This window comes from Canis lupus, chromosome 37 (genome assembly GCF_011100685.1).
Source record: "Canis lupus familiaris isolate Mischka breed German Shepherd chromosome 37, alternate assembly UU_Cfam_GSD_1.0, whole genome shotgun sequence".
NCBI classification, from domain to species: Eukaryota; Metazoa; Chordata; class Mammalia; order Carnivora; family Canidae; genus Canis; species Canis lupus.
Window position 1 is genome coordinate 15,115,115 of NC_049258.1, and position 144,179 is coordinate 15,259,293.

Here is a 144,179-nt window from a genome sequence, read left to right on the forward strand (position 1 = left end):
GGAAGGTAGGATGGGAGACACTGATCAAAGGTACAAACTCATCCTTTAGGCTTCATTAAGGTCTTCTATGACCACCCTATCTGAAGTAGCTTCTATACATCACTCTACTTTATCCACAGCTATAAGCACAAACTGTGGTCATCTTGGTTTTTTATATTATTTTTCTTCTCTACTAGAAAGCAAGCTCCTCAAAGGCAAGAATAAGACCTCTTTTCTCTTGTTTGTCTTTCTGTAACACTGTGATTTATAATGAGTAACAGATGTTTGGTTTTTGTCTTTCTGGCACAGCTCTTAAAACCTTTGGAATTTTCTGGGACACCTGGGTGGCTCAGTTGGCTAAATGATTCTTGATTTTGGCTAAGGTCATGATCTCAGGGTCATGAGATTGAGGCCCTCATTGGGCTCTGTACTCAGTGTGGAGTCTGCTTGAGATTTTTTTCTCTCCTTCTACCTCGACTCCTCCCCCTGCTTGCACTCTCTCTCTTTTTTTTTATAATAAATTTATTTTTTATCGGTGTTCAATTTGCCAACATACAGAATAACACCCAGTGCTCATCCCGTCAAGTGCCCCTCTTAGTGTCCGTCACCCATTCACCCCCACCCCCCCTCCCCTTCCACCACCCCTAGTTCACTTCCCAGAGTTAGGAGTCTTTATGTTCTGGCTCCCTTTCTGATATTTCCTACAAAGAGTTAAAAATAGATCTGCCCTATGACCCAGCAATTGCACTGTTGGGGATTTACCCCAAAGATACAGATGCAATGAAATGCCGGGACACCTGCACCCCGATGTTTCTTGCACTCTCTCTCAAATAAATAAACAGATAACCCTTGGAATTACCTAAGGGTTGGGAGAGCTAACATCTTTTGTTATGCAAATGAGGCAACTTTTGGCCCCATCTAAGGAAGGGAGCTAGTTACCAGGTTAACCAACCCCATGATTAGAAGATTGGAACTTTTAAAGTCTGTTCCTGATTTCCAGGGAGGGGAGAGGAGTTACAGGTCAAATCAATCACCAGTGGCCAGTGATTTAATCATTCATTCCAATGCGATGACACTTCTGTAAAAACCCAAAATGGTGGGGTTCAGAGAGCTTCTGGGTTGGTGAACATGTGCAGATTTGGGGTGAGTGGTACACTGTAGAGGGTATGGAAGCTTTGTGCCCTTTCCCCATACCCTGCCTTATGCACCTCTTCCACCTAATAGATAAAATGTTTCTCTGAATTCTGTGAGCCCCTTTAGCAAATTAATTGAAACCAAGGAGAGGGCTGTTGTGACTTTTGATCTGTAAACTGGTGGGTCAGAAATCAATCTGGTCTTTTGATTGATATCTGAAGTGTGGTGGTGGTGGGGAGAGCAGTCTTGTAGGACCCAGCTCCTAACCTATGAAATCTGATCTTATATCTGGGTAGATAGTGTCAGAATTGAGTTGAATTGGAGGACACCCAGATGGTGTTGGAGCCTTGCTTGGTGGTGAGGAAACCCCTACATCTCAGGATTAGGGAGTAGAATTATGCTTTGTATTCTCAGTGCTTGCTTCCCACACAGCATGACCTGTCATAAGCACTCAAAAATGTGTTGAAAAAATGAATCAGGGAGACTAATTGGCATTAAGCAGGAAGAGAATGCCCTGCCCCTCTCAACCAGTCTATATTGTATATGACTTTATTACAGAGATGAAAATTAGAGTCTGAGGCCATCAGATTTCCAAATCATCTAAATACTTTTCCTCGTTCTGATTCTAAGCCTTCTCATGATAATTTTGTCTTTATCTAGCTTGCACAGGAAGTGAATTCACTGTTAGGGCTGTGGACATCTGGTATCCTCAGAAGTGCTATTTTAAATCTAAGATTTATAAATTGTCATTGTTGTTCCATCATTAGTCTTGTTGTCTTGGTTGTGTGAAGATCACTAATGGTGCCTGCAAACTATATTCCTAATCCTGTAAAGATGGATAGGCTCTGGTGGTGGATCCCACCAAGGAAGTGTCACCCCAGCAGTAACCTTCCCACTTTCTTGGAGACTCACTGGTTTTCCTTTTCTTTTATGCTTCAGAAACTAATAATAAATATTATCAGAATTTAGAAGAGAGGGATCAAAAACATTGATCAGAGTTGTGTGTCAGGCATTGTTGTAAGTGCTTAGGAAACATCAGAAGGGATGAAGATCCCTTCATTCTAGTTTGGGAGATGGACAGTATAGCATGTGAATGAACAATATAATTTTAGACTCTATAAGTGCTATGGAATAAACAAAGTATAGGCTTGAGATTGCTAAGAAGGGCTGATTACAGTGTTAAATAGCATAGTGCATGCAGGCTTCATTAAGAAAGAGTAATTTGAGCAAAGGCTTGAAAGAAGTGAAGGCTTTACGTAGGGAAAGAATGTTCCAACTAGAGGATCCCAGGTGGAAGGGGGCCTGGCAGATGTAAGATACAGGCAAGAGGTCAGGGTGGCCAGAGCAGGATGGGATGAGAATGGGGGAGAGCTGTAGAAGAGAGACACAAAGGTAGGGGTAGCAACAGATTACATAGGATCTTTTGAGCCACTATAAGGACTTTGGCTTTTACTCTGAAGTAAATGGACAGCCTCAATGGGCTTTTAACACAGAGGAGGTACAATATGATTCATATTTTAAAAGAAAGCATCATTTTGGCTACCATCCTGAGAATAGTTTGTAGGAGGTCAAAGATAGAAAGGGGCCAATCAGGACGCTCTACATTAATCCAGAAGACAGATAGTAGTGGCTTAGACCAGGGTGGAAATGGTGGAGAATGGCTTCTGGCAAATTTAGAAGAATATTTTGAAGATAGAGCCAACAGAATTTTCTAAGAGACTGAGTGTAGAATGTGAGAGAAAGTCAAGGATTACTCCAGGGGATTTGGTTTGAGCAAGTGGAAGGATAAAGCTTCCCTTTAATGAGATTCTGTGGGAAGAGTATGTTTGGGGTGGGAGACGTTGGAGTTAAAAGACAGGTTTGGAACTTGTTAATTTCTTTGCCTGTTAGCCAGTTGACTGGAAATATATTGACCCAGCATAGATCAGTCTGAGGTTTGGAATAGATGACTGCCTGGTGATACAAGTTTGGGAGTTACTTATGTATCGATGACATATAAAGTCATGGGGCAGGTTGGGATCATGAACAGATGAGTGTAAATCAAGCAGATAGCCAAGGACAGATCCTTGGGGTCTCTCTAACATTATGACTGGATAAAAAGAACCAGCAAAGGATACTGAGAAAAAAATGGCGGCGGGGGGGGGGGGGGCACTTTATGGACATTAAATAAGAAGAAAACCATGAGAGTGTCATGACCTGGAAGGCAAGTGAAGTGTATCAGAGAGAAGTAAATAATCAACCATGTCCAGCACTGATGATAGGTCAAGTCAGCATGGAGACTGAGAGCTCATAAGGGTATTTTTCAAACACTGAGTTAGTTCTTAGGAAATAAGGATGAAAACTTGCTTGGTGGCATTACTTGAGTGTGACCATTGCATGTTGTTCTTGAGCAAGACAAACTCCAGTTTATGGCCACTGTCTCAGAGACAAGTAGTATACCTACGAGAAAGGAAGACACTGTGTGTATTCTGTAAAACCCATGCTTATATGCCCTTTGTGTAAAAATCATACTTCTTTGTATCAATAGTGAGAAAGTAGTGATTAGATGTCTCTATGGGCTCATGATTTCTACCCAGGAGAAATTAATGTGAAGGACAGAGCAGCTGCTCACTCTTAGGAGGGTTACTAGTTTTGCTTCCAGCAGCTCAGCTATAAGCTTAGGTAACCTTTCTGTGTCCTCTGCAGAATGAGTGAGCATTAAGCTCTGGGCCAAGGAAATTTTAAAGATGCTTATGCTAAGGCCAGCAAAGGAGCAAAGAACAGTTATATAGGACATTATCCCCCACTTGTACTTGGTAGGGAGTAGAAGGAAGAAAAAGGCTCTTGAACCAAGTAGGTTATATGTTGGAGTTCCATGATTTTCATCTCTCTGAGATAGAAAGAAATAGTGACTTGGTCAAGAGAGGGAAGGCCACCCACTGTGTCAGACCTAAGGAGTCTTCAGTGAGATAAAGTTTGGGGACACTCTAGGCAGGGCAACTCGTGTGTGTAAAAGCAAGGCAGGTTGCAAACCTAAGGCTCATAGGATTGTGATGGACCAGTTTGGATAGCATTGAGGTGGCATAAAACAATTTACTGGTAAGCATGGAGAGAAATCCTGTGGTCAGGAAGTGAAATTCAGACTGAACTATCTGGGGTGTAGGTGTGAGTAGAGGGCACTGGGCATGTGGGCTGATTTAGGGCATGACTGCCCACAGAGTAGGCAGTGCTTGTCGAAGTTTGGTCCCCAGATCAGAAGCATCAGCATAACCTGAGAACTTGCTAAAAATTCAAATTCCCAGGCTCTACCTAAAACCTACTCGATCAGAAACTCTGGAGGTGGGGCCCAGCGATCTGTATTAACAGAATCAGAATGATTCTGATTCATGCTAATGTTGAAAAACACTGGTCTAGGACTGAACTAGGCATATACAAACTGGAATTGGGGAGAATATTACAGAAATAGGAGTCCATAAAGGTTTTGAGCCTGGCTGCAGAGTCAATTGTTTAAAATATCTAAATATATTTCCTATTTATTCCTCTGAAACAAGTAAGAACAAGTTGATAGTTCTCTATCAAGTTATATACCTGTTGACTGTAAGTGTATATAGTCATACACACACACACACACACACACACACAGAAATTCTGAAGTTGGTCCAGAGTTGGTTCAGAGGCTCTTTTAGTTCATCAAGGTCTCAGTTCCCAGGTGCCAGGCTTTTCTTCTTTCCACACTGCCACCCTCTTGGTGGCACTGTACTGGTGATATGTCTCCTCATGGCCACAGAATAGCTGCCTAAGCTGCAAGCATCATATCCTGGTAGAAGAGCATTTTCCACAGGAAGGAAGTAGGTGGAAGCCAGAGTGCTTTCTTTTCCTATGCTATTCATTCATCTTCAACCCTGTCTGCTCCCTACACACCTCCAGAAGACTTCTTATGTGTTATTGTACAAAACCACATCACATGCCTACCCCCAGACCCAGTCATTGGCACATGGAACTAGACTAGATCTAGCAAGATCCATGCCCTAGTTTTGGGCCTATTGTACATCCTAATAAAATCAGAGTTCTCTTAGTCAAGGTAATGGGGATAGGGCTGTAGGGAGAGCAAGTAACAGTGCTTTCTATAGTTGTAAGGAAATATATACTTAACCTATATTTCTGTGACCAGTTATTGCTTTATTCACCCATTGCTTCTGAGTAATATTGTAAATTTTCTACTGAATATTTCTCCCTCATGCCTTTGTCATGACAGTTTTAATAACAGAGAGAAATTATTTTTATTTATTTATTTTTTTTAATTTTTTTTTTAATTTTATTTATGATAGTCACAGAGAGAGAGAGAGAGGCAGAGACACAGGCAGAGGGAGAAGCAGGCTCCATGCACTGGGAGCCCGATGTGGGATTCGATCCCGGGTCTCCAGGATCGCGCCCTGAGCCAAAGGCAGGCACCAAACTGCTGCGCCACCCAGGGATCCCAGAAATTATTTTTAATAATCTCATATTAAAGTTACTTCTGATGGGAAGACCAGATTTGAGGTTTCCCAAGTTGATCTATGATACACATCAGGGTACCATGATAGCTAGTGCATTAGCTGAAACAAAACTCTCCGAGAGATGTTTTTGAAATGGTACCAGCATTATTTTAAACGAAGAGCAAACACTAATACTCTCCTTCTGGTGTAATTCCGTATCTTATATTAATTTGGGTCAAATATGTGATATAATGTGTGACAATTAATATCAATTTGATGTGTGCTCCTATAGGAGTCTATCCTAGAGTATCCTGGTCATCCTATAATGGTTCAAACACACAACAGCTCATATTCATGCTGGAAAGAATAGCCTGCTGGGGATGGGGCTGAGTGTTTCCTATAGTGTCTTTAAAAAGGAGAAACTCTGCTTCTGTCTCTCTCTAGGTCCCTCTAGATGTCCACCTGGAGAAGCAGCTGATTATCTGAATGGTCAGGGCTTCTTTCACTGGAAAGTATATCACTGCCTTGAAAGGTGATAGATTTTCATAGTTATATTCTCTATTCCAGCTTTTCCATCTGGTTCCTGCTGATAAGTGACCGGTATACCCGATTCAAGGGGAATGGAACAGGAAGCTTTGCTTGGGGTTCTTGGTCTGAGTTTTATTTTCCAATCTAGCTTAGTTTTGCCATGAAGAAGCCGGGTGTGTTGAGGAATGACTACCACATGCGCATCTCTGTGTAGAGCATCATGTGACTTCCCATCCAGCTATTGTTCTTTGTGGTCACACTCCTTTGTGAGAGTATCACAAGGAGAGGCAGGGGAAATGGTGGGATTAGGGCACAAAACCTCACCCAAATTCCTTAACACTGACAGACATGAAGTTTTCTTTACAATAACATCAAATGAGACGCTGACTTTGGATACAAGCAAAAGTTAGTCACCGTTTTGAATCATAATGGTGCAGAAGCAATGAAGGAGCATCTGACATTTTCCTGAATTTTCAGAAAGCAATTTGTACTGTAAGAGCTATTTAAACTACAGAGAAAGCACAGATATCAGCAGTTTTTAAAGTGACTCCTGGGCTCTCAAAAGTTCCTAATTGGCATTTGTAAAGGGTTCTGTTAGCTTGAAAATATATGAGCATGTTGGTTTGACTATTACTGCTTTAATAAAGACTGTAATTTTTACTTAAACCATGTAATTATATGGTAAAAATATTATGCTTTCCTTTCAAAATTCATTTATTCAGGCCACATCTGGTGTCAAGAAACAGAAACCTATTCCATCTGAGCTAAAGCAAAAGTGTGATTTATTGTAAAGATAATTATCCCAAGCAAATCCAAGGAGAAAAAATACACAGCCAGACCTTATGAAGGTGCTGAACCTGACTAGCTCTGAAGACCTGACAGCAGAATTGTGTGGCCTTTTCTAGGTTACTACCTTTGCCCTCATCCAGACACCAACTTACTTGTCCATTTTTCTCAGTGAAAATGTTTTGATGGAGTGAGAGATAATCTAATTGATTCTAATCCAATCAGTTGAAGCCAAGGATGGTGAGGACAGCTGAGCAAACATGGCCACTTTTGTGTGTGACTTAGGTATGGCATGTGGGGGAAGCAGGCTCTCCTAGAAGCATGTTTAGTCAAGGATGCCATGACTGACAACTATCTTTTAATGTAGCTTAAAAAACAGCAATTGACACTAAACTGTATGAGACAATGGGACAATAAGTAAACCTATGAGTCGATTCAGGTCACACAACGTGATCAAATTCACTTTTTTTGTGTGTGTGTGTGCTGCAATTGTTATTGTCTAGCATAACATTATCTAAGATGGAAGTTAACCTTTCAAACTATTCTCCCCTAAATACAGACATTCATGGGTCTCTCCATATTTATTACACTACCAAATAACTTTATAGTTGGTCTAATTTATTTGTCGCTCTTCCACAGTTTTGTCTCCAGAATCTGTAAAAGGAGAATGAAAGGTATATTAAAAATTCATTAGTAACCTATGTTTTTATTAGCTTTTCATTTGTGCACTTTCTTCTGTTTCTTGGATGCCTGTATTCAATCTGATTCAATTGAGGGAGTGTGTGTGTGAGAGGGGTTCTATCTACAAGGGACATCAAACCACAAGACCATTGTTAGATCTTCGTATACAGCAAAACTAAATTCTGGCCTCCCTCTTGACCTTAATCTATTTCTATGTGCAGTGTTGCTTGGTTCCTTTTTTTCCCATTCTGAATTTTGTCTGTAGCTACATTGTCAGTTCCATTTCTACTCGTGGCCCTGCTTCTCATCTATGTATCAATTCTAATTCCCTGTGGCTACTCTACTCCAAAGCCCATCATCTTATACATTTCCAGAATGGAAGATACCATGCATTTGTTCATTTTACTGGACATCCAAATAAAAATGTGGAGCTGTGGGTGGATATTCTGACTGGTCAACCCCAAAGAAGTCTAGCATAACATTATCTAAGATGGAAGTTAACCTTTCAAACTATTCTTCCATAAATACAGACATTCATGGGTCTTGTTTTCTTAAAATATGACAACTAAGTTATAGACCTTGAAAAATCTGGACGTGCAGATCTATCTGTGTCAATTTCCTTACTTATTCATTCTCAGGGAAGGATTCAGTTGCCATTGACATAGCCCTGGTCATAAATGTAGGAAGGGAGGCTCCAGAAGCAACAGCAAGTAAAGCTGGGGATGTGAGATGGGGGGGGGGGGGGGATTTGCAAAGAACTATATCTGGGGGACACTTGATCTCTTCTACCCAGCTACCCAGTTTTATTTATAGAATAAGAACAGACTAGTTAATATTTGGTTTCCCCGCTTACCATTTATGAGTTCTTGACTATGTGGCTTTTCAGAGATGGTTTGTGGAATCGGATCTAAAAAATCCACTGCTGTAAACAGAGAATGGATAGAATAGAGATTTTAGTATCTAAAGAACACTGATTTTTGAAGTTAGTCTCATTTTCTCCTATCCTGTTCTTTCCACTCTAAGTTTCTCTGAGTGCTTGCTCTTGGGGAGCTGCAAGGTGCCTGATCAACTTTTATATGGAGTCTTGAGAAGTGTGCTGTGTTCTTCTGACCAAAACGTCATTCTCCAGACAATGTGAGTTATGACTATTAGTGCTACAGAGATTGTTTGTGACTTGTTTGGCTTAACATTTGACATAGCTAGGTCTTTTTCCTCATCTTGGAGTAGATCAGAATACATTTTATCTTTATATTCTGAAACAAAAATTAAACACATTGGATTTAGAATATAACTAACAACCTATGAAATGTTCTACGTCAGTGTTTTTCAAACTTTGTTGACCACGACTCACAGTAGAAAATGCATTTTATATTATAGTGTACTATATGCACTTGTGTGCTTACAATGAAACAAAAAAGTTACATGAAACAGGATTTATATTTTTCTTCTATTTTCTATTCATCTTTTTCTATTCTATTCTAGTGCGTTGGGAAAAAATCTGGTCTTCTCACTCACCCTTTTCTTATTACTTTTATTGCAGTTCAAGGGGGGAAAAAAGGCAGTTCTTAAATTGATTTCATCACCCATGAATTTTTTTTTTTAGTAGCTTCCAGATCCAGCATAGAGCCCAGTGTGGGGCTCGAACTCACGACCCAGAGATCAAGAGCTGAGCTGAGATCAAGAGTTAGACACTGGGATCCCTAGGTGGCGCAGCGGTTTGGCGCCTGCCTTTGGCCTAGGGCGCGATCCTGGAGACCCAGGATCGAATCCCACATCGGGCTCCCGGTGCATGGAGCCTGCTTCTCCCTCTGCCTGTGTCTCTGCCTCATTCTCTCTCTCTCTCTGTGACTATCACAAATAAATAAAAATTAAAAAAAAAAACAAAAAACAAAATGACTATCATAAATAAATAAAAAAAATTTTAAAAAAAGAGTTAGACACTTAACCAACTGAGCCACCCGCTGCCTCACTCACAAAATTCTTTTACCACCCACCAAACCCACACTGTGGAAAGCACTATCAAGTGATATTTGATTCTAATGCTCATTCAACAAATAGCCCCCCAAACACCTGAAATCAGCTCTATTTTCTCTACTTTCTCTACTTTATCACCACTAACATTCTTCAGTCTATGTAAGATTATAACTTATTAGAGGATCTAAGAATCTAACATTTTAATTAACAATTTGGATCATTCTGATGCCTAAACTCTGGAATACATATTCTACAACTTGCCTTTTCTCTAATCATTCTGGAAAGCTGCCAGTCACCTTGGTCATGACAGATCTGACAGTTTTTTTTTTTTTTTTTTTTTTTTCATTTCACAAAGGCCTTGGAGCCCTCAGTTCTTGCCTTGAGTATTGCTCAATACCCGCTGGGCCAACTGGAGTCTCTTAAAATATCTATTCTATCTCGGACTGAGCTCACCATGGTCCTCTGGACAGTGATTTGAGTGGCTCCATCATCCTCTAGGGGGCCAATGAGAAAGCCAGATTAATTCTCTAAGCCTGACCCCATCCATTTCATGCTTGTCTTGCCACCCATCAGACATTTTGCTGAGCTCTCAACTAATCATTCCACCAAACTAGAGATGACCTCCACCTGCCTCTTCCAGTTCAACCCATCCTTTCGGAATCCTCTGCTGTAGCTCAGTTACTCTGTATATTGTCTTCTGAATACAACTTTAGACCGCCTTGAGTTCACAACTCTGGTCACACCTTGGGCACCTGAAATGCCTCCTTTTTGGCCATGTGTCTCCTTCTGGTGGGGCACCTTCCACAGCTTTTCTGACTCCTCCACTTGCAGGCTTCTTTTTCACTACATGACAGTAATTCTATTCATCCTTCCAGACTCAGCTTCCATGTCATTTCTACTTGAAAGCCTTTCCTAACACTCCTGTCCCTGTCAGAACACTCCCAGTGTAGTTCTATTATACCTGGGCCGCTCTCTACATACCACTTCCTTCTCAACAGGTAGTTTTTGATTGGCTTTGCTGTGTCCCATATTAGATGGGAGAGCAAGAACAACATTTGATTCATGTTCATGTCCCTAGAACCTAGTGTGGTTTCTTTCTTCCTTCCTTTTTTTATTGTGCTAAAAACATATAACATGAAATCTACCTTTTTAACTTGTTTTTCAGTGTACAGTACTATGTATGCATTGTTGTATAATAGATCTCTAGAATATTTTCACCTTGTGTGACAGAAGCAGCAGTTTCTGAATAAATGACCATTTGACTACCTTTAGCCATCTTAAGTCCCAACTGGATTTGAAGATATGAGTGTCTTCTACTTCATATATTACAAGGAACTCTCTTTCACTTGTGAGTTTCTAGATTATTTATTATATACTCTCTTTCCTTTTGGCTTATCTTGTTTTATTGAGCTTTTTAATTCACTGTGCATCTTGGCATTTACTTCTTCATATTCTCAAGGCTCCTTTCCCCACACATGTCTGTGTGGCTATAACTCTGTCATTGTGTCCCCAGTGTCTCTCACAGTGACCAGTATAGAGAAGGTGCTCAATGAACATCTGGTAATTTCCTTTAAAATTTTAAATATGATCTGATTTTTGAATATAGGATGAGGGTGATAAAAGACGTAATTCCTACTTTGTGGCTAATAGATAAACAAATTCCTTTCTTTGAAATTTAGTGTTAAGCCTTGGATAAAAAGAACATTTTTTTTTTTCAATTGATATACCTACCATCTGAGACTCTTTGGTTTTCCTGGTTGTTGTATGTGGTAGGTAAGGTGGTCTTTTCATATCCTTTGGCTAAGTCAGTCTCTAAAATTCAAGAAATTAAGTATTAAATTAATCAAAAGATTAAACAAACCTCATGCATGAATCATCTCATTGATATGCTGATAAGCAGAGATCTCCAAAGTGTGCAAAATTCTTATTATTTTCAATACTCTGATCTTGGAATCTCTGGAATAGTTTTTTGGGCAAGGTCTGAAGTTGACAGAGTCAAGATATATATCTCTATCTATCTATCTATCTATCTATCTATCTATCTATCTATCATCTATCTCTTGGTCTTGTTAATGAAAATAGCATAAAATCAGGTTATTCCTTTTCACAAAATCTTCTATAATGCAAGTATTATGGAAAATTTAGGACTAACAACCAGTCAAAGCAGTCAAATTTAGAATGACTGCTTTATAGCCTATTCTCAGAAAAGGAATTTGCAGCTCTATTCTGCAAAAGCAGGGAATAAAAGGGTTTCAGGGAAAACCAACTGCTCTTTGGACTTCTATGTTTGTGTCCTTGGATTCTGTGCTGCCTTTGGGCTTTATTTGCTTTTGCCCATACCTGGTGACTTGATCTCTAGGCAGAACCAGGTCTGAATTCCAAAGCCCATCCTTTGCCCTGAATGTCTCTCTCTCTCTCTTTTTTTTGGGGGGGGGGGGTGTCTGTCTCTCGCTGCCCACACTGCCATACTTTGACCTCACTAAACCCTCTTGTCTGGACCAAGGACAGCCTTCTGTACCCTGTCAGGTTCTTTTCACCAGTTAATTCATTCTGAGAGGCAGCAACTATTTTGATTGGGTGCAATCTATACCATACTGGTTATTAAATATTTTCAATATTTAGAAGATTAAAGAAAAGATAATAGCACTTCCTTGTAAGTTTAGGATAAGAGAAACTGGCAGTGAGAAAAATAGCTTACTACAATTTATTGTGTGTGTGTGTGTGTGTGTGTGTGTGTGTGTGTTTTAAGTGATCTAAAAGTAAAAGGAACATTGTGAGTTGGGTTGTGTTTCCAAAAAGATGTGTTGAAGTGCCAATCTCTGCTACCTGTGAATGTGGCCTTATTTGGAAATAGGGTTTTAGCAGATTTAGTCAAGTTAAGAAAGGGTCTTACCGGATTGCCATGACTGGTGTCCATTTAAGAAGAAGAAACCAGACACACAGAGAGAGAAGACCAGCATGTGAAGACAGAGGAAGAGATTGGAGGGATGCAGCCATAGCCCAGAATGCCAAACACTGCCAGTAGGAGAGGCAGGAAAGGGTACTTCCTTAGAGCCATCAGAGGGTCCATGACCCTGCCAACACTTTGATTTAGGTCGGCTAGTCTCATTTATTTACTAGAGAGTAAGTTTCTGTTGTTGAAGCCACCCCGTTTGTGATCATTTGTTACGGCGGGCTTGGGACATGAATACATATGTTATACACAGTGTTTATAAGGTCTTCATGTTTTTAAGACGTGATTTCTTTAGCATTCTCTTGAAATGTTCTATTTTGAAGGACATGCTGAACTTGGCATTTTATTTTGTCAACAATTTCATTTAAAAGTGATAACATGTGCATTATAGTTATCAATATTCAATAGTGATTCAGTTTTAACAAATATTTCAATAGCAGCTCAATCAAACATCACATTGAAAATATTACCTGATTGATAGGGCTGAAAACTGACCAAATCTCCAAGTGCAATAAGTTTTTCCTGTAGAAAAATTTTATAATTAGAGAAGTAGATGACCGCGATTGCTAACTTAATCAATCTTCAATAGAAAAATAATTTGGGTCTTGATTTTTAAGTAACCAACAAATATTTTTAACATGCCAGAAATTATGTAATCTAATGAATAGTGTTCTTCTATTGATTTCTTCAAACTCTTATTGCCTCCTGATTATTTTTAGGAAGAGGATGCAAATTGAACCCACAGAAAATAAGTGTATGCCTTGGCCTAGAGGAATCAATTTATGGTCATTAGCAGAGTCAGCATTTTTGTATCTATTCAGACATTACCTGAATTAGATCACTTGTCATTCTGGTCATTATTTGCTCACTGATTTCAATATCTGTGAGATCTGTAAGAACTATCCAAGTTCCATTCTCAAATTTTACAGGCATAGAAAAGACGATCCCTTCAGGAATACCAAACTGGCCTGTAGTGAGCAAACACAAAGCAAAGCAAAACAAAAGTGCTCAGAACAATAAACTCTTCATGTTAAGCATTGTAGAAAAGGACAGAGATGGTACATGATTTTTTTTTTAAGATTTTATTTATTCAAGAGAGACAGAGAGAGAGGCAGAGACATAGAAGAGGGAGATGGAGGCTCCCTCTGGGGAGCCTGAGGCAGAACTCCATCCCGGGGCCCCAGGATCACAACATGAGCCAAAGGCAGATACTCAACCACTGAGCCACGCAGGTGCCCCACACAGAATTTTTAGTAGTAATGGTGAACCAAATTTCTGGGAATTCCTCTCCCAGGAGGATTGAAACACTTACTCTAGAAGTATTGACTGAGCATCTCTCCAAGTTCTGGCAACTCTCTCTTCCGTGTTTCTCTCCCAAGGAAAAGCTATTGTTCCCTAGTGTTACCCCTTCAGTCTCCTCTGGCTTGGTTCAGAATCCCTGCCTCTGCCTCAGGGGCTCACGCAGTCTTTCTCTTCTATTTTGTCTGGACTCCTTTTGTCTGCTCCCTGTGGCCTTTCCTTGCCTCTTTGGTAGCCCAAGGCATTTGTCCAACTGGCCTTGCGCTCTTCTAAACTCCTGTGGTGGTCCCATAGCCACAGTGGGAGGACTAGGGTGAAAGAGACAGGGGGTGGGGAAGTTGGTGATTTCCTGGCAGCTTCCAGGGCCTAGTTTGGATGTGTGCCAAATAAAAAGATTGGCAATACTTACTATTATCTACGAAACACTCAAATAAAACTCCCCCGCCCCTTGTGCCTCAATCAAATGAGAAAATGATCCTTGCCACTCTAGTCATCAAAAATGGTCTCAGTAGAATAAAAATGTGAGGATAGTCAAGAAACCAGGACTTAAAGGGCCTTTCCGTAAAGGGCATGGAAGATTCTCTGTTTAGTCTTTTTTATCTGTAAAGAGCCAGCCTATTGGGGTGCCTGGGTGGCTCAGTCAGTTAAGCTTTTGCCTCTGCCTCAGGTCATGATTCAAGGGTCCTGGATTCAACCCTGCTTTACATCTGGCTCCTTGTTCAGCAGGGGGTCTGCTTCTTTCTCTCCCTCTGCTCCTCCTCCCTGCTTGTGTTCTATCTCAAATTAATCAATCAATCAATCTTAGAAAAAAAAAAAAAGAGCCAGCCTTATGGGTAGACAACATATGGTTTCAGGGACATAGTGATTACATGCTCTTCACTTCTAATATTGCACTGTTTATTGGTGAACTCCTACAGAGATTAATTAAGCTGTTTACAAATAAAGATAAGGTTTAAATGCCTATTACACTAAAAGGTAACATACTGATTTGAATTCACCTTATTCATTAAAAGAGCGCTCATGCACCTTACTGCAATTGAAAGAAGATTCACTGAGTATCTAACCCTAAAGTAGCAACAGGAAGACCCAGCAAAGCCCTGCTCTCGGTGTACAAACTCCAATGGAGGGGACTTATGCAATTAACTGCACCACCAATGAGGGCAGGCTGTGAGATGCTCTCTGACGGAGGAACAGATGCTATCTGTGTACAGAGGAGAGACAGATGAATCTGGACTTGGGGGATTTGGGGAGATTTCCTGGAAGAATAGGGAGGATGGTGGTTCCACTAACAATAACATAAGAAATATAAGAAGTAGCTCAAATTGGAGAGGAAGACAGTAAGTTCAGTTTGGTGTAGGTTGGTTTCAGGTGACAGCATTATGTCCAGGGGACAGCGTTTCCTAGGCTGCAGCTCAGCAGAGAGGCCGAGGTGGGAAGCTTTAGCAGTGAATGAGTTTGCCCAGGGAGAGAGTAAAACACAAAGGGAAGAGATGCATTAGATAGAACCCATAAGACACAGAATATCACCTGCTTGCTCTTTCCTATTTTCAAAAATGATAGAATTCTTCTGAAATAGTTTTTAGCAGATTAAAGCAGTAAGGTCGTAAAAATGCATATATAGTATTTGTGGCTGGGGAGCAAGCTTCCCCGTTCCCACTGGTGTGGTGCTCTATGATCTGCATCTTGATGTGCCCTTTGTATCCTGACCCTGCGCCTTTGCCCCTCTGGCTCCTGCGGGATGTTCTTCCCACACTAGTCTGCCAGGTGAACACTACTCCACCTTGAAGGCTTCCTGGAGGGTCACCTCCTCATTGAAGTCCGATCTGATTCTTCCTGCCATCTGCCAAAATCAACCTATTTCCCTTCCTCAGCGTGGATACAGTGAGAACAACTCAACAGAACTATGCAGTGTTTGTAGCTGGCGCTTCTTCACTTGGCTCTAGGTCTCCTGAAGGCAGCGGCCTGGTCTAATCCCTGTGTGGAACCCCCTGTGCATTCACATAAAACACAGCAGCATTTCTGATGGTTAACTGAGTGAGTGCATGAACAAATAAGTGAGTATGGAACTGTGGAGGTCTAGAAGGCTTATAGACCATGTAGGCAGAAGGCAGGGACACAGAAGCAGAAGCACGAAGCATACATGGAGGTTTTAAAATAATACAAGATAAACAAACAAACAAACAAACCAGGTTTACCTTCACTTAGTACTCCTAAAGACACGATCTCCCCCGGTGGTGAGCCATGGTACCAGTATTTCAATGTAGTAGCTATACTGTGCGCAGCTAAGATGGGTCTGAATTGTTTTCCTGTGGCGGTCAGCTTTCTAAGAGTTGCCACATATTGTCTGTTTACCCACTCACTATAAGCAGAGAAAGAAAATTTTATTTTACAAAGGAGGGAGGAATGGGAATGAAGAAGAATGTTCCTTGGGTCAATGGATCCAAGTGTAAGAAATCATCTCCAAAAAAGAGAAACATGACTTCCCGTGCACCTTCCTTCTTCAAGCTTCTTCAGTCCTGTAAAAAGTCAATCAAAGAGTAATGAAATATTGCAGAAAGGAATCCCAAAGTATCAATTGAAAAACATGTTAATATAAATATGGAACACAGCAAAGTGGTCAGACTGCAAGAAGAGTTGTTCCCATTATGAAGAATTTATACTATGTAGATATTATCCTGGAACCAGTGGTATCCTTCATTCTAAAGAAAATGACATCAAAAGACACTGAATTATTCACATTGAGAACTGAGGAAATAACTAAGTTGTTATCATCTAAAGTTTAAATTCAGGGAATAGTCCAGCAGGACTAGAACAGGCGTTAGAGGGCTGACTCTGCTAAGTCAGTGTGTACAGTTCCAGGAGACACTGTCCCTACCCAGAGGTAGCACACTCCAGGAGGGTGGGCTCAAGAGTGCATCATTTTTGGGCATGGATGAAGTGCTCCTGACCTGAGGAAGGGATGAGGGAAAGGAAATGCGACAGCTGGAACGCCTCCGGGGCCAGCAAAGCTTAGGAAGATGCTTCAGAGTGGCTCCTCCTTCTCTCCCCTCCCTGGCCCTGTCATAAAGACAGTGCTGACTGCAGTGATGGGGTTCTTGGGGCTTTGCCTGTACTAAGCCATTTCATTTTCCCAGTGACCCTGTAGGGCCCATGCTGTGGGACCATTTCCACTTTGCAGGTGAAAAACTAAGGCACTGAGTGGTTAAGGAACGTTTCCACCCATTTCAATTTGGATACCTCTCTCTCTCTCTCTCTCTCTCTCTCTCTGTGTGTGTTAAATAAGACTCACTTTACATATGCTTGCTTTAGAGATAGATTTAAAGGAATATGTTAGGTACTTTAAGGATAGTCTGAAATATAAAAATTTGTAATTGCAAAATCAAATAAACTGGGCATGGGGATTGACAAGTTGCTATTCTGTATTTCTGTATCTTCAATAGAGCGCATAAACAAAGATGAGTGTGAACAATGCCAATGACAAGTTATTTTTGTACAAGGATTTCTAAGATGATTAAAGGATTATAACTACTATTATACATTTATCCAACATTGTTAGTATACCTCACTTAAAAATACACCGTACCTATCAAAAATCAAGCTCAAAACAGGACGTGAATAGTTAGGAGGTCCCCAAATAGCACTCTCATATCTGTAAACCTTGGCTTTTCTCAGATCAATGTAGTTATTTCCACTAATATTACCCCAGATGATCACATTTTTGATGCCTGTGAAGAAAAAGAAATTTAAAGTTAACATAATAATAAGCGTTAATATAAAAAATTGTCTGCAGTCTGTTTTTTGTCTGAGAGTTTTAGGATTGATCTTTTTGCTATAAAATGATCTAAGTTTATGTTCCCCCCAAATGTATAAATGACGTGGATGATTTTCTGAATCATCAGGACTTGGCAATTCCTAATCATGCTCATATGTAGGGCATATGAGTGAATTCAAGAAATACTGAAGTTGCTACTGAAAATCATACCACTGGTGTGGTCCTAACTTAACCACTCTGCTTGCTATTAGGAGAGCTTTTTGTCTGCTTCAGTGCTGACAAAAAGTTCTTAATTCTGGACTGGAATAGAAATTTGGGCAAATCCTTTAACTCCTAGATGGGTTTCGTTTCCTGTAGAAGGAGGGTGTTATAATAAGAGGACCCCCAGGAACATCTAATCAACAAATAATTAGCTTCTATGTGTGAGGCATTTTTCGGTAGAAGGACGTGTTTAGAAGGAAACACATCAACCCAAATCCTTGCAACATTCTGGGGGGTTGAGGGGAGCGAGTAAGAAAGCAACTACTATAAAAAAATAATATATACTGTGAAGGAAAATAAGAGGACAGGGGTTAGAGAGAAATAGAGATTAAAATTTAATATAGTTCTAAAACTGTGGATCTTCTAGGAATGTTGTACTTGAAGTGAAAATAAGTGATTTTATTAATTTATTTTTTTACCTTATTTATTTACTTAAAGACTTAATTCTCTTATAAGGTCATATCATTTCCTACGGTGGAGATTAAATTCTCTACTGTTGTGCATGAGGTTAAGATTGCTGTTTGGTTTCAAGTAACGGAACACCCTTCTGACTTGGCTTAACTAGGAGGAGTTCACTTTTCTCAGACAATAACAAGTTGAGGTAGGCAGTGACACTGGTGCTTGCTCAGCAGCTCAAAGATGCCATTCTCTTGGCTGCCCCTCATGGTCCTAAAATAGCTGCAGCAGCTCCAAGTATCACACTCTCACATGGTTGTGTCCAAAGGCAGGCAGTAGGGGAAATAATTTTTCTTATCAGACTTAAGGCTCTATATAGCTCTGCTAGAGAAATTTATAGTGGACATCTGCTGTTTTTCCTCCTAACACTTCTAACTACTGTTTTTCTATAACAGCATGCTGGTTTTCCTTTAAATAACTACCCTTTCTCAATTTCAGTCCATATGGTTTGGGTGGAGCTTTCCTCACCCCTTGGGTCTATCAATAGGCATGAGTCCCAGATTCCAGACTTCTGGCCACAATGATTGATTTGGAGATGGGCAAATGGCCCAAGCCTGGCCAATGAGATATTATCCTGCTACTTTTGTACATTTGAGAGAGCAAGCCCTCTTTCTACGGGAGTAAGCTAAGCTATGAATGCATGAGTCTGGAGACACCAGTGGCCACTTTGCCATTTGTACAGAGAGCCTGCCTGAGAATCTAGCCAATGCTGAGGAGAGCAGGACCAAGCCATAGGTCAAGAGAGAGCACAAGCCAGTCCTGACATCGTTGTCTGAGCCCCAGCATCCATCTATGCCTGGAAAAAAGCTCTCTTTGATTTCAGTCGCTTTGAGTGGACTTTCTGTCATTTGCAACAGAAAGAGTTCTAACCAAGCCAATACGCATGGTCTGAGAAGCAGGGCTCTGCATGAACTGAACTCAAGGGATATCCTGAAAAGGTCCTCTACCCTCTTGGCATCTGGACTGTTCCCTGAACGATTCTCCTTGACGGTTTCAGGTGCCTTTGCTTAGCTGTCTTTGTTGGTGTGAAGTTTCTCGTTGCTACTCTGTTGACAGTTTCGGTTGACTGCTGTCCCTCTAATGTCTCTCTCTCTCCTTTACCCAACCTATCTCAATTTCTCTTTCTTCTGCTTCTCATATGCTTATTGGCTTTGGGTACAGGAGAGCTTACAATTTGTGGCACCAGCAGACCCACATGAGAGCAGCTTTCTGGTTGAAAGCCCTCACCTTGTTTTGTTTTGTTTTTTTTAAAGATTTTATTTATATATTCATGAGAGACACAGAGAGAGATGCAGAGGGAGAAGCAGGTTCCCCTCAGGGAGCCCAATATGGGACTCGATCCCAGGACCCCGGGATCACGATCTGAGCCAAAGGCAGACGCTCAACCACGGAGCCACCCAGGTGACCACCTCTGTCTTGTTTTAAACTTCATAACACTGCCTCTTCTTGGCACTTTGCTCAGTTTATTGGAAATCTTTTGTATAAAGCAGTGTCTACATATCTGTATGCAAGGTTGGCAAACAGATAAAAGGATCAGAAAATGTTTTCCTTTCCTACTGAATAATTTTATAGCAATTTGGCTAAGGTAATTACTGAAGTTGGGGTGAGGCACTTACAAATGAGGCAAGATTTGTATGCAGGAGTACCAGACATGATGCCTCTAGGGCTTCACTGTAAAGAAATGGGTGATACAGCTCTTGCTCTAAGTGTTAGGGGCTCACCGAAGCCCTTTATAGCTCCACTTTACAGCATGCTAGGCTCACATTTCATTGTCTTCCCATTGTCTTGAGGGAACGCCATGAACCAACCTGTGTTCTCAATGGGCTTTGTTGCACCTCCTCCATCTAAAGGTACCGACAGCTAAAACGTGTCAAAGATGATAAATAGTTTTAAATACAGCACTCCCCTTTTAAATACAACAATCCATTTTCTGATCCTCATGTGCCTCAGATGTCTTCTCGTTCAAAGACTAATTTCGGGGCAGAAGCCAATCAGATATCACAATCCCATGGACAAGTTTAATACCCTTGCAAATGTTTACTGGGCACCGGGCACTTTTCTAAGCACTTTCAAAATAGTATTTCTTTGAATCTTCATGCCAGGGCTAGGAGGTAAGTGCTATTAACATCCTCATTTTACAGGAGGAAACGGAAGCACAGCAAGGTTAGGTGATTGCCCCAGTCACATGGGTGGGGAAGTGGGGTGGAGCCACTTAAACACACCCCTGATGACTTTTTTTTTAATAAAAGAAGTGATTACCTTAGTTGATTATCATTATGGAAAATTGAAATATTAGGTTTCAAATTATAACTTGAAATACAGAAATCTTATTAAACATTTGTTTATTCATTTTTAAAGTGATGGACAAAGTTAGCCAGTCATGAAAAACGGTAAGAAAAAGATGTTCAGGGTAGCCCCGGTGGCCCAGGGGTTTAGCACCACCTTCAGCCCAGGGCCTTATCCTGGAGACTGGGGATCGAGTCCCACATTGGGCTCCCTGCAGGGAGCCTGCTTTTTCCTCTGCCTGTGTCTCTGCCTCTCTCTCTTTCTCTCTCTCTCTCTCTGTGTGTGTGTGTCTCTCATGAATAAATAAAATAAAATCTTTAAAATAAAAAAAAAGATGTTCACATGGTAGTCAAATCACACAATAAGAAGTTCTTTATATCTGCTTCATACTTTCTATTCCAGGCATCTGGAATAATCCTAAAGGTCGTGGTGTTTTTCCTAGCTGCTTTGAAATCATGTTGTTTAAAAACAGAAACAGAAACAGAAGCTCACTCACACGAGGGGGTTGTTCTCAGTTTTCTGGCCAGCACAGCTTTGGCTTGGCCTTCCACGCCCAGTGCCACAGCGACGATGTTGTGTGCCAGGTTTGGGGCGTATCTCATAAGCAAAACCGTTTTTAGATTCACAAACGTTTTTCCTCCCACAATAACTCTAACAGAATTGTGAGCATTTTTCTCGATCAGGTATCCATAGAGTCTACACAGAGGCAGCCTGCTTCGGATGCAGCCTTCTAGAGTGTACACCTCCTGGTCGGTGCTGTCATCCAGGATGATGACCACGTGGGCCTGGCGGAAGGCGTCCTCCACTCGGGTGCAGATGGAGATGCTCTGGAGCAAGGGTGCCACCAGGTCCTGAGTCTCTGCCACAACACTGCGGAGATTTTCTTCTGCCTCCTTATTGTCAAATAGATTTAGGCTGATTTCTGTGTGCATCCCAAACACTTCGCCACTTGTCAAGATGGGAATTAGGTTGTAGCAGGCAGGAACAGAGGCACTAGTAAAAATGCAAAGCCAGATTATGAATGGTTAAATCTTTTGTTCCTGGCAAGCCTTTATTCTTAATAGATATTTCTGTGTGTGCATTAATAGGGTGATCTAATATCTCAAATAGGCATAACAGCTGCATAGATTTTTTAAGGTGAGAGAGCAAAAATTGAGAGAAAAAATTCTTACTACTCATCCCTTGCTCTGGCCATCTGAAAACAATCCCAAAATAAGACATGTACCTGCTTAAATGACTTTTTCCAATAAGATAGAATATGCAGAAAGCAAAATTCAAAAGAATGGTGTCATATTACTCTAATTACCTGTTTACACTTTCTTTTAAAAAGGTAAAGAAGTAACAAGTTTTATTTAACCATAGCACTTTTCTACTTTATACCCTCACCTACAAAGTAATGACATTTTTTGGGAAAGGATTATCTTCTCTAAATCCTTGCAAAGAATCCTGAGAGCAGCATGGGTTAGGTATTATGTACCTATACCCACAATTTGGCAAGTACCTGGGTACTTTATAGCTTGGCTACCAATCAAGAGAGGTAAGACCCTGATGGGAGCTTGGAAATGCATCTGGGCAGTTTCGATTTTCACAGTGCGTTTGGGGAGGGGTTCAAAGATGGTTTTGACAGTATCTGTACCATTTTAATCCTTTAAAAAATATCTAAGGGAGAGATCATATTTATTAAATCTGGGTGTGAAGTTCATACTTATGCTTATTATGTCATTCTTAATTCTTTTTTGAATTGAAATATTTCATAACAAATAATCTTCCAAAGGAGCATGTATATTAGGACACGTGCATGCGTAGTAAGAAAGAAGGGCAGTGTGAGAGACACAGTGAGGGCTGGGGAGGGAGAGATGGAGCAAGAAGAATAGGAAGAGACACACAGAGAGAGATGAGATGGAATGCAGAGACAGACAAAGGGTGTGAACAAAGACTGCTGTGCCCAACACTGAACTCAGTGAGGAGTGAGAGAGGAGGAAAAGTAAAGAGCAAAACTGAGGTATCGTATAAACCCCAATGGGTCTTTTTTCTTCTTTTTATAAGTTTTCATTACCAAGGAGGTATCCACTTCAAAGATGGCTGTCTGGAATAAACACACTGCCAACCACACTGCTAAAGAGCCAGGAGCCTCCCCCACACTGAAGCTTGGGTGTTTTAGAGATCTCTGAGGTCAATAACTGGCTGTCTGGGCCACTTCTTTTTTTCTCTTTCCAAGCTTTACATTTCCACTCTTAGGTTTTAAATTCAGCAGTAGAGGGTGAGCCCACAAAACCCAAGACCCCCACTCTCAACCCCAATAAAAGCAGAGCCCTAGGCCCACGTGTGCTCACATGTTCTCTCTCTCTTCCCACCGGTGACTTCATTGTGTGGCTTCAGGGGTGCTGTGTAATTTCCAGGATGTGTAAGTAACAGACCCCCTTTCCCCATGTTTCCTGATGGTTATTGCTGAGGGTGTCTTGTAATTGTAATAAGAACCACAGGCTGGTCCAGCCACAACATTGGTCATTGAGGTGGGCACACAACATGAGGTTACAGAGGAAGAGCTAAGGTCAGCTGTAGCAGGTGGGAGAGAGCAGGAGGGTAGCAGTGAGACTGGAGTGGGAAGAGGAGAAAGAAAGGGAGAGAATGGGAAGGAAGGGTGGCAAGGCAAAGAGTAAGAAGGCCAGCAGCAGACAACATGAGAGACACAGAATGAGGGGATAAGAGATGCAGACAGGGTTACCAAAGTAATGATCTTTGCAATACAGTTGCTCTTAGATTTCACACATGTGTGTGCATACATACACCCATAATCTAAAACTTAAACATGAAGCTATATTGGGGGATATATATGTACAGATACATGTATCCACATATGTACATATATATGCATGTGAATCTCAAACTTGACATTCAGCTGTTCTTCCATCATGGACTTAACCCCACATTGTTATCCTTTCCAAATGGAATACCCAATCTCATGAATCTTGGAGTTCAGCTGTCCTACCTGGTGATCCAGACCTGCAAAGGGTTGATGAGGTCTTTCCTGGCTTCTTCCTCCAGTTCTTTTTCTATATGTGTCTCCAGGTTTTCTTGAGCAATTATCTTCATCAGCTCAGTAGTCATGCTAGAGGTGACACCATGGTAAAGCTAAATATTAGGAAAGAAAAAGTCAACACTGAGAATAATCAGCTGACAAGGATTATAATGGGAAGTTCTTGTTGAAAGCCAGAATAGAATAAAAAGAAAGCTAGGAGAATACTTTGGAATGCAAGACAGTTGAAGAACAACGTAAGAGAATGGTAATGTTTTGAGCAGAAAAACCAACTTAATCCACATACCTGGGCGTATTCCAGGAACTCGTTATATCCTCCCAAAAGCAACCCCTCTCCTCCACGGTCCAACAGCTCTCTCCAGATGATGGGGGAGTTTTTGTGACTCCACTTATTCTTTTCACACAGATCTTTTAACCACTCCTATTGAATGATATTCCAAGATAAGTCATCCATTGAATCTCTCTCAGAATTCAGTTCGATACTTCAGAATTCAGACATGAACTAGCTTGTTTGTTTTTTTTACTACCACTGAGTATACATAATAAAATTTAGATATCTTTACACTGTAAAATGTAAATAGAGAAAACAGTGGTGAGTTAAGTAACAAATTAATCAAATACGAAAGACTAGTCTTCAAATTTGCTGACCAAATAAAGGTACTGAAAGTTGCTCTCTTTGCCAAGGAGACCGGGAATCCAAGTGGTCAACTTGAAAGAGAAGCTGAATTTTCCAACTCATCTGATTTCAAAAAAATTCAACTGGTTCTTCCCTTGCCCTTATATATTTCCAGTCTTAGGGCCACATAAATTTGATATTGCTTTCCAAAGATGTGGGTATAGTTTATCATTCAGACTGAATTAATGAGCTAAAAGTTATCTGTGGGTTTCTAATAATACTCATCAGAGAAAGTTTAAATCATCATTATCTGGTTTGTGTGGCCCAGGCCTTCCAATGAAAAGAGCTGAATAGAGACAAAAGCAACATTCTTGTAAATTAAGTACAGGCCAGAATTCTTATCATTGGAGGCATGTGAAATGAAGTTTCCTTACATATAAAATCTTAGAAACCAATTTCTCTTCATGATGTTAAAGATCTCTCTGCCTTTATCTTTCCTTGAAGTAAATGCTGTTGTAAGGATTCCAGCATGGTCCCCCTGGTCATTACATAGCCTGACCAGTGAAGTGCCAGGCCCCTGGAGAAAGGACCTTCAGCACCAAGTGGGGCATGTCGATGTCTTGGTAGGAGCTGGGGGCATATGTATGGGGCTGGAATGTGAGGGTGCAGAATCAAGAGTGGACCGTCAAGTTGGACAAGGGAAAATTTATCAATATAAATCACTCTCCCGCAACTCAAGGGTACATATCCTGGCAAGAACCTCAGAAGACAGAGGTAACATGTTGCTAGGATGGCTCTTCAAAGCTTGGAGAAGGTGATGGTTCATGTGAAATGAAACAAATGCTAGAATGTCCATGGAAAATGATGGAAGAAGGAATCAAAACGCTTAGAAAAATGAGTATGCTGGAGTGGCTATGCTACTACGGAAGGCTGGAAACCTACTAGTCCATTATGTTCTCCACAAGCGCCCAGAGGACACTCCATTCATCAAAATGGTAAGGACTGTACTGGTGATAGGTTCTCAGCATCCTGAGATGCTGTACTGGTGCATCCTCAGCATCCTGAGATGCTGTACTGGACTGTACTGGTGATAGGTTCTCAGCATCCTGAGAAGCCTGGTGTGGCTGCCCATGCTAGGCCATGGCTATTAAAGAACATTCTATCATAGAGCTAGACTCCCTGATGGAATCAGTGTTGACAGAATCCTGAAATAAAAGAGGCCGGGGGTGGGGGCAGTGCCCACTAGAGAACATCTATTTTGATAAGAGCACAAAACAACCCAGCAGATAAGGTAACTTAGCTGAAGGCACAATGGGCTTACAAAGGAGACAGAGGTGATGCTACAGCCCTAGAAAACAAGCCACTACTCACCAAAGCTGATTGAGCCATTGTTGCTGCTGCATGTCCAATGTGCTGGCAGCAAAGACCAACACTCACCCCTTGATAATGGCACTATCCCTCAAAGATGTTAACCAGCCTCTCAGTGGCAATTTGATAACACTGCACCCCCTCCATTCTAGAAAGGGCAGTGATTCATCTTGGCTAGAATCAACATATACTCTGGGTAAAGAAATGCCTTTTCTGCTTGTAGGGCTTTGGCCAGTACCCTGCCCAAGAGCTTATAAAATGTTCAACCCAGCAATATGGGATTCTGCATAACATCACTTTGAACCACTTTGGAGTAAAGCATGTGTGGAATTGGGCACGTCACCATGGGATGCACTGGCCCTATCATATATCATGTCATCTAGCAGCCTGATAGACAGGACAGTCCACTGAAGGTGCTTGGGTTGCTATATTGTAAGGATAAAGCACTGTCTTTCCGGATGCAAAATATACTATGAACCAATAGAGTGCTTTTCCCCACTAGGTGCAATACATGAATCCAGGAACCAACAGATGGAGTTAAGAGTGATCTCATTTACCATCTCTCCCAGTGACCCACTTGGAGAATTTGTGCTTCCCCAAGTCCATTTAACTCTGGATTCTATGTGTCTGGAGGTTCTAAATTCCAGAAGTGCAAGAGTGTTTCTATTAGGAAGAGTTCCATTAAACTTTAAGCTATGGCTACTGCTTGGTCACTTTTAGCCCCCGTGCTAAGAGTCAAAGAAAGGAGTTACCATCCTGGAAGGAGTAACTGCCCTGTTGATCAGGGGTATGTGGGCAAGAAAGAATATTTGGTATCTGGGTGATCCACTGGGGCATTGTTGGTACTGCCATGCTCAATTTTGACAGCAACTGTACATGTGCTGCAGTCACATCCTGACAAGGGAGTGGAGACAAGGACTCAGACCCCTAAAGATACAGGTCTAGGTCATCATGTCTCATAAATCACCTAGACCAGCAGAGGGTGAGGAGGATGGACATCAGATCATAGCCAAGAAAGGTGATGTGTGTCAGTTACAGCCCTAAAATGATACGCATTAGAAACTATTGTCTTTTTGATTGGCCATACTCTTGTAAAGTTTCCTCAGGGAAAGATGCCAACCAGAGCCCCATAATTGGGGCTCCTGGATGGTATGAACTTATATGGAGCATACAGATTCATATCATCTGGTGAATTGTAGCAGATCCTGTTATATGTCGTTCAGATTCCCCCTTCATGACCAAGACACTCATTCCCTGGGCCACCAGGTGTACTGGCTGCTGATAGCTCAGTGCTGAGTCTCTCTCTCCAGGAACCGACCTCATAGAAGTTCTCTTGCCCAGAGTTAAGTCCCCTGTCCAAGGTAGCCTGCATCCAAGGACTATTAGTTGTACAAGTACAAGAGCCCTTTGCCTGTATTTGGGGTATCTCTCCAGGGCCACCACAGCTTCAGAGGTCAGGGCTGGCTGAGCAGCATGGTGGTTCATCTTCGCCCATTGCACAACACTGCTATCCTCATTCTTTCCCAGAGCATTGTTCTCAAGAGCACCCCCAGTAAAGGAATCTCCTTCCCCCAAACCTCTGTCTGTTTGTGGGGAAACGCAGTTCCAAAGAAGGGTATTTCGAATAAGAAAGTGCCTTGCGTTGTTAAAAATCAAATGAAGGAGAATGAAAAGTTAAGAAGGATAACATAGATAACCTGGATTCTTGGGAGAAAAAAACAGCTAAATTTATTCTACTGATTGGTTAGGACCTCATTTGTTTTATTAGGTACAAGGAAGAAAAAACATATAATGTTCTGAGACTGCTAAGTAAGAATTAATTTTATTAGTGTTAAAATGTCAGTAGTACATGAACATTCATTATTAGAAGCCCATCTGATACATTGGTTAATATTTCATTAAATTAGACCACAGTTTTGTGAGTGTGTGAGTTTAACAAACAATAAAAGTTTCTTACCTCCCAAACATGAGGATGTTGTGTAATTTTATGTATGTGAAAATCAGGAAGATTCTTTTGTAAGTAGTCTGCTAGAAGTTCTGCTTTGGCATAATATGGGCAATCTGCTCTACCTAAAAGAGTTCAAATTTGTAATATTTTTTGATATCATACAGAAATTATGTAGTTACAAGTATTTGTCATATAATAACAGAAACATACAGTTTTATTTTATAATATAGAATTATCATATGCACTGCCACCATATAAACTTCTGATTTTTATAACAGTAGCAAAAATAAAATTATTTCATAGGAGGTGAGAATCTTAATGTGGAAAGAAGCAAAGTCTATAGGATATTTACTCTCCTCCAGTATTGTGCTAGACCTCACTTTCTCTAAGGGGCTGTCATGCTACTAACTGAGCATGAACTACTAGGAATGAACTGACTACTCATTAGTAGCCACTAAAAGGCAAAATGTGAAGGGAGGAGTGGTGGTAAAATCACATGTAGATTTGATATGTGCTGCTGGGAATGATACTAGTGAAGCTGAGGGAGAGAGAAGAATCTGGGATAACTTCTATTTTCTGGCTTGGGTAAATGATCCTGCACTTACTAAAAAGAAACCACACATAAGACATTTAACTACAGACAAGTGCAGTTGGAAGTACGTGCAGTGTGTCTAAGTGGATACGACCCGCAGGTGGCTGTTCCTGTAGGTCTGAAGTGCAGGCCCTGTGTAAGGGCTTAAGATACAGACTTTGTAGCCTCAACACCCAGGAAGTTAAAACCACCAGAGTAGATGGATTGGGCGTCTGATGGAGTAGGAGGGCCAGGGGCCAAGGGCAGAGCATCTTCTGCAACAATCTTCCCCAGTTACTCCCAACCAAGAGATCTTAACTCATGGCAACTTCTAAGACATCAACCATCTCAACCACTCCCTGTTAGCCTCTCTGTTTAGTTCAAATCCATGGTTCATGATTCAAACCACACTCTGTGGCTCACGTTTTAAATTGTCTTGCCCCACTATGCCTCTGGCAAATCGGCCTGGTAAAAAGCCTCACCCTGGATGAACTGTTTGTTACCTGCCTTTTTTGTTTCTGGGTTCCATCTACTAGGCACCCCTGGAGAAACATGTTAGAAGCAAGCAGAGGGGCACCCTTATAAATTCATGGTCTCTAGCCTCAACTGGACTTCAACTCTGCCTGGAGATCCTTCCATTTTCCTTATCAGCATTCTCTTCTGTTCTCCACAATTACTGTTCCAAATATGACCATTTCCCGCAAACCTCTTCCTTCTCTTCGTTTTCCCACACTGCCAGTAGAGATAACCTTGCTTTTTACTTTACAAAAACAAAAACAGGGGCACCTGGGTGGCTCAGTAGTTGAGCATCTCCCTTTGGCTCAGTTCGTGTTCCTGGGGTCCTGGGATCGAGTTCCGCATCGGGCTCCCTGCAAGGCGCCAGCTTCACCTTCTGCCTATGTCTCTGGCTCCCTCTCTGTGTCTCTCATGAATAAATAAAATCTTAAAAAAGAAAACCCAAATCATACAAAATGGCATCATCTGGGAAATCCCCTAATCCCTACCATCATACTTACAGGCTTTCTGCATCGGGATTCATCCTTTCCTTTTTTTTCTCCTATTCATGGAAGACAGCTCCTACCTCCTGTCCAGCTCTAATCTCACCACTTATGCTCTGAACACCACCCTCTCCCTCCTCAGAACTGCCACCAACTCTGCTTCATTGGTTAACCTCTCTTTCAGCATCTTATCTCTGTTCTTAATGGTCCTTTTCCATCCTATTTAAATATAGCCAAGTTATATTTGTTTCTCCTGTCTTGAGAAACAAAAACCTATGTCCCTCTCTAGCTGTTGCATTCTACTTGTATTTTTCTATTATAACTTCTTAAAAGAGTTCTCTACACTTGCCATCCCCAGTTCTTCACTTCCATTTATTTCCCATCCCACTGCAAACTGGCTTTAACCATAATTCTCTATCAAGGACCTCCAAGTCTTTACACTCAGTGTATACCTTTTGATCCTTTTCTTGTAGATATTTTCTTGTTGGCACTTGCCCTCTTCTGTCCTTCTGAAACACTGACTAGGATGGGGTCATTTTTCAGGTTTTTGTCCTACTTCTCTGGCCATTCTGACTTTACTTCGTAGGTTCTTATTCCTTTATCAATCCACTAAATGTTAGTATTCTTCAAGGCATCTTCATACTCTATGCATTCTTCCTGGATAATCTCTTCCACTCCCTTGGTTTCAAGTAGCAATCTGCACATCCGGTTCAGAACTATGGTCTTATCTAGATGTTTATGCCTTCCTGCATTTTTCCATTTCCCTCTGAATGTCTCATAGACACTCAGCGCGTCTAAGACAATTTTGCCACAACTCCCCCACTGAATCTGCTCCTTCTCTTTTGTTCTTTATGTTCATCTATGCAGAGATGAGAATTGAGAGTATCCACAGTATTAAGCCTACTTTTCCACTTTTTTTTTTTTTTTCAGTGACTCGTCATCTACCCATTTTTCCAAACCACTGTTTGGAAATAACTTTAACTTTTTCTTCTCCTTTGCCTTCCTCCACCCAATTAGACATCTAGCTCTATGAATTATGCCCCCCTAATATCTCTCCCGCCCACTCACTTCCATTTCCATTGCCTGCCATCCTAGGCTAAGCCACCACCACCTCCTTCTTGGACTATTGCACCTAACTGAGGTCTTGGGATCTACTCTTTCTATTCTCATAGAGAATATCATTAGAATAAAATGTAAATTTGATTATGTCTCTCCTTCCAAAAGCCTTCCATGTATTTTGGATAAAATTTTAAATACTGACCATGGCTCATAAGAATATATATCTAATTCTGCCTCAGTGTATGATACTCTCTTTCTTGTACCCTTTGCTACAATCCTACTAAATCTATTTCCATTTTCTGTTTATTGTACATTCTCAATCTTTACCAAACTAGCTTTCCTCATTCCAACCCCAGTCCTATCATCTCTGCATTAATTACTCTTTTCTTCCCTACTTTCTTTCTGCTTGGTAACTCTCTATTTAAAGATCTCTGCTTTAAAAAACCACTCCCTCCGGGAAGCCTCACTCAAGGCTCCTGCCACTGCTCCTACAGAACCCACCCTGCCTCTGGCACACATGCAACATTCTTTGCAAGTTCACTGCCTTCTCAGCATATAGTCAGTAAGTACTCAAACATATTCTTCTGGATGAATAAAGAAGCAAAGGAGGGATCCCTGGGTGGCTCAGCGGTTTAGCGCCGCCTTCAGCCCAGGGCCTGATCCTGGAGACCCAGGGTGGAGTCCCGCGACCGGCTCCCTGCATGGAGCCTGCTTCTCCCTCTGCCTGTGTCTCTGCCTCTCTCTCTGTCTGTCTCTATGTCTCTCATGAAATCTTTAAAAAAGAAGAAGAAGGAGAAGGAGAAGGAGAAGGAAAAGGAGAAGCAGCAGCAACGGAAATAGACTTCCAGGCAAATGGGAAATGTCAATTGTGTTAATACATCCGAAAGTTCAAATAAGGATGAACAGCTTCTGTAAAAGTCTTTGGTGACTTTGGTGAAGGCCATTCCTGAAAGGAGGCCGAAGTAGAAGGCAGACGGAGTCCAAGAAGGGCCTGAAGATACAAAAGCCGCCTACTCTTTCAGGAAACTTGCTGAGAAGCGTTGGGGGCAAGGACAATAATAGCCTGTTGCTTTTACTAAGACCCTTTAGTGACATTCTGGATGTCAGGGCCCATTTTCAATCCTTCTCCTCCGTTGCTGACAAGGGTGGGCTTCCTAAATGCAAACCCGTTAAGGATGCTCTCCTGCTTAAAACATTCTTAGGACGCCTCACTGCTCCCAGTTCAAACACCTTTGTCGGGCGCACTTCAGGTGCAAGGATCTGGTTGCTTCTCCCATTGTAGCCCCAGGTCCATATCTTCCTCCATATCTAGTTCCTCCATTAGGCCACGAGACTTCCAGCCTCTGTGCCTTAATCTGGAATGGCCTCCCTATCCCAAACCTTCACAAATCAGCTCCTGCAACACCTCCCAGAGCCCTGCGCACATCTCCCTCAGTCCATTAATTAGGGCGGATCAAAATTACTTGTTTACGTGCTTCTGTATTCCGTGACACTGAAAGGTCTCGAAGGCCCGGGTGTATCCTTTCCCCCACTCTCTCCCCAGCGTCGGGGTGCTTTGCACAGGACCTTGCTCAATAAACATCTTTGAATGGATGCATAAGAAGCCTGGGGTGGTCCGTATAAGGGGCTGGAATTGCTAGAACAAAAGGCAGTTACGAAGATCACCGCCCAGCGTCCACAGGAGGCGAGTAGTCGTCGCTGTTTCGAGCGATCTGCGGGAGGACGTGGGGCTCACTCACCCGCAAGCACGAACTTGGCCATGTTAAAGCCTCCCCTCCGGCAGGAATCGCGGCGGGGCGGTTTCCTGGCAACCACGGCGTGGCGCAGGCGCACTGTGAACTGAGCGCGGGGTCCGGGGTCCCGGACGGAGAGCTTAGGTCTTGGGGAACACGATCACACACTATCTTGAAAAGCTTTATGCGCTCCCCTGTCCCCCCCATCCCTGAACCCAAGGAAACCAGTTGTTCTCTTCGGTAGGCTTTCCTTTTGCCGAGCAAGCCTCTCCTACCGCCGGGAACGTAAGCTTTTTGACCTCGGAAGGATCCGTAAAATCTCGCGATACGCGCGGCTCGCGGGGGGAGCTGTCATGGCTGCGCCGGTATAGAACCACGGGGTTCTGACCTCAGGAGAGTGGGCTTCGAGCCCAGGCGGAGCAGTTGGTGGTGCTACGCGCTGTAGATTCTTGACTTCTGGAGGAGGGTCGAACGAGTTGCTTGGGGCTTGACTTTAGCGGTGGGTTAATGGTAGGTGGCCCAGCTGCGAAAAGACTGGCTCCTAACCCTTGAGGAGCTCTGGCGATACTGGCTGAGTGTGTCCCCTCCGCAGCGCAGGCCGCATGCGACTGTCCCTTTCGTGAGTCGCTTCCTCTCCTCAGCGTTCTACTTGTCTCAGTCCCTGTCCTTTACAGTCCGGGGTCGGCCGTTGCTAAGTCTTCGTGTTAGAGTATCCGTCAGCCGTCCGAACTTTTTCATGGACGACATCACCAAAGCGGTGGTACCATGAAATCCCTCCCTTTCTTCATAGGAAACCGTGTGGGAACACTTTTCATGAGAAATTTCACTTACTTATTTTTTAAACTCCCGACGGTCGACCGCAAACTTACCTGGCTTCTCAAAGACAGTTTCTACATTGTGGGAGAAGTGGAGGAGGCCCGCATTGGTAAAGTAGTTTTACCGTTTTCATCTTTATTATTTTAAATATTTTGTTCATTTATTCCTGAGAGAGAGAGAGAGAGAGGGAGGGAGGCAGAGGGGCAGGCTCCACGCAGGGATCCCGACGTGGGTGGGACTCGATCCCGGGTCTCCAGGATCACGCCCTGGGCCAAAGGCAGGCGTTAAACCGCTGAGCCCCCCAGGGATGCCCCCGTTTTAATCTTTAATGTCGCCATAGGTTCCCACTTTTGTGTGCGTTAAATTGATTTCGTTTCTTAAAATAAAAGTCTTGCTTTGATTTCTTATGTCTTTTATAACTCCTTCCCCTACAGGAAAACAGCGGGCATGCCTTCTCAAGTGTAGGGCATTCACTCCTACAAGTGTCATTTGTGTTAGGTAGACTACTTTAAAGGGATTTGAAAGTACTGGAGTGGATAGCACAATGACTAACAGAGCGGGTTCCTTTTTACGGAACCTCAGTAAGTTAGTTCCAACAAGCAGAACTAGGAGGCTGGGATTTTCCAGACCAAAAATTGTCCATTCAAACTGGAACCCAAGAAACCTTCTCTTCGGTGACTTTGATAATAGAGTGCAGTCATCTGTTAGATACCTCTTTCAGGACGCCTTGTCAGGAGATAATTTTCAGGGCATAGGCCCTGAAATAGTCCATACAGTCAACAGACTGCTTTGTCCCAGAAGACTGTCCTTTGATTCAAAACATTCTGTCTCTGATAACGAATTGAAGAAGATCAACTTTCGTCATGAGGCCTCCAATGAAGATGTGCTCACCAAGGAAACAAAACCATCCCCTGTCAGCCTTAGAAAACTGTCTCAGGAGTGTAGTTCTCTGAGTGATGTGCTAGACATATTTTCAGAAGGACCTACTTTCCCCAGTAGTAACTATTTTTCAGCAATGTGGACAGTCGCCAAAAGGATGTCTGAGGACCAGAGGCGCGTTGAAAAGCAGCTGATGTTTAACCACCCTGCGTTTCATCAGCTGTGTGAACATACGTTGAGGGAAGCCAAGATCATGCACTATGATCACGTACTGTTCAGTCTTCATGCCATAGTGAAGCTTGGAATTCCTCAGAACACTCTGCTGGTACAGACTTTGCTGAGGGTGGCCCAGGTAAAATCCGAAGGAGACTTAAATGTCGTTTTACTCAGTTTGGCACACCTTGAACCAGTGAGGGGAAATAAAGATATATCTCCTCCTTGGAAGAGATGATCAGGGGAGTGGGTAGTTTATATTTATTTCTGCATATAGATGATTTAAGGACCCTAAGTTAACCGGGTCTTTCCTTTCCTTTGCTATGGAAATTGATGAAAGCTCACACCATTTTTCTTTGCCAGAGTTGACTAATAGTAATATACTAACATGAGGAGAGATACAAAATATATAAGGAAAGGTTGGTTAGTTGAAGGTGGGAGAGGAGGGTAGTGGAGAGAACTAATATTTATTGAGTACCTACACTTACTTAGTCCTCTCCATAGCCCTGCAAGGTCGAAGTTTATCTCAGTTTGGCAGATGAAGAAACAGACTTAGTGATGTTAAACAACTTGGCTAAGGTCAAACAGTTAGTGGATTCATTTATTCATACACAAAATGTATATTTGGTGTCAGTTATGTATCAGTTACTACATTTGTCACTAGAGACATATAGGAGACATGATTCTTATAATGTAGTGGGAAGGACAGGTATTTTGTAGGCAATTACAAAAATAACCAACATTCACTTAATAAGTCATATATTTACCATATAGGCACTGAGCAGAGCCCAAGGGAATATAATTATGAACAAAATAATGGCCACCGAGTGCTTTCGATGCATGAAAGAAAAATAGAGTCTTGTAAGAGTGTATTAACAGACTTCCAACTTAGGAGAAGGCCTTCATGATGAGAAGAGACCGGAGTAGGATACAGGATTAGTGTTTGAGGCAGAGATAACATGTATATAGTTTGAAAACAGAATTGGTCATATAATCCTCAGTGTAGCCTTTAAAACAGATACTGCTTTCATCTTACTAATTAGGAAATTGAGGCTTAAATGACCTGCCCAAGGTTACCTTTCTGTTAACGTCACTATTTGTAGTGATGTCAGTGGGCTGGGTGAATTAACAAATGCCCAGTTTATGGAAGAACAAGGATTCAAGCTCAGCAGGAGATAATATCTAAGTTGAATCCAGGCAGTGAGTAGCAGTTTGTGAGTTGCAAGATCGATAGTGAAGGGAATAATATCTGAGGCAGAGGATTTGCCCGTTTATCCAGAAGAAAAGTTTGGCAAGTTTAGGGAACGGAAAGTAGTTCAGTGGTGCTGAAGTATATAGACTGTTGTGGGTTGTGTTTGAGGGAGTAGGGAGGAAATTGTGTAATTATGGTTGGGGAGCAGGGGTTATGGGTATAGTGTGGCAAGACATGAGGCTGGAAATGGGGGGATTAAATCATAAAGAACCTTTTATACCTGCATAAGGAGTTTGGAATTTCCTATTGGCAATGGGGATCTATTGAGGTATTATAAGCAAAGGATTGACATGTTCAAATTTATATTTTAGATCACTGTATGAGTGGAAAATGGACTGGAAGAAAGATGAAATTGGGTAGAGGAGCCACTTTTGGTTTCAAACAAGGGAGTCAGGGTCCTGTTTGATCTCACTAAAGTACCAGATATGATGAAGAAATGATAGCTCATTGAAGTAATTATTTACTTTTTAAGTGTGGACATCTCAGACTTCTAAACTCAGTGATCAGAATTAAATAATTTTTAGATTTTTTGAGAGGGATCTCACATATAGTTCTATCCTATTATAGAATTCAAGAATTATGTTATTAAGTATATGAGAGTTTTTAATTTTTTATGTTATTGTGATTTCTAAATGTCACAATTCATTAAGAATGAATTTTTATTTGTGTGGGTGTTTAAACCACATAATATATCCATGTTTATTTGGTAGATTTTGTTCCCTATGTAGTTAAAAGTGATAGTAATGGGGGAAAAAAGTGATGGTAATGGTAAATTGTAAAAAAAAAAAAAAAAGTGTTGATAACGTAAAAGTATATATTGGTTATTTGGAAAATTCACTACATATGACGTTTTATTTCTCAAAGATGTTGTTTATTGTGGGCTGACTATGAATTACTGGTTTGATATTTAGTCATTTAATTGAGAGCTTCAGTTCAGTGTTTTGCTTAGGTGAGGTGGTCTACCACGGGCTTGTCATCTGCAGTGTTTTTGTAATTATATTTCAATAGGAACGTATCAATGAGTGTGATGAGAAATGTCTTTCAGTTTTGTCAGCCGTTTTAGAGGCAATGAAGCCATGTAAGAATGTGGACGTTCTTCGAGCAGGCTTGCGGTGAGTACTGTCTCTGCTTTCTTCATGTGGCATTCTCTATTCCTTTTATATCTCAAATCAAAAACCAATATGAAAGCCGGCCTGCCTTATTTGGATGGGGAGAGACTGTTGGTTGTTATAGTCTTTGATGCCTTATTAAACTTAAAACCTTGCTTCTAGATCAAGTAAAGTTAGAAATAATGCTTCTTTTATACTCTACCATAAAAAAAAAGTGTGGGTAACATTGAATTCAAAATTGATCTTATAACATAGAACCGATGGGGGCTGGGAGAGAATTGGCATGTATTCAGCTCATAATAGTTATTTGGGCATCTGAGGAGGAAACATTCTGCTGACCGGGCCCAAAAAGGAGCTTAAATTTTGTAATTTATAAAATTGATGCAACCGATCTAATGTCATAAGTCAGTGAGAATAATATTTAATTTCCTTGTTCATTGACTGTACATTGGGATATTTTATTATAATGTCTTGATGTGTTTTGTTTATTCATGATGGCAAAATAATGTGAGAGGAAATAGTGCTAGACTGGTCCTAGTTCTTTAACTACTTATGCTCCCTTGGGCAGGTAGGTTATTTCTGTCGGCTTCATCTGCCTTGCCTCAAAGTAGGAGCTGGACCAAATAACTTCTAAAATAATTTTTCTGGTTTTTGGATCCTGGGATTGTGGTATTGTATCTAATTACAGATTACTTGTTGATCAGAAAGTCTGGAAAATAGAACGTGTCTTTACATTACAAGCTGTGATAAAATGTGTTGGAAAAGATGCGCCAGTTGGTCTTAAAAGGAAACTGGAGGTAAACAGATTTTGAATTTTCTCTAGTGGGTAAGATTTGAAAAAAAAAATTCTTACGACCTGCTATCAGTTCCTAAAGTCAGGTTTTAGAAAGATGTTGCGTTTTGGGGTTCAGTTTTGCTAAAGAGAAGTAAGAGAAGTAGACTTATATCTATTTGTATATATAAACATATATATATATATATATATATTTTTTTTTTTTTTTAAGATTGGTTTATTTGTTTGAGAGAGCTCATGCACGTGCAAGTGAGAGGAAGGGCAGAGGGAGAGGATCTTGAAGCAGACTCCCCACTGGGCATGGAGCACCACATGGGGCTTGGGATCATGACCTGATCCCACACCAAGAGCTGGACACTTAACCCACTGAGACACTCAGGCGCTCCTATTTATATTAATATGTATATTCAACTTGGTATCTATTTGAGTCATTTTGCTCAAACTTTATCCCTTTTAATTTACTTCGCCACAAATTATAAATTAAACTTTGTTTTTCTTTAGATGAAAGCCTTGAGAGAATTAGACAGATTTTCTGATTTGAATAGCCAGAACATGTTTGAGGCATTAGCTGCCATGAATCACCGCTCTGTTATACTTCTGAATGAATGCAGTAAGACGGTCATAGGTAAGGGGAATTTTTAGCATCCCACCTACTGTTCTGGACTATATTTGTTTTGTTTGTTAAAAGCTTCACTGTTATACAAACAAAAACTAATGATATGATTAGATCTAAATGTTATTTTTGCCTATATTTTTTGTTTTTGTCTTTTACAAAATATAGTGCAATATTTCTCTCAAGAAACAAACATATTGAGTGTAGATATCTTGGATTTTACATTCAAAGCCATCTGGTAATTTTTGTTTGTTTATTTAATTCATTCTTAAAGGTAATATCCATGGATGTCCTGTTAAAGTATTGATCACCATATTGCAGTCTTGCAGAGACCTCCAGTACCGTAATTTAAATCTTTTTAAGGCAATAGCAGATTATGTGGCTACAACTATTGATATCTGGAAGTTAAAACAAGTAAGTTTGTTAACAGGTTAGAATAAGCCCCAGAAGCTTTCAAGAAGCATATCAATTCATTTAACATTCTGGGTATTTCTCTATCAGCTTTAGAGCAGTTAAAGAGACCAAAATATTCCAATGTTGAATTGACTTTTGAAAAATTAGCTCCTTATCACATCTTTCTGAAAGAAAAATAAAGTTGTCTGAAGTTTGTACTGTTTTGCAAAGTATTTTTTGGTACTTTTGATAGTTAAGATTATTTCTGTCTTTCTACTTTTTCTTTTTTAGACTTAGAATAATAAAAATGCATGATGACAGGCTTATGCTTTTTGAAGAATAATATGTCATTGCTTAATGATCATGTCTATCTTCTACTTGTGGAAGTTGTCTTGTTTCTTCCGGAGTAAGAATCTTTAAATTTGGGGCTGTGTTAGTAATATAATCATCTAATGAAGCCTGTGGTTAAAAACTACTTTTTGTAATGAGGCAGTAGTAATTGTGTTCGATCACTAGGTTCCCTTTACTTTGGAGGGTAAGGGGCTTATTGAATTTGTTGTGGAAATCGGCTTTGGAAAGAGAAATACTAATAGTGAGAAGTTCCAAGAAGGAAATGAGAAGTGAACGGGAAATTTTAATTTAATCATAGTATATTTCATCTCTGTTCTCATTTGTACAACTACATATTGAATAGAGAAAATTTTGAGTTCTCTCTTAACACGTTGCAAATGTAGGAAGTGTCTAGGTTTGGAAGAGGGAATAGTTCAAAACTGAGTTGGTCATTTTGAAAAACCTCAGAAAGGGTATATTTAAAGTAATTTTCAGATCTGTTGCATGCAAAGCATTATAGGAAAGGATTTATTTTTTAAATGAAATGGAAATATGGAAACCATTGTATGCTCTGTTTCTCAGTTTATAAAAAGAGATTGCTTATTAACTTAATGACTGATTCAAGATTTACTGGAACAGATTTTGTGAGGAAAAGAGAATTATTTCTTTTTAGGGAATATTCATCTGGACAATTCTATTGTTGTTTCAATTTTTTGAGATCTAAGAAAATTACTGGTAGCATTCCATAATTTTAAAAAGTTTTCTGTCCCCTCATTCTTTTTTAAAGGTTCTCTTTCTCCTCATTTTATTTGAAAACCTTGGCTATCGACATACTGATTTGATGGACTTGTTCATGAAGAAAGTGATAGATGATCCTGGCTCTCTAAACATGAGGAGCATTCTTTCTATTCTTCATGTGTATTCTTCTCTCAATCACTTCTACAAAAGCCAGACCCCAAAGTATGTACCTCTTCTTTTTTAATTTTTTTAATTGCCATATAACATACTTCAAAAAAAAGGTTACATACCATCATAAGCTTAGTGCATTATTACAAGTGAACACACCCATGGCCATCATCAGTATCGAGAAATAAGATGTAATATTCTTAATTTGTGAAGTTATTATTGGTGATTTTTTTTTGTCTTGCTTGTTTCTTTGTTCTTTATGATGTATTTGTTAATTCAGCATAGGAATCTTCATCTCAAACTCTCCTAGCTTATTCCTTCAGTTCCTGAGTTCATAGTTCAGTTTTGACCATGACTATTCATTTGGTCCCAAGCTACTGCTTTCTATCATTTTCATTTTTAACCACACCCATGCATTTCTGTTATTAAATACAGCAGTTCCTCAGACATACTGAGCTCTTCATACCTCTGCTTCCCACCCAGAACATCAATTCTCCCTCTGTAAATCAGTTTGGGTTCACTAAAAAAAAAATGTATATAATATGTCTTTTTTTTAGAGGAGTGATTAAAAGCACAGACTTTGGAGACACATTGCTTAGGTTTGAATCCCAGCTCTGCTATTCATTAGCTACTTAACTTTTGGCAAGTTACTAATTTGGGCTTCAGTTTCTTCATCTGTTAAATTGGGATAAGAAATAAGAGTTATTTCAAAAAAAAAAAAAAAGAAAGAAAGAAGAGTTGTTTCTGATCACAGTGAGTTGTTATGAGGATTAAATGGGTTGATATGTGTAAAAGAATTCCAAAAAAAAAAAAAAATTCCAATGTAGGCCACAGGGTGCCAGGCACAACGTAGGCCAGTTCCAAGGGTCTAGGTGGCAAGAGTTGCAGGCCATCCATTTGCCATCAGGTAAGTGACTTGACCCAGCGGCTTTCTGTCCATGTGGTTTTCTGTCAGGATTCAGATTTCCAAAACAGGAAATCCGAATGGCTGAGTTTGGGTCACCCGCCCGTCCCTCTGGAGCACATAACCCCAGAAATGGTGCTGGGCCAACTGGAAGGCAGCTGCCCACTGGACCCTCTGTTGTACTGAAAAACTCAGTTCGTGCTACATTTCCTGTGCCTTTCCTGCTTATCGCCGTCAGAGCTTCTGTGCTTGTCACATCTTATATGAAGCTCTGGTGGGGCCCTGACACAGAGCTGTGATTATTCGTCAGGAAGCCTGGCTCTGCTTCTCAGTTGGAAAGCTCTCTAGAGTTAGACCTAGGTTCTTGTGATTCTGAACTTAGCCTGAGACCTGGCATAGAATAAAGAGTGAAAAGTATTCCCCAAAGTCTGTCTTCCTCTACTCCCTTGAATTGGTTTTCTTAAGAGGCTGCCTCCTATGTATCTCCGGCACCTCGTGGACACTGTCAAGCTGAGTGGTAACTAAAACTCCAGAAACAGCTACACGTGTTCCATGGTATTAGGAGATCAAACGCTGGGTGGTTAGGGAGTTTTCCAGCTCACTGTGGGCATCCCAAGAGACTACCTGTTCCACCTTGTTACACCATGTTCCCTGTTTGTCTAGTCTACTTAAGGAGGTACATCTTGGACTTCCAGAGGAAGGCAATCAATGGAGGTACCAAATGAATGCTCTAGGGAAGAGAAAGGATGATGGTGTCTTTGGCTGCAGTGGCAGAGATTTGAGAAGTGGGCTAACTCAGAGCATTTGGGAAGTTGACTAGAAGAGAGTGGTAGAAAATTTGGCTTAGCACATTGTATATCCACATGTGGTACATTCATCATTTTATTTATGTGGTGGCCTCTGAGAAAGAGAGTGTGTTAAATCCAGAGTGCATTCCTGGGTTTGAAACCCAAGAAAGAAAACATTTAACATTTAAGCTGTCATTTTAGGCCTTTGGTTTCTTCTTGATCTATACTTATCACCATATAGATAATTGCAGATTTGCATTTCTGGTCCTCAGTGTGCTCCTAAACTCCCGAATTTCTGTGGCTTGCTTGGGGTCACCATACATCTTCCTTTTCCTCTCTTCTTGCTGCTTCTCCTCCCTCCCCTCCTCCATCATTTATTACCATTTACTGAAAACTATGTGAAATGAGTTTTTAAACCACCTTATTAAGGTATGATAAACATATAAAAAGCTGTATATGTTTAATGTACTCAACTTAGTGTGCATCATTATTCTTGATTAATCCTCTTCTACTAACATTCTCCTCTTTGAGTCTTCCTTATGTAAGTTTGTTTTTAAACAATCTGTACACCCAACATAGGACTTGAACTCAGAACCCCGAGATCAAGTCACACACCCCACCAGCTGAGCCAGCCAGGCACCCCACCACACTATCCTTTTTACCAGGATTCTGTGTAATGGATAAGGTAGACATGAATTTTGGCAAAGACAGCATGAAAATTGGAGTGATAGATTTTATACAGCATGTATGGCAATAGAGGATGTGCCAGGATGCAAGCCTGGTGATGAGGAGTTTCAGGATGAACACCAAGCAGTGCTGCCTGGAGGAGGTGGTACCTAAGCAGATCTTAAAAGGTGGAGAAATAGGAGGTAATCTTAGGAAGCTAAGCAGGAAAGAAGATTGTGAGCAGAAGGGACACTATATTCAAGTCAGGGAGGAAAGAAACAGAACATGTGCAGGTAAGGACACACAATTGGGTGTGCAAAAGCATGACATACAGGAGTGGGATGAGATTGGAGAGGTGATTACCACCCACTCAGGTTCCAGATGTGGTCATCTGCAGCCCATCCTTTCTTGGCTCACTGCTGTCCCTTGGACCTGTTCCCTTCTCCCCACCCCATAGTAACCCCTGCAGTCCTGCTTAGCCTGCCACAGCCTCCCACTCCCTCCCTCCCCCATCTGCTGCTGCCCCTGGGACCTCCCAGCTGATCTGAGGCCCTTTTCTGTACAGCCGCATTGTGCATAAGGCTTGCTCCAGGGCATACTTGCCTTCTCTGTAAGAATCACTGCTTTGTGCCTTAGCCTCGCCAGCTGCTGACAACAGCACAGATAGTGTCCGTTTGCAAGCCTCCCCTTTCTTTGCTCAGTTTCAGATAATCTTCCCTTTTCCCATCTTTTCCACTCAGTGAAATTCTCCTTGTCCCCAAAGCTGCTCTATCTACCTCCTTTCCTATGTGCTATCGCAGTACTTTGTATATAGTCATTTTTTTTCTTACATAATGATCAATAGCTTATGTCCTAAGACTGACTGACCTGGGTTCAGAACCTGTCTGTGCCATTTATTACCAGTGTCACCCTGGTAAAATGACCCCGCCTAATTTGATTTTTCCTCTCTTCATGCTTAACTGCTTTGCCATAATGTATAACATTAGTTTTTTGTGGTAGGATTAATTTTGCGGTTCTTTTAACTCAGTGTTGATAGCTAGATTATTTTTATTGGTTATAAAACTGTGGTAGTGTTCCAGACCTTATAGATATACTCATGGTAAAAGTCAAGAGAATGGTTAAAAGGCTCTGGAGACTGACAACTTGGATTCCAGCACTGTCTCTGTTATTTCATGGTAGTTTGTTTTTGGAGAAGTTCCTCAACTTCTCTGAACCTGTTTATTCATTTTTATTATGAGATTAATAATACCTACCCCATCAAGTTTTAATAGTAACTAAATGAGTTAAAGCCTATGAAATATTTACTCTGTGCAAGACATGTAGTGGTAGCTAAGTAACATTTATTGAGCATATATATTTATTCTGAGGTAGCCACCTGACCTGACAGACATGCGAGTACTCACTGCCAGCCTGATTTTCTTACTTCCTTTCTTTGGGCTCCTTAAAGCCATTGGTTCTCTGGTACTTTATCTCCCTACCACAGCCTTGTCTTCTGTTTATATTTGAAAGCTGACTTTTCTTTGTTTCCCTGAAGGTTCCAAGAAGTTATGACTAGCTCTCTGACTGGTTATCTTCACCACATCTCTTCTGAAAATCTACTGAACGCTGTGTGTTCGTTTTGCTTGATGAACCATTTTCCCATGGCCCTTATTAACCCACTTCTCCAAAAGGACGTCATCAATGAGCTGCTGGTATCAGGTACAGTGTCAGTGTACAGTGGTGCCCAAAATAAGGCAGTCCTGCTAGCTAGCTACCTTGTGATTCGGAATGGGGTCATAGTCGAAGTAGAGTTAGTTAAAATGTGCAGAGCAGATGCTACTCAGGAAAGGATGCAAAATGATGAAGTTAGAGGTCAGTGCCTCAAACAGGAAACCTACACAGCCTCCTTTTTTTTTTTTTTTTTTTTAGATTTTTATTTATTTATTCATGATAGTCACAGAGAGAGAGAGAGAGAGAGGCAGAGAGAGAAGCAGGCTCCATGCACCGGGGGCCCGATGTGGGATTCGATCCCGGGTCTCCAGGATCGCACCCTGGGCCAAAGGCAGGCGCCAAACCGCTGCGCCACCCAGGGATCCCCACAGCCTCCTTTAATGACAGACCTTAGGTGTAGAAGGCAAGGATCAGAAACACATCTCCGTTGTTCCTTTTATTTACACTGTCTGCACCTGTGTAAAGGCTACATATTCACGGTGTTCTGTATGCCTTGATCAGAGGTGTTTGTACTTCCTAATCCTTATATGTCACGTTTGGAGCCCAGTTCAGTCAGCTTTTGCAGCCCTAATCACTTTGTGACTCTTGGCCTATGGGGAGGACACAAGCTCTTAGATCAAGCAGTCAAATAGTTCCCAAAGTAGTTAACTTATTTACTCCTGGGACGAAGTTAATTGTTGATTTTTGGTCTTTAGTATTAAAGAAAAGCAATATTCAGCTAGATATACAAAATTCAGTAATGTGTCTGAGAATAGAGAAGTTTAAATTCCTTTAAAAACAATGTTAGGAAATTCCAAAATCAAATTGTGAAAAAGAAACAGTAACACATCCTGATTTTTTAAGCAGTCACAGTGGGGGAATCAGTCTTAATCCCAGAAAACATGGATTCGAGTCCCAACTTTGCCTTTGTTTAATCATGAGGCATTTGAACTTTCCTGGGCATTGCTCATCATTCAGTGAAGAGTTTAGACTGTAAATCTCCTCAAAAGATCTTTTAAACTGTAAAACATTTTCAAATACCAGGCACCAATTTAGATACTGTGGGAACTAGGGGGACACAGAGAGATTTCTCCTGATAAACAGATCATCAGGAATTTAGGTGCATTAATAACAGTGTTTTAAGTGTGGCGTTAATGTTTCTTCTTAACTCTATGTGTATTTTCTTTCTCCTTTTTTTAGATGACACTGAGAGGAATGCTCACAAGCTTCGTATTTTGGCTGCTTGCCTAAAACTTGATATTTCTTGTCACATGGACATAGACTTAGAACTGTTACCGCCACCGTCCACACCATTATATCCACATGAGAAGGTGACAGATGCGCTAAGAAGCCTTCTGGGAGAAGGATGCTTTTCAAAAAATACACAGTTGCCACATAATTATTGTATCGGTATGGGACTTTATGTGATTTTCCTCTATGGTATTTTATTTATTTTCATTTATTTCACACAAATATGAGTCCATGGTAGGTTAGTGGAGCGTTATGGCTCTGAAGCTGGACTGCCAGGTTTGGATTCTTGCTCTGTACGTACTAGTGCTGTGTTTGCAAGGCTCTTGCCTCCATCCCCCTGACCCTAAAATAGCAGTAAACATAGTGTCCACCTCCTAGGGTTTCTGTGATGAATAAGTGAGATGATGCATATAAATGATATAAATGATGCATATAAAATCCAGATTGGAGTCTGGCACATGGTAAGCTCATCATATGTTTTGTCTGATGCCATTATCATTATTGGTAGTGATAGTTACATTTTGAAACAAAATCACTTTGAGGGATGTTTGAAAAATTAATTTTTTTCTTTCAGATTTTGAAGTCAGAATGGATATTAACAGAAGTCAAGTGCTTCCATTTTCCAGCGTGGTAACTTCTGCAGATATTCGAAGGTTACTGACATATATTCATTTGCTGAGTTTCTGAATTTAATTCTCATAGACTTCGTGTTAGATAGCAGTAACAGTACTAAGACCTTCTATTTGTGTAGAGCTTGTGATGTACCAAGGGACTTTGCAACCATTAATCTACTGCTTAGGTGTAAACACAAGCATTCGTTAGTGGACTGGAGTTGAGCCATGTAATGAAATAGGCAATTTTTACAAATTAGGTTTTAAAGCCGAGTAGTACAATAAAGCAGCGTTAACATAATTGAAACTCTCAGTGCAGATGCTTCGGGTCACGTTGCACACACCCTGTGTTTAGTCAGTCTTTGTGGAAAGGCCCTGCTAGGCCCTTCAGGGCACACAAAGATGGATCGTGACCCCAAGGAACTTCTATCCCCATTGCTTCATAGGACATGCACATAAATACAGTAGTGTGAGGTAGAGAAAGGAAATCTGTAGGGATTCACACTTTATCTGCTCATCCTTGCCCTTTCTCTTCCAACTCTGTACCCTTTACCCTTTTCTGAGTCCATCCAGCTTGTTCCTTGGCCATCTTCTTCACTGTGATTTCCCTATACTTGTTAGCCATCTTCCCTGAGAGAAAGGCTTTTTCTCTGACCTCTGTGAAAGAGAATGTTTCTTTTTTGGGTACTCCACTGTTTGAGCCTAATAATACAGTAGCTCTCAGCCTAAAGTACTGAGAAGAAGTAAGGAATAGGAGCATTCCTAAAAAAAATAAAATTTCTTTTATGTTATCTCACATAACAGCCAAAGTATACGGGAAGACAGGAAGGATACAAATGCCTTTTTTTTTTCTCCAACCGGCTTAATCTTTCCAAAAGGTCAAGAACAATGAAAAAAACGAATTACACCTTCCAAGTTGTGGTACACATACAGATGTTATCTTTTTAACAGTCTGGCCTTTCTCTTAGTGTTTTTTTTTTTTCTTTGTATTTGTTCTCTTCATTCTGGTTTTTAAATGCTTCTCTCTCCAGGAGACAATATGTAGAAGGAGAGCATTTGCCATTTGGTTTATCTACATCAGTACTTCTAGTAGCATAAATAATTATATTTATAGCAGAGACTAACACTGCATAGGAAAGCCTTAAAATGCTTACAGTGCTGTACTGGAGTATTTGCAGAGGTAAGTAATGAGGTAGAGGATGGTGACAACTGTGGTCAGCAGAGAACTTGAATTTGAAATCTCCAAAGAACAGGAAATGCAGCATGAGTGTAGATGTAATCTCACTCCTTTTGTGCACTTTCGGTAACGGGTCTCCTTTTGTGCACTTTCATTTTCAGGGTAGCTATACTGTGTGTTCCTAGATCTGCATACTGCTTGGATTTAGGCCACCCCAAAGGATTCCTTGCCATGAAAATGCGACATTTGAAAATAATGGGTTTTCATGTAATCTTGGTAAGAAAAAAATGCAAACAAAATACTTTTCAGTTACTGATGTCCATTCTGCTGGGGATATTGTGGTTGAGCTTGGTTACTAGGACCCTAGAGGAATTGTCAGCAGTACTGGAATAAGTACTTTAGTTATTTCTTATTTAGAAAAGAACATTTCTGTGCATGATGTGGTTTCTACTCAACTGGTAACTATTATTTACCAGGAATTTTATAAACACTATGTTTGATCAACTTTATTCTTTTTTGTTAAGAGGAAAAATATAAAAAATACATTTTCTTATTTAATTTAAGACCTATGACATCATATTCAATTTCCAGAGTTTCTTGAACAAAGGAAGAAAAGATGTGAATTTAAGCGTTGTTTTCATGGACCGATGTGAGGCTCGTAGGATGTTTGTCTCCAGGAAAAGCTGGATGGGCATGAGAGGAGACAGCTTCCTCTTCCCTCCCACAGCTCATTTTGATTCTGAGCTCCACAGTTTTGCTTGGCCAGCCTCTTCACATGTCTCTCCTGTATGGAGCAAGAACCTTATGAATAAGCTTATATATATTAATGTTGGAAACTATCTAAATGCCACTCAGTTGGTCCTGCACATAATGTGAAGCATAAACATTCTCATCTTCATTTGGTGCTTTCGTATCCAAGCATGGATTATGTACAAATTACTGAGGTTAAGATGGCATGTTTTTCTTAATGGGCTGCTACTTAAGACTTTTTCCCCATAATGGATATCATATAAATTCTCAGGAAGATTATCCCAAGAAATGAGTTTTTGTGCCCTTTAGAAAACCTTTAAAGTTTTTAGAATTTTCACTGGTAGAGCTTTCTTCAACCCTAGCATATAGTCTTCCTAAGCCTTTAAAATATGAGTAATTACAAGATAACGCTTGTGTAAAAAAAAAACATTTGCCTCGATGTTACTTTGATATGCGTGGATCTCAAAACTAGTTTTTATTTTACATGTCGTCTTCTTGCAAACTGATAATTTTCCCCTTTCTTTGGCAAGGTCCCCAATTGGGAGGTGGAAAGGCTGGAGATGAAGGATGTAGTCACATTTTTGAAGACCAAACTCTACTCAACCGAAGCCTTTTTTACTGCTGGTGTAAATCTACAAAGCACGTGTTAAAGTGAAAGCAGCCTTTTCGTATTAGCAGACATAAGTTTGTAAAATAAGTTTAATAAAGACTACAATTCAGTTGTCAATAGACTTTACCTGACTGCTCACCATGGCGGAAAGTGTCACTTTAGTTCACTGTTAAAATAAATTTTAAGAGTGGAAGAAATATTGTTATTGGCATTTTAGAAAGTGACTCCAAAAGGGTCACTTTTCCAACGATACCTGTTCCCTCTAGGGCCCAGATACTTGACAGATTCATGGGCTGTACGTTTTACTTTTGCTTCTTAGCCTTGATCCATTGAACACTGGCTTCTCAGTTGTGTGGGCTGCAGCTAAGTTGGCTTGGGTGGTCCTTGTCTTCAGAACCTGCACATCTGCACTCTTGCTTTAAGCCGTTCTAGGACTCAAGCATTTGCCACATGGCACTTGGACTGGGTGCTCAAATGGCAGAATGTGTAAGAAATAATGAGGTAGCATGTGCAAAGTGGCTGTGGGTCAGATGCCTGCGTTTGTAACAGGCATTCTAGGTGGAAGTGGTTCGTGGGCCACACTGAGAGATACATGGAGGAGACTGTGCAGAGATGGCAAGGAGTCCAAATTTACTAAACCTGATAGGCTGTGGGCTGCTTACACATAACTTTTGCCATTGCTAAGTTCATTCCTTTCCCATTCTTCCCCTCTCCCCCACCACCATTTCTTGAAGTCTTTTAGATTAAATATATAGCTGAACTATGTTGTGAGCCAGACCTGAGGAATATTTTTCAATTACATTTGCTCATTCTTTTGTTAAAATATTTGTTCAAACTTGTGGTATACCTATCCACCTAGTTTGACTCACTGTGGATACTATGAGTTTCACCTGTGAATCCCGAGTGCCCTGGAAATTGGTAAGATTTTACCTCCATGCAAGGGACTGCATGTTTTTGTCTCCTCTGAATTCATTTGTTGAAACCTATCCCGCACTGTGATGATATTTGAGGTAGAGCATAGGGAGGTGATTGGTCCATGAAGGTGGAGCCCTTGTGAACTGTATTAGTACTCTTTTATAAAAGAGACTCCAGAGAGCCCCTTGCTGCTTCTGCCATGTAAGGACACAATGAGAAGACCACCTATGAGCCAGGAAGAGGCCCCTACCAGACACTGACAGAGCCTTGAATTTGGACTTTCCAGCCTCTAGAACTGAGAAATAAATTGTTTATAAGCCGCCTGGTTGATGGCATTCTGTTAACATCAGCCCGGATGAACGAAGATACCCCAAATACACAGATCTGCAATTCCTGGACTTCTTGCTCTGTGCCAGACCCAGCTAAGTACTCACACATATGCTCTCTTCATTATTTTAACTCTGAGGTGTAGCTGCTATTAGGATCCTCTTTGGGCCCTCACGTCCTCCTCTAATACGAGGATAGATTATTTGCCAGCACTATGCAGGTAATAGGGCAGTGCTGGAGTGAGCCTGAGCTAACACCGGCTTAAGTTGAACCCTTTGTTAGTGATAAAAAAGCTCCAGAATGGGACTTCATCTGTCAGAGATTTTATCCACTTGTCCAGCCTGCATTTAGAAAAGGTTAGGGCTGAAAGGAAATTTAGCCGTCATTTAACTCACCTACCTCATTTTAGGTTTGAAGAAGTTATAGCTCAAAGAACTTGATTTTCCGGGAGTCTCAGCCCCATCACTGATCCCCACGTCATTCCATCCTCTACTACCCTTTGGCTTGCATCTCAAGAAATCTAGATTCTGGTTCTAGATTGGACAGCACTTAGCTTTGTGTCCTTGGCCAAATGATTTAACTCTTAAAAGCTTCAGCATGAGAGTTGAAGATACTTTATTAAGGAAACTAAGATTCATTCTTTAAATGTTATGTGTGTATCTTTTGCTTCTAGTGGCTAATTATAACTCCTGTTCAAAGGGTTGGACAATTTTATAGATACTTTTGGGGGAGTACTTTCCTTGCATTTGGACCAATTGGCATGGCAGATTTACCCTCACTCCAGGAGAATATTTACATATTTATTCAATTGGCTCAACAAAAAACAAACCGGAAAAACCACGCCAAACCACACAACCCAGTGTGATTTCATGGACGCATTTCTCATGCAGTGAGAGAGTATGAATAAATGGGAATTTATAAATCCAAATTCTAACTACTCTTGAGCAAGTCACAGAATATTTTATATCAGTACCACTATTTCCACTGTATAAAGGATGCAACTAACCTATTTTACATATCAACCAACCATAAGAATGAATGTGAAAGGTAGAAGTTGATGTGTTTATATACATGGCTTGCTTCTGATGTAATCTGTGGTTATAAGTCAGCCACGTTGTGAAAGAAATTAGGTGGTTGGAAAAGACTTCAGTTTTACTTCTGTCTAATTCTGTATTTTGGATTTGAGTTTTGTGTGTGGAGCAGCGTTAAGATTATTCTTTTTATTCCTGAACTTCTTTAAAATGTCTTCTTACAATTACGTCAAGTATACACACAGGTAAACATCAAGCTGAGGGAAAAAATTGGTGATATATTTTTGACAAATATCTAAAGAGCTCCTATAAGTTAAAAGAAACACTAACATAACAAAAGAGCTGGTCAACAAAAAAAATTTCAGCCTACTACTAATCAAAGACATGCATATTCGAACAAATGGGCTATGTTTGCCTTTTAAATTAGCAGGGTTTTTTCTCTCTATTAAGAATTACAGTATTGCCAAAGGTGTGATGAAGCAGGCACTTGCCTATGCTGCTGGTGGAAAGTAAATGCCTTTCTGGAATACATTTTGTGGCTTCCCCTTCCCCATATTTAAAAAAAAAATTGCTTTATTGTGTAATTGGCAATGGACTGCACTATTTAAAGTGTACAATTTAATACATTGCAACAGATTTTACATATAAAATATCCATGAAAATTTCACCGTAATCCAGATATGAACATACCTCCACCCATAAAAGTTTCCTCCCTTTTTTGCCTTTCTCCCTTGTTCGCTGGAAACCACTGATCTGTTTTTTGTCACTATGAAATGTCTTTTGGCTGTTTGCATCCAGAGTGTTGGAAATATTGATACCTATTGACATGGACCAGTAATTAGATTTTTAATGATCTTTGTGCCTATACGCATAGGTAGTACACACTTGATAAATATTTGTATTACTCCTGCATTGTGTGTAAGGATTCTCATCACTCCATTGATGTGGTATTTCACTGCTTATGAGCCGGGCATTGAAAATTACGTGTGTTCATCATTACTGGAATATTTTTTTTTTCTAAGCTGTTGCTACTCAGAGTAGACTAGTAGTGTTGCCATCATCTGGGAGGTTGTTAAAAATGCAGAATCTTGGGACCCATCTCAAGACCTATTCTGGTTCAGATTCTGAACCAGAATCTGTATTGTAACAATCCCAGATGATTTGTATGCTCATTAAAGTTTGAGAAGCACTGTTTTAAGACATCATTTTAATATTTGTAAAATATCTGCATGTGCCATAATTTATTTGACATGGGGAAAAATCTTACAATTATGTTAAATGGAAACAAACAACTCCATACAGTAGGATTCAAGTTTTATTTTTTAAAAATGCATAGAAGTGTACAAAAAGAAGGAAAGGAATAAAGATGGAGAGAGTGATATTTCTTTTTTTTTGAGAGTGATATTTCTGAATAGAATTATGATTTTTATCTTATTTTTCATATTTTCAAGAATGAGTATATATTAACACTTAAAACCAGAAAAAAACTCATTAGTTGATGTCAATCCATTCCTAATGTTTGATACTCCAAAAGCATTTTAGTAATTAGTGGTAACCATTAAGAGCTTACTTAGTGTGTACCCCGAGTGATGGGGGGTATAAAGAAGTTAAGACAGGGATCCTCTCAAGTTGCTTATGAGATAAGATGCTATTAGTATTTGTCAAAAGATAACCTGATGTTTGAAAAGGCCCAAAGCAGAAGGGAAGAGTTGGTCAGAGGGGAAAGAGTCACTGGGTTGGGTTTACAGAGCTAGCTGTAGAGAATGAGCAAGATTTGGTAACATACAAAAGGAGGACATATATAATCTGAACATTTCTTGCAGGTTTTTTATGAGATGGAGCAATAGTGGTGGTGATGGTGCATGTGATAAATTCTGATAACTAAATTTTAAAAGGAAAAGGAGCCAAAAACATTATCCTCTGCGTAGAATGTTAATGTAGCAAGTAAATAATCTTAAATTTACTGTGAAATCTTGTTCTCTCTGTGAGAACATGGCTCACTCTATTCCATTCCAAGCCCTACCTTTTTTTTTTACATCATAGTGCACATAGAAAACAAAGTGTTTTTATAGCACTAAGCTAGAGTTTTTTGAGTGTTTATTTGGCGCTTAGTAGGACAAAGTATTATATTTTCTTCATATGCTATAATAAGAATGAAAATCAGTAAAACCCAAAGTATTAGGGAAGATTTTAAATATTGATTTTGTGCAAAATCCCCAAATACATTTTTTAAAACACCTTAATGAGAAACTTGATCTTGCTGTCTAGACACAACTTAAATATCAAACGTTCTGCTTAAAACGACTATATCTAATTCTCGATTATTTTATTTTAATGACGAGGTCTTCAGATTCTTGGTGGTCATCATTGACAAGAAACTCTGTTTACCTGAGTTGCTGATGAAACAATTTCAAGCCATTTTTAAAACCACTCAAAAGTTAAAAATTCTAACAGCTCTTCTTGTTCTGTCATTGACAAACGCAATGTTGATTTTTTTGTGTGTGTGATAATGCAAATGAATTTGAAATGAATTTTTTCATATTGAGTATTTCCAAATAATAATGAAGTTCTTACTCGTGTGTGTTAGAGCAGTCACCCTGCAACTAGTTTGAACATCTCTAAGCAAATACATGTAAGTAAACAGAAGAGATTTGGGGCATCTACCTGGAGCTGTACTTGTGAGGAGCTGGCCTTCCCCAAGCCCAGTTGTCCACACTTCACCACTGAAACTATCCAGCAGCCAAGAGTGTCCCTCGTCGGTGATGCTTAGCAGCTCAGCCAGCAGCGGGCTTCTTAAGTAGCTGTCTGGCTAACTGGACACACTCTTGGCTTCACATGACACATCACAGCACAGCAGGGAGAGCCAATGTTCCTCATAGTCTTTATCCATAGAAATCGAGGCATGAGCCATCAGGCCCCACTCGGTCCACACTACCCCTTTGAAGGAGGGCTAGGTGAGGTTACTGGCCAAAAGTTGCTTTGGCTGCCCGGCCCTTTGTGGCTACCCAAAAGGCTTAGGAGATAGAGATCTCTTGATACACTTTTAACACATTTGTGGCACATGGGTGTGCTGTGGCTCACTGATGAGCCCAGGGAACTGAAGTCTGTACCTTTCCCAATCTTCCTTACAGCTTGAATTCCACCCGTGACCTGCTTTCCTCCTGCTTGAGATTAAGAAGACACGATAAGGTGGAAATTTTCTGCCAACGATTGCGGAGCATTTGATTTTTCTGGAATAGTAGCAGAAGTCCTCGGGAGTGTGGGGCAGCCGGTTTGCTGGTGGGCCTTGTGGCGAAGATGCTATGTCTCCGGAACTAACATCCAGGCAGGTGTCTGCATGATTTCCCAGCTTCCATGCTGTCCACAGAGGTAGGGGCTCTTCTGGACGGCCAGTTTTGTGCTGGTGGCCTCAGTGTCACACCTGGATGTCAGACTACAGGCTGTGCTTTTAGTCCTTCCGATCGCCCAGGAAGAGGAAGCAGGCTTCTGCGAATGGCCAGAAGTTGACCTCCAAGCCCAGGGCGTTTAAGCGAGATCGAGTGGTTTCTGTTACCAGCAACCAAGTGCCGATTGATGCACCATATCTATTTCTCTATCATCTTAGAGCCAAATATGGGGTACCTTTAAAAACTCTAAATTTTGCCCTAAAGAATTTCACTCAAGGTTAGTAACCTACATCATGTTACCAAGACCCACTAGGACCATCCACTTTCGCTGCCAGATGGTTTTACACGTACCTCACCCTCCGGAGTTTCTCTGAGGCAGCAATAAATGTTCCCTGGCAGATGCAAGGTGAGACCAGCCCTCCTCTCTTTATTTTCTACTTGTACACCCAATTGTCCCCACACTTCTGTGGTTTTCAACTCTGGAGCCCTGCCCGTTCCATCTCAGGCAATCTCTGTACACGGGGACCCACATCACCCCGAAGAGGAAAAGAACCGCATCTACCTTGTGCCAATTGTTTCAGGAAGTCCATTCCTATTTTTGCACACACACGAAGAAATGCAACGAATGGGGAAAGATACGGAATTTGTTAAATATATAAAGATTTTCATCTTGTCATAACTTTTAAGTTAAATTAGACAAAAAGCCAATGCTATCGTATTTCGGAAACTTCCAAGTGCTTTGATGTCACTTACACCACTCATCAGAAAATCTCCCATCTACCTTATTAAACACTAGAAAATCAAAGATAACAAACCAGCCACCGCCCTCATCACGGGCCTGTGCCAGATGCAACCTGATGTGACACGCAAGCTGGGGAGGCGGCCCACACCGCGGCCACTGCCACCGCCACCGCCACCGCCACCGCTCCCTTCCCTCTGCCCCAGGGCAGGACTGGCCCGGCCACCGGCCACCGTGTCCTGCTGGCTCCCTCCCTCCGTGTCCTCCAAGGCCTCAAAGCCCCGCCTAAGGCCAGGCCAGAGAACCCAGAGCAGGTTTTCCAGGCTTGGCCCCCACTTGCCCAGCAACATGTCCTGGGTGATCGTAGCCTCGAAGGAAAACAGGCAAGCGAGCCAGTGCTGGTCACAGCTTTGAGAACGTGGATGGAAAAGTACTTGTCAATTGACTTACTCGTTTTTTTTTTAAGATTTTTATTTATTTATGAAAGACCCAGAGAGAGAGAGAGAGACAGAAAGGTGGGGGGGCAGGGACACAGGCAGAGGGAGAAGCAGGCTCCTTGTGATGTGGGACTGGATCCTGGACCCCAGGATCACGCCCTGGGCCAAGGGCAGCTGCCCATCTGCTGAGCCACCCAGGCACCCCGACCTGCTCACTTTTTTAAAAGAATGTGCTCTATGCATTTCTAAGCCTGAGAGGAGCACTCCTTAAGAAACACAAACCCACCAAGACGTTTGTAATGCAAATTTAACTTTGATTTTGAGAGACATGTGGGGTTTTTTTTTTAATTTAAAAATGCTCTTAATTGTGATAGAATACACATCTTTTGGAACCGTGTTTTTAAAAAATATTTATCCATGGGAGACACAGAGAGGGAGGCAGAGACACAAGCAGAGGGAGAAGCAGGCTTCATGCAGGGAGCCCGATGTGGGACTCGAGCCCAGCACCCCGGGATCACACCCTGAGCCAAAGGCAGATATCCAACCGCTGAGCCACCCAGACCTTCCTTTTAGAACTGTTCTTAAGCCTACACTTCAGTGGATGCACGACATCACCACCCTCCATCTACTGGACTCAGTTCATCTTGTAGACGGAAACCGTACCCACTGAAGAGAAACTCCCCATTGCCCTTCCTGCCAGCTCCTGGCAACCACTACTTTTGTCCCTGTCTGTATGAATTTGATTGCTCGAGGTACCTCATATGAGTGGAATCATACAGTATTTGTCCTTTTGTGTGATGGCTTATTTTGCTCAGCGTAGCGTCCTCCAGGTCCATCCACGTAGTAAATATCAGAATTTCCTTCCTTTTTAAGGCTGATTAATATCCTGTTGTGTGTATATGCCACATTTTATTTATTCATCCATCTATCCATGGACACTTGGGTTGCTTTTATCTCTTGTATCAGTGTGTTGTGGGTTCCAACCCCCACCGCCCCGCCCCAGGAACATGTTATTCTCTTGAGTATCAAACTTTTTTAAATGTTGGTTTCTCATTTCTAGGGCATCGTCTAACCCTACAGATGATATATTTCTTTCTCTATTTATTTATTATCTATCAACTCCTGAGAGTCTTTAGAGATTTTTAAATTAAGCACATGTTACCGTACGTATGTTTTATGTGTCCTGATATCCTTTCACTGTGGATTTAATATTTGGAGACAGCAAAAAGTCACATAGGGCAATTTGGATGATCTGAGTGGCTAATTATGCTACAATAGGTGCCTCCTAAAAGCCAGGTACTCACTGTATGAGCATTTCATACCAGTAATCTCATTCAGTGCATACCAAAGGCTGTCTGGTGGCTATTAACAAATATGAATATCATTTTATAGAATAGAAACTTGATACCCAAGGACTTTAAATGACTTTCCAAGCGGTATACTATTAGAAGGAAGACAGAGCTAGATCCATAACCCAACAACTTCAGACTCCAAAGAACTCTCGTGTATCATTGTGCTAGTATTTCTAAAACTCCCCGGAGGGTTACATTTGCTTGCATTCTTGATGAAAATACAAATTCCTGGGCCCTTTCACAGATACACTGAATCAAAATCTACAGAGGATGAGCCTGAAAAAGTTACACTGCTTGACATCATGGTATCTCCACCATATTTTCTTTAAACATGTACCATCATGTAACAGGGGATTGTGTTGTGCGGCTCACAGCTCTGCAGGCAGTTCTCACAACAGACATTCAGAGATGTTAGGAGCATTAGTCATTGGAATGACAGTATAGGCTTCAAAGTGACTTCTTTGAGAGACAATACTTATTTGAACATTCTGCTTTATAGTCATTAAAATAAGCAGCCTCACTGCCATGTAGGCACAACTCACTGTTAGGATAAACAGCTAGCTAGCTTTTTATCATGGGAAGAGAAAGCCCTGGTCTGGGATCCTGGGAAGTCTCTTAACTTCTCCAAGTCTTGATTTCTTCATATGTAAAATGCAGATGTTAATGCCCAATTTGAAGGACTATTGTATACATTAGGAATAAATATATAGACCTTGTCATGTGACAGGTGCTTAATAATTGGTAGTTCTTATAATATTAAAGCAAATTTTCCATGGCGATTGTAAATGTGAACCACAACCCGTGGCAGTGATCACTGTATAATAAATTAGTCCGCCAGGGTTTCCAGCTGACGTAAGTCTGGAGCTGAATCTAGAAGAATGTGTGCAGAGAAGCCTCTGTGGCTTTCTCATGTAGATGGGGGGGCGGGGGCGGGGAGGGGGGGGGGCTGCGATATTTAAATGGCAGTTTATAGTGCGAGTAGCAAGAAATGAATGACGCTGTCCCCTAGGTGGTGCTGCATCATCGTGAAAAGGCCAGTGGGAAAATTGGTATTTTTAGAGGTGACTTCCTTGTGGTTTGAATTTCAAATAAGAACAGGACAGCTCCCTGGGATGTCTGGGAAAGAATGACCGGGAAGAAAGAGTCTTTTTAGTAGGATTGAGTGTACAATACTCTTGCCCGTGAGGCCCCATCAGGTCTTGGGTTTGCTGTAGTTGGAAACAGGAAGAGCGGTCAGGCCAACTTTTATTCATTCCCTGTTGGAGCCGTGACTGATTTTGACAGATCGAAAACCATTTATAACACTGCTGTGGGGGATAGTTTAGCCTGGGATGTTAGTGCTGGCCCCTGCAGGGACTGAGTATGGGATCTGAGGGATGTGCAGATCCCTGGAATATTCAAATATATATGCTAATGAATTTTCACAAGAATAGCCCTTTATTGTTCTGTGCGTATCACTGTGCATTTCTCAGCTACACTTGTCCTTTCCAACCTCAATTTCTGGGCAACCTATTTTTTATTCGGCATCAGAAGCGATAGCATCTGGGAAGTGAATCTGATGAATACTGTCTGGCAACCAACACCCTTCAGACTGCCAGCTCCTGGGGGAGAAAACCGAGATGCTCAGGAGTTGGTTCAGGGCCAGGTATACCTGTCCTTGAGGTCCCAGTGGTGGGGGGAGGAGGCTGGCCAAATGCGGAACTTCTGAAACTCCACTTCCTGACTTCATTTCCATTTTGGCAAAATGTGACTTTGGTTTCCAAGAGAAAGAGTTCACATGTATTAAAATGTCTCAGTTGCTGAAGTTGCTTTGTGTCCTCTACTAAAGCCTTCTGCCATCAATCCCTATCTCCCAACACATTTTCAAATGTGGTGTCTTTTGGAAGGTAACCATAGCAACAGAGCTTATTCAGAAATGACTGAATCTAGGCAATAAAGGGAGAGGCAACCCCATGGCATTTTTCACTGGAAATTCACAGGACACTGTGGATTCTAATAGTTGCATAGGCTGAGTCGTGTTATCTATGTTCTAGGCACTGGGCTACTTTAAGACATTTGATTCTTATGACCACTCTCTGGGGTAGTCATCATTATCCTTTTAAACAGTTGAGAGAACTGTAGCACAGAGATTTTCATGGCTGGCCTGTGGTTGTACAGCTGGTCAGATCTAGAAGGGCCTCCTGTATGCCCTGCATGCACTACCTTATATGCAGCGAAAGCTGGAGGAGAAGTCATTCAATGTCTATTTTTCAGGTAGTAAAAGTGAGTCACAGAAACATGGAAGTCATTTGTGGCAACAGCTGCAGAACCTCTACCCCCATCTCACTAACACCTTTCTGTTAAATGTAGCTCTAGAGCTCCCAGGGTTATCTTATCTGATGCTCAGAGCAAGTCTTTTGATGACCATATTTGTATCTATTTACAGACAAGGACATTGAGACATGAAGACATTAAATGACATTTCCCAAGGTCACAGCTATTATATTGAAGAATAAGAAACCAAACCCATCTCTCATTTCATGTTGACATCCTGGATTTGGCACTTTAAACATATTTTATCTGTCCATCCAACCACCTATTCATCATTTTCATAGGAATTTATGAGAGCATTAAGTACTTTATAAAGTATATTCGACAAGGTTTTCAGGATTAACTTTAATTAATCAGAGATTAATTTTACTATAAATATGAAACCATCCTTGACCTGAGTATTGTGGAAATACTGTTTATGAGTACAAACTTTTATATGTCAGAATTATATATCCTAATTAACCTAAAAATCCATACTTCGTGAGTTATAGATAAGAAATCGTATTTATCTCTATAAATTGCCTAAAGCGATAACAGAGAAGGATATTATGCTTAAAATTTTTGGTTAAGTCAAAAAGCTGATATATTCTTGAGAGAGATATGATCTGTAATCCTAGCTAGAACCACCTGCCATACAGGGAGCCGGGTGTAGGGGTGAAGAAGCAGGGTGAGGGGATGGCTCTCATCCTGGAGGGCATGTCTGGTGGCTTGGACTTATTGTTCAGTCAGTGAGGTATAGCCGTGACTCATGAAGTGACACTCCAGAGACCTTGACTCAGAATTCTTTTGAGGTCTTGATGTGAGTCCTTTGAACACTGGGAGGTCTGGAAATAGGATCCTGACTCCAGCCTGCAAGAGCCCAAAGGCAGGAGACTGATTGGAGATGCTTCTGCTGGCAGGGCCCATGCAGAGGGCAGCGTGACAGGGCTTTAGGCTTCCAGGTTTTGCTGGGGACGGAAAGGGCATGGATGTGTAATATCTGCTTGAGTCATCCTGAAAGGCATCGCCCTAGAGGACTTCCTGCCAGGGTGCAGCAAACTCAACAGAGAGGCCATGGAGTGTTTTTACAGTCAGCCCGAGAGAGCATTGTGGGGGTCAGGGCAGGGATACTGTGGTGTCAGAGGGCGGCAGCCAGTGGAAAGGGGGTTAAGAGCCCCCCAGGACTCCCTCATGTGAGCAGGAGCCCGCATCTGTGCAGCTGACACACAAAAGGCATCTTCACCAAATACAAGGTCATCAGTTAATAGATCCTCCCTTTATCCCTTGTCTCTGTCCTGACCCTGCGGGAGCCAGAGGCAGCACAGGGAGTGGGGCAGGGGGCTGGCACAAAGAACAGGATGGACAAACAACAGAAGCCAAGACTCGCTCATTACTGAGCTGGGAAGAGGAACTTTAAGTGGGCGAGAGATTCGAATGTTTTGAGAATAGGTCGGTATATGAACCTTTAATACCTGAACATGAAGTTATTCTAGGACCCGAGGGTGGCCCACAATGCATCAGTGAATGAGCTGTCCTTGCTGGGCGAGGAGGCCACAAGGGTGGCCAAGGGAGGCAAGAAAATGCACCCCCTGGCCTGGTCTGGCCCACATGCTAGGCTGGCTTCACCTTGGAAGAGACTTTCAGGTGCATGATAGGATCTTAAGGGAAATGCTGGATTTCCTTTCCTTGTTCCTTCACCCCCCGCAGCTAAGGGAGCTCTAGAATCCATATCCTATGGGTTTTTTTCTTCTAATTTCTGCCTGAAGAAGAATCTCCTGCCTTCTTCTGCTTGGTTTCACATTTTCACGGGAGGATTATTACCGGAGAGAAAGGATACTTCCATCAGTTGCAGGCCAGAGCTGCAAACTCCCTCCCAGAAACTTTGTAGGGCCTCCAGGACGAGGCTGGAATCTGAAGGGAGTAAACATCACAATTAGAAAAAATTATCCCTTGGAATGAAACATCGTCTGATATTGCTCATAATAGCACAGAACGATACGTGGTGTGGAGCCCGAACACGAGGTGTTCATCTGCAATTATTTATGCTCACCAGGGACAGGATTTTTTTTCTGTGTTTATTGTTTTATTCATGATTACCCAGCAGTGTAATGATAGGGTTATAATGATAACAACATGAAGAATGAAAATGTTTGAGGTGCCATTTGCAAGCAAGATGCTAACCCTAGAATCCCTGAAAGTTTCAGAGACGGGAGTTGATTTGTAATTGTGTGTGCGTGCGTGCATCTGTCTTAGTGGAGAGGAGAGGGGATAAATTTCCTCGGAATAAGGGTCGGTGGGAGCAGCCCGGGTGTCCTTTGATGTCTTCTGCAAGCTGCCTTGCATTCAGGGTCAGGAGTGGCCCTCACAGTCTTTCTCCTTCCCTCTATCCCTCACAAAGAATGAGAATTAACCATTCCTGGAGCTATAATGATCTTTCCTGCTTGTGAAAATCCACATGTAATTGTTTCTGAGAGGCAGTATTTCTATTTCAAAGCTTCCAGAACGTTCTAGCTTCCCAAGGGCCAACCTTGAGTCCTCAACACCCCTTTTCCCACCTTCTCAACTCCAGGGCAGGGGTTGGATCCATGGCTTGTGACTTTCCCGAGGCTCCTGGGCCTGGTCCAGCAAATAGAAAATGTAACTCCTCCACCTGAGGAAGTAAACTCTTGGGAGTATCCTCATGGCACATCTTCATCTTTTGTATTTAGCTGTGGTTTTTCACAAATGGTTAAAACTCCCTCACAGCTACATTGGTGAATGAAGTTGATAAAACTGAGTAAAACTCTTCTTGGCTAAAATGTAGGCTTAAAGAGATAATTTTCTCCTAAGATGTAAAAGCTAGCTCTGGCAGCAGTTCCAAAGGAAAAATGTACCAAATATTTTGAACAATGACAGCCTCATGGGAATGAATATATGGTGAGTTCCCAGGGAAACTATTTTAAGCTCAAACCCACATATATAATATATAAAACACAATACTAGCCACTGTCTTTTAAGCATTTTTCTCAAAGGTTAATTAAATAAAACAATCCAACTTCGATGTATATGTTGTTATGCCCATTTTGCAGATGAAAAAAACCCAGACTTAGACTCACGAGCCATGTATCTTCGTGCAGGTTATTTCATGTTTCAGATTTGATCCAAGAGCCCTATATCTCATATTCCATAACTTTATACCAATCAAACAGAAGGCAAGTTGTTTTCAAACAAATCTCATCAATTTTCTCTCATTTTTAATACTATGATATGAATGTGCCGGTACATTACAAATAAGTACTTTTTTTTTTCTCATTTTTGAATTTCATCGTGGATAAGACTCTCCTTCCCTTTTCTTTTTCTTTCTTCTTCTTTTCCTTTGCATCCTCCCCTCCTCCTCCTCCCCTTCCACCTTCTTCTTCTTCTCCTTCTTCTGTATGTTGAACTGTAGAGAGGCAGGGGAATGAGAAGAAAGGCCACTGGACTCAGAATCAAGAGACCCAATTCCAGCCTCTACCTCTGTCATTTAACCTTTTGGAGTCTTGGTTTACTCTCCTATATAACAAAGAGTTCATATAGACCTCCTTTGAGAACTGAAGCTCTCCATTCTTTACAAATGATTGGCGTAAGCCTAGATTCCCAATTCCAACTTTTGGCCAAAGGTCCTCTGCATTGTCCCCAACCACAATTTAATCTCCTAGATGAGCAGACTGTCCTCCAGAACGAAGACTACACAGTGCTGTGTAAATCAAATTCAACATTCAATTGCACTGCAAATAAAAAGTTTTACACAGTTAAAATGTTGGCGTGTGGGATTTAATGAGCTCCAGATGCCTGACCTCTGGAAAGAAATGATTTTGGGAACTGTAGCTGTGGAAGAGTCGAAGGGCATGAGCATCTGGTGTGAGTTACTTGGAGTGAAGGGAATCAACCGCATTTTTGCATTATTGCCAAGCTGGGGAAGGCAGAGATACTGTGGAATCTGTGTGCTCACCTTCTGAGATAATGCTGACACTCTTCCAATCTTTTTCTCACTCTTCAGGAAGTTGTGGAGTCAGGTGGATCCTGACCTTCCTTCCCGCAGTTTTCCCCGGGCTATTCATGCCCTTGAGGCCATTGGGTTTTAGGTCTGCTCTGGGGAAAGCAGGCTCTCTTGTTGCACATGGCAGTGACTTTGACCACTTGTACTGGTTTTGGTTGACTCTGCTACTCCTAGAGGGTCCTGCCTAAAACTCGGACCTGACGGTGTCATTCCCCTTCCTTATTTAAAGATTTCTGGACTCCCCATTGCTTCTGGACATGCTGCACACTGAAGAGTTAGATCTGTACCTGCTCTCTGAGATTCCCCAGTCACTATTCCCCACCCTTGGCATCCTGTGCTCTAGCCACTGGAGTCTTCAACATTTTAATCTCATCTTCCTAAGCATTTCCACGTGCCTTCTACTCTGCAGAATCCCTGCCACCAATTCTCCACTTGGAACACACCTAAATCCATGCAACTCAAACACAGCTTCCTTGGATGTCTCTCCTCACTTGTTCCTGCCCCATTCGTGGTAGTCTTTGCCATTTCTGTGTCCTGATGGCCCTTTGATGCGGTTAGGGTTAGAAAAAGAGATTGTATAATCTCCCCTCAATTAATCAGAGAGCTCTTCATGGGTGCAGATGCCTTTGATTCTTTAATTTTCTGGAATAGAGTGGAATTGGCTTTCAGTAAATGTTTGTAAAGTGAACAAATGAAGGAATGAACAGAACGACCTCATAAACCAGTCTTGGTCTTTTAAAGCTTCTCCACCATATTTCTCTGATTGTCTTGTGCACAATAATTCATGTCTAACAAGGGGTCTGTCATAGTTACGTCCTTTTAGAAGGCTACTGTTCAAGGATAGGAAAACAACTAGCATTCCTCTGGCCTCAAGAACTTGCTACAAAAAAGCGCAGAGAGGAACAAACTTGTAGACTCACTTGGCTTCACAAAATGCTGTTGCTCCTCGGGCTCGGTGAGCACATGGATGTACGCTTGTCTTCGAGATGTGCTTTGAATGTAGTCATTCTCTGTGTGTAGGCTTGCAAACAAATAGGTCTCACAACTTGGACACTGATCAGAGGCAAAAAAAAAATGTAGGTCTTCCTTTATAAAATAGGATTTCATTCTGATCTTTTTGTTTTTACCTTTATTTCAATTTATTTTTTCAACTCTGAAACACCCAAGACATGAATCAGCATTTACGTCTTTAATATCAGATTCTGAAAATATTCATATTTTGGAGATTCTTAGTACTGGTTATCTGAAATAAAAATTGAGAAGAATTGAGAGTAATATTTTAATAGGACGTGGTAGGTTTCAAATACATGATCTCATGTGATCCTTACACAACAGTCTTGTGAAATGGATAGGGCAGAAATTAAAATCCTTGTTTTAGAGGTGAGGAAGCTGAAGCTCGTAGAGCATAAGTGACTTGTCCAAAGCGACAACAGCCATGAAATGATGGTGCTAACACCAAAGCCAATTACAATTACGTGGGTTGCCCCCCCTCCACCGTCCCACCCAGCTTCTCATTACAGGTATTTGTAAGTGAGAAAGCACTCACATTGTCACACAAGACTTTTGGCTATCTTTCCAAGTCTCCAACCTCCCAATACAAACAATCCATACCGAGAAACTTGCTACTGGAATGTCTCTGGGTCATTTTCATGGTCTAATGAGAACATGGGAAAAGATGGCATTGAGAAAGGACAACAGTGAACGTTGACCATTCACTTGATTAAAGAATTGATGCAGAAAGTGACTGAAGTTACTTGGAGGGAAAAGCAGATTGTGGGATTGTGCATTTTTATTTTGTTTTGTTTTGTTTCTTTAAACTGGGACTATCCCTTTCTCCATTTTCAGGGAGATATAGACAGTGATAAAGAATATAGTGATTCCTTTTATTTGACTAACTGGATCCTCTTCAGAGAAGGTGAGGGTAGTAAATGTGTTAAGAACTCAGTTAAAAACAATGGACAATTTAATATTCGCAAATTGGGTGTTCCCTGTTTAGCTTTCTCTTGTTAGAATAATGGAATTTGAGCATTTAGAACATAGCTTGTTTTGAAATGATGCATGAGTTCCCAAAACCTTGTTTAACATATTGCTGGAATAATGCATATGAGATGGTTAAAAATGGAAGTAGGAAAAAAATCCCCAACACCCTTAGAGGAATTTGCAATTCATAAAGTTACTGACAATTTTGCATTATAGTTGCCATGGTAACCATGCTAGGCTTCTGCTCAAATGTTTCTCAGAAGGGGAAGGAATAGTATATAATAAGCTCTTCAAGTGTAATTTTTTTTATTGTAGTTGAATTAGTGTGTAATTCTTATGTGAGTATTTTAGTAATCCATGAACACGCACTCTAGTTACGGTTCTGATTTCTTATCTTCGTATGCTTAAGCGATGTATGAAAAGTTGCTGGCTACTAGCAACGCTTGGTAATTAATTATAAAAATAATAACAAAAAGCACTACCCACAGTAATTAATTATAAAAGTGAAAAGCATTTCAAACTTGACTGTAGTAAATTTCCTAGACCAAAGCATTGGCTTGCTTATTGATTCAAAAGTGCTTTCAGCCAAGCATTCAGGCTACATTCATAAGTCACCCCTTGCCCCTTCTATCCTTTTTTTCAGAAGAATCCTATATAGTGAATAAATGAAGACCAATTAGACCAAAATAATACTTTCATTTGGCCATTTGGATAGGGAGCTATTTTTAAATGGTAATTGACTGTGTGTGTGTGTGTGTGTGTGTGTGTGCGCGCGCGTGCTTTGTTCAGCTTCTGTAGAGCCAGTCTAACAGCTGGGGTGGAGCAGTGCATGTCTGGACATGGAGCTAAGGTCGTTTCGGGTTTGATTCTGTAGGGGTTAGTCTTGAATAGAAAAGAGATTTGGGCTTTGGAGTCAAACAGACCTGGACTGCATTCCAGCTCTGCATTTTACTGGCTGAGACCTCAGGCAAGTCACTTAATATCTGGAGCCTCAGTTTCTTCATTGATGTGAATGGGACGATCATCTGTTTATTGCAGTGTTTGTAAGAATATGAGATAATTAGACATGAAATACTTGGCCCAAAGTTTGGCACAGTGTATTAGTTGCCTATGGTTGCTGTAACTCCTTTGTGCAAATTTAGTGTCTTAAAACATTTAGTATCTTGTGGTGTTGGAGCTCCAAAGTCCAAAATGAATGTTAGTAGGATAAACTCAAGGTGTTGGCAGCCCTTTCTTCTCTCCCTAGAAGCGAATCTGGTTTTTCCTCCTGTTGTTGCCCTTCGAGCGTTAGGGGCTGCCTGCATTCTTGGGTTCATGGCCCCTTCACCTGTCTTCAAATCCTACAATGAGCAGTCGGGTCTTTCTTACATCTCTTCACACTGACACTGACTGTCTGCCCCCTCTTCTGCTTTTCAGGATCTTTGTGGTGACGTTGTGCTCACCCAGGCAATCCAGGATGATCTCCCTATTTTTTTTTTTTATTTTTAAAATGATCTCCCTATTTTAAGGTCAGTAGATTAACGACTTCAATTCTCTCTTGCCATTAACATAAATATTCATGGTTTCTGAGATGAGGACATCTTTGGGAGTCAAGGTGGGGGTCATTATTCTGCTTACCATACACAGCAAGCACAAACAAATAAATGCCAATTATATAATTTTGTGTTTTTATTATTTGTAGTAGTAATAGTAGAATGTTTACCACCTAAAAGAGGGCCCAAATAGGAGTTGGTACAACAAAGAGAGCTGTCAAAATCCAGAACTGCTTGGATTAAATCTTGGCCTGCATGTAGTTCTTTGTGGCCTGTGTTCTCACAATCACACTTTAATGGATTTGGGTGGGTCCTGGCAGTTGGAAGCCATATCTGCAGAGCCACTAGAGTCTCGTTTCCCAAGTGTCTTGCCTTCATGTGTTTCTAATTATGAGAAGCTTAATTTCATTAACATTGATTTTTTTAAAATTGCCTTCTCAAACTGCACCAGTTCTTAAAACCTAGAAATTGCCTCTCAGGAGGAAAGGCTTCCAGGGTCTGGATGAATGTGCCTGGAGGTGACAATGAGAGTTCTTGGTAATATGCTTCTAGGAGATGATATTGCCACACTAGAAAAAAAAGTAATGCCCATGCCTGTCGACCCTACGAGAAAACAAGGTGGGACAGACTTGCCTGCTCTCTGCACAGTGAACAGAATGAAAGAGTGTTGATATTAGAACAAAGGAAATTATTCTGACTAATGTCCACCCCAGAACACTGTGACCAAGGGGGATCATGGAGCTACATGTCTGGAGGCCTCATCTCTTGGAATGGTTCAGGTGGGCCTCTAGGTAATGTCAGGCAGGTGGTCGAGGGGCCACCCAGCTCCTTTCTTCTCTTATGAGTCACTGAATTTTTTTCTCTCTCACTTTTTCTTTCTCTATGTCTCCGTGGTGGGGTTTGCATTATTGCTCACACAGTTCTCTCCAGAGCAATCAAGCAGCTGAGACATCTGTTCTCACTGTCTACAATGGACATATCCCCTTGAGTTGAGGTGCTCTGGCTTCACTATGTAGACTGTAGTTTGGGGGAGCAATTTCCGAGTTACCACTACTCTAATTCTGTAAGAAGGCCTTATTTCTATTTCGCCTTTCCTCTTGCATCTCTATGTGTTTATTCTAATTGCTTTTTTAATTCCCTGACTCTTATTTGGCCTCTGTTCTTATAATTTGGGCTGACTATTGTCATTTTTCTGGACTAGCTATTTCCTTCTCCTTTGATTTAGTCTATATATTTTCTCAAGAGAATTTAATGGGGATTCTTTTATAAGCAAACAACCACTCCTCCAAGTTAATTTTTTTCCAATTTGATTTGCATAAGGAACACGTGCATGAATTCCTACTCTTATGCATTAGCAAAGAATAGTCAATATGATCTAAGGAACCTGGCTGATTGTCTCTTTTTGCAAGAAATCTACTCATGACTAAATAGAAGAAATATACTTATTTGCATTTCCCCTACAATTTTCTTCCTTAGTTCTTTTTACATTTCTTTCCTTTTTTTTTTTTTTTTTTTTTTTAGTTCTTTTACATTTCTTTGCCGCTAATGTACGCAATCCTTACTACTGGGGGAAGGGGCGGGACTTTGAAAGAATGCATTTTGATTTTGTTGATTTACATTTTACCCAAATTGACCCCTCTTTGAAAATACAAACTATCCTTCCTATTGCAAAAAAAAAAGGAGATAAATGTTGCTATTTATTGGTAGCAAGATAAATGAGAAAGAGGAAGGATATTCCAACTGTAGGCTTGTCTTCCCTTTTACTTGAAAGCTAAAACAGAATCTTGGTTTCTTCAGTGTGCATATTCAATAAATGCAATAGCAATTCAATAGATTAGTTGATATTTTAGTATATAAAAGAATGTTTTAATTTCTATCCAAAGGATTAATTTTAGGGACTTTGCTTTGGAAAGCATCTATTCCCTACTTGTTTTCCAGCTCTTGGGGCTATTCAGTTTTTCCCAGTCTTTTGGAAATATAACTAGAATTTACACAAATTCCACTTTCTAGTCTTACTACACTTGAGGATCTCTACATTCTTGGTTTCTGGACTTAAGTTGACAGATACCAGAGGAACGGACTGTGTCAGTCATCATTATGGTTGAACTTATAAGACAGTGAGGTAAAATTGATGTTTCTGATATAAGATTAACCCACCTGGTAGTCCCAGGTCAGCCATTTACTAGCTGTGTGGGCAAGTTTCTTTACCGAGGTGATCATAACAATCATCCAAACTAGGGCACTTTTAAGAGTGAAAGTGTTATCAATAATTGTGCCAGGACAACAAGTGCAAATCAGGCCAAACCAGGATGCACGGTCACCCTACTGTTAGAAGTATTAGCTCTTTCCTCTATAACATGTGTAGGAAAATGTAAACATTTGAAAAATATCCATATTATGGGATGTTGTATGGAGTAAATGAGATGATGAATTAAGAGTGCTTAGCTCACAGACTGGCATATACAACAGGGTCAATAAAAGTTATTGAACTAACTATATGTACCTAATTTTTCACGTTCCTCGGGGCAGTCTGTAACATTGAATGTTATCAACAATTAATATTTATTGCTTGCTTATTATACAGACTCACCGAAAGATCTTGAGTTTATTTCTTGGAACAAGTGTGGTGTTTTTCTGTTTCCTAGAAATATGATGTAGAAGTCTCACCATCCTAACTCCTTGACTTGGTGAATTAATTTTCTATTAAATCCATTTCACTAGAATGCTGTATACTCTTTTGGGTTTAGATAAAGGAGGAAACTATAGCAGCTCTCAGTTTGGGTTGAAAATTTTACAGTGCAATCTAATAACCAGTGGAAAATTTCTTCCTCTACTAAGGGTTCCTGAGTACAGATCTACTTCAAAACTGGATTTTTGCATGGCTTTGTCAGAGATTAGCTGTGGTTCAGGAGGCTTTTGGTGTTGCTGTTCTTGCAATACAAAAGCTTATAATCATGACCAAAAATACTTTACTTTTTTCCCCAAAGATATTTTTTGGTGCTTTAATTTTGTGTGGTAAGGAAGCAAGAATTAGAGATATTAAGAATGTCTTTAATGCAATTGTGATAAAAATTCTGTTTAATTGCACAGGAAAATTTGTGATAACTAAAGAAGGGTAGATACCTTGAAAAGTATTTCATGTTCATTAGGGAAGGAAAATGAAGAATGCATTCCCAGAGCTGCTTGATGGACCCAGTAAGTGTGCTTATTTCTATTTTTGTAAGATATTCTATTGGATCTTGTGAAAATCTCAGGACAAATATTTTCTTACTGGCATAATCTAGTCAATAGTTGAATTATTGATGACTGGTCTCTGTTGAGCCCCATAAACTATTTTCATTAAATCATCTCTTCAACTATCCATCCATTGATGTGCACATCTCTTCAACAAATATTTATCAAGCCTACTATTACCTGCTAGGGGCAAAAGATTTAAGCAAGCAATATTCAGTCTTTATTCTGTGGTAGATTTGCAAAATTGGCTTTATTTCTCCACCCTTTCCTGTTGGCTACACAACTTTACAATGGTCCTCTATTTTGATTCCAGTCTCAGACACAAAACTTGCATTGGTCAATGAGTTGCTGGCAAGCGTGGCACAGACAGAGACTTGAAAGCACTTGTGCCATCAGGCTTATTCTCATTCTTACCTTCTTCCTCACCATAAGAACATCTCTGTGCGAGCCTGTTGGATGATTAGAGATACTTGGAACAGAGACGAGTTAGCCTAATCATTCCAGCCAAGAATATTCTATCTCAGCTGCAAGCCAGCTGACACCCCGTACATCAATATAGCTCCCTGTACCTGTGAAATTGTTTAACTGAGACCAGACGAACCACTCAGCCAAGCCCAGCCAAGATCTGCAGAGCTGCCTAATCAAATATCCCAGAGGCTTGAGAAAGAATTGCTTATTGTCGTGCGGGCATTGAAGTATTGTGGTTGCTTAGTAGTTGGCACTACTGAGAATAGTTAATGACACAGCTTAAAGACTCTTGTCCTTTTATCTTTTCTCCTTGACAACCACATTTCCATTTTTTCTAAGACATGTTGCATATTTGCCCACTGAATGCTCTTACACATTCTACGATAATTTCTCTGGAAGAACAAAATAGCTGTTTGGAGGTATTTACTTCTGTGGGTATATGCTTCAGAAAGATTTGGATTGAAACTGCAAAAATTCTATAAGTGTCTGTGAAATGGCGGAGATTCATTCACTTATCTCCCATTTATTGGATGCTTGGGTGCTGGCTCTGTATCAGACACAGTGCTGGGCATTGGGGAATGAGAAGGAGCAAATGTAAATAAGCGTATTTGTGCAGACTTTGCATTCTGCTAGAGGACACTCTAAACAAGTAAATAGTCAACAAACAGAACAATATGGAAAGTACTAATATAGAGGGATGAGCACAGTTTTGTTTATTTTTAAATCTAAGGAGACATACCTGTAAATGGAAACACTTAAAGAAATACTTACCCTAGTAAGCCAGGTTTCTGGTTACAGAATGAATAATTCACAGGGATGAAAGGAACAGCACAGGGCATATAGTCAATGGTATTATAGTAGCGTTATGTGGTGACAGATGGTAGCTGAATTTGGTGAGCATAGCATCATGTATAGAGGTGTTGAATCACTATGTTGTAAACCTCAAATTAAGGTAACATTGGTGTCGACTATACTTAGATTTAAAAAATAAAATTAAAATATTCCTAAAAATGTTAAATATGATATTATTCACTCATTTATTCAATAAGTATATGTTGAACACCTGGTATAGAAAAAAGAGCAAACCAGCTGCTTTGAGGCTATAAAAAGCAAGTCCTTAAAGGTTTTATAATCTAGAATGGGACGCCAGCATAAATAATTAACATAAAACAGAAGGAATTAAGTGCTAACATGGAGGTTCAAAGTATACTTTAAGTGGAGAGCAAAGAACGATTAATTCTCATTGGGAAAATCAGAGAATGCCTTAAGAATGCCAGGGAATTTAAGCTGGACCTTGAAAAATCCCTGATTTACAGCTTCTCAATAAAAATAGTTCTACAAAATAAAGGATATCGGAGTGTGGCAGAGGGCTTTGATCACTGGCTGTAAGATCCGAGAAAGTGAAATCTGAGGAATGCTGCAGAAGAAGAGAACCTAGGAAAACTGAAGGCCGGGGATCTGGGTTCTCTCCTTTGTAGTACAACTTACTGGTTGTGTGACTCTCACCACATCAGTTTGCCAGTTAGGTTTTCTCATCTCAAAAATTAGGGGATTCTGAAAGATCTAAACATACTGTTCTAGCTTTAAGACCCTGAGTAATCTAATTAAATCACTCATCATATGCTTAAACACAATAAAGTGTCCAACATTTTCCATTAGGGATAAACCAGCATGGGCTCAGTTATTGGGTGTCATGTTTAAACTCATACAATGTGAATATTTCATACATTTCAGTTATTCATTTGTGAATACACTTCAATCTTAATGTAGCAAACTCAACATGATGGAAATTCTATTTTGAGGAGTGTCGGAATCATTAGTCCAAGTGAAGTGGAGGAGACTTGTGGAGAAGCTGAATTACAGAGTAGAGCATCAGACAGCCCTGGGTTCAAGTATGTGTGCTGTCATCAGCAATGTGATTTTTGCATAAGTCACTAAACTACTCTATGCCTCAGTGTTCTCATCTACAAGTGGGAATACCAATCCTGCTTCATAAAGTGAGGAGCACAGAAGGTAGTATGTTCACTGTTACTCATAAATAATTCATTGTGGATAACATAGGAGTGAATAAGTGAGATCTGTGTATGAGGGTATCCCTCCTTATATACAAGAGATATGTTCCTGAAAAATTATATGTGACTTGAATTTTTAAAACTTCTTTCATATTTGAAGTGCACTGTTTTAAAGGTTCCTGCTATGACTTCTCTTTCCAAACAATTTGTTGTTTCCTATGTGAAATTTGAATTTATAAAGCAGAGAAATTATTTTCTTAAAGAGTGGATTATACAACTACCCTCAGTATGGAGTAAACTGCTAGTTGTCTACTCAGTATTCACCTCGCCCTTCTTTGTAAATAAGATATTATTTGAGGCACCAGTGTGATTAACTGAAAGACTTCATTTCACAGCACATCTTGCATACAAGGGCGGCCAATGTGATATAAGCTGAAGGCAAATGGAAGAGTTCTCCTCTACCTATAAGGAAGAGTCCCCTTACCTTTGACCTTTTTCTTGTTTGGAATGAAGGTTAGATGTCTAGAGACCCAGAGACATTTTGTGGCTTTGAGACTGGAAATCATACACTAAAGCTGGTGGAGCTGCTAGACGAGGAGCTGCAGTTCCTGATGACTTTGTGGTGTGGCAAATCAGCCCTGGACTGTCCATCTTTGTACTTTCTTTTCAATGAGAGGGCAATAGCCTGTTCTGTTGAAGCTTCTGTTCTTGGATATGAGCAGTTGATTGCAGTTCCTAACTGATGCACCTTTTGGTGACATCGTCAAGGTCAGTGAACTGGGGGGTGTGCATGTCAGAACCAAAAATTAGAGTAATAATCACACCTGAACACACACACATCCTGTCCCCTCCCCAAGTTAATCATATGTACAAGATCCTACAAGAGTAACCAGTTAATGTTGACAATATTGGTGTTTGTAAGGTTTATCAAACGCTCACTTAGATGCTGAGGAAGCATATAGGAAGGGTATGTAGTCTAGTCTTGAAGGACCAGGGAAGTCTTCATTGGGAAGATGATGTGTATGTTGGAGACTAAAGGAAGGCAGTAGTTAGCTACTAAGATCAAGGTGAAAGGAAGTAGAAAGGACAGTGGGAAAGGCATTTTCGGCAAAAGGAACAATGTTTGTGTTTGCAAAGACACAGGTAGACGTGAACTGAGGGAACCACAAGTAATTAGTCCATAAATGGGACATAGTGTGAGAGGAAAGGGATAGGGAGGTAGCAAATAAGGCAGGAAACTAGGCAGGGGAACAGATCAAACAGACATTTAAAACCACAGTTAGGCGGTTTGCTCTCTTCTAAAAAGGATGGACTTCTGCTTTTGACAGATCATTGTGATGGCATGGAGGAGGAAGGATGGGTCCGACAGGAGTTGGTTGGGTCAGTGAATCAGGTATGAAATGACAAGACTACACTAAGGGTGTGGCATCAGAAACACAAAGAGTAGGAAGATTCAGAAGATAATATGGGATGGACCCAGTAGGACTTGATGAATGAGTGGCTTAGTGCCAAAGAAGGGGCCCAGATTCCTGGCTTGGGATCTACATTTGTGCAAATTTGAAACTCTCATGGATGTCATATTTGTTGCCTCATGTAAAAATCCTAAATGTTGGCTTCCTATTTAAAAATGAGTTTGGTCACAATTGGCTTAGTGAAAATTAAATTTTATTGATAAGAAGGGTAAGCCATCTGGCTGTTCTCTGACTGGTTGATATCTATTTCCCTGGGTATAATAAAGATGTAACCTCTGCCACAGGAAGCTATTACCTGATATTATTTATTTCCTGATAAAAAGGAGCAAATCATGCCTGGACATCTGTGGAAAATGAGTTTCTAATAAAGCTAAGGTAGTTAATGTCTAAATGGGAGTTTCTCCTGCGATGATAAATGTCTACTCTGTTGAAATAGTTTCCATAAAACTCAGTAGGTAAGAGGGTAAAGATATTGTGTAATTGTCAATGAGGCAATAAAGGGATGTTTGTTTATTGGGTTTATAATCAACAATGAACTCTAACTCTTATGAAAAATGAAAATGTTTTGGTGTACCAGTTTAGCAATAGAAGCTCCTGTTTCAGAAAAAAATTATATTTTAATAGTGTTTACCGTACCATTCAGTGAATAATAGAAAAAAATATGGAGGGTGCCACTGGGAAAAATAGCAAAGTGTGACCATGTGTGGGAGTACAGGGCTAATTGCTCTTAGAACAAAAAAAGCATATTGCTGACCATTCAGTGTGCACAAAGAGCTGCTTTCTCTAATTGTTCTGTGTAATTTCTGCTTATAAAGTCCTTTGCTGCTAGACCGCTGTCTATATTAGTGAACTGCGGGAGTGTGGCCGTAGGAGGTAAAGTGCACCTTTACCTTGACTACCCGGTTGTTTCTCTCCCTTAAAACCCCTTGATGAAAATAATGAAATGCTTCTTTGGCATTGAATGTCACAGAAACTCATAAGACCAGCATGCTAAAAGTGAATATGTCACACTCAATTGCCGTCCTAGTCTCAGGTGCTTTCTCTAGACTTGGGTTGGGTATTGGTGATCCTCTAAAGGTCTTAGTGATTACTGAGCTCCAGTGGAATATGTGGTTATCTTCCACTGACTATGAGGAGGCACCGACACGGAGGGGTTCCTTCTCTTGGAGAAAGTTATCTAGAACCCATCTGTATCAGTCAGGGTCAGACTAAGCTACTGTAACAAAGAGATCCCAACATACTTTGGCTCAAATACGCTAGAAGTTTACTTCTTTTTTGCATAACAGGCCGGAGGTAAGAATGACAAGTGTGGGATAGGTGGATGGTCCTGCTCCACCAACAATGTAGGGTCTCAGGTTTGCTGAGACTTGTTGCTTTGCCTTCCCTTTGACTGTTGTCCACAGTTGCATGGTTAAAGCCATGCCGTAAGCATCACATCCTCTTTCTAGCTCAAGAGAAGAGGGAAAGGGGGACTTGAAGGGAACTAGCTCCCACTTAAAAGACATAACAGAGAAGTTGCTTATCCTATTGGCCCAAATATCATCACGTGACCACACCTACCTTCAAGGAAATCTGGAAAATATAGTTTCTAGTTGAGTGGCCAAGTACCCAGGAAAATTCAGAGTTTTCTATTACTAAAAGGAAAATGGGGAAAATAGTGATATTGGGAGGCATATGGTAATCTCTGCCGCACAGTCCTTTTGATCTTCTTTAGTGACTGCTGTCTTTCTCTGGGATGAGTTTCATTTTATGAGGTGTTTGGGGAGCAGTCCTTGTATCTTACTGATGATGCGCAGATGGTGACTGTTCATTGCGGAGAGAGAACCCATTGGAAACTACGTATTTCAAGTGTCATGTTTAAACTGATACAATTTGAATATTTCATACATTTCAGTTATTCATACATGAATACACTTCAATCTTAATGTAGCAAACTCAATATGGTGGTAATTACATTGTCTATCATATTTACCTTCCTCCCTCAAATGATATCCAAGGGAAGCCTAAAATATATGTTGAGAATGTTCCTGTATTGTTCCACCACCTTGTCCCTGGAACATGGCAATTAAGATGATGACACTTGAAATTGTACGGGGTGCTTTGTTTACTTAACACTTAAAATATATTAAGAGTACATTTGTATTTCAAAATGAAAGTTATGTTTCTATGGAGTCAAATACACCTCAGAGGATTTGGGTTTTTGTTTTCTTCTGTGATATTAAAATGACATTTTTTCCTGTAATGTTTCCATGATGTTCCTTAATGGGCTGGGACTGATGAATGGAGGAGGCCTAGTTTTTGGAAGTTTAGGAGACATCAAGATTTTCTGAGAGCCCAGAAGAACCATTTGGGGTCATTCATGACTCTTTTCACACTTTTACTACGGCACTAACAATATTACCCATTCATAGTATAGTTACTTATCTTTCTCTCCAATAGACTCTGAATTCTGTGAGAAAAGAACTTTCCCATCCCACAAAGACACATCTTTGTGTCTCCTGGGCCCAGTGCATGCTTGGCACAAAGTTGGGGCTATTTGAAATGTTGAGTGAATGGATGAGGGAGAGGCAAGTGGGGTAACAGGATTTGGAAAACCTTTCAGCTTATCAGGTTAAAAGGAGGAAAAGATGGGCATGGATACAAGAAATCCAGGGAGCTCCTATCTGATAGCTCTATTTTCTCTTGAGGTATGAGGAGCTATCCTTAGTTGCTAGTAAGTGAGGTCATGGAGATCAAGGATTTTGAGAAAAGAAAACTTTGAAATGGTTACTTGGAAAACATGAGACAAGCTGATGGAGAAATATCTGGCAGCATTTAAGATTTCTTTCACTTCTGGTCCCATTTTGCTTTTTAAAAAATATTTTGTTTATTTATTCATGAGAGACACAGGAAGAGGGAGAAGCAGGCTCTCCTCAAGGAACCCGATGTGGGACTCGATCCTGGACCCCGGGATCACACCCTGAGCCAAAGGCAGATGCTCAACCGCTAAGCCACCAGGTGCCCCACTGGTCCCATGTTCTATTTGTTACCCTCTTTCCCCCTATTGTCTCCTTCTCATCACTGATTAAAGATGCTCACGTTCTTGAACCTTAAACACACAAAACCCTCCCACAACCCCAAATCTTTCTCCAACCATTGCCTTCTTCAAGGACAAATTCCTAAGAAGAGTTTTGACCCCACTTCTCTACTTTTCCTCCTCTCTTTCCCTTTTCCCTTCAGACTCCTCTATTTTCTTCATTGGAATCATGTCCTAGTGATGTCCTTGCTGCCAAATGCAATGCCAACTTGAGGTCCTTATCTCACTTCACTTCAGAGCAGCTTTTGACTGAAATATTTCCTTTCCTTGGCTTTTAAAATATCTGTGTCACCTATTTCTCTACCTGTTCCTTTCCAATGTTCTTTGCAGGCTCCTCTTCTTCTGGCCATCCTTAAGAATTGGTGTTCCTCGGGGCCCCAGGGTGGCTCAGTGGTTGCGCATCTGCCTTTGGCTCAGGGTGTGATCCCCAGGGTCCTGGGATCAGGTCCCACATCAGGCTCCCTGCATGGAGCCTGCTTCTCCCTCTGCCTGTCTCTGCCTCTCTCTGTGCGTCTCTCATGAAATAAAATCTTAAAAAAAAAAAAAAAAAAAGAATTAGTGTTCCTCTCCTCAGGGCTTTGTCTTGGGCTTTCTATCCTCATGCTACATTATCTTGCTTTACAATCTCAGTTGCTTCTACATCTTATGCTGATGACTGCTAACCCACATCTTCAGCTCACATACTTCTCCTTGCCTCCAGACCTATATATCCAGATGCTTCCTGGGCATCTACGTTAGCATGTCCTATAGAAGCCTAAACTCATTGTGTCCACAATTCCATTCATCACCATTCTTACGACACCTTCTCAAAGGTGTCACCCATGTTCCCTAGGCTAGTCAAAGCCATCTTTCCTTATTTGGCAGACAAGTCAGAAATCAGACATCATCCCTACGTGGTGGTCTCCATCACCATTATTTTACCTCTTAAAAGTCTCTCACAAAATACTGCCACACAATACTGCTACCCTAGGCTAGCTGCCTATTTCCAGCCCATTGCCCCTTCAAGGCCAACCTCCATATTGCAATCAGTGTCCTTTTTGAATGCAAATTTTATTATTTTCTCCCTTGCTTAAATTTTAAAGATACACCCTTTCCCTTCTCCATGAAGTTTGTACTTTTACTGGGCTTATGCTCCTTCATGATTTGACCCCTCCTACTTCATCTTGAACCATCCCCCTCTGACTCTCTAGACCACATGCAGACTGGCTTCTTTTTAGTTTCTTTACCATACCATGTTTTCTCTCATTTCAGTGTGATACTTTTTCTGTCTGGAACTCTCTTTAATCACTCTCTCCTTCTTTGCCTGGATAACATTCATTCATTCATTCACCTAACATATATTTTGTTAATGTATTACAGTATTAGTGACACTCTGTAGTAGGCATTAAGGATAAGGCTAGTGAGTAAGATAGAGAAGTCCCTGTTCACTAACATTAGGACTGGTGCTGTTCTCCCCCCCCGCCAAGATTTTATTTATTTATTTGACAGAGAGAGGGAGAGAGGGAGCACAAGCAGGGGGGGCAACAGAAGGAGAGGAAGAAGCAGAACAGGGAGCCTGATTCAGGACTGGCCCCCAGGACCCTGATATCATGATCTGAGCTGAAGGCAGATGCTTAACGGACGGAGCCACCCAGGAATGCTGCTGTTCTAATCGTTTTTGTGTCTTCTGTCATGACAGACATCCAACTAAAGCTCATTCATGGATTCTTCAGGGAGGTCTAAGGGAAACTTTTCACTGTATCCTTCCTTAGGAAAGGATACTGAGTGGCTCACAAATCAAAAGAAAAGCTAAATGAGGCTTCAGAGGAAAAATATCCAAGAAAACTCTAGGATCTCGGGATCAGGAACCCTTGGATTGGCTCCTCATGTGCAAAGATGGGGTCTTTGGGCTTACATTCCCTGAGGGCGCTTCTTCAGCCTCTAGAGGTGTGGGAAACCTGAAGCATGTTTCTCAAACTGAAGCTCTAGGCTAAGTCAGCAGGCCTTTTTCACGGTAAGGCTGGGCTTGTGTTTCAGTCTCTTGTCTGCGCAGCGTCCTGGGGTGGTCCTTAGCACTGTCTGTCCAACTGTTACATTCCTATGAAGCTCAGGAATGCAGGCAACTTGGCCACCAGGGCCAGGTCATCAAGGGGCGACCCACGTGTGGATTACACATGCCCACAGACTTTAGCTGGGCAGCTAGAGAGTGTAGGGGGTAGGGCATGGTCTCTGGCTTCAGAAAGGCAGCAGGAAGGTGTATGGACAGCAGAGCCTGCAGGCTTCAGGAATGCAATGGGAAGGTGCCTCGTCCGTGCCTGTGTGCCTGCTTTAAGCCGGAGTGGGAGAGCCCTGCAACTGCTTGCCCTTGCAGCCCACCCTGGGGCCAGGCAGCACTGCAACCACCCATGCTCTCTGGCTTCAGCAAAGCAGTGGGATAGTGCTGCTGTTGGTCTTACAAGAGAATAGGAGGGTGCCACCTCTGAAGGTGCCTAATTTGTACTAGCAGGGTAGGTAGAGGGTGCAAGAAAATAGGGTCTGCCTCTGTTGCCTCCATCTCTAGGAAGAGTTGCAACTGTCTCCCACTGCTCCAGCAGGTATTTTTAGATTAGTAAGTAATCTCCTTTACATAGGAGATTACTAGGTGGGTTTTAAATGCTTGGCTCTTGCTGGGTCTTGGAGGGAGTGAGACTGCACACGAGCTCTTTAAAGGGGGACTCTCCATCTCCTAGGAGTCCCTTGATTTTCTGAGCCGGATGTTATAGGGGCTCATCTCTCTGTGCAGATCCCAGGTAGTAAGGTGCCTGGCGTGGGGCACCAACCCCTTACTCCTCCAAGAGAAGCCCTGGCTTGGTGAGACCCGTCTCTATTGTGTGTCCTGACACGTGGAATGGGGTTTTGGGCAAGACCATGTGTCTGCCTCTCCTACCCATCCTGATGTGGTATTTTTGTCTTTTGTTGTGGAAAAGCAGTTCATCCAGTTTTCAGATCTTTTTCCGAGGAAAATGATCTGTATGTAACTATAGAGCTTGTGTGTCTGTGGGAGGAGGTGAGTTCAGGGTCTCCCTACACTGCCGTCTTGTAGAAGCCCATGGAGAAACACCCGATCTGGTTAGGACTCTTTTATAAGCCAATAGAGTATTAGGGCTACATAGATGCTAGGCGATCCTATATTACCAACCCTTTATTTTCAAGATGAGGAAGCTAAGGTTTAGAAGTGGTCATCCTGTCCAAAAGATATGTTGATAATCTTTTAGCAACTCTACTAGGCTGAGCAATTGAACTAGTTATATATCACTAGTTGTATATCATAAATATAAATCCATAAATATTAGAGATCGAGAGGAATAAGTATCTGAGAGTGAGGTAAGGAAGGTGTTGTATGAATAAAGTTTTGACACCAGTTTTGCCTCCTTCATCGTTTTCCATTAGACGCCATGAATAATATTATGAAATGTCATGCCAAAACAATAAAATGCCATACAAATGTGAGGCTGCATTTCTTCCTTCAAATAAGCCAGTTAAATATTGGCTAATTTTCTCCAAAAGTCATTTGTGCTTAAGGGAGGACCTTATTCTATTAAGCCTTAAAATCCCTCTGGTTTCAGATTTCTTAGCTCTTGTAAGCATTAATAGAGTTCAGAAGTAGACTAGGGCCACACTCACATAAAGTCAAGCACCTTTGTGGGCTGAAAAGCCCTGAGTTTCACCTCATACTTTGGTATGACAAAGGGACCTGTATTGCTTCTCCTTATAAGACAGAAGTTTCTAAAGGACCATAGGGCACGTGAGGGTGGGAAGACAGGCTGGAGAATAAGCTTAGTTCAGGGGTAAGCTCTGAAATGTAGTAGGGCCACAGTAAATCCTCTAGGAGGCACAAGAATATTAGGCAACCCCAGTCAAACACTGATAGAACACACCATTAAATAAATAGAAGTGAGTAACATACTCTTGAAATGAAGACAAATGCATTTTAGCTTGATTTTATTTTCTCATTTTTCCTTAGGGGGCCAAGTTGCCTAGGAGTCCCACAAGTGGAATTGCTATTAATCATGATCATTTACCTTCCAGAGAGGAAAAAATAAAGTTCAATGTGTGCAAGCTGTATTTCTAAAACTCTGATGCATTTGGAGACTGTAGCTTTATTCTTCCAAGGAATTACCAATTACAGAAGGGCAGAAAAAAAGCTTATAATCAGGGACGTAATGTCAGACTTTTTGGCACTTTCATTTAGGACATTTATCGAACCTGAAAAAAAAAATTATTAGGTTTCCATTCCAGATTTGTTCCAGAGAAAGCTTTTCACTTCCCCTCCCATGACTCAGAATCTTAATATAAAACACACAGGGGCTACTGGATAGAAAAAGAACAGGATCAAAAGGGAATTTAAGGATCTACAATCATAATAAATATCACTCTGTGGACAAGGTAAGAATGATTACTAAGGATATCCTCAGGCCTGCCCTCCACACCTTCTCTACCTAACTACCTGCCTTGTGTACAAATATTGTGAGTCTTCGGGGTCTGAAGACCAGTGCCTACTGGGGATCTGGTCATGCCCGAGGAACAACACTGAAGCCAGAACCTTCAGTCAGAGCCCAGACTGACTATGGCCAAATTCATCCTCCCATTCCTTCTCGTCCTTTCCATAGATATAGATATAGATTAGATATAGATATATAGCATATTTAACTGCCCAATGTTTAGAAAATGCCCAGTGGTAAATTCTCTTTCTAAAATAATGATCTAGGGTGCCTGATGGCTCAGTTGGTCAAGCGTCTGCCTTTGGCTCAGGTCATGGTCCCAGGGTCCTGAGATTTAGCTCACACTGGGCTCCCTGCTTCCCCCTCTCTTGCTCCCCCAGCTTGTGCTCTCTCTGCCAAATAAATAAATAAATAAATAAATAAATAAATAAATAAATAAAAAGTCTTTTTTAAAAATAAAATAATGGTCTGATAAAAGCAGCTTGTGATAATCTATATTCTGAATAATTCAGGTTTTGTACATCTATGGCCACCTCTATTTCTAAGCACTAATGAAATCCTCTTTTTCCTTCTTCATTTAATTGATTCTTCACTTGTTCCTCACAATAACAAAAAAGATGGGTTTGAGGTTGCCTGCAATGTTATGTGGAATATAAATATAATAACAAAGAGATGAAGAAATTGGGGTGAAAGGAAAATTGGATCACGAAAATGAAAGACAGCCAGCGATGAGGTTAACACTTGGAAATACAAGTGATAAAGTTCTCTTGAAAGCCAGAGGTTGGCTGCAAACTTTGTTCTGAGCTCCTTGAGTAACAGGGGAAATGGGATGAGTTGAAATAGTGTCTAATAGTCAAAAACATGCGGTCACTCCTGAGAACTTTATACATCAGCTCTCCATGTTTTATTTAGTAGCTACAAACTTTTTTAAAAGAATATTTTATTTATTTATTTCAGAGAGAGATAGAGAGATAGTGAGAGAGAGTGAGTAGGGAGCCCAATGCGGGGCTCGATCCCAGGACCCTGGGATCACACCCTGAGTTGAGGATAGATGCTTAACTGACTGAGCCACCCAGGCGCCCCAGTAGTACCAAACTTTTGACCATTTTTGCCTCTCCATTCTGTAATAAACTGGAACAGGAAGATGGAGCAAGATGTATATACATCTTAGGCTGATTTGGGTTTGAGTTCCTGATGTAGCAGCCCTTCCTAAATTAACTTGCACACCAGAATCATGCAGAGAACTTTAAAAAATACACATTCCTGGGACCCACCCACGAAGATTGTAGTTCTGTAGGTATGGGATGGAATATATATATATTGGACGGAATTGGATGGAATATATATACATATTTTTTTCTCCAGATATTTCTGCTCTAGCAAGTCTAACGATATATATTTAGAAATTTCCACTTTGTCCTTGATGCTCATCACAATAATTGCACCCACTTTGCTTCAGATGACTAAATGCCCCTCCCTCCCTCCTAGCAGGGAGCCTAATTCTGTAAAATCTCCCATTGGCAGGTGTGGTCTACCAATGTTGGCCACCACTGACCTTCCCTGCAACGCTTCTGTCCCTTGCAGTAGCGTATTCTTCGCTGTTTTGTTCAGTAGTATGCTTTCTGGGCCTTCTTGTAGATCAGAATCATCTGGTAGGTTTTCCAACTTTTACTGGTATACCCATTATTGCCTACTTTCTTGATGCTTTTGAGCCTTCCTTCAACCACATGGCATGGAAAGATCCCAGCCAACCACATGGTTTTTCTCTGAAGCTGGGGTGACTCTGTATTGTCATCCCAAATTGGGGCAAAGGGTCTGGCCTTACATCTCTGACCAGTCACCAAACTTGGACTGCTCTCAGGAAGGCGATGTGAGTTTAGCTCAGGCAGTTCTCTTTAACAAAGAACAATCTCAGCTGCAGGAATCAATCACGAGCTGTCAGCCACCAACATTCCCGGCAGCTGGGGACATGAGTGCCTTAGTTCTGAGAGGGCGATGGCCTAGCACAGGGTCCATTAGAGAAAGGAAAGCAATTAAAGTTTTGAATTGTGACTCCCTTACATAAAATATGTAAAGTCTGATTTGTTTGCTGCTATATAGACAAATATAATATCACAGAATCATCTGAGACCGAGACTTAGGACACTAATATAAATTTGGAGAGATGAAGGGGAAATCATTGGTTGGTAATCCAGAGATATAAATCCAGACATTCCTCCTGTTGGTGGTCACCTCTTTAAAAATAGTCTCTCCTCTCAGTCTAAGAGAGTCTGAAGTTATTAATTACAATTTCCCCAGGTCTCTATCCTGTAAGCACTATAGCCTATATTCCTAGAAAATAACAAGAATCAAAAATGTGCTATGAGTCCTCCTGGTAGGTGGATTGCAAGGCTATTTCCAGGCTTGATCAATTGTAAATTCTTCCACTGATTTATGAGAGCTGATTGGAGTGGGAGAGTGCAGGAGGGAGAGAAGAGGGAAAAAGCACCACATTAAATATGCATATAAATTATAGGATGCATCTTAATTTCAGAAATGTTAAAATGCGCATAATTATGCGCCTCAGTAAGGAGAGGATGCAGTATGAGGCAGTGGTGAGTGGTATAATAAAAAGACACAAATTATGAGAAAAGCCAGGGAAAGAAAGAACATTCCAGAAATAACAGGAAAAGGCTCATGGGAGAGGTAAAATTTGAATAAGGCCTCGAAGGAAAAAATATGACATGCTTAAGAATGTGTGGGCTCTTACGGTTATTGACCTTTAAAACATGTGTATTTATCTATTCATCCTGGTCTAACTCAGTAGATAAAAATCACACTTTACTGTTTCATTCTTCATTTTAGCTGAGTCTCATAGTGTATTACATTTGTGGGGATCTAATTATTGATCCACTCATATTATATTGTTATTTAACTATTTAAGTGACATTTGCATATACAGCATGTTATGGTGTCAAGAGACCTTGCAGCAAAAGAAGCCTATTAAAATATCAGTAGAGCAAATGGTGTTTACATTTGCTTTGCTACTTGTTAACATTTGCCAGTTGAGTGTTGTAATCTAGTAACAACAGGGACAAAATAATAAATTTGTAACTAATATGACATAGTTACCTCAAATATGCAGGAAAGCCATGGATACAAGGTAATTGCCAGTTACTATCACATTTCACATCTGTGTGTGGTAGAACCAGATAAGAAAAAAATTAATATTGTATGATGAAATCACAATATTTTGGCAAACCCGAAAACACTTTTGAATTAAAGCTCCTGTTTCTTCTACTTCTAGAATTAACATGTGCTCATTGTAAAAAGATTTAGAAAACAGAAACAAGTGAAAATTAGGGTGAATTATTTACTTATCATTTCTTGGGGAGGCAGGAATAGTAATATGGCAATTGAAACCAGGAGTAATGCGATCATGGGGTGATTTTTTTAGTATTATGATAGAAAACCAGGTCTCAGATTAACACACACACACACACACACACACACACACACACACTGCATTCTATAGCTCAAATCTTCTGGAAAATAATAAGTCTCCCTGTTTCCCACCCTCACTCCCCCCACCTTTCCTTATTGGTCTTTTTGAACAAACTAAGCCCTTGTGAATAACATGAATATCCACTTTTATAAGGCTTATAGAACAAGGAGCCAGAAAGGCTGCTATCCTAGTGCATGAGAGGCAGTTTTGAACATAACAGGAAATTCAAGATGATTTCAAAGCTGGTGTCATGGCACTGTCCTGAGAATTATTGTTCTTCCCCAGAAGAAATGCCAGACATTGACTGTGACACTTCAGAGTTGTTTTGGAGCAGGGCTTTTAGTTGTCATTGTAATGGTGATGTATAACATATAATAAGATTTGTTGATTTAGGAAAACCACATCACATATAAAAATATCCATTTATAACCATTTGACCAGTCTATCTTTAAAGGGATTTGACTGCATCTACTAAATCTCTCTAAAACTAAATCTCCCTTGTGTTAGTTGTGGGTCTGCTCTGTAAATCTTTTGGCAAGAGTTAAGATAGAAATGATCAGAGAGTAAAAGTGGAACTTTGGGCAATACACCTATGCACTGAATACTGAAGGTATGACCTAGAACAAGAGCCATTTCCTGAAAGTGAGCTGCATTATGGAGGCAGATGGTCACCTCAATACATGTCATTCACCATAACTTGTTCTGAACTAATTACCTAATGCAAGAAACAGATGTCCGGGGAGCCTCATAAATGATATAAGGGTGACTTTACAGTGTTGCCAAAATTATGGCAGTTATTAAAATGCCATTGATATCCCAAAATAGAAGGAAAAGTGTATGTTAAATAATATTTTATAACCATGCTTTCCTTTAAAGCATCCTATCAGCGGTAACATGACACATGCATAATAGTAACCATAAAAGAAGGCTATTTGTGAGATTGCTTACTCGGTGTAGGCGGTTGGGGTGCCTTTATTTAAACGATTGCTTCTGCAGAATAAAACAGTATTCCTATAACCTGCAGACTTAAATGCACCTCTGAAGGTTTCCAGTGCCCAGGTAGGATCTGTTCTTACAAATGCGGTAATGTTTGCTGTTTGCTTAAAAGGAATCCAGTTGTAAAAACTAAGACCTGGTCTAAAAGATGAGCTCAGGGTTCTTAACTCCCTATTTATTTTGGCCTCTGATAGATGAACACAGTATCTGTTCACCCCTGACTAGTTAGGGAGCTCTGATTTGATCAAACAGGTATCTTTTAACAAATCAGGTCTTCTAAGTGCTTTCTGCTTTCTTTTATTTTCTCTTATTGTTAAGTGTAGCCAACATCTGAAACGTGTAGCAAGCCCAGTTACCGGCTACCAAGATTTAATAAATGCTGCTGCTTTGTCGTGTTGCTTCAGATCTTTTATGGGAAAGTGGTGGGAAGAACAGAACACTCTAGAGTTGAGAAAGACTTTCCCAAACCCGTTCTCCTCCTTCCCCAAGGAAAATCTCTATCTGGAAGTTGATGTTGCGTCCCGTCCTTTCCGTGATATTTGTATTTGATTAGGTGCTTGTGCATGTATAGGGGTACACGGTATAGATACATAGACCTACTCAGGATGCACAGAATAACGCACAGAATTAATACAATACAAATTCCATGACTTCTTTTTTTAATTGAACACTGTTTTCTAGGTCCTATCCATATGAACACAAGTGCGTCCAGGTCTTCAATTCTGGTTTAGAATTCATTTGATGAGATATATCATAGCTTTTTCACCAGGGTCTCTGTCCTTGAATGTTTTGGTCATTTCTAATTTTTCTTTAATACCAACAATGTTCCAGTAAACATCTTTGTATCTAGAAGCAGAATTGCCTACTAGTAGAATTCATCTATTCTTCCCCCCCTCGCTCCTCTCCCCCTTTGCCTTATTTTTCTTGTTCATTTGAAGGAGTTATTTAAATTTCTTAATACAATTGTTGTTATATAATGCAAATAAATATCTTCTTCAGTTCTATGGTTTATTTTTAAACACTGCTTGTGCTCTCTTTTGTTCCTAGTGAAATGTATCAATCCTTTCTTTTCTATTGGTGCTTTTGTTTTATTAAAGAAATCCTTTTTTATTAGATTTAGGAAAGAGAGTAACTTCTGATTTCTAAAAAAAAACAAAAAACAAACAAACAAAAAAAAACCACTTCTGATTTCTACTAAAGATGCTAGAGTTTTATTTTTCACATTTAAATCTTTAATCCACCTGGAATGTTTGGACATAACGTGAGATAGGGTTCAAATTTAATAAATTGAATTATAACTTGGTTATATGAAATTGGTTCATATAAATTGGTTATATGAAAACCAGCTTACTCATTACCAGTTCTTGCATATATTCCATTTTCTAAAAACTGATGTGTAATGTCATCACTTTCATACCTTAAGTTTTAGTGTAAGACAGACATTATCAGCACTCACCAATATCTTGCTATCCTATTGCTTCTGGATATGTCAAATACTACCTGCCAGCTCTTCCCCCGCTTGGCAGGGCCACATAACTAGTAATGACCAATGACCTGTGAGCAGAAGCCATGTGTGTAAACTTTGGGAATAGATTGAAAAATCCTTGATCAATCTTTCAGCTTCCCTGAAGAATGTGTGTTGAGATGGGAGAGCCACAAGAAAGAGCTACCTGATTGTTAAATCACCTCGTGGTCATCTGTACTAACAGCAGACTCTGTATGAGCAAGAAGTAAACTATAAGCACGAAACCTCTGAGATTTCTAGGCTAATTTGTTGCTGTAGCTTATCCTGATTAATACATCATGGTTCAGATCCTGGGCTCCCTGTTTGGTTCCATTGGTTTATTTGTCTGTCTTAGCATCAGTACCACACTGTCTTAATTATTTTGGTTTTATGGGAAGTCTTGGTTTCTAATAGGGCAAGTCTGCATCTCCCTTCTCTTTCTTATCTTCTTTGACTTGTTACCTTTGCAAATGAATTTTGGAATTATTATCAAGGGTAATGAAATTGCTGCCGAGGCTCTGATTAGAATTTTATTAAATTTGGTCTTTAAGTTGGGAAGAAATGACATCTTTATTATATTGAGTCTTCTCTCCAAAGGCATGATAAACCTTCTCCATTTATTAGGTTTAACTATATTAAAATGCTATTTTTTTTTGGTAGCTCAAAAATGTGCAAAACACAAAAGTAGACTTGAGCAAATGGAAAAGACATCTCTTGTTTTGCTTAGGACATCTCAACCTAATCAAGATACTACTTCTCTCTATGCTAATTTTTTTAAAGATTGATTGATTGATTGATTAATTGATTTATGAGAGACAGAGAGAGAGAGAGAGAGAGAGACAAAGAGGCAGAGACATAGGCAGAAGGAGAAGCAGGCTCCATGCAGGGAGCCCGACCTGGGACTCGATTCCAGGTCTCCAGGATCAGGCCCTGGGCTGAAGGTGGCGCTAAATCACTGAGCCACCCGGGCTGCCCTCTCTATGTTAATTTTTAAACGAATGAGATCCTAATAAAAACAGCAGTACCGGGATCCCTGGGTGGCGCAGCGGTTTGGCGCCTGCCTTTGGCCCAGGGCGCGATCCTGGAGACCCGGGTTCGAATCCCATATCAGGCTCCCGGTGCATGGAGCCTGCTTCTCCCTCTGCCTGTGTCTCTGCCTCTCTCTCTCTCTGTGACTATCATAAGTAAATAAATAAAAAATTAAAAAAAAATTAAAAAAAAAAAACCACACCAGTACCAACTAGCTCTTTGTTACATCAGGACAAGTTGATTCAAACATAATAGGAGAAAATAAACACACAGAAATCACTAGAAAAATGCTGAAAAGAAAGAAGTATGAGAGAAGACTAACTCTCCCAGGTACCAGAGCACACTCCAAAGCTTCTATGATTAAAACAGAGCGGTACTGATGGTACATGAATAGATAGAACAATAGAACAAAACAGAAAGTTCTTAAACAAAACCACCTACAATGGAGAAATCTAGTATATGATGAAGTTGGTATCTCAAATTATTGGGGCAAAGGTTGGTTTTTCTACCATAGGATGTTGAAACAACTGGATTGCCACTTGGAAAAAGATGAAACTCACACTACACACAAGAATAAACTCTAAATTAACAGAGATCTATATGAAAAAATAAAACTACAATGACTAGGAGAAATGGATGAGTTCCTCTATAATCCAGATCTAAACAAAGTCTTTACAACCATGACTCAAAACCAAATACAATAAGAAACTGATAAATGGAGATTATTCTATTCAGTAATTGGTCAGAATTCTTAAAATTGTCAATGCCATGAAAGACAAAGAAAGAAAAATTTGAGAAATTCAGATTTAGTGACACTAAAGCAGCATAATAACTAAATGTAATGCATGATCCCAGGTTGGATCCTGTACTGGAGGAAAAAGATACATAATTGAAATAATAGGAAAAGTTGACTGTGGATGGAAGATTAAAGTCTTATGAATTAAAGATTAGATAAAAATATTGTTATTTTTGTTAAATTTCCTGGTGTTGATAAGTGGGCTATACAGTATTTCCATTATAAGAATATCCTGAAATGAAATACAAGCTAAGCTATTAAGAGATCTATCTATCTACCTATCTATTTTTATATAAAAATACAGATATTTGGGATGACTGGGTGGCTCAGTGGTTGAGCGTCTGCCTTCGGCCCAGGGTGTGATCCTGGAGTCTCAGGATCGAGTCCCACATCAGGCTCCCTGCATGGAGCCTGCTTCTCCCTTTGCCTATATTTGTGACTCTCTGTGTCTCTCATGAATAAATTTTAAAAAATCTTTAAAAAAAATACAGATATTTATTCAGGATCATGATGATCACATATGTTTTTTCCAGTTTTGTGCTGTTATGAACAGCATTGTTATGTACATTCAGGCATGTACCTTTTTTTGTTTGTTTGTTTTAATTTCTAGGGTTAAGTATCCTTTTACTTATTTTTTTTTATTGGAGTTCAATTTGCCAACATATTGCATAACACCCAGTGCTCATCCCATCAAGTGCCCCCCTCAGTGCCCGTCATCCAGTCACTCCCACCCCTGCCCACCTCCCTTTCCACCACCCCTTGTTCATTTCCCAGAGTTAGGAGTCTCTCAAGGCATGTACCTTTTGGTGCACACATGAAAGCTTTTCTTTATGGCATGTGCTTGGAATTAAACTGTTGAACTGCAGAGTATCTGCATTTTTTACTATATTGGAAAATGTGGGAGTGCCAGTGTACATTCCCACCAGCTGTGTATAGATGTCACTGACGCTCCACATCCTGGCCAACATGTGGGACTATATGACTTTACACCTTCTGCCAATCTGGCAAGTGTAAATGGTATATTTTTGCAGTTTCAATCTGCATTTCTTCCATTTCTAATAAGGGGACAACATGTCGTATGTCTATTAAATGTTGGCTCAGTTCGTGCCTCTGTCCATTCACTTGTCTTTTTTTACTTTCATGAGTTCTAACTATTTTGCACACTGATCCTCCATTTAATATATGTATTGTAAATATCTTCTGCCAATGAGTGGATTATTTTTACCCATTAATAATGTCCAGAAGTGTTTAGCTTTGGAGTAGTTAAAATAGAAATATTTACCTTTATTTTTTATTTTTTTTGTTTATCTGGTCATATTGAAGTAAATTTTTTCCTAACCAAAGTTCATAAAGAAAAATTATATTTGAAATTTTAACCTGAATTAAAAGGGAGTTTTGGGTTATACTGTGAGGGATCTAGTTCATATTTTCAATGCACAAAGCTAATCGTCCAAGCTCCAGTTATTCAAAAGTCCATCCTTTCTTCATTAATTTGCAAAGTCTCTTCTGTGATACAACAGTTTTCTATACATGGAGGATCAGTTTCTGGACAGTGTATTTTTGTTTGTTTCTCTCACACCAATAGCATGCCATCGTGCTGTTTTTATAACCACGACTTAGTATCTGGGAGGGCAAGTTACTCAATCTTTTTCTTTTTATGTGAAGTTTTTTTCTTGATCTTCAACACAAATTTTAGAATCAGCTTTTCAAGATACATGAAAAATCTGGTTGAGATTTTTATTGGAATTACATTGAATCTAGGTACAGATTTGGAGAGAATTGATATTTTTACAAGTTTTCCCACCTAGAAATGTAGTATATCCCTTTGCTTATCCAGTTTTTCTTACATGTCCTAGTAATGCGTTAGAATTCCTTTTATCCTTTGAATCTGCTTGTTGTGGGAGATCCCTGCTCCACATCAGTTCTACCTGCTATATTTACTGATAATATTCTCAAATTCTAATAAAACATACATCAGATCAATATTTTTAACAGATTCCTCAAAAAATTAATACTCTAGTAATCAAGTTTGAAAGTGATAGCTGTACATAGAAAAGAGTAAACAAACCAAATCTGAAAAGAAGTTTCAGTTTATTTGAAATTAAGGTGGGTTCTGACAATTTATGACCCTAACCTGAGGCATTCCTTTTTTATTAACCTCTTCCCTAATCTTATTTCTAGAACAATTCTGAAACCTCTATTGGAATTTTTTAATAGAAGCTTCTATTTTAGAATATCCATATACATCTTACCTTTCCCCTCTAGACTTCAAAATTACATTAATGCTTTCTTTTCCAATACCCAAAATTCTCAAAATCAAGAATGTTTCCTCCAGATTTTTATTATGAAAATTTTGAAGTTAGAAAATTTGCAAGAACAATAAAAATAGAAAACATATACTCACCATCTATTTTCTTTCTTTCTTTCTTTCTTTCTTTCTTTCTTTCTTTCTTTCTTTCTTTCTTTCTTTCTTCTTTCTTTCTTTCTTTCTCTCTCCATCTGTCATCTCTCTTTCTCTCATCTATCTATCATGTAATCTTTTTTTTTTTCCTATCATGTAATCTATACTTATCATCTACCTACCTATCTTAGTCTGCTAGGGCTGCTATAACAAAATACTGTACGCTGAGTAGCTTAAACAGCAGAAATTTATTTTCTCACAGTTCTGGAGGCCAGAAGTCCAAGATCAAAGTTGTTAGGTTGGGTTTCTTCTAAGGCCTCTTTCCTTTGCTTGCCCTTTTGCTGTGTCCTTACCTAGTCTTTTCTCTTCTGCACACACTCGTCTCTTCCTCTTCTTATAAGAACACCAGTCCTATTCAATTAAGGTTCCATTCTTATGATATTATTTAACCTTAATTCTTTAATAACCATATACAAATATAATCATATTGGGGTTTAGGGTTTCAACATAAGAATTTGGGGGGTCACAATTCAGTCCATAAATCAATCAATCTATTTATCTATCTACCTATCCATCTAATCTTGTTGAACCTTTTCAATGTAAATTTTAGTCATGACTATTCACCTTTAAAGACTTTTACATCCCCCACAAAATATGACCATGTTCCTGCATGACAAATGTATTATATCACTTATGAAAAGAAATAATATCCTAAACCATCTAATATCAACTCCATGTTCAAATTTTCCCAGTGGTGAGTTTGTTATATCTATATTCCTTCTATACCTATTAGCATACTTCTTTAAAGAAGGGTTTATATCATCAGCTAGAGATAAACTTTAGTTGCTTCTCAACAGCTAATTTAAATTAAAGCACAGATCCCTACCCTGGGATTCCTAGTGCCCCAAGGATAGATTTCTGGGAGTTTGGTGAACTTCTTGAAAGTGCATATGTAAATTTTTCTTGGGAGGAGGTTCATGGTATACTCAGATTCTCAAAGGTGTCTGTCATAGCCCATTAAAAACTACTTTTTAATTTTTTTCCAGTTATCTGGTATCACATACGGAGTTCTCTGTGTTGACCGAGGCTTAAGAATTACACCTCCTTAGAAATACAGTTGACCTTTGGACAACATGGTTTGAACTCATGGATTCATTTATACTTGAATTTTTAAAAATACAGTACAGTATTGTAAATGTATTTTCTCTTCTTTATGATTTTTAAAATAACATTTTCTTCTCTCTAGCTTGCTAATTTATTATATGAACACAGTATATAAGAACACAGCATACAAAATAGAAGTTAATCTACTGTTTCTGTTATCAGTCAACAATAATAGGCTATTAGTAGTTAAGTTTTGGGGACGTCACAAGTTATATGTAGATTTTTGACTGTGCAGGGGGATTGGCATCCCTTCCCCTCCCCCTAACGATGTTCAAGGGTCAACTGTTTTGATATGTTCCATTTAAGAATGTATATTGCTGATAAAAGAAGACTGAATAGGAGTTATAATAGTTGGGAAAGTAAAGGGTAACAAATACAACTATTAATTAGGAACTAATTTATGGTGCTATTGTGAAGGATGATAATTTCTTAGCTTAAATAATATTCAATGTCTTGATCACAAGTACCATTAAGGGAAAACAGTGACTGAGCTGGGTTCTTTGTTAGTCTGTAAAATTAAAACATACCCTAAAAATTAAAGCATCATCTTTTGCAGACAGGCACTAATGACTCTGGGGCTGACAGGTTAGTTTAGTTCAAGCATTTCATAGATGATTAAAGTTAATGAGTGAAGTGTAAGCAGGACTCTACTTAATGAATGTGCTAATTGTTTTTCTTGCTGCAAATATTAGTGCTGCTTTTAACCACAATATACAGAAGATTAGGAGCCAATTCATTATACTTTGTTTAATGAGTTATATTTATACAATATAACGGCATTGTTAAATTCACATAGTACCCTTCTTAATATTCAAAGCACTTTACTAGAGGGTTCTATTTTAAGCTCAAAGCCATCCTTTGTCAGGAGGGAAGGCAGAAACAGTATGCCTATTTTAGCATGATGGTTATGAGTGCAGACTCTGAATTCATGCTGCCTGTATTTGAGTCCTGCCTCTCCCACTTACCAGCTGTCCGATCTCAGAAGAGTTATTGACCACTCTGTGCCTCAGTTGTCTTTTCATAAAGTGGGGCAGGTAATAGATACCTTCTGTGACCATCTTATCACTTGCACTTGGCCACTGCCACTACCCTGTTTAATGAATGAATGAATGGATTTTTGTGAACCTTGGGTTTGTTTTCTCCTACCATCATTGGTCCTTGCTTGCCCTATTTTTTTCTAGTACTTATTACACAAACAGTGCATAAGTATATGTGTAGGTCATTTATTTATTTATTGAAATACATTTTTATGGCATATAAGTCCTTTAGAACTCAGAATCTCCCTGGTTTATACATAATTCTTTCCATATGCTCTCTTAGTCAGTGGTCTTCAAAGTTTAGTGTGTGTTGTGCCCAACCCCAGAGTTTCTGACTCAGTAGGTCAGGGAAGGTCTCTTCAAGGGAGGTGACATTTAAGTTGGGATTTAAAGAATGAAAAGGAGCTTAATCCAATGAGAGCTGAAGGGAATTCAGGTGCAGAGAAGAGCAAGTGCAAATACTCTGAGCTGAGGAAAGTGCTGAGTAACAGAAGGGAGGCTGGTATGGCTGAAACCTGATGAGTGTTTGTTGAATTCCTTTACATCCCTCAGATGTACAACTTAGAGTAATTTAGCACTTCTCCATCATAATTTAGGCCAGAATAAATAATACCTTCATTTGAAGTTGCAACTTTAAACACCTGTAGTATCAAAATATAGGATAGCAGCCAAAATGACTGTAAATTACTGTAGAATAATAAAATACTCTCCTAAAATGTAATTTTTAATTTATCGAGCTGCACACTTGTGATTTATGTATTTTTATATCTATAACAATTCTGAAAGTTAAATCTAAAATGTAATAACATGGGATCCCTGGGTGGCGCAGCGGTTTAGCGCCTGCCTTTGGCCCAGGGCGCGATCCTGGAGACCTGGGATCGAATCCCACGTCGGGCTCCCGGTGCATGGAGCCTGCTTCTCCCTCTGCCTGTGTCTCTGCCTCTCTCTCTCTCTCTCTCTCTGTGTGTGTGTGTGACTATCATAAATAAATAAAAATGAAAAAAAACTTAAAAAAATAAATAAAATGTAATAACATTTCCTCATGGATGCAAAAGAGATGCATAACTTCTCTGTTTAAAACTATTTATTAGCAATTTACAACCTTTAGGGCATAATCCCAAATCTTCAGAAGGGCACATGAGGCCCATCTTTATTGGCCTGTTTTTCTTCTCCTTTGTCTCCTAAGATGTAGTTTCTGCTCCAACTGTATGGAACCACCTACAACATCCCAAATGGGTGTGCTGTCTCATTACACATGGCTACTCTGGGAAGCCTCCTCCAGCTGCATCCCCTGGAGTTTGAGTGAGTCTCCCTGCACTTCTATCACACCAGAGCTCACTTCCTCCTTCACATTATGATTTGTCTACTGGGCTCTTTTGTTTACTTGTCTATTCAGGGCTTGGCTCTGAGCTCCTAGAAGGCAGGGACTAGGTCTTTATCCTTCTCCAGTGCCTATCACAATACCAGGCATACAGATTGCATGGCCCACATACATGTTTACTGAGTGAATGAAGGAATCTACAAAGTCTCATGCTGATGTCTCAAACAGAGGTATGATTTGGAGTCACCTCAGGAAGCTAGATTCAGTACTCTGATTATTTAAACTACACAAAATATATAGGAACCTACTTAATAGATGATGCCTAAATAATGTTGTGCATGGGTGGCAGGTTCCACGAAGTTTCAGGATTACTGACACTTGCTCCTGGGCCCCACCTAGAAAGGGCAAATGTGTTGTACAAGCCCATCCTCTATTTGTGGCTTAGATGAGGGGATTAAACATCTCTCATATCACAGGGAGCAGTGTCTTTTTGGTCTTACTGGGGTCTGACTTTGGTTATTTTTAAATCATTTGGTTATTTTAAATCAACCATATTTTGGTTATTTTTAAATCATTCACATGGTATCCATCCCCCTTCCATGACGGATGCTTCCTCAGCCTGTGGTAACCAAAGCTTACATGTCATGCCCAGAGAGGTGTTTTCTCTTCCTCAGGGCAGCTTCTCCATCCCTTTGTAGCACTCAGCATAATCTGTACTCCCATATTTATTTATTTTCTGCCTCCCTGAGAAATTTCTCCTCAAGAGTAGAGATGGTCCCTTTCTCTTCTCTAGACAGAACACTGTGTGGTACTTTGTTGGCATCTGGTGAGAATTTGGCAGAATGCGTTTGGGATGAATTATCCTCTGAATAAGTGTCATACTCCTAATGGGTGTGTCCAATTTTGAAAGAAGTCACATAATATAATTCTCAAAAAACAAACTGGAAGGTAGGAATTGCTATTACAATTTTACTGATAGGGAAATAGCCCAAGGAGAGATTGACCTGATTAAAATAAGTTAATGATAGAAATAAAGGCTTGGATCCTACTTTTCTGTCCCGGAAGGCAGTTTTTACCTATACACTTATCTTTAGAGAAAATTTCAGCAGTGCCAAAATATGGATCGCTGGCTGCTCCAAAGTTTACCCGGAAACTTTGGAAATTCTATTGTTCCTCTGTCAGCATGCACTAGGGAAGAAAAGGAAAACCAATGGGGGTAATGAAATGATGGCAGAAATGATCCAAGTGGCTTATTCAACAGGTTATTTATGTTTTTCTTCAAGTCTCTATTGTAACCTAGTTTATTATAAAACATCAGGATCCAAATTTGTAACTCATATGAAACAACAAACTTCCTAGTATGTCATCTTGTCTTTGGGAAGGTTTTATGAACTGAATTGCAAAGTGTTGACACTGGGGTCTTTTTAGTCCAACTTGAGTGAAGAAAACTCAAATGTAAAATTCAGTTCAGTCAAGATTTTATTTTTGGTTGGGAACCAATCAAAATTAGGCTCTGAGTTCATCACTCTAGTTTTTGGAGAGCTTTTTCAGAATAAACATGAGAAAATATTTCATTTTCAAAACATAACGCTTTGTACATATTAGTGTAAAGCACCATGACTCAGAAACTGTAGTTACAATATCTACACATTGTGGCAAAAACTGCTATGAGAACACATGATGACAGTACAAGCTTCTGTGAATTTTGATGAGCAAATGGCATTGAATCACGGCTTTGTGAATGAAAAGCTTGGGAAATGTCTGTGAACCTTCGCCTTTGATGTTGTATTGTCTGCTAATCTATAGAAATAACTTATTGTCTATTCTTATAATAAACTCAGATGTTTAATACAGCATTCCTGAAATGATTTTGGCCACAATTCACAGGGAAAGAAGAGTTATTGCTTCTCCCTGTGGTAGGAATTGGGGAGACCCCTTGCAGGGAGAGGCATTTGGACTAGATCTTGGAGAATGATGAGGACCTTGCTAGATGAGTGATGTGATTAATGTTTCCCTGGTAAGAGATAGCATGAAAAAATACTCAGAGGTGAGATAGGTCTGGAGGGGGTATCAAGAGTTTGTAGAAGTTCTGTGAGCATAGAAGACAAAGAGAGAAGAGAGAAAGACAAAGATAAGGAAGTAAGACTGGGAAGGTAAGTTGAAGCCAGGTCAGGAGCCTTATAACCTTACGTCATTTAGGCTTCATCACAAAAGCAGTTGGGAACTATTAACATTATATGAAATAGTGCTTAAGAAATTAAAGACAAAGGTCAACAAATGAAGATATGAACCAATGTGACCTTCACAAAGAAGTTAACAACCAAGCATTCTGCAGAGGAAATAAAGAACAGAAGCAGGCCATCCTGCATTATTAATGTGAAGCAATGATGTTTGATTGTTTCACATCTATGATCTACAGCTGTAAGGTAAGCCACTGTGTTTTAAGCTAGGAATACCCTGAGACATGGTTTGGGACTTGAAGTAGGAGTGGAGCAGTGGTTTCCTTTTAGCCACTGTAAGCTTTGAATCTCTGGTCTGACAGGACACTTACCTGGGACTTGATTTCTTTAACTGTAAATGAAGGATTGATTAGATCAATGATTTATATTAGGGGTTGACAAATTTTTTCCTATAAAGGGGTAGAACATGAATATTTAGTATTTGAGAGTCATGTAATCTCTATCACAGCTACTCAACTCTGCCATTGTAGCTCGAGAGAAGCTATAGACAATATATGGTTAAGTGAATGTGGCTGAGTTCCAATAAAATTTTATTTGTGGACACTAGAATATGAATTTTGTTTAATTTTAATATGTCACAAGGTATTACTCTTTTTAGGATTTTTTCCAACTATTAAGAAAGTGTGAAACCCATTCTTAATTTGCAGACCGTGAAAACTAGGCAGTAGGCTGGATTTTGGTCTATGGGCCATTGTTAGCCAATCCGTATTTCTTTATGACTTATTTATTTATAGGAAAAATGTAATACTTTCCAAAAGTTCAACAAGAGTATATTTTTCATTTTTTTTTCATTCCATTAAATGTAGCCAATCTGAATTGACAAAACCTATGGTGGTTATGTAAGGGTGCTTGATTTATGGTTATAGAGACTTACCAAAGGGTACATATAGGACTCAAATAAAATAACTTTCCTGATACTCCCACTATAAGCACAGAATAGTTTAAAGAGAAAATACTTTATCAATTTTTATATTGTCACTTACAGGGATAAGAGGGTATTTAAAAAATTATAGTAATAGGGGGCACCTGGGTGCCTCAGTGGTCGAGCATCTGCCTTTGGCTTGGGTCATGATCCCAGGGTCCCAGGACTGAGTCCCACATCGGGCTCCCAGCATGGAGTCTGCTTCTCCCTTTGCCTATGTCTCTGCCTCTCTCTCTCTCTGGGTCTCTCATAAATAAATAAATAAATAAATAAATAAATAAATAAATAAATCTTTAAAAAAATACAGCAATACTATTTTTGAGATATTGTTTTAAAAAATGAGAAAGGATTAAACAGGTTTTTATACACTGATGATCAGAGCAGCATTATTCACAACGGCCAAAAGATAGAAATAACCCAAATATCCATCAACAGATGAATGGATAAACAAAATGTGATATATACCCTCAATGGAATATTACTCAGCCCTTTAGCAAATTCCAATAATGCTATCACATGGATGAACCTTAAAGACAGTATGATAAGTAAAATAAATAAGGCAGACACTGAAGGACTAATATTGTATATTTTCATGTATATGAGGTACCTAGAGTAGTCACATTCATAGAAAATAGAAGAGTGATTGCTAGGGGCTGAGAGGAAGGGGGAAATGGGAGTTAATGTTTGATGGGTAGGAGTTTCAGTTTAGGAAGATGAAAAAGTTCTGGAGATGGGTGGTGGTGACATACAATGCGAATGTATTTGATGCTGCTGAACTGTGTACTTACCATGGCCTAAAATGGTAAATTTTAAGTTATGTATATTTTACCACAGTAATTTAAAAGAATGAGACAACAATGAAATGTTCAGCCTAGTATCACACAAGATAAAAGGAAGAACCAAGAATAGGTTGCAGGACTAGCACCTAGTACACTAAGTAGTACAGGACTCTTTGAACACAAAGTGACCCAGACGACTTTAATGTCTGTTTTTTTTTTTTTTTTAACGTTCTATTTTTTACCAATGTCTGTTTTTTGAGTACTCTATTTCAGAGTACATTACTTCAGAGTATCCTTTCAACTGCTATTTTACAAAGGAGGTGATGGAGATTCAGAGAGCTTCATTGTCAAGGGACCAACAAACAGGGGTGAGAAGCATTCCATGACTGTATTTCCAAAACCTCTGTGCTAAGCCACCATAAACCACTGCCTCCCTGAATTCTGAATCCACTCATGTTAGGCTGTTGAAATCATCTGCCACTGAAAACAGGATTTTCTGTGAAATTCATATAGCCTTTGCTACCTCTGAAAGTGAGAGGACTTAGCTGCATTTCCTTAGTCTGAGTCCGCAATATGTAGGACTCATGTGCTGTTGGTTAGGGAAAGGCCAGAAGGCCAATGCTCTGTGCTGACTGACGATGCTGTGGGCCAGGTTGATTTGCATCTCCACTCCGGGTAGAATGACTAATATAGTCTTTTAGCCCACAGGTTCCCACCTCAAACGTTTACACGACACCACTAAATAATAAATATGTGCATGCCTTATCTCTCCTACTTGACTGTAAGATAAAGGCAGGAGCTGAGCCTGTTTAATATTTATATCCTCCATAAGATCACCCTGTGCAGTGCTTTGCACCAAGTAGGCACTCAGCAAATATTTGTTGAATGAATGCATAAATGAATGTTAAATAATCTGCCTCCAGATTTTCCTTTTGTTTCAAATTTTCTCCTCCATCTGACACATGCAAGTTCCTTCCGTGTCCCTTTCATGGATATTACAGATGCCCTCAACTATTTTTCGTGTTTTTCTGGCCTGCTTTTTCTCATCACTGCCGAAACAGACTGGAGGCCAAAAATAGAACCTCCTTGACAACTTTGCAGAGGACTTACGTCCCTGATTCCTGAGGTGGCAATACTGGTTCTGCTAGAGCAGAATGGGGATTTTATGACTGCCACATTCTTGATTTTGCTCGACGCTTAAAAGGGATAAAAGTTTTCTCTGAATGGTGGTTAATATAAACTGCAATCACCCTTGGAAGGTGGGGTTCAGGACAAATAGAGGAATGTCACAGCTTGTCTTAAGAATCTACTATTGAACAAAGGAAAAAAAATGAAGCAGTGTTATATACCAAGCTTCAAAGCTAAGAGAGAGACAAAACAATCAGATTATAGACCCAAATTAGACATACACATAAAAAGAGCCCATAGCCTTTATTTTTAAAACCTTTTTCTGCTTTCCTTTCTTTCTCTCCTTCCCTCCCCTTCCTTTTTTCCTCCCTTCCTTCCTTCTCTCTCTCTCTCTCTCTCTCTCTCTCTCTCTCTCTCTCTCTCACAATCTCTGGTTTATGGCAGGGTCAGTGACTCATATTTGTTTTCAGGCCAGTGCATGTTATGAAGACACAAGACAAGAATGTGTATAAACACATACTCTGCCACAATGCTGATTCTTTTGGATCAAACTGGGGAAACCCCACAGCAACAGACACTGCCTCCATCTAGAATTGTCTCTAATCCATGTACATTGGTACATAGGTTTCCATTATCGCTCTAAAGGGAATTAGATAAGAGACCTGGCTTTTCTCGGGACACTGCAAGATGGTAGGAAAATAGGATGGACACAGAGGTAATAATATAAGGAACATCTAACTGTTAAGTGGGTAATAATCAAATCTCAATAATAATAGAGATCTCAAATAATCTCAATTTTTGTTTATGGAGTTTTGCTATATGCCAGGCACTATCCTAAGGACATCACATACTTATCTCTTGAATTTTACCTACAACCTCCAATCTCGGTGCACAGACATGGGGAGGAAGTAGGGTTCAGTGGTTAATGTCAGACTCTGGAATCAGATTGCAAAGCTCTGGTTCCAGGTGTGGCCTGGCCTGTTCCTGCTGCAGAGAGAACACTCCTTCCAAGATATTTAGTTGGTGTATCCAGCCTCTGCTACCAGTCATGTGACCTTTTGAGCACTGATGTCCCTCTTTTTGCTTCCATTTTCTCAAATATAAAATAAGGATAATCATGGAATTCACCTTATTGAGTTGATATTAAATGAGATAATAGAAGTATAGTGTTTAAAACAGTGCCTACTTGGGGTCAATGGTCCGTGGATATTAGGTATTATGACCTTGAGAATCAGAGAGGTTAAATAATATACCAGCATTCACTCAATAAATGTATACTAGACTGAGAATTCAAGCGCAAACCAGATTGATCCCAAGGCCCTGGGATCTTAACTCACTTCACCATAATCGTGGTTCAAAGAGCAGTAACTCATTGTGGATCAGTGTGAAAGTGGAAAGATTTACAGAGAATGTGAGAGGGCTTGAAGGAGGGACTAGAATTTGTTGAAAAAGAAATGGAGACTGTAGGCTTTGATGGAGAAAGATCTGAGTTACTAAAATGTCCTTCTTTGCCAACCACTTCCTTTCTTTCCTGCCAGCCAGACTTATCCTCCCTCCAGTGAGGAAGACACAGCAGCTGAAAAATCTACCACTGAGGATGCTCTGAAGGTCAAAAAAATGCTCCCCACCCCTCTAGGAATTTCCTATAGTGGTCTCTCTGGGTCTTGGTTTCTTTTGCTCTATTTTAGGTTTCGCTTGCTAATCCGCACATGACTTCGGGAAAGAAAATCTAATATTTTAGCATCTAATTAAATTATGTAAAAATTTTATTTAAGTTAGAAACAATATTTATAAATGTGGCAGGAGAGGTGTACCACCTCTGTTCTTGGAAGAACTAGATTTTTCCCGAAGTTAAGGAAATAGAGGAACTATATGTGTATGTATATGTATAAGCAGAGTTTCCATACCCATTCCTATACCTATATCTATGCATCTATATATCATCTACGTCTATGTCTATCTATATCAGCATCTATCTATTCATATTAAATGCAACAGAAGTTTGGAAGCACTTGGCATTATGAGCTGTAAGGAGACAGAATTTAATCTTTGTAGTTCACTTAGTGTCTAATTATATCTTATATTTCTAACCTTAGGCTCAGCCAGTGATGATCTCTCATCCTCTTCTTTCTCCATCCTTGAGTTCCAGAGTCTTTAACTGTCTGTGAGGAAGGAGGATGCTGGTAATGCACAGAGGAGGGAGGGATTCTGGGGATGGGAAGGGGAGGGTAGTAGGCATTAACAAGACTGAGGGAGCACAGGTGTGGGAGAGGCTATGGGCAAGTGGAGAAGAGGAAGGGCCCACTCCTGTGAATGTGAGGATGCCTTAAATAAACTAGGTACATTATCCTCTGGTTCTGCAGGAAAACTATTCGAGGCTGAGGCAGAGAAGTGACTAAACTTTTTCAGGATTCCTAGTCTGTGTTTGGCACCCTTTGGTGCTCTGCACCCCCATTGCCAGCTGTCAGCTGGATTCTACCCATAAGGAAGAAAGTCCTTAATGAACCCATTTAACCGGTTGACAATAAGGCCATATCCTCCTGCTATGGTAAGGGCGTGGGTCAAAGTGAAAGGAGTAAATAGTTTTATGTATTATTCATTTCTTCCTCTTTACCCAGAATGATCTTAGATCTCTGGAACATTTCCGACCTTACAAAATGCCCTGAAGTATACTTCAAAATCTTGTAGTCATTGCATTTGGCTTCTAAACGATGCCATCCATGCCTCTGTGCAAGGCTTCACCATCTCTTGCCTGAACCCTTGCAATAAACCGCTTATTGGTATCCCTGTCTTCCAATCTACTTTGTAACTGATGCTGCAGCTCTCTTTCTAAATCACAAAGCTATAATTGTCAATTACCTGATTTTCATTGTCATCTATTTTTTTAAGCTTTATTTTTCCTTTCTTCCCAAATGAAGTATAATCTAAAATCCCAATATATAAAACACTGAAGCAGCTCTGCTCTGTAGAAGTAGGGTTGGGTGCAAGCAGAGTCCCTACTCACTCAGTCTATGTCCCCCACATCTTTGACGCCTTAACTTTGGCCATCCCCGTCCTCTCTGTGGCATCCACAGGATCCATTAGACCTGCTTTGATCCAAAACATATGGCTCGGCTTCTTCAGCTTCCCTTCTGTGCAGCTTCATCTCTGGGCCATTTATTGTGTTCTCCACCTCTCTGGAATGTTCTTCTCCTTCTCGCTGCCTGGTGATCTTCTCTCATCCTTTGAGAAAGAGCTCAGATGTTATCTCCTCTTAGAATAATCCCCAACATCCCTGAAGAGAGTTGGTCACCCTCTGCCCATGGCTGTCCCTGACCATTTCTATTATACCATCTACTACATTGTTCTACAGTTCTCTATCTGCAGCTACGTTATCCCTAACTAAAAGATCAGAAAGGCCATGTTGTAGTGTTTGTTCCCTCATGTCTGTTCCTGTCTCCTAGCATCATGCTTGTCCAAAACAGGTTAAAATGATCATCATTGGCTACATGGGGAAAAATAGGGTACTGAGCCCAAGTCAGCATCAAAAAGTGTCTTGAATCCATTGATAGCTTACCAAACTTGGTGAAAATAAGTGAATGTTTCCTTCATTCTTTGTGGAGTAAACTAACATTATGGTTTTGTCCTTTAAACTACACCATCAAGACAAAATGGACTTCTTTAGGGCAAATTTTCAGTCACAGTGTCCAGAGAAATGAAACTGAAGAAAATGGTTCTCTAGCAGTCCCAAGCAAGATATGATCCTACTTCTTCAAGGCCTAACTCACAAATTCCCTTCTCCTGGGGGCCTATATTGCTTATCATTATGATGTTTGTCTCCATTTAACTCTTCTAATGATGGTCATTTCTACTGCATAATTCATTCTTAAATTCCTTATCCTGAACTCAGTCAGTATTTTGGCTTGACATATTTTGATCTATGGAAGCAAAAGCTGGGCTCTTTGTACTCTATCTCCTCTGTTAATCAACAAAGGACTGAAATCTCCAAGGATTTTTTTTTTTCAAAACCTTCACCAAAAAAAAAAAAAAAAAAAATTATTCAGGGAAAAGAAAGCTTACTGAAACATATGCCATTGTTATTTTGAGCATGTGGGTCTTCTTTAGAAGTCTTTTGAAAGGTAAGGATTATTATCCAAGATTATTATCCAAAGAGAGAGAGAGAATTATTTAGCAGCTTCCACATTTCAATGATTTGATAGAATTTAACTAAGGGTAAAAGATGTCTTTGCTAGGAAAGTACAATAATAAGCATCGTTAGGTATGCAAAAGGAAGTGTATGAACTAGATGGTATATAACAGGAATGGTCACTTTTTATTTGGTAGGCAAGGGGTGCTAGGAACTGGGAGAAGAGGAAAGTTGAAAAATGGGAATCTTGCTAGGAGCAGTGGACCAGCAATATGGTGGCAGGCCGGGGTCCAAAGCAAGAAAGTATTGGTTGAGAAATTTCCCCTTGGGAGATGGATGAGGAACTATAAGAACATTATTCTCTTGTATTCAATTTTGAGTTGTTTATTATTCCATGAGCTTCTGGCCCCTCTTCGTTATTCCCAAGCTTTCAAAAAAGTCTGTTGTGCACAATGGCTTTTTGTTGGTGGTGTGTTTCAGAAGGAATGAGGAGAAAGGTGGCTGCACACAGCATGGAAAGAGGAGAGGAGTCACAGGAGAAGGGAAAGTAAGCAAGGATCAAGAAGTCAAAAGAGGCAGGAAGTCTAGGCAAGAGGTAAGTAGGGTAGCCATAGACTCCAGGGGAATACCACGGAGTCTTGAGGAGTATGCTGTACATCTCCCAGTTCCCAGATTAGGGACTCCCACCATTTCCTCTGGCTATTAAAGGAAAGGAAAATCTTTTCCTTTGGGCTACAAAAGAATATTTATCAGAAGGCTGTGTGTGCTGTCCTAGAAGGCTGCTCCCCCCACCAGCAGGGCTGTCACACAGCCTCTGTAAGACCTGCACATCTTGATTTTAGAGGACTCGTGTCTCATTTGTCACATTACATGTGGTACAGTATTCTGTTGTAAGAATGTGAGGCCATCAAAATTTTGCTTTTGATATTATATATTCTTGATGTAATTATTCACTTCCATTTTAGAATTCAGTGTTTTATTTTGGACCTAATGATTTTTTAAGATCAGATCTTGAACATTATCACGGACCTCTGCAAAGCTCCTGAACTTCAGCCCTGTGCTCACTATAGCTAATGGATAAAATGTTCATACACGACAGTAAGTTCTTTCTTGCAGAGGTAAAGCCAATTCCCAAAAAGGCATTATCAACTTCTCTTGATAAAAACAAATATTTAACTCGCACCCACAAATGCTTAATTTAGACCCTGATTGTTGAAACACAATTTCAGTGTGTTAATTAAAATAACATAGAAATAATTTTTAGGGTAGGTCTTTATCTGTAAGCCTTTTGGTTATCAGTTAGGGTCTTGTTTCTAACTAAAAACCAAAACAAGACAATACACAGAGTAATTAGTAAATTAAAACCTTCAAAGTAAACCTCAAAGCCTGATAAGAACTCTAATTTTTATAAGTGTTTTTATGTCAAGAGACAATTTAAAGTATAGGTTTTATAGATATTTTCCTTTTAAATAGAATTCTCTTAGCTAATCAGATGTTGAGCGGCGTTTCCTTTAATTTTATCTGGCCAAGCTTCCCTCCATCTGTTTTCCCATAATGCTCTCATTTTCTCCTCCAGATGTTTGGCACAGCATCTCAACTAGATGTCTATTTCTTCTTGTTCTCCTTCACCTCACATGAACCTTCCAAGTCATAATTCTTTGGAAATAGACACAAGGAGCTTTATTTCAAATTACCATCTTTTACTTAAGGAGTTCCATCTCTAAGGTCAGTACAAGTCAAAAAAAATTTCTTTCTCATTGTAGAACTTCTTGGCTGTGTATAGTTAAAAAAATAAAAAGGAAAAAGAAACCAGAAGCCCAAGATTGTTAAGCAACATCCTCATGTTCACATAAGCCAGACTCAGGAATAGGAATTAAACATCAAGAATTTTACTTTTGATTCTTTTTTAACATTTGATTTACTGAGAATTGAAGCTATTCATTCTATCAGTTACTCCACAGCTTCAACTTTGATCAATGCCTCTATTCAATAGGGGGTCAAATACCTGAAGGGAAATAAAAGAATTCTCTGGAACATATGGCAGGAAAGGATCATTTGTGTGTGCTTGCAGAGAAGACAAATGACTCGCATTCCCCCTCTCTCACTGTGTCAGTGTTCTCTGCCGCTCAGCCGATCCTAGACAATCTTGTGCTCTAGCTAATCTGCTGCATTTCAAACCAAACTAAATGGAAATAAAGGTTTAAATATCTGGAAAGTAAATCATGATTTAAAAAAAATCTAGCGGCATGAAAAAGATTTTTCTGACAAAGTGTACAGCATGTTAGGAAAATTCTTTTCTGAGACCACCTGCTGATATTCTATTTTATAACTGGAGAGAATACTGCCTTATGTCCAAAACTTAGATAGAACTAAAGCATTTGATGAGAAAGAAAAAAAATACCATAAACCTCATTAAGAACTTAGGTAGTTTTCATGGTGCAAATGAATCTGCAAAATAGAAAAGTTCTCTTTCATGCCATTTGAAACAGAGTTTCTCCTTCCCCATGTCTCATATTTACCCTTTATTCTTCTACCCTCACTGGCAATGTCTTGGTAAAGTCACTATGGGCTTATGCTGCACTTGGTATGACCTTTAGCACATGTCTCCCTGCTTCCAGGCTCCCCAGAATCCCGTCTCTCTATCTGTTAGAACTCCTCCCAAGGAGAACTCTGCATTTGTTTAGAAGAAATAGCTCACAGGTATTGGAGAAGACAAAGCACCAAGGACCCCCTCCAGGGCATGGGTGGAACTGCCCTGAAAGAGACAAATGAGAGCTGTGCCTTGCCTGTGTCATAAGGAAAGGGAGTAGAAAAACAAAAAGCAGGGAATGGGAAGTGGAAGGAATGGGTCCAGGTGATAGCAGAAGATAAGTTTCTCCTTGCTGTGTCTTGCCTCATGACCCCCACTCATCTTTAGAAAGTTACCAAATTTGTAAAATATTTGGAAGTCGTGGATTTGGGGAAAACCTAGGAGAGAGCTGGGCATCATATCTACATAGATGTGCACAACACAGGAGCATGGAGCTCTTGGGAATCGAAAGGAAATACACATAAGAACGTGTGGAAAATGTAGGAAGGCTTTGAACCATCACAGGTGTGGCATCAGGCTCCTGTCAAAGCTCTCCAGGCACAGGCAAGCTGGCTGAGTTTTAGGTTAGCCGGCGAATGAGTCACATTACCTGTGGAGTTGACTTTGAACTCATCAGTTTGACTTTCCAGCCCTGTGTGATCTTGCCTTGGTTGACTACATTCCAGGCTCCTTTCCCTCTTTCAACTTAGTCAGCCCGAGCCAATCATTTTTCCATGAACGTAAATATTACATTCCAGGACTACCAGTTACTGCCTGAGTGATCTGGGGAAAATTACTTAGCATTTCATAGTTTCAGTCTATTTATCTGGAAATGACTTGGGAATAACCTCATAGGGTTGTTTCAAGAGTTAAATGTGATCACGTGGATAAAAAAAGAATCTGTAACCTGCTTCTCACACTGTTAGACACCCAGTGAGTCTCACTTCCCACCCACTCTGTCCCCATTGTCCCTTATGAATTTTTGCGGTTAATTAGTCCTTTTACCTGACTCTTGCTCTCCCTGCCAAGTTCAAGGTTTACCTACTTCAAAATACTATTGTACTTTATCACATATGGCCTAGCATTGTAGCAATTAATGTTTCTCTCATCCCCTCTTGTGGATTGTAAACATCTCGAGAACATTCATCTTTATAACCCTTATGGTGTCTGAAGAGTTTGCAAATAGTATATGTTCCATAAATGTTTACTGAATGCACTCTCCATTATGATTTACCAAGATGCTCCACATGATTTTCAATCATAAAATTTAAATTGATTCCATTAAAGCCTCAAATACAAGGCTGAATTTCTCCACTAAATATTTCCCACTCGGTTTTCTGGGACCACATTTTAAATATCAAGCCACATTCCCTTGAATATGTCTCTCACTGCCTAGGTCATAACCAGTACAATGTTTTGACATAAATCAAGTCCATAATATGAAATTGAATAGAACTTATTTCAAGCTTCACACTAATGAAGGAAGGAAAATAAAATCATTTGGAAAAGAGCTGCCAAACATTGGACAGCCTGCTAATTTAAAAAAATGAGATGTTTCTTTTCACCATGGCTAAGTTATTGGGATGGCAGGTGTGCCTGTTTTATGTTGTTGCTTATGTTTTCAATTGAGGAGTAAACTTTGCCTGTAGCCTGTTAATCATCTGAGCCTTTTGGAAAACTTAATTGAGAGGTCATTATTTGCTTTGCTTCCTTCTTCCTCTACATCTTCACGGCGCATCAGCAATCTCAGTGACGCACCACTCTGCTGGTAATTCATACGGTATATTCAGAACCACAGATCATGGCTGTTAGACCTGCCAGATGTTCCTAGTCCCTTGTTGCAATTAAGTTCCAACATAGACCAATTTGAAAGAGATGGAGAAACCACAGTTCTAATTAAGAATATTCATGAGCTTGCACCTTGGAAAGCCAGAAATCACATAATGTGCCAGAGTGGACAAGATCCTTTCCTTTGAGAAGAGGAAAAAAAAATGCAGTTTTAAGTAAGTCACCAGATATGCACTTATGGGAAGTTCTGAAGTGAAACAGGAGGCATGTGATTGAGTGAACTATTTGAACTCTCAGCCAAACCTGTCTTAATAATAATTTAAAGGGTTATATTGGAACTCCTAACACCGGCTGTACATTATCATCTGAGAAGCTTGAAAAAGAAAATCACCCATGCCTGGGTCCACCCGCCGGGCTAGTCTAGATCAAGAAAAAGAAGCAGTATTGTTGTTGGCAACCTCATCTCCACACAGAAGTAGCCTCCAGACAGTTGCTATGGTAACCACGAGTGTGTTCTTCTTAGACATTAAAAATGAGAACACAAAGCATGTTCGGCTGGACTAGAAACAGGTGCTATGGGTAGCATGTTCGAACTAGGGTCAACCAATCAAATTAGGCAATGCAGAGGTTTTCTATGGCACCTGCCATGAGTTATTAGCAGTTCCTAATGGCATCTTCAGAACCAATACAGGGCATGATCTTCACTATGACACTCTCCTGAAGTGGTAGGGTTCATGCTTTGTGAACCATTTGGTGTTCGGTCCATTGTGATCCTGGAGTTAGAACCCTTGAAAAGATGTGACATGCATGATTGCAAGTTAAGAGACCAGAGTTCAGTTTCTGTCATGAACTAGCTGTGAGTTGTGGGCAAATCCCTGGACCTTTCTTGGTAACAATGTCCTTATCTAATAAAAGAAAGGTTTGAGACATAATTTTAGGGGCTAAAGGGGGTCTTAGAAACAATGTATTTCTTTTTTTTTTTTTTTTTTTTTATATCTTTTATAATCCTGCTTTTTTTTTTATTTATTTATTTTTATTGGTGTTCAATTTACTAACATACAGAATAACACCCAGTGCCCGTCACCCATTCACTCCCACCCCCCGCCCTCCTCCCCTTCTACCACCCCTAGTTCGTTTCCCAGAGTTAGCAGTCTTTACGTTCTGTCTCCCTTTCTGATATTTCCCACACATTTCTTCTCCCTTCCCTTATTTTCCCTTTCACTATTATTTATATTCCCCAAATGAATGAGAACATATAATGTTTGTCCTTCTCCGACTGACTTACTTCACTCAGCATAATACCCTCCAGTTCCATCCACGTTGAAGCAAATGGTGGGTATTTGTCATTTCTAATAGCTGAGTAATATTCCATTGTATACATAAACCACATCTTCTTTATCCATTCATCTTTCGTTGGACACCGAGGCTCCTTCCACAGTTTGGCTATAGTGGCCATTGCTGCTATAAACATCGGGGTGCAGGTGTCCCGGCGTTTCATTGCATTTGTATCTTTGGGGTAAATCCCCAACAGTGCAATTGCTGGGTCGTAGGGCAGGTATATTTTTAACTCTTTGAGGAACCTCCACACAGTTTTCCAGAGTGGCTGCACCAGTTCACATTCCCACCAACAGTGTAAGAGGGTTCCCTTTTCTCCGCATCCTCTCCAACATTTGTTGAGAAACAATGTATTTCATCCTACAGTGGGTATCTGTTGTTTGGGGTCTTCCAAACTCCCATTTTCCCTTTATTCTATTCCTGATCCTTGGCTTTCCTTTCGAAATCAGTCTTCCCTTACTGTCAAGCTTTGTACCAACTGATCCACCTCTGGCTCCAGAGGCATTTTCTCTAGGTCTGACCGGTTGAAACACTGCATTTCCCCTCACAAAGTGATGGGATGTGCCTGAAGTCAATTAAATCCAGTGAAACTCAATTCTGGGACTTTTCCTGGAATTATGGTGAAGGACAAATTGTTTTCTGCTGGGCTTTAAGTTTTTAGGAAATGAAGCTGAATATGTGAGGAGCAACTTTGTCATCATAGAGGAAGAACACATGTGAGGATGAAGCCAACACGCTAAAAATTAGGACTAATAGAGAGGTATACTGTGCTGCTGACATGATTTAAAGCTATTCTTGAAGCTGGTTCACCTTTTTTTAGTTGCCTAAATCAATGAAATCCTCCCTTTTTAAAAATGAAGCCAGGTTGAATTGCATTTCTTTTACTTATGTCCAAAAGAGTTCTGGTTAATACAAACTCCTTACTTTAGAGGCTTTAGGAAACTAACACCGAGGGTGGTGGTGACTTGTCCAGACCTAAACGAAGTCAGAGGCAGGACTAGAACCAATTTCTGAGCTTTTCAGTTGAAAGACTTTAAAAATACATCCAAACCTTGATTTTTTTTTTAAGCAACAGTACTGAAAGCTTTGAAATTTCCATTTAACGACGCTTTCCTCCTTTCTAGTAACATCAGTCTTCTTGCAATTCTTGATAGATTTATTTTCTTGGGCCTTTTGCTGTTTCTGAATTCACTTAGTTTGTAACCAGTGTACCTACCTACCAAGTTAATGAGAAACAAATGAAGCAACAATTCACCACTCAAATCAATACTTTGGTTCAGCATAGATCAAATAAACAATAGGTTGTCTGTGTTTCTTAGTTTTCAAGTTTATTTTTCAATAGATTTTTCGATGCATTATAGCATCAAGACCTCAATTTCCAATCAGAGGCAGAAGAGATGGGTATCTTAAAAGGAAGAACGTGAAATTAGACCTTAATATTTAGCTGAAAATTGAGCTCCACCAACTGCCTTTCTCATTCTGCAGCTAGTGAATTAAAAGGCAAATAATTAAATGTTTTACTAAATCTGTCAATCTAGTTTAAGCACTTTGTTCTCCTCAGACTATGTCCCCTCATGACCCACTGTCCATGTCTCTATGATAGCAGTTATATTGAATGCTTACATGTCTGTCTCCCCCATTAGACCTTGAGCCCCTATATGTCAGTCACCTTGTTTTAATTATCTCCATGGACATTTAATCATTATGCATGCTATGGAGCAAAAGTTGGAATACATGGCTGTTTCCAATTTATTATTTAGAGCATTGTAATCAATGTACTTCCTTTGACTATTTCCAAGGCCTGGTATCAAGCTCGTTTGTCCATTAGTATTATGTGTGAGAAGAGTTCCTCATATATTGAAACTAATTTCAGGTTTTGAAAGTTTCCACATGGACCGTTTTTAATCAAACAGAACCTTATGGGATTATAGACTCTGAAGTGTCACATCTAATTGTTATATTTTCATGTTCATGTCTTCAATAACCATCTAGAAGTGGTATTGTGGACTGGCACCCAGAGGCTGTGTGAACTGTGAGAATCTGCATTCCAAATCTTCTCAGATCTTACTTGCTATCCTTCCCATTTGTCTCACATCATCTGGGGGATAGAAAGTGTGAACCTTTTTCATTTCATATACCTTGAAGTATTGAATCCAACCAGAGAGAGACTAGAATAAGGAACATTATGGGGTTTCATGTTATTATGCCTACATGTAAATTTGTAAAGTTCTACCCCATTCAGAATGGAGAGGTTGTGGACACTTTTAATCTAGGGAAGGGGGGATATTAAATTTACCAATGCATAGGGATATTCCCTAGTTTATCTCTTAAACTAGGGAAAATGAAGAAGAAATTATAGAACTATTCATTTTGAAAAAAAAAATTCATACAAACAATTTTTATTGGAGATTTCAACTTTTTCCATTTAAAAGTGAAATATTATTTTAAAATTTGCATATTAATGAAAAAGAAGAGAGAGGTCAGCTCTACATATAAAATGCATTCCTCACAACGTCCTTAATAAAGTAAATATTATTGCTCACACTTTATAAATGAATGATTAGTTTTAAGAAGGTTAAGTAAATTGTCCACAGTCATACAGACAGTAAGCAACTGAACTGGATTGAAGTCAAGTGTGCTTGATTGGCAGTTTCTCTCCTGACAACTCTGTTACATGGCTTCTCAAAACATGGTCTCGACATCTTGGTAGTTCTTCATCTATGGTGCATCAGTTACCATGCTAGCGCCTTTACATTCTTCATCTCTGTTAATGCTCACAACACTTCTGTGACTTGGGCATTATTATCTGCATGTTAGAGACCAAGAAACCAGCTTAGGTAACTCGCCCAAGGTCACAGAATTTATATGGTAGAGTCATACTGTTAGGCACCCTTCATTCCTTCAGCTCACACATTAAACACAGTCTCTGCGCTGGGCATCACAGGACCAGAGTTGGGCCAAGGTGAGAAAGAAACATAGTATCTTTTCTCAGCTACTTAAATATTAGAAAAATGTTTTTAATGAAGATGCTGATTCGTGCAAGAACTAAAGAACAGACATTATTAGAGCATTCGCGTCTCTGAAATTTGACTTTAGACTTTTAAAGGACCTCACACACTCCAGTGCCTTCTTGGAACACTCTGAGAATTACTGAACTGGGTTTAATCCATTTGTTTTGGAATCTACGAAGAGCCTCTTCTCTTACCCTGGGGCTTTAAAAAATCACTGGTTTCCAAGGAGAAGGAGTGGAGGGATGGGCAAAAATGGGTAAAGGGGAGTGGGAGTTGTAGGCCTCCAGTTATGGAAAGAATAAGACACGAGGATGAAAGGTACAGCCTGGGGAATATAGTCCATGATACTGTAATAGCTTTGTATGGTGACAGATGGGAGCTACACTTGTGGTGAGCATAGCATAATGTATAGACTTGTGGAATCACTATGTTGCGCATCTGAAACTAACGTAGCATTGTGTGTCAATTATACTTCAGTTAAAAAAAAATCCCTGGCTTCCTTTCCAGTCTCTTTTTGCTCCAGGCCCACTCAGTCTCTCTTATAGGGAAGAGACTTGATCTGCTGATGCCCAGACACCCACCTGCCCTCTCGCTCTCCATTCTGTTTGTCTCCTTTCTTCCACTGCCCGACACTTCCAATGAGGAGTTTATCCTGTCTGCTTCCATTTCCACACTCCCTGTTCTTTCTTAAGTACCTGCAGTCTACCATTATCCTTACCTCAAACTTTGTACGTTTGAAGTCACCAATAACCATTAGTCACTAGTTTGATTGTCTTTTCATAGTCACCTCCACCAACTCCCAATGACAAAATCAAGTTCAGAACCCTTAGATGGGAGTTCTGGTGTCCTCTACAATCTGGCTTGGACCAAGGTTCTGTTTACCTCCCTTGTGACTCTCTGATGCAAATAGCTCTGCGTCAGCAAAACTGGTCTATCCCATGTTTCCTGAAGGCATTTTACACATTTTTGTGTTAGGCAAATAGCAATTTTCTTATTAGACAGATGCAGTATGGTTTAGAATACCAGTGACATAAAAGCCCAAAGTATAGAGAAAAGTGAAGCTTCCATTAAACTACCTAGAATTTTTCTTCTAGAAAATCTAGAAAGAAACTATTTTAATTTCAGCACACATGGGTGATCTGCACTTTAGAGTTCAGGGTGTGCATATGTTTCAATCATGACTTAGATGGTGTGCTTGTCAGTTCTTAATAAGGTATCCCCCACTTACCAAAAGTTTGCAATTTATCACTTCCCTTTTCCAAAATACCTACACTAATATGGTTAGGGCTGTTTTTGTAAAAGTGAAAATCCTTTTGGGATTTCTTTCAGTTGGTGAAAACAGGTACAAACGTAGATCTTCTGTGAAAGCAAATGGCCTAACATGAATTTTCAGAAAGTGGGGGATACTCTTCACTTTACACCATTCTGGCAGATGAAAGGTTGAAACTTCATGGGAATGCTCTACTTTTGGATAGCAGTGGGGAATCCTGTATTTGAATTTCCTGAATGCCACTAGTTAGGTTTAGGACTTTGGGAAAGTTTTCTAACACACTGAGACTCGTTTAGCTCATATACAAAATGGAGGTGATTATAGTACCTGATTGACAGTACTGTTTGGAGAATTAAAAAAAGAGAATGCAGATAAAAAGATGAGCAGAGAAGGTGTTCACTAAGTGCCAGCTCTTCTAGTTGCTGCCACTGCCACTGCTCATATGTGCGTCTCACTATCATACCAAATGTATTAGATTCCTAGGGTTGCCATAACAAATTACCGCAAACTTGGTGACTTAAGACAACAGAAACATATTATCTCAGGGTTCTGGAGACCAGAAGTCTGAAGTCAAGAGGTCTCCAGAGCTGCTTTCCCTCTGGCTCTGGGGGAGAATCTGTCCCATGCCTCTTCCAGCTTCTGATGCCTGATGGAATTTCTTGGTGTTCATTGGCTTATGGCCACATCACTTTCATCTTTGCCTCTGTCTTCACATGGTCTTCTGTCTGCGTGGGTCAGATCTGTGTCTCTCTCTAAGGACACGTTTGATGGCATTTAGGGTCCACCCAAAGGATCCAGGATAATCTACTTATTACTATATCCTTACTTAATCATATCTACAAAGACCCTTTTTCTAAATAAGGTGATATTTACAGGTTTCAAGGGGTAGAATTTGGATATGTCTTTGGGATCCATTATCAGCTTATTATATCAAATTAGAGGTTTTTTGAGAGGAGTGATCCATTTTCCTCATCTTTGATAACATCTAGAACTCTTAATAGAGCCTGATAGCTTCATGGGTGTCCGTAAGTTATTAATAAGTAAACAAACATATAGATAAGTAAATTATCAAACAGGGTCATGCTTGGATCGAAGATATGTATGTGCCTATGGTCTGATTTAAAAAAATCAAAACACAGGAGGTGTCCAACTGACACCCATTGAATGAAAAGCCTAATGTTAAATAGTTTGTAACTAGGCAGTGGTCTGATATGATTATTAATTAAATTATTAGGAAAAGTTAGATTTCCAACTAAAAAATTGTAATGTGTACTAAGCTATGACCTATGCAGTCCAGGCTCTATCCTGAGTGCTTTCACATTCAAAGAAGCAGAGCCCACGAAAGGATTCCAGGGTTCACCCACACTTCTCTCAAACATTTAAAGGTCCATGCACTGGTGTACAATTCCTTAAAATCCCCTGCTCTCTTCCAGTCTCCAGTTTACTCTGAAACTTTGTGAAGCAATCAAACCTCTCATTTTATTGATCCCAAAGAACACTACTATTCATGGTATGCTACTGGTTGCCCCGTTCCATGGTAAACATACCCCTATCTTCTTCTTACCTTACCTTCCTTGCCCAGGGAGGCTGCGGAGGCATGGACCCTCTCTATAAGGACATAGGTGGAGGGGGGTATCATGAAGGGTTTAGAATTGATAGCCACTGTCTGGCTGAGCCAGCTGGCTTTTCCTTCTCAGCCTCCTTATAGTGTTCACTAATCACAGAAATGTATTAGCTCTACCCTGGTGATATATACAGTATCTAGAAATCAGATGTTTGGCAAATAGCCCACTTGGGTCCAGTCAGAATAAGATGAACAATTCTTCAACTAGTGTGAGATTAAAAAGACAGAGTCTGTGTGTGCAAATCCATTTCCTCTCTTAGAATCTTAGAAATCACAAAACATACACCACGGTAGGCCCTGCACGTACTATTGCCAAAGAGAAAATTCAAAATAAAGGCCCACTACTGAATGGATTGCTCAGTCAAAGGAGAGCCATGGCACATTAAATTCAATAAACCACTCAAGCTTCTGATCGAATATATTATGGGAACACTATAGGCTACAGTTTAGAAGATTAGTCCAGGAAGAAACAATATACTACTGCATTGGCTTTCTTGCTGGCAGTCTCAGCTTCGGGCACAAGACGATGCTACCTGATAGTTGCCATGGTAACCATGCAAGTGTTCGGCTGGAGCATTTTCAAATGGAAAAATAGAACATCATACATGAGTCTGCTGTTTAAAGAGAAAAAGGATGGGCAGCAGCTTGAAAAATGGGAATCTGCCAGTAGAAATTCTGCAATGTCAGGCTCACGAGTCTTCTGGTTTTTGTGAGGCTAGTTAGGGCTGCCACAACGCATCTGCCTGTGGGTGTCCCAAACCGCTGGTGTCCTGGGTAACTTTCAGGGGGAAAATGTAGGGTACGAGTTGTATCTGTAATGCTGTGAAGGTCGGAGAGGACTCAATCTGGTGGAGACTTGGGATTGCCATCTTCTCCAAACTAGTTCCCTACTGTCTTGCTGAATCTATGGAGCCCTGTGGGTGCTCACAATGGATTGTTTATCCACTTCCCCTAATGTGCTCTGCCCCGACTCTGCCTTTATGTCCTGCACACCAGTTCTTTGCTAGTGAAAGATCGAGAAGTTCATTCAGGGTCCATTCAAATAGTCCTTTCAGCCTATCTGAACACCGCCCTGCAAAATGAAGTTCATGTCTCACCTCTGCGTACAGCTGCCTCTCCACAAGCACTGCTCCCTCCCTTGTGCCGCTGCCCTTTGCCACCTGTGTCCCTCATTTGCAGTGTGGCTGCTTTATTTCCTATGAGCTGTCTGCTTCCTGAGCAGAACTCCCATATGGACCAGCTCTAACCTGTTGTTGGACCTACGTAATGTGAGAAAACTAAACCAACATTCAGTCAGGTGGTTTCACATAACATTCCAGATAGGTTTTAGCAGCTCTAAATCCATGTTCTTGCTCTGGCAGGAATTGGCTAGAGCTGAGAAGTGACCGCCCTCATTAGGGTATGCTCCCTCACCCTCGATGGTGGCAGTGTCACCACAATACTTACCTGCCCGGCTCCTGTAACATCTGGAAGGTCTGAAAGAACTCCTGTTGCTGGATAGCGATAGCACTCCCTGTTCCTCCCCCTACATTTCTCATGTATTTGTTTCTCCTAAAGCCTAGTTCTCTCACTTGGTACGTACACAATACAGGTGTATTGATGAAAATCAAAGGTAATATCATCTATTTGATGAATGCCTACTGCGTACCCAGGCTCTCCTCCTCAGATACAGTGAATGGAGTTTCCAGCATGCTTGGTAACATGCACAGCCTTGTGACAAGAAGATGGGATGAGGTGGGAAAGAGATTCCAGTAGTAGTGAGGGTCTCACTTGAGGTATAGCCTGAGTCTGGGAATCTTTATTTGATTGAAGAGAGGGCTTGGCAAGCCTGGGGACTTCTGTTATGACAATTGCTGCAGGGCAGCTCTAGGGAGCATTCTTGTGGCCTCCCCCCAACCTGTCATCCAACACCCATTCAATCATCAGTCATCCCATCAATGTCCATTGGGGCCATTTCACATCCAGACTCTATGGAGAGTGAGAACAGCAAAGAAAACAGTCTCCAACCCTGTCCTCATGGTGCTCATATAGTCTAGTGGACCTTTTTTCTTTTCCTACCCAAAGGGTTAAAGCAGCTGCTAAATGGACTTCACGAACAATTTCAGAGAGATAAAACTGCCAGAGACAAGTCCAAAAAGAAGGAGGAGGGGGAAGAAGAGATGTAAATGGCCAAAGCAAAGATGGAAACGATTGATCTTCCTGACGTACAGAGAAATAGCATAAAAACAATAACGACATGTCTTTATCAACACTCGATTTGGCAAGGATGATTTAAAAAGAATCATTAATGCCAGTTGTGGAGAATGTGTGGCATAATGAGCACTCTTGTTTCTTTTCAGAGGACAGTAACCTGGCAAGTCTTTTAAGAGGGCAACTTGGCAATAAATGTGAAGAATCTGTAAACATTTTTTGATTTAATAATACAATTTCTAAGACTCAGTCTCAAGAAATAATTAAGGGTGGGCACAAAACTTTAGCTCAAAAGATTTTTTGTGGAAGAGTTGTTAGTAATAATAACATCATCCAACTAAATAGGAACAAGGAAAGTCACTAACATGTGTTAAGCACTTCCTATGTGAGCTCCCTCCTCTGAGACGCCAAACAACCCTTGTGAGAGGTGTGACTGCTGGTTGAGGAAAAGGTTTGGGGAGGATAGTAGCTTGTCCATGCTGACACAGCTGTAAGGCCACACCACTGGATGGGGCTGAACCCATTCAGTCATCACACCATGTTTCCGCTGCTTCTATTAGTGAAAAAAAAGTTAAGGTCTCACATTAGGGAACTGGAGTAATAAATTATGGAGTTACCATGCCATGGAATGCTAGTCAGCCATAAAAATAACATAGATGAAGACACATCTGCTTGAAAAGATGTTTGAAATATGCTACTAAGCCAATTATCAGACAGTGTTTATGTGTGGCCCCATGTGTATAAAGAATCCATTTATAAGCACATGTAAGCATAGAAACATCCAGAGGCATAGATACCAAGGTTTAATCGGTGACTGCCTCTAGGTGATAAGGTAATTGTGTCATTTCCCCCCATCTATTCATTTTAAAATTATCTCTCTACTTAAAAAAAGATCAATCTGTACTATTTATATAAAAGTCTTTGCATTTACTTTTAAAGATATATTGGGGGCACATTGACTTGGTATGAGCCTTCCAAGTCATTACATGACACTCTGACTCTGGCCTCTCTGAATTCACATAGCTTCCCCTGGGGTTTTATAAAAGTCATCCTGGACTGAGAATAGGCAGATGCGGGTTCCAGGCCCTGAGCTCATCTACTGATGAGCCCAGGATGTGTCCTGAGGCCAATTCCCAGCTCTCCAGGCCTCAGTTGATGGTGCTCAGGCTAGCTGAGCTCGGAGGCTCCTTCCAGCCCTAACACACATGCGCTTTTATGCATTCAGTTTCTCCTTTAGAGACAGCCTGTAACCATTTCCAGTCCACAAGAGAAAGATTTGAGAGTATGAAATCATTTTGGTCTATAAAAAAGTGTGGATAAACACCTGCCTAACTCATTTTAAGAAATAATAACTCGACATTTATAAACCACTTTGCACAGAGCTCGTGAATTCCCTCCCCAGAGGCTCTGAGTTTGATTCTAGTTACTCTAATTATTTACATGCCTGCGCTGGAGTAGAGTCGAGAATTTGCAACTGGTGAGAAGGAGAAATGCTTCCTCTTGAGAATCCTGGGATTCAGTGTTGCTCTGTTCTGTTGCTGGTACAAAATGCTTCTCTGATGTAGCAAATTACCCCACAAAATAAAGTCTGACTTCATTTCACACCCAACTTTCTTCCCAGCTATATCCCTGGGAGGTTGTTGCTCCTGGAGGCAGCTGAGCTGGGCTGGAATTGCATATTAGAGTTGCAACTTGACCCTATAAGGGCAGCTCAGAGCAGCAGGGCCCCTTATGAGGAGGGTCCTTTTTCTCTGGAAATGAAGAACTTGATCAGTGTTTCCCGCAAAATAATTCTAAGGCTGCTGAGCTTAGATGAGTGTTTAAGGGTTCTGACTCTGAAGTCAGATAAACCAAAGTTCATGTCCTTACTCTGCCTCCTGTTACCATGGAGTTTAGGGAAAATTATGTAACCTGGTCCCAGAAATCTTGTCTGGGAAATGTGGAACCTAATAGCCACTTCATCAGGACATTTGTGAGGATTAAATAAAATCAATCTATAGGGAATCTGGTGTGTGCCCCGGCCATAGCAGGCACTCAACAAATAGAAGCCATTAACCTTACTATGTATAAGAGACCGTGTTTAATCCCTCTTATGAGGTACTTCCCAGATGTAGTCTCCTCGCATGTGAAGTGCATAACAGAAGACAAAGGGAACGGGTCAGAAAAACAGATATTATTACAGTGAATGTCATACACCTTGCCTGCAATTTCCAGTTGGAGAACATTGGGCATGTATATTATGATGTCTGCGGATGCTTTTAGAAGACACTGTGAAAAAGGTAAAAAGATCATGTTATGCTGCATGTTTCATGGATCCTTCTTTTTAATGTTTCAATGTTTTTTGGGTTGTTTAAGGATTATTTTTTTTTTAGCGGAACCCCTATTAGGAAAAATCTTATCAGTTGAGTTGGCCCTTAATTTAACCTGTCCTGTTTCTTACTTAGTTGTTTAAATATCTCTCTCCACTACTAGACTAATTAATTCATTGAGTAATTCATTCTGCTCCAGACCATGTGTTAAATACTCAGTACAGGTGCATTTCCTGCTCTTAAGGAGTGGACAGTCAAATATGGGGAGAAAATGAGTGTTGATTTCATTTGAAAATTTTTCCTCTCCTCCTGCCCTTTAAGGAGGACCAACTGCTGAATTCTTCTTTGTGAAAGAGACTCTAAGTGTAATGAAACATTAGAGGTGCAGTGGCGGAAGACATCCCTGGTAGTGAGGACCTCCAGTGGGAGGAGTCAATCCAGGAAGGAAGGTGCTGAAAAGACTTCATAGGAAGGAAAACTGTTACAAAGGATCAGAGACATGTCATACTTATATTTGTGTTTCTATTCCAAATTCTCTGCTTCCCATCCTGCAGCTATCATAATGTCTTAGATGTGTTGTCCACTGGACCTAATTGAGTCCTTCCAGTTCCACAGAGGAGGGTCTGTTCTCTCAATGGGTGCTGACTTCTCTCTCTGGGAGGGCCCATGAAATGAGATCCAGAGCTATGGCCCAAAGAGGAAAAAAAGTCCATTAGGACAACTGTGTAAGAACTCAGGAATGGGAGGGGGTTTAGAGTTAAATAGCCGAGAGCCTGGAGTCTGGATTTGCCATGTAACAGTGATGTGAACCTGAATGAGTGACATAATCTCTTTAAGTCATGCACATTTGAAATGAAAGTAGTGATACCAGTGCCACCATGAGATGAAGTTTATGAAATCAGTTCACAAAGTTTGTGGAAGTTAGAGGACTCTCATTTGAATTGTAGTTTCTTTCCGTTGACTAGAAGACAGTCCACAATATTTTGACAAACACTTCTCGCTGTCCCTCCACCTGGCTGATTTGCAGAGGAAGATCTGGTTCAGATGGTATCATTTAGAAAATCAGATATTTAAGGCTTGATTAAATGACCCCTTACTCGAACAGAGTGCAATATCAGTACCCTTTAATGATTGTTGCTTTTATCAGCTGGGATTTTATTTGATCTGAATGTTAGATCCCTAGGACAGTTTTTAAAGTTGCTTTCAGCAAAATATACCACTTGATTACCTAAGAATGGTGCACCTTTTATCCAAGTCTGATGAGAGGTCAGTTTCAGTGTAGAACGGAGAGTAATCTGAAGTCACAGAAACTTTAAATTTATATCAACAGTGAATTCTCTGTAGCCCTGCTGGGTCTGTCAATAGAGATCCGCATAGGGGAGAAGAAAAGTGGAATGGTGACACAGCATTCTCCAGGGATGACTTAGGAGCTGCAAGCAGAGGGCATTTTGAAGGTGAGAAGGGCAGGGCGGGAAAGAGGTACGTTACAGAAGTGGCTAATCCAGCCTTTACTCCCGAGTCTATTAACTTACTTGGCTTCTTTGCAAGGAGTTAATTTGATAGGTCTAATGCTATATACACCTCCAAATCATTATTTGTTCTGTGTTTAAAATGGGAAATTGAAGTTTGACAAAGTCATTTAGACCAGCCCAGATCTCATGCAAAGCAATTGGTTCAGAGCTATTAGCACAGCAGATTTCTCGGTCCAGTGAGAGTTTGATGTAGTAGGGGAATCTCTTTGTGATTCTTTCCATTTCAAGCTCCAGACAAACTGCCCTTTCTGGGTCTTTAACTTGTTTCTCTGATTACTTTTTAAGTGTCTCTCAGGAAAGTTTTTCTTCAATTTGGTGCTCACTGATCCAAGCCTTTGCTTCCATCCTCCTCTCCTTGCTCCTTTTTCTTTCTTTCTTTCTTTTTTTTTAAGTACACCATCTTTGAGAAACTGCATCAGATGGAAATCTCCTAAATTTACTGTTTTCCACTCCTCACTTTTTTTCTTGGCTGTCTACTCAAATTTCTCCCTTATACTTTTGCAGTAATATTTCATATATTCACTCTTTTCCTCTAAATGGTTGCCAAAATATGCAGCTGCTTCCTCCTGAATATTGTGAAGATCCACCCTCTTATCTATCAAAAGAGGAAAAAAGACTATTTCCAAACCCCAAATTCCAGTTAACCATATAAGAAATGAAGACTCTCTGGACATCTACTATTTGGTCAACTGGTTTTCTTCTGCTTGATTTTATAGTCCCATCATCCCTGGGTTGGTTGGGTCAGCCTAAGCCCAGGCAGACACAAACATCATTTCCATTGCTCCCATTCCACTATTCACTCGGGTGCCAGGTCCCAGCAGCTGCAGGGGCACAGCTAAAAGTAGCACACTGGACACTTTTAGCCATTTCCCTCCTTGCCAGAGTCGTTGGGGCAGTGAGGAAACATTCTCTCCCTTGATTCTTATTCTTCCTAGCCAATAAAATAGACATCTCCAGCCTGTTTGAGGTAAGAGGAAGAAGTATTTTTGTTTTTTCTTTTTCTGGCTCCCTCCCATAAAAGGAGGGGTGGTGTTTATCTGTTTGCTATGATGATGAGGGTGGAGCATCTAGCTGTCTGCTGTTGGGTAGAATTAATGTGTAAAAGGTTGCAGGTGTCTATGGCCTCCTTCCTTTGTCTCTGTTAATAGAACCCTCTGCATTCAAAAGGGATGAAGCAAGCCAGGATCCTCCAGCACTTCATGGGGTGAAGGGTCTATTCTGCAAGTTTGAAGTTTTTGCGTATATGAAGGGCGAGGGAAGAGTATCCAGAAGCCTACATTGGCTTCAAGTGCAAGCTTTTTCTTCAATATAGTTTTACTAGTACTAATCAGATTATTTATTTATACTAATAAAATTGTTTAAAACCCCTTTATCTATGATTCGATTTGGGCTCAAAGAAGACAGGAAGAATGATTATTATCTCAAACTCCTATAAGACCAGGTGTTTATTTCTTTTAATTTTCTGATTATTAAAATTATATGTATCTAAAACAATCATCTGTATTTCCACAACTAATTTCTTTTTCTTTAGGTATTATGTCAATCCTAAGAGTGAAAAAGCATCTCATGCTCAACATGATTCTAGCAGCATTTCCATGAGAAGGATGGGGTCTCATGGAGTTAATCACATTCTTCTAGAGATGGGGAAACAGACACAGGGAGGCAAGATGAATTGTTTAAGGAGAGACCACTTCTCTGGATAGTAGAGGAGCCACTGATATCTCATTACTTAATGTAGGAGTCCATGCTGTCTCTTTTGCTTTGTGTTCTGCTCTGCTAAACACAGACTATTATTAATAATAATATTATCTATATTATTTCCACATACATTGAGATTTTTTAAAATTTAGTTTGGGAAAATATGAATTGAGTAATTCTACAACTCAGGAGAGGAATTAAGAAGAGACATGATCTAGCTCTTGAAGAGAATAGAGCTCCTTCGTCATAGCCTAAATATAAGTAGATAGGTAGGTGGATAGATAGGTAGCTATATATATATATATATATATATAGTTTTCTGACTTTATTTCTTTAAATTAAGCAACTTTCTCCCTGGTCTTATTTTCTTTTACAGCATTCCATTCCTGTGCTTTTGCCTGCCCCACTGAGTCTTCCTTAGTTTGTATCTTATCTGGCTTATTTGGATACCTATTCACATCTCACTAGCTAACCTTGTGCCTCGGGCAAATGATTTTATGTTTCTGAACTTCGGTTTTCTCAAATCTAAATTGACACCATTAAATGAAACCTCTAGATTCCCTCTAGCTTGAACCTCTAGCAGAGTAAGGTAACTCATTTGGAAAGGAGCTGAGGCCCAGATGCTCTGGCTAGTGAATGTGGTCATCCCCACTCCATTAGCTATTGCTTCTACCAATTTACAGTTGGATTAAGCAGACTTCTGGAAAAATATTTAAATACTATCCAAAATTTTAATTTTGGAGGTTTACTCATGTATAAGCATTTCTAATAATTTGGGGTGCTCTAAGGTCATATCATAGAAAAGGTCATTAGGGAACTCATTATAAGTGAAAAAAAATATGAAGCACACACAACCCCTAAATATTAAAGGGTGGTCTTATTTCTGTCAATGGTTTGGTAAGTGGTAGGAAAGTTCATTTGACACTAGTCATCGTTGACATAAGTTGTATACTCTGGGAGAAATAACATATGGGAGTGGACAAAGCTTTATTTATCATTGTGCTATGATGCTTTAAGGTTCACACAGTCTAGCCCTGGAACCTCCTCTTCTTTCAGTTAAAAATGAAAGTAATGTGCTCCTTTTCATTTCTTAAAATCAGTAATGTGGATCTCTGATCTTAAAGAATGGTGGTATTATATCAGCTCTGCTGCATTCTTATCCTGTCAACATCAGGGCATTGTGGAGTTCCAGGGACATGGTGGCACAGCAGGCATGGCCTCTGAAACAGAGTTCTAGCTTGAAGTGAAACCACTGTGAAACTGCTGGGGCCTGAGTCTAACTTATAAGCCAATTAGTGCATGTAAGCATTCTGGAGAGCATACTAGAAATTTCTGGAAGAAAGGGACTCTATAAGACTGACTGTCCTGTGGTCAAAAAATGTTAAACATTATTGTTGATTAGACAATCTCCAATAGGTCCATTCATTGCCCTTCCCTCGTTCAGCTCTGGATGACATGTGGTCTCCTGCAAGCTCCATTTCTCAAGCATCATCATCTGGGTTCTGGGGGCCTCTGGCCAATGAGAGGCACTGGAAGGAAATTACAGGGTGGAAATAAGGGAAAAACCAGGCTATTTCTCCTCTTCCCTCTGTGCTTCAGGTGTTATCTCTGGCAGTGATTATGTATCTTTGATGGCTTCCAGTTGCCATCCAAAAGGCTGTCAAGGTTTCGTTTCCACTGGGTGATCCTCAGCCTTCTTCTCTTTTTCCCTCCACTCTAGGGTAGAAACAGTTCCTTATTATTACCAATCTCCACTTGTCTCGATGTCCCCTGGTTGACTTCTTAGCCTTTTTTATCGAATGATAGAATATAATCAATTCTCTGCATTAAATTTCTCTCTATTAAATTACCAGAGTGTTTTCTGCTTCCTGATTAGATCTACTGATATGTCAATAAAGCCTGGGAAACCTAATGTTTGAGTCAGCTATTGCCACAATAATGCTGCATAACAAACTCCAAAACCCAAAGGCTTAACATAACAGATTTTCTTCCTATATTGATGGACCTGTAGATTGGATGTTACTTAACTAGATTAGGCTGGACTCCAGGCTTCCAGCTGAGTTCAGGATTGTCCCATGTGCCTCTCCTCTTTCTTAGACCAGGGGTAACCCAGAGCATATGGTATGAACCATCTATCTTCTGGAGCCAAGGTTGAAAGGGCACCATCTACACTGGGGACATGTTCATCTCACAGTAGATCATCAAAGGACAGAAGCTCAGTTGTGCAAGCTCATTTCTGCCCTAGTCACATTACTTAATCTCTCTTTGATTAAAGCAAGTCACACACCAGAGCACAAAATCAAGAGCTAGAAGGGTACATTTGGCCCGCCATAAAGCCAGGCAGGGGTATGGCTATATGATTCTATTATGGGGAAGGAAGCAATTGGAATCAGTAATCAAATCTACCACATTCGGCTGAAAGTAAGATTCATCATCTCTGAAAAATTGAGTCATATCATCATTTACTGTAGCTTGTACAAGTGGTGGCTAACTCATAAAATCTGTTGTACTTGTAGTTGATGCTTTATTTTTTCTGTTTCTGGACACTAATGTTGATTTGTAATTCAGAAGTTATAGTCGTTTTTTTCCTCCAAGGACCTTCTTTTTTACAAAAAAATAGAAAAGTGTCATTTATTATCTCTCAAATTAAATATCTGCTTCTTTCGGCTGCTGTGCCTGGGACCTAAGCCCACATTTCTGCTTTACCCTCCGAGTCCATGCTTGGCTTTGCCAGCAGGGGGTACTGCAGGGAACAGCCAGGTTAGAGCAGGAAATCGGGATTTTTCTCCTTTTTTGCTTCCTGTGGGCTTCCTTTCAGCTCTCTTTGCAGTGAATGTAACGCAGCAAAACTCTTTAATCTCAGCAACAACAGTTCCAGTGGCTTCAGTTAAATCCAGTTTGCAGTGTTCCCAACACTCCCAGCACTAGTGGAGTGGCACCCCCACCTCAGAGGAATCCCTCCTCCAAGGGCCTACCTGTTAATAATTCCAACCTCTTCCCTTTGCGGTTTCTCTTTATTTTAAGGAGTGAGAGCTGCTTCCAGCAGTTGTTTCTACATCTTGCCTTAGTGTTCTCTTTTTCAGTTAGCAGTTCTTTTTCTCTAGTGAATAATTGTTAATACCAAATTCCTTCTTTTAAAATAACAGGTGAAATTGCTGTTTCCTACCAGGAGATACTTTTTCATAGACTCTACTTTTACTTAATAAGGTTCTGCTTCATCTTTAGGGAAGATACACGGTTGTCCAAAATACAAGGAGGAGGGGTGGGAGGAGGGGGAGCAAGGGGAGGAGGGGGTGAGGGAGAAGAAATGTAGGAGGGCGAACAGTCCCTGGTAGGGGCCAGGCTGACCGAACTCAGCTGGCTTTTATTACAGTTCTCCAGGGATACAGATGTCTTTGCATTAAAAAAAGCTGAAGACCTTTTAGGGGATGCCTGGGTGGCTCAGCGGTTGAGCATATGCCTTTGGCCCAGGGCGTGATCCTGGGGTCTGGGATCCACTATGTCTCTGCCTCTCTCTCTTTGTGTGTCTCTCATGAATAAATAAATAAAAACCTTAAAAAAAAAAAAAAGCCGAAGACCTTTTAGATGACCAAGGAGACTGGAGAGTAGTGCAGTCAAAAGAGCAAAGGGGTAACAGCCTTCCCTTCGACATAATAGAATAGCTTTTAATTTCTTTGAGACCTTAAAATTATAAAGTACAGAGATTTTTTTGCAAAGTGGGTTTATTATGATTATCAAGTTCCAAACATCTGTGTATCCAGTAGTTGCATTCTAAATAGGTTGAGGCATGGCCCATCCTGTATTTTAGGGGTTTTCACGGAGGCTTCATCATGTAGGCATGATCCATTATAAACTCCATCTCTAGCCCCGTTTTCCTCTTCTGACAATGGCAGGTGGGGCTGATAGTTTTGAGCTTCTTGTCATGACTGGTCCTTCTGGCTCCATCCAGGAGCCCACTAAGAGTTGCTTTATTAGAACTAAAGATACCTCTATCACCCAGAAAATTCTAAGGGATTTGTGTAAGATGCTCCTATCACCCCCATTACTCAGGAAATTAGTAGGGTTTTAAAATCTGTGTGTCAGAAACCAGGATCAAAGTCCAACTGTTAGCAGGAACTGGGGGCAAAAACCAATATATTCTTATTATTGCACACCCATTCTCACTATGGACCTTCATATATGCCATCCCTTCTGCCTCAAGTGATGTTACCATTCTTAGCCTTAAATTCCTTCCTCCTGGCTAATTCCTCCTTGTCTTCCTTCACAGCTCTCCCCAAACTAGGTTAGGTGCCCCAATTATGTCCTGCTACATTGGCATATTCTTATTTTTTTTTATAGCACTCATCACAAAATACTGAAATGACTATTTTCCACATCTGTCTTCTCCATTAAAATATAAACTTGCAGAGACAAATGTATGTGTTTTGTTCTGCTGTGCCTCTTAGCATAGTGACTGGTACGTTTTCAGCAACCAGAACTGTTCACTGGAGGGCCTAAGAAAGTGCTGGGTTTGTGAGGGGTGGTGGTGGCAGTGAAGCACATGTACATTTTTTACTTGTCTATCATACTTTGTACTCTGTGTATCTAGATCAGTGGTCTCAGGTGACTTTGATAAGCATTTGCTAAGTGACTACACTTTGAGAAGCAAAGCTATGGAAAATGTATCCAAGATGAAGCCCTGTGGCGAAGGCTCTGAGTAGGAAAGAAATGAGGCTTATATGTCTCCATTCTACCCGACTTACCTGCTTTTCTCCTCACCCTTTATATCCTGGGCTTTTCATCTTTCCTTAGCCAAAATATATTTCTTGAAAAGTATATATATTCCTGAGTTGAGGCAGAAAAGTGTAAATGACCATGTGCCTTGTTTAATGTTGTTTACATTTTTAAACAAATCCCCTGTTTATTTTTTTAATTTTATTTATTTTATTTATTTGATTGAGAGAGAGAGAGAGAGAGAGAGAGTAGGGTGAGCAGTAGAGGGAGAGGGGGAAGCAGATTCTCTGTTGAGAAGAGAGCCCTATGGGGGACTTGATCCCAGAACCATGGGATCCTGACCTGACCTTAAGGCAGACACTTACCTAACTGAGCCACCTAGGTGCCCCAAACCCCTGTTTATTTTAGAATGAGGAAATATAACTCTTATTGTGTGATGTTAGGTTTAAGGAGCTAGTGAGGAAACAGGAGACCACACTCGCAGTCAACCACAGACTTGATTCACTTAGGAAGTGCAGCCCCAAGAATGGTGCCTGGGACAGGGTGGGTGCACAGATATACTTGTTGAATCAATAAAGTCAGACCAGTCCAGCATATTTCTCAGTGAAAAGAAAAAAAGTATACAAATGTGCATGTACAGAATATCTGTGCCATTATGGGCCGCCTGGAGTTGTCCATGAGATTCATTAAAAAAAAATAATAAACCACACACACACACACACATACATCCTACTACCTACAGAGTGGTTGCTCATCATGAGAAAAACTGAAAATAAAATATTGTTAAAATAGATGTTATTCTGGCTGAAAATTTGCACATTTGGTAAATGATTCACTCTATTAGGTGGGCAGAAATAGGCACAGAAAACGAACTTGGGAAGAACCATTAACTATGAGATGCTTGGAATTAAAAGTAGGGAGAAGCATAAATTTCTGTGCCCAATCTTTGCATCCCCCCACCATTATGAAAGATTCTATCATTTCAAAATATAGAGATTTACAGTCTCTGATTTTTGGAAACTTCTCTTGAAGCTCTTGGTACTTTCCAAAAATGGGTGGTCAGTAACTCTCTGTAGAGAGGACCTCCATTGTGGGGGGTAAGAGCTGTCCTAGGCATTATAGAGAACAGAAAGGACAACATGCTGTGTTCTCAAACATTCATTATTTCAGTGAGGATGCTCATTCCTTATGGATACCCTGATGAGCACCAAGCAATGTTGATGGATTGGTAAGGCTCATAGCCTGACTCCAGTATTCCATCAAGGTTAGATATGCTCTACTCTGCTGCCTTTTTGGTGGTTTTGTGTTTGCTTCACTCTTTTCCTGTCTTTTATACATGCCTCCACGTGACACTTATTGATATCACCATTGCTGAGTTTGGGCATTCTTCCAAAGAAACTCAGATTTGCTCTTACTTTTCCATCCAATAAATTCATCTGTTAAATATTGGGAGAAGAATTCTGGAAACTCCATCACTAGTTTGGCAACTATCACATTTCTTAGGAGAAGAAAAATCTTCAATCTAGTTGGAATCATATTTCTTGTGCTGGAACAGATTTAGGACAAAAAATATATTGCACTTTTGGGCATGGACCTTGATTTTTCAACATATATCTTCCATGTGTTAGGAACTGATGATGCACATTTTTCCCCCCTTGGGGAATCTACTTTTCCTTAAGGCATTAAATTGCCCGCTCAGATGTATAAAGTATCCAGTACCTTAAATGAATGTGCTAATTAGCAATGACAAATTTATGAACATACACTAGAAGAAAGGGGAGATTAAAATCCTGTTTTATTTAGGTATTTTATGTTTACAAAAAGGAAAACAAATTAAGGTAAAGTGACTTCTTTTGTCTAGCTGACAATTTAGAAACAAGAGGCAGTCATGCATTGTGTAGAAGGAGGAGAGGGAACACTATCCTTTTTATGCCTCTGGCAGATACTTCACACGAATAGTTCTTAGACTCTGCCATCCAAGGGCACCTGAGGAAGTCCCCATGGTTAGCCTTGCTCAGGCCTCTCTGTCCATTGCCTAAACTCCTCCATCCAACTGTAATCCAGTTGATCTTGTAGGTTACCACCACTTAATAGTTCTTAAACCTGGCCAACTCTAATACCTGTTTACTTTTGTGACATTTTCGTTCTCTAACTCAATGGTTCTCAAAGTGTGATCTCTTCCCCAGCAGCAGCAACACCTGGGAACCTGTTAGAAATGTATACTCTAAGGTACAATTCCAGACCTATTACATAATACATTTTGGGTGGTGCCCAGCAGTCTGTGTTTTAACAGGCACTCTAGGTGATTCTGATGCATGCCCTAACTGGAAAGATCTTGCTTCCTAATTTGAAAACGAAGATTAAAAGATCGTTCCTTGGTCTGAGTCCAAAGTAGTGAACAAGTAACCACAGAACAAGTATTAAACCCATACTAATCAATTAGTGATAGCCACATGCTTCTGAAGGTCAGCCAATCAGTAACGGCATCACTCCAGGAACTGCTCTGAAAGTCAGCTAATCCCTAACTTCACAGCTGAAAGTCAGCCAATTTCTAAACACTCCCACTTTAGAAAGTCTGCCAATCCTTGAACACCATGGTTCCTGAAACTATGATACCAAGTTTTGCTTTATACAGAGAGACTAAGATATATAAGAAATAGCTCTCAATTGCTTAGTAAGCAATAAATTTAGCTTCTTTGTTTCACATGCATGTGATTGGGAATTTCTGCCATCAATAAATGGATCATTGGTGACTTTGAGAAAGTAAAAATGTGTACAGTTTCCCTTTATCCTTGGGTGTTACATTCCAAGACCCCCCAGGGGATGCCTGAAACTGTGGATAGTACAAACCCTATATATACAATGTATTTCTCTATACATACATACCTCTGATGAAATTTAATTTATAAATTTTGCACAGTAAGCAATTAATAGCAATAACTAATAATTAAATAGAACAATGATAACAGTATACTGTAATAAAAGTTATATAAACTTAGCTTCTCTCTCTCTCTCAAAATATCTTGTTGTACTGGACTCACCCGTCTTGTGATGAGCCAGTTGACAAAATGACTATGTGAGGAGATGAAGTAAAGTGAATGATGTAGGCGTGACATAATGTTAGGCTACTATTGACCTTCTGATGATACGTCAGAAGGAGAATCATCTGCTTCCAGAATGTAGTTGCCCCTGGGTAACTGAAACAGTAGAAAGTGAACCTGTGAATAAGGGGGCTCTCTGCAGTATTCAGAGAAGATTTGAAAAAAATTTTAAAAATTAAAAAAAAATGTTTAAAAAAAGAGAAGATTTGCCTAGCATTATTGAAATTTTCATGGTGAGGACAAGACATAATGTGTCTTGTCCAAGACAAGGACCAAGTATGAATCAGATAGAAGACTTATTTGGTAATCAGACTATATAAGAAAAACAAAAAATGGGATTTAATAATTATTCATTATTATACAGGCATCATTATTATAAACAATGACTGATCACCTTATAAAAGGTTGGTATATAATAATAAGAATAATGAGTGGAGAAGAAATGAAGTCGTGAGGGTGGTTTTGGTGCTAAATCATCATTTCCTATAACAGGAAGTCAAGGTAAAAAAAGAGAAATATGGAAGAGTTGAAAAGTAGATAAAACTAAATGATAATAAAAAAAAACTAAATGATAACACAATGAACATCAAGTAAACTTTAAGGCAATCTAAGAACTATTTGTTCAGCACATACCTCTCCTCTAAGATGCTGGAGATATAAAAGTCAAACTGTTAGAAGAGACAAGCTGTAAATAATTTCAGCACACTCCAAAGAAGAAATTAATGGATTCTGACAGTAGTGATGTGGTGAGAAAAAGTTACAAAAAGAAAACCATGTGAGTCAGGTCATTTAAAGATGGGTAGACCCTTCCTAGCCAGACTGAAAAGAGAAGAACATTCCAGGGTGAGAGAGAAGCAGGGCAAGGGCAGGGGAGTGAAAATAAGAATGAGATTTGGGAAAGAGTGAGTAATTGAGGGAAATGGACAGAAGTGAGGCTGGAAAGATAGTTTAGGTAGTTTAGGGCCAGGTATGCAGAGCCTATACATCATGATCAGGAGTTTAAATTCATTCTGAAGGCATAATTTTCATTTTAACAGAACCAATAATGTCAATTTTAACGTCTTGGTATAAACTTAAGCTGGAGCAGACTAATGTTTACTGTTCTCAGTAGGGATGTGTTATGCACTGAATTGTGTCCCTCCAAGGTTATATGCTGAAGCCCTAGCTACCAATTTCATTGTATCTCTAGTAAGGAAGTAATTAAGGTTAGATGAGGTCATAGGGTGGGCCCTAATCTGATAGAATTAGTGAGACACAGAGTTTTCTCCCTCTCTCTCTCTCTCTCTCTCTGTCTCTCCTCCACCCACCCCTTTAATCTCTCTCTCTTTCTCCGCCCCCTCTCATCCCTCCACACCTCTTTCTCTGTCTCTCCACCATGTGAGGACACTTCAAGAAGGCAGCCGCCCACAAGCCAGGAAGCGGGCTCTCACCAGAATCAAACCATGCTGGCACCCTGATCTCAGACTTCCAACTTCTAGAACTATAGGACAATAAATCCCTGTTGTTTAAACCACTCAATCTACGGTATTTTGTTATAGTAGCCCAAGCACACTAAGAGAGGTACTACTGACATTGGTTGGAACAATCTTTTACTATATAGGACTATTCTGTACCTTCTAGGATATTGAGTCTGGTCCCCACTATGAAATACTGGTAGCGCTACTCTGTCGCCATGACAACCAAAAAGTGCTCCTGCGGAACTCCAAATGCCCCCTTAGTGGGAGATTATAATGTTTCTGGTAGAAAACCACAAAAAGAAGCTATAAAGAAGATTACTATAATTAAAATAGGATCCACCGGTACTTCTTCATGATCTCTTAGCAATTGCAAAGGAGGGCTTTTACTTATCAAGAGTAAGACAATGTGATAGAACAAAGAACAACCTTGATAATTCTTCCCAAGCATCTATGGGGTTGGGATGAGGTCTCTAATTTTGAGAAAGCTCTTGATCCCTTGTCTTGCTGCCAAATGACTAAAGCATCATATACTAATGAAAAAACAAAGGAAAAAACAAGCCCTTTGCCTCATGAGATAAATAAAACCCAAACAAAAGAAAACAGTAAGGGAATATACTGTTTAACACTAATCTCCAAAATAAATAAAGCCTTGAGTCTTTTCTGTTAAGTTGCTTACCCTTTAGGAAAAAGTCATCTCTAATTTTTGCAATACTGAATTTGGCAGATGTATGATACTTTGAAGATAGAATAATTGTATGAAGAAATTGCTGTTTATCTCACCCTAAAAAAGATTAAATTTAATCTTGGTAAACTTGTGAGGTTTTGTTTTCAAAACTACAGTGTCTTTTATTTGAAGAACCCAATTTTTCTGAACTCCTTTTAAAGCTCTTCAAGTAAAAATACTTTAGAATATTTTAACTACAGCTGAAATTTCATCATGCTCTTTTACAATTAGAGGCAATTATTTCTGCTTTCTATCACCATAGATTTATTTTTCTCTTCTTGGACTTCTTATAAATGGAATCAGTCACTATGATTATTTTGTGTCTGGTGTTTCTCATTCAACATATTTTTGAAACTCATCCATATTGATGTGTGTATCAGTAGTTCTTTTTTTTTTTCCGAATGGTATTTCAGTGAGTGGACATAATAGTTTGTTTATCTGTTCTTCCGTTGATGGACATGTGGCTGTTTCCAGGTTTGGCAATCATGAGTAAAACTGCTAGGAACACTACTGTACAAGTCTTTTTGTGGATATAAGCTTTCATTTCTTATCTAGAAGTGGAAATGTTGAGTCATGGAGTAGATGTATATTTAACTTTATAAGAAACTGAAAAATAGTTTCCCAAAGTTTTTGTATAATTTTACACTCCACCAACAATGTTTGAGAGTTGCAGGTGCTCCCCATCCTTGCCTTATGTGGTCAGTCTTTTAAAATTTTAGCCATTTTAAGTGACTATAAACAATATTACACTGTGGATTTAATTTGCATGTCCATAATGGCCAATGATGTTAAACATATTTACATGTGCCTTCATCAATTTCTTTTTAAGTCTTTTGTCCATTTTTATTGGGTCATTTGTCTTTATATTGTTGATTTATAAAGATTTTTATATTTCTGGATACAAGCTATTTTTTCAGATACTGTATTTTTCCCCCAGTCTGTTACTTGCTTTTAATTTTCTTGATGGTATATTTTGATTAGTAGGCATTTCTAATTTGATGAAATCAAGTTTATTAGTGTTTCTCTTTTCTGTATAGTGCATTTTGTGTCCGAAGAAATCTTTGATTACCCCAAAGTCATGAGAAGATTTTCCAGTGAGTTCTTTTTTTTTTCTTAAGATTTTATTTCTTTATTTGACAGACAGAGAGAGAGAACCAGAAAGAACAAGTGGAGGGAACAGCAGAGGGAGTAAGAGAAGCAGGCTCCTGGCTGAACAGGGACCCTAATGCAGGGTTCCATCCCAGGACCCTGGTCTTATGACCTGAGCTGAAGACAGACGCTTAACGACTGAGCCACCCAGGCTCCCTTCTCCCATGAGTTCTTCTAGAAGTTTTATAGTTTTAGATTTTACACTTAGCTCTATAACTCCTCTCAAATTACTCCTTTTGGTATAGAGCTAGTACAGCCAAGTTTGCCATATATTGAGTTCTGCATGAAATGCATTTGCGTGCAAGAGGTTTCTTGGGGAGTGCTCACAGGAAAAATACTTGTGAAAGGTGAAGGAAGCATGATCCGGCAGAGAGAGAATCTAAGATGTGATGCAAAAAAAGGCATCAGGCAATTCAATAAGGAGCTTGGGATTTAGGATGGCGCTTCAACATTGTTACATAAGATGCAAGAGGCCTGGGCCTTTGTACCTTTTTCTACATTAGCCAGTTATTAGATTCTGCTCTCACCAAGGAGGGTTGTAACATTGGTTGACCAGAGTAATTTCTGGAGAGAAAGGGACCCAGCTGTGAGCTATCAGTAGCCAACATACCAGTGGCAGAGAAATGAATCTGAAGAGGGAATCTAGATAGTGTACCATAGCAACCATTACAAGGGTATTTTTGTTTTATTTTCCATATGGATATTCAATTTCCTTCCCACTATTTGTTAAAAAGAATTTTCTTTCTCCTGTTAAATTGACTTGGTGCAATTGTGTGGGTCAGTGCCTCTACCCTATATTCTCTTCCAATGACCTAACTGTCCTTATGGTAATATGAAACTGTCTTGGTAATCATAGTTTTCTATTAACTGCTGATATTGGGTAGTGCAAGTCTTTCATACTGTCAAATTTGTTCATTTTCAAAATTGTTTTGGCTCTTCTTGATCATTAGCATCTTCAGAAAAATTTAGAATCAGCTTGAGTTTCTTCAAAATACTGCTGAATTTGAGAGTGTGTCAAATCTATAGGTAAATTTGGAGAGAATGGATATCTTTTTTTTTTTTAAGATTTTATTTATTTATTCATGAAAGACACACAGAGAGAGGTGGAGAGGAGACATAGGCAGAGGGAGAAGCAGGCTCCCTGCAAGGAGCCCAGTGTGGAACTCCATCCCAGGACCCCAGGATCATGACCTGAGCCAAAGGCAGACCCTCAACCACTGAGCCACCCAGGTACCCGAGAGAATGGATATCTTAACAACATTGAATCTTTCAATAATGAACACCATAATTAAAAACCTAAATGTGAGACTTGAAACCATTAAAATTCTAGAAAGAGCACAAGCAGTTATTTCTTTGACATGCACTGTAACAACATTTTTCTAGGTGTGTCTCCTGAGGCAAAGGAAATAAAAGCAACAATAAATTATTGGGACTACCTCAAAATAAAAACTTCTGCACAGCTAAGGAAACAATCAACAAAGCTAAAAGGCAAGCTACTGAGTGGGAGAAGATATTTGCAAGTGACACATCTGATAAAGAATTAGTATCCAAAATATATAAAGAACTGATACAACTCAACACCCCCGAAACAAATAACCTAATTAAAAAATGGGCAGAAGACATGAACAGACATTTCTCCAAAGAAGACCTCAGATGGCCAACAGACACATGAAAAGATCGTCAACCTCACTTATCATCAGGGAAATGCAAATCAAAATCACAATGAGATATTACCTCACACCTGTCAGAATGGCTAAAAATTCAGAAACACAAGAAACAACAAATGTCGGCAACAATGTGGAGAGAAAGGAACCCTTGTGCAGTATTGGTGGGAATGCAAACTGTTGCAGCCGCTGTGCAACACAGTATGGAGGTTCCTTAAAAAGTTAAAAATAGAACTACCTTATGATCCAGCAATCATACTACTGGTTATTTACCCACAAACTACAAAAACACTAATGCTTATAGCAGCACTGTTTACAGTAGCCAAATTATGGAAGTAACCCAAGTGTCCATTGATAGATGAATGGATAAAGAAGAAGTGGTATGTGTGTGTGTGTATACATATTAATATTATTATATAATATATATGAATATTATTTAGCCATAAAAAGAATGAAATCTTGCGATTTGCAATGACATGGATGGAGTTTGAGAGTATAATGCTAAGCCAAATAAGTCAGTCACAGAGAGACAAATACCACATGATTTCAATCACATGTGGAATTTAAGAAACAAAACAAATTTAAAAAGGAAAAAAAGAGCAAGAGAGGGAGACAAACCAAGAAACATACTCTTAACTATGGAGGACAAACTGATGGCTATCAGAGGGGAGGTGGGTGGCGGATGGGAAAATAAGTGATGGAGATTAATAAAGAGTACACTTACCATGATGAGCACTGAATAATGTGTAGAATTGCTGAATCACTATATTGTACACCTGAAACTAACACTGTATGTTAACTATACTGAAAGTAAAATTAAAACTTAATAAAAAATAATGAATACCATATGTTTCTCCCCCCTTTGTTTTTTTCTTTAATTTCTCTCAGCAATCTTTTGTAATTTACAATGTGTAGTCTTGCATATCTTTCATTAGCTTAATTTTCAGATATTTTATTTTTTAGGTGCTATTATAAATAGCATTTTAAACTTAATGCCATTTTCCAATTGTTCATGGCTAGAATGTAGAAATATGATGGATTTGCAAATTGATCATGTATTGTACTAACTCTAGTTCTGGTAGTTTTTGGCAATTTTCAAAGAGTGTTGTAAATGCAAATCATGCCTGTAAATAGTGACAGTTTTACTTTTTCCTCTCCAATCCTTATGCTTTTTATTTTGTTTTGTTTTGTTTTTTTATTGCTCTAGACAAGACTTCAGTACAATGTTTAATAGAAGTTGTAACAGTATACATCCTTGCCTTGTTCTGGATCATAGAAAAAAGGTGTTTGTGATTCTATGATACATGATATTACCTATAAGTTTTCCACATATAACCTTTAGCACATTGAAAAAAGTTAATTTCATTCCTCATTTGTTGGGAATTTCTATTATGAATAGGCATTGAATTTTGTCAAATGCTTTTTTGCATTTATTAAGATAATCGTATTTTTAATATTTTTTCTGTTAGTGTCAATCATTGATCTTTCAAATAATAAAATAACTCTATATTCCTGGAATAAAATCCATTTTGGAATGCTTTTTATGTATTTATATATTGCTAGATTGAATCTGCTAATATTTTCTGAAGTTTATTCAAATCTATATTCATGTGGGATATTAGTCTGTAACTTTAAACAATATTTTTGTCAAATATTGCTGTTGGGGTTATGTTAGCATCATAAAAATGGTGAGTGTTCATCTCTATTTTCTGCGTTTCCTTCTTAAAATTTTCAATAGAATAAACTGATAAAACTTGGAATTTCTTTGTGGGAATATTTTGATTGTAACTTCTACTTACTAGAGTTATTTAATATTGTATGTCTTTTTGCATCAGTTTTTGTAAGTTATGTTTTTCAAGGAATTTTTCCAAATTCATCTTGTTGACATTATCTCCCAAGATCTTCATGGATTTGTCAAATTCTCCATGGATTTGCCAAATTTCTGCATGTTTTGTGAGCTGAAGCACTGACAGCATTTGTCCCAGCCTGTCTTTTGAAGATGTTTGTATGGCAAATAGCCTTGGAATATTGACATGGTCTCTCTTTCTGGAATAGGGGACAGGTTTGTTGGTATAAAGATAACATTTTTCTCTGGGGCAAATTTCAGGCAGGTTTGCTTGCAGTTCTTTTTTCAAAGATTGGAGTATTTCAACCTTAGGATTCCTCAGCTATAATATAAACCAGCTGTATGTGCAGCATCTACCTGAACTACTGTGTCACCTGATGGAACTCAGGATCAAGGGAGAACCTGCTCAAACAGGAAGCTCCCTTGCTGGGAGTAATATTGTCCTTTGTCTCTGACCTAAGAGTCTTGTGTCTTCTGCCAGCAGAGGCAAAACTGGCAGGCTAGCTCATTAGCTTGCAAATAAGTGATATCTTTACCGTCCTTGACAATTCAGTACACTTTGCATTTCTTGACAATTGGCATAGATTGCTTATAATATCCTTTATTATTGTTTGAATGTAGATTGGTAAAAACTAAACCTGCCTCTTTCATTCGACCTATTGTTCTTTCTGTGTGTGTGTGTGTGTGTGTGTGTGTGTGTGTGTGTGTTTGGGTGGTGTTTGATCATCTTTTTTTTTTTTTTTAAGATTTTATTTATTTATTCATGAGAGACACACAGAGAGAGAGGCAGAAACACAGGCAGAGGAGAAGCAGGCTCCATGCAGGGAGCCGGATGTGGGACTCAATCCTGGGACTCCAGGATCACACCCTGGGCTGAAGTCAGGTGCTAGACTGCTGAGCCACCCAGGGATTCCTGGTGTTTGATCACCTTACTAGGAGTTTATCAATGTTATTTATTTTTTAATGACAATTTTTTACTTCATTGATTTTCTTGGCTTTGTCTTTTTTATATCATTAATTTCTGCCCTCATATATTACTTCCTTTATTGTATTTATTTTGGGTTTAATTTTCTCTTCTTTTGCTATTCCTTAAGAGGAAACTTTAATGATCAATTTTTATATCATTTTTATTTTCTAATAAAGGCATTTACTGTAATAAATTGCCTTCTGAAATTGTTTTAATGTACTTCACAGATTTTAATATATGTAGTATTTTCATTACCATTCATTTTAAAGTATTTTTTAATTTCCCTTGTGATTTCTTCTTTGACCCATGGGCTATTTAGATGTGTGTAGCTAACTTTCCAAATATTTGAAGATTTTCTAGATGTCTTATTATGATCAATTTCTAATTTAATATAATAGGAGTCAGAGAGCATATTTTGTATGTCTGTGTTGGTGAATGCTCCATGTGCATTTGAAAAGAATGTATCTTTTCAATATTGTAGTAATTGGGTATTGTTCTAAAATATAAATTTATTTGGGACTGATGGTAGTTTTCATATTTTCATTATCATTACTGATTTTGTCTATTTGTTTTATCAGTTACAGAGAGAGGGATGTTAAAATTTCCTATTTCTACCTTTTTAAAAAAGGTAGATTTACAGATTTTGCCTTTTTTTCTCATGGATTTTTGTCCATGTACTTTGAAATGCTTTTATTAGGAACATGAACACTTAGAGAATTATTATGTTTCCTTGATGACTCAACTTTTTAAATCATTAAGTAATATCCCTCTTAAACCCTGGTGATCCCCTTGAACTTGAAATTGAGTTTGTCTGTTATTATTATAGCCACACAACCCATCTTATAGTTGGTGTTTGCATATTTTGTCTTATAGCACACATTTACTTTTCACCTATCTGTGTCTTTATATTTAAAGTGGGTTTCTTGCATGGCACTTGGTTGGCTCAGCTGGTAAAGCATGCAACTGTTATTGATCTCTGGGTTGTGAGTTTGAGCCCCACATTGGGTGTAGAAATTACTTAAGGAAATTTTTTTTAAAGTTATTAAAGTGGGTTTCTTGAAAGCTCACTGTCTTATATTTTTAATAGTCTGACAGTCTTTTTTAATTTTTAAAAATTTTTTCAGTCTTTTTTTTAATGGGAATGTTTAATTTAAAATTAATATAATTATTGGGATAGTTGGGTCTGAGTCTCTCATATTGTTATTTGTTCTTATAGTTCCATTTACTCTTTGTTTCTCTGTCCATTTTTTGGTGACTTCTATTTGGTGAATTTAATATGATTTTTTACTTATACATATCTCCTCCATTGACTTTATGGCTGTACTTTTTTAGTGTTTGCTCGAGATTTTAAAGCATACATCATTAACTTAATATGGTGTATCTTCAAACAATATTTAATTGTATCACACGGTGTAAAGAACCCTACAGTGGTATAAAGAAGCTGATCCCCTCCTGCAATTTTTTGTGTTCTTGTGATTATAAATTTTACTTATACAAATGCTGTAAGTCCAAGAATACATTGCTATTATTTTTGTTTTAGACAATCAACAATTACATATGTATGATACATATATACTACAGACTTAACATTTCAGCAGCTCCTCATTCCTCCTTGCAAATACTCAAGAGGTGATTTCTCTCAATTATCATGCTTTGCCTCCAGCCTTCTGAGTACCAGCTCCATAAACTTAGTAAAGGACTGTGGGAAAGAGTTGCTGAATACATACTTGCTCTGTGACTGGGGAATGTTGGGATTCAAATCCACTATGCCAGTATAAATGGGACTGTGTGACACTGTAATTTATAACAAATATATCTGGTCCTTTTCCACAGAACCAGTTCCTGGTTTACAGATCCCACAACCCTTGGGATTTCCTGAGATAAGAGCAATGGGAGCACTTTTGTTTCATTTGGTCTCTTGCCCTTAGTTCCAGAAATTGCTTCAGATCCAAAAAGGTGAAATGGGTGTGTTGTTATTCATAGCAAGCTCCTTTCCACCACAACTGGATTTATGTTAATGAGGTGACTTTTGGAAAGCACCTAAGCATGGGGGCTGGTGGCCAGGGGAACCAACTATGAATAGAAGGTTACGATTTACAGTCCCACCCCCTGATTTCTGGGGAGGGGAGAGAGACTGGAGTCTAAAACCATCACCAATAGCCATTGACTTAATCAACCATGCCTATGTAATAAAGGCTCCACAAAAACCCTAAAGGATAGAGTTCAGAGGACTTCTTGGTTGGTAAACATGTGAAGATATGAAAAGGTGGCACATCTAGAGAGGGCACGTAAGCTCTGTGCCCTTTCCCAGCACCTTGCCCTAGGCATTGCTTCCATCTGGTTGTTCCCGAGCTATATCCTTTTGTATCCTATGGTAGCCTAGTAAGTAAAATGTTCCTGAGTTCCATCCGCTGCTCTAGCAAATTAGTTGAACCCAAGAGGGGGTTATTGAGACTGTTAAGTACAAGCTAGACAGGAGCAGTGGAAGGTCACACCCAGAGGCAGAGTCCCAAGTCCTGGAAGGGGAATGATAAGGACAGAAGCTGGAAGCAAGGACAGTGATAAAAAGATTACACATTAAAAGCCCAGAGGCACAACATCCTGACTTTGCAGCTTCCAAGACCTTGGGGATTACAGATCAAGAGCCACAGGTGCAGGTGCAGAGCATGCACTCTCCTCTTCCACCTCTGCCCCAGGGTAACCCCTAGATGTATTATAACACATTTGCATATGGGTACAACCTCACTGCCCCCACGTAGAACAGCTGCCAGGACTGTTCAGATAAAAATCTGTAGGATCAAAAACCCCCCACCCAACCTATGCAAGGAGTTTCACGAATGATTGGAAGCTGTGTCTTTTAGAGACCACCCCACTGTACATCACAGCTCTTCCCAGCCCAGAAAGCTGCTGCAAATATCCAATCCCAAAACAACCTAGTGCTGGTTCCACCTCTTGGAACCTCCCTCTCCCTACCTTGAGTGTACTTTTGCTTTAAAAAAAACTGTTTTGTGCTTGCTACTTTCCTTCTGGCTATCTTTAGTCTGAGTGTGGAACCTCACGTAAATCTTCTTGTGGGAATCCAAAGACTGGGACCTCCATTTGCACAGCACAGACTATCCCACTGGTAACAAGATCTCCAATATATAGCCCATAGGTCAGAATAGGTGGTCACCTGGGTTTTCAACTGGCGTCTGAAGTGGAGAGTCACTCTCTTAGGATCGAGCCCTTACCCTGTGGAATCTGATTCTATCTCCAGAAAGAGAGTATGAGGATTGAGTTGAATTGTAGGACACCCAGACAGTGTGCAGAAAATCATTGGATATATGGGGAAGAACCACACACATATTAAAAATTGGTCTCAGAACACCCCTTGTAGGCCACTAAAAGTTCATTTGGATTTTGCTTGTTTTTTCCTTCCCCCTATCAGTATTAGATTTTTTACTCTGCCAGGGATGAATGTGGCCATGGATCTCTTTTCCTCTAAGAAAGCCTGGTCACTTTCTGGAACATAGTTCATTTAGATATCTTTATGTTCTATCTCCCTGACAGATGAAGGAAAAAATGCCCACAGCTATGATTTAGTAACTTCTCTGGAGTGCTCTTGCTGCTAGAATGAAAGCAAGAGTTTCTTGTGACTTTTTTACATCCTTACAGGAAGTGGCAGTCACCCAATGTCACTTTAAATTTATTTGCGGAACTCAGTCCCTCAGTGAAAATTGGTATAAACCTATGACTTCTGTGATCACTTTCAGTTAATAAAAAGGTCTTATAGTCAGCAATTGAAATGTTTAGTCCAATAAAATAATAAATACTTAAAATTTCATTAAGTTTCCCCTTTCTTGGGTCCAGCTTACTGCAAGCTGGACACCAGCAATGGAAGTTGGGGTATCATTGGCTTTCTCCTACCTGTCCTGTGCTTTGGCCCTTCCTCTTGTCTTTCTAATTTGCTTTTAGAGTCCTGCAAGGTAGAGACAGTGGAGAGAGTGAAGAGTGAAGAAGCAACAATGCCTCACTTGACCAACACCAATTTCTGGCTCTGGTGGATTTTTTTTTTTTTTAACTCAGCTCTTCCTTGAGATCTTTCATGGATTCTTAGAGACCTGTGTCTATCTCCCTCATTACCAGGAATCCCTCACTTGACTTACCCCCTATGAAGGTAGACCCATCTCTATTGCATTGAGTCTTGTATATTTTTCTCAGCTCCTAGCATTCTGGCTTCAATTTGGCTGTGACTTTTGCTTCCAAGCATTCCCATTGAACCAAATCTCCATACTGTCCTTGCTTGGGATCCTCATCCAGTCCTGAGGAAACACATTTTTTGACTAACTTTAGAAGAACAGGTTCCCCTGTAGCCATCTCTTTGTTTATCTTCTAAGCAGCTAGCCACACAATTCTTACCTTTAGGTTTTCTAGATGGACTGTATGGCCATGTATTAAACTCCTTGGGCAACCATCTTGAAACATCTTTCTTTGTCATGAAGTAAAGAGTAAGGATCTCCATTGCTCCCCCATGGGGAACTAGGATTCACAATTCAAGACAACAGTCTCCAAAATACTTGCTAATCTCCAAATCCCAAAATCTTTATACCCTTTCTGTGAGTGAGACACTTAAGATTTACAAACCTGATTTTTCATCTCCTTTAGAAATTATATGATCTTTTGCCTTAATCTGGGATTGTGAAAAACTAGACAATAGGCCCAACATATAGTTACTTATGCTAAGCCCCATGTCACCAAACCAAAACTTTACTTAATCACAGTTTTAGTTCTCCCACAAATGGAATCTTAGGTCAGACAGTCAGGAATCAATCTCCTGGTCAGCACTAGTTAGGTAATCTACTGGATAGAGACCCCTGCTATGCCCTAAAGGAAAGTAACCTTATGATAAGCAACCTACTTTTGTCTAGTATAACTTCCTTGTTCCTGTTCCCTTTTGCCTATAAAAGTCTTTCATTTTGTATAGTTTTTTGGAGCTTTGTATTTGCTAGATTAGAGGTTAAATGATTCATGAATCATTAAATAAAGCCAATAAGATCTTTAAAATTTATTCTATTGGATTTTGTTTTTCAACAAAACATAACATCTTGGTGACCCAGTGGAAACTTGCATTTTTAAAAAATTCTGTTCTACTTGAAGTCATGAAAAATTGAAAACACAGTCTATCAATGAAATGATACTGGGGCTGAACTATTCAATGTAATATTTTATAACACTCCCCCTCCAAAAAAGAATAAGGACAACTCTTTATTTGTTGATTTGAAAAGATCCCTAAAATATAGTGTTAAGCAAAAAAAAGGAACAGTGTATAGATACAGGATGCAATTGCTATTTTTAAAAAAGTGGAAATAGATATGTTTTTGCTTGTGTTTAATAAAATATCTCTGATAGGATACACAGGAAACTGGCTGCCTCTAGGGAAAGGATAGGATATGTGGTAGCCAGGGATAGCTTTTTGTACTTTTTGAAATTTAAACCAAGTGAACGAATATATAATTATGTTTTTTAAAAAAGATAATGTTAAATTGAAAAAATGCATGTACAGTGAGGAAGTAAAGATTACAACTGATTTTTTCCAGAACTTAACTGTGAAGGAAAGAAAAGAGCAGGAGCAAGAACTGGGTGCACAGGGTTGAGGAGTGATGCTTTATTTTTCGTAATAGAGTCATGGCTATTCCATGATTTGTATAAGACTACAATAGGGCTCGGGAAATGTTACTTTAAATTATGATTCCTTGGCATATTGAATATTTTAAGCTAAAGGAGTTTGAGAAAACAGCAGAAGCAGGAAGGTCACTCTGACCTTCTCGCCACTAGTCTCCCCTGCAAGAGATTGTAAGACCCTCATTTAAGAAGCACCCTATACCTAGAGGGAGGGAACATCCTTATCTGCAAAGACAAAGAGATACCAAAAAGAATCTTAACAAACAGGTCTTG

At 39.8% G+C, this 144,179-nt stretch overlaps 2 protein-coding genes and 1 long non-coding RNA gene across 13 annotated transcripts; 1 reads left to right on the forward strand and 2 right to left on the reverse strand.

Moving 5' to 3' along the window:
* Positions 1-6,853: 6,853 nt before the first annotated feature.
* On the reverse strand, positions 6,854-32,151 carry MDH1B (malate dehydrogenase 1B). 3 transcript variants are annotated; one of them, XM_038585547.1, is made up of 12 exons: positions 31,900-32,045; positions 27,542-27,654; positions 23,887-24,021; positions 23,553-23,695; positions 21,060-21,556; positions 17,372-17,513; positions 15,984-16,147; positions 13,318-13,457; positions 12,960-13,011; positions 11,268-11,348; positions 8,416-8,484; positions 7,479-7,535 (listed from the first exon to the last, which is right to left on the reverse strand). In XM_038585547.1, the coding sequence occupies exons 1-12, from the start codon at positions 31,919-31,921 to the stop codon at positions 7,495-7,497; spliced, it is 1,599 nt and encodes a 532-aa protein (XP_038441475.1). In that variant the 5' UTR covers positions 31,922-32,045; the 3' UTR covers positions 7,479-7,494. The 3 variants fall into 3 exon arrangements, with proteins under 3 accessions (XP_038441474.1, XP_038441475.1, XP_038441476.1); XM_038585548.1 differs by lacking the exon at positions 31,900-32,045 and adding an exon at positions 28,890-28,908; XM_038585546.1 differs by lacking the exon at positions 27,542-27,654 and having other exon boundaries at positions 6,854-7,535; positions 31,900-32,151.
* FASTKD2 (FAST kinase domains 2) lies at positions 32,063-47,840 on the forward strand. Of its 4 annotated transcripts, none has more exons than XM_038585545.1 (13): positions 32,065-32,512; positions 32,684-32,818; positions 33,723-33,940; positions 36,062-36,165; positions 36,851-36,959; positions 37,457-37,580; positions 37,843-37,982; positions 39,079-39,251; positions 43,090-43,253; positions 44,445-44,654; positions 45,070-45,148; positions 46,445-46,559; positions 47,564-47,752. In XM_038585545.1, exons 2-13 carry the CDS (start codon positions 32,707-32,709, stop codon positions 47,681-47,683), a joined length of 1,668 nt encoding a protein of 555 aa, XP_038441473.1. In that variant the 5' UTR covers positions 32,065-32,512; positions 32,684-32,706; the 3' UTR covers positions 47,684-47,752. The 4 variants fall into 4 exon arrangements, with proteins under 4 accessions (XP_038441470.1, XP_038441473.1, XP_038441469.1 ...); XM_038585543.1 differs by having other exon boundaries at positions 32,067-32,403; XM_038585542.1 differs by having other exon boundaries at positions 32,063-32,818.
* Positions 47,841-81,351: 33,511 nt separating this feature from the next.
* LOC111094410 lies at positions 81,352-132,235 on the reverse strand. 6 transcript variants are annotated; one of them, XR_005385284.1, is made up of 6 exons: positions 131,793-131,903; positions 130,379-130,534; positions 102,177-102,394; positions 101,264-101,334; positions 83,483-83,543; positions 81,352-82,371 (listed from the first exon to the last, which is right to left on the reverse strand). It is a non-coding gene; the product is annotated as an uncharacterized LOC111094410 (long non-coding RNA). The 6 variants fall into 6 exon arrangements; XR_005385283.1 differs by having other exon boundaries at positions 101,264-101,380; XR_005385287.1 differs by lacking the exons at positions 81,352-82,371; positions 83,483-83,543; positions 131,793-131,903 and adding exons at positions 94,731-95,291; positions 132,052-132,235.
* Positions 132,236-144,179: the final 11,944 nt, after the last annotated feature.

Coding starts and splice junctions, on each gene's coding strand:
- FASTKD2 (XM_038585541.1), top strand. CDS start 33,254: ATGACTAACAGAGCGGGTTCCTTTTTACGGAACCTCAGTAAGTTAGTT. Junction 36,960..37,456: donor GTCTTAAAAGGAAACTGGAG/GTAAACAGATTT, acceptor GTTTTTCTTTAG/ATGAAAGCCTTGAGAGAATT. Junction 37,983..39,078: donor ATATCTGGAAGTTAAAACAA/GTAAGTTTGTTA, acceptor TCTTTTTTAAAG/GTTCTCTTTCTCCTCATTTT.
- MDH1B (XM_038585546.1), bottom strand. CDS start 32,100: ATGGGGGGGACAGGGGAGCGCATAAAGCTTTTCAAGATAGTGTGTGAT. Junction 17,514..21,059: donor ACTGAGAACAACCCCCTCGT/GTGAGTGAGCTT, acceptor TTTTCTTCACAG/GCATCAAAAATGTGATCATC. Junction 13,458..15,983: donor TTTAGGAGTACTAAGTGAAG/GTAAACCTGGTT, acceptor TGCTCACTACAG/GCCAGTTTGGTATTCCTGAA.